Raw genomic sequence first — 111,894 nt, 5'->3', positions numbered from 1 at the left:
ACGTGACATCAACAAGCACCACCATCCAAACACCAGAAAAAGTATTAAGGGTATTTACCTGGGGCAGAAACACTGAGGGAGGAGAAAGAAGCATGCTCAGCGTTGGCTCTCTCTTTTCTCAAGTCTCTGCCAGGAGAAGCTGGGCTTTACAGCCAGAGGATCTCAGCCCCAGGGAACAGCGTCCATGCCACTGAGCTGGACCTCGGGGACAGGGAAAGGGAGAGGAGTGCATTCTAGGGGTGGCAGGGCAGGGAAAGCGGCGGGGGGCGCGGGCTGCAGCCCCGGCTCGGAGGCCAGTCCCAGCCACTGTCCCCGCCCCCACCCCCGCCGGGCTCCGCAGACCCCGCCGGCCAGGATGCAGCCCGCTCAGGGGCGGGGGGCGGGGGGTCTGCGGCCGAGGAGAGGGAGCCCGGGAGGAGGGGACTCGCGGGCGGGAGAGCGGAAGGGGGCGCCGGCTGCAGACTGAGGGGACCCCGGCTGGGGCGAGAGGTGACAGGTGCGGGCCGTGGTATGGATGGGGGTGGCCATGTCCCGGGCAGGTGCGTGCCCTGCCCTGGACTGTGTGGCCTGGACGCCGGGGCAGGTGGCGCAGGCAGAGGGGGCTGGCGCGAGCCCCTCAGCTGGACACGCACTAACTCGAGCCCTCGCAAGCTGTGACACGCGAACCCCCTTCCCCAGAGCCCCCAACCTTCCACTTACACAGCCGGAAGCCCCGACCCGAGGCAGCAGCCAAAGGCCTACCGGGCGACAGAGCCGAGCAGCCACTGGAGCTGATCCTTGGCTCGGAGCTGGAGCTTCGGTCCCGCGGTCCAGCTGGCATCCAACCGTGGGCATGCGCGGGAGGGCCAGCGATCCGCTCTGGGCTCTGGGTTCTGCGAGATACACTGGGGAATCGAGGGAGGGAGAAGATGAGAGGGGAAGAAGATGGGAGGAATAGGAGAGGAAGCGAAAACTGGAGGGAGAGAGATGGACGGAGGAGGAGCAAGGAGAAGCGAGAGATCTAGAGGGAGAAGGGGGAGGGGAGTAGCAGAGATGAAGAGAAAAAGCTTTACCTTCAAGGGCACCCCGAAGGAGGCGCCAGTCCTCCTCTATGTCCTTCTCTAGCCCCTCAAGGCCAGAAGCTCAAATTTCACCTCCCTGGTCAAGCCCCCCAGCCAAGGCCCTGCAGAACCCCTACAGGGATCACACCTGTTGCCCCCAAGAGGAGCTCAGCTTCCTGTTGCTCCCAGAACCAAACACCCACAGGCGTTGTCGCTTAGAACTATCTTAGGAAGAGTATAAATTCCCCTTTTACAGGCTGGGAAACTGAGGTAGGCATGATCTTTGCCTTAGCTGCACTGTCCCAGGTTTTGGGCTGGCAGGGAGCGGGAGGTACAAGTTCAGAGACTCAGACAGAGCAGATTGCCCGAGTGTCAGTGCATAATTCCCATCTCGCCTGGGTAAACCACTTTCCACCCTAGTGGAACAATGAAGGGTCTACAATAGGTCCCTGGGTGTGGGAGAGCTGTCCTCAGTTCCAGTGCCCAGCTTGCTATGTAGATAGGAGTGTTCTCGAGTCCAAACTCATTCTCCTCAATGCAGGACAGGCCAATAAATCAGAAGACCAGATGTTGGGGCATGGAATAGCAAGTTTCTGTAGACCTAGATGGCAAACTAATGTCCTGGAAAACCATCTCCCCAAGTCAGAATTCGGGATCATTTCCTACTTACTTGGTTGTTGCAAACTTCTTGGTGTAGGAATTTTTTGTTGTTAGAATTCTTTGTTCTTGCAGCTATCCACCTGGGTCAGATCCCTGTAAACCTCCAACAAAACAAATGTTATTTTCTATTCTGCAACTTGTTATCTTTATATGAATGGAAAAATGTTAATATCCTTAAAAGTCAGAGCCTTCAGAATAGGCTCTCCTGTCTATTTCAGGCTCTAGGCAACATTGTTTTACAGAAGGTGCAGAACCAGCAAGACTAAGCCTAGGAAACAGGGCACAGGGTTAAAGTCAAAGGAACAGATCTAATACAGAGTCTGATGTGTTCTTTGCTATTATCGAGGCAGAAGCCACTTGAGGATTTAAATCCTTTTAGGTTAAAAATAAGTAAAACTTTAAAGGAATTTACATACATAGGTTGAAATGTGCATAAAATATTTGGAAAAGCTCACAAAAGATTGTAAACAGTGGCATCTCCAGGGAGGGCTGAGAGAACAAAGGATGAGGGAAACCTTTCCCTTGTGTATTTTTGTGCTGTTTGAATTTTTTTTTACCATATGCATGGGTTTCTTTTTCAGTTAAAAAAAAAAGTGTAATGGAGGGAAGGAGTAACTAGCTCAGCAAGTACAGCAACCATGGAAAACTGAGCCGTCACTTTTGCTTTAAGCCAGGAAGCATTTATTGACCCTCTCCTATGTGCCCAGTGCTGTTTTATGACTTCATTTATTATGTATATTTTTTATAAAATAATAACATGCTATCACTGACCCCTGCCCAGGGGAGCTGGTGGAAAACCAATTGAGTTTTTATTAAGTTGTTTTCCAAGGAGTATAAATGAGTTATAAACAGAACACATCTTCAGGGCAAACCAGGTGGAATGGGTTTCCAGCAGGCCAGACAGCTAGGAAGGGTTTTCAACAGAGATGCCCAGAGGCAAAGAGAGAAAGCCTCCAGGGCCCCAAAAAAGCTGCCCAAAGTGGTTTCTCCATGGCAATATTGTAATAGGAAAGAACAAATCTGACTCCATATTACATCTTTTTCTTTGATTTAACCTTGTGCTGTTTCCGAGGCTTAGTCTTATTGGTTCTGCACCTTTTATAAAACAATGTTGCCTAGAGCCTGAAATACCCAGGAGAACCTATTATCAAGGCTTTGACCTTTAAGGATATTAACACTTTTCCATTCTTATAAAGATAACATGTTGCAGAACAGAATATAACTTTTGTTTTGTTGGAGGTTTACAGGGATCTGACCCAGATGGACAGCTGCAACAACAAAGGATTCTAACAACAAAGGATTCCTACACCAAGATGTTTGCAACAAACATGCACACCCCCTTCCCCTTTTTAATATAAAAGAAGCCTGAATTGTGACTAGGGGAAGATGGTTCTCCAGGAGAATTACTCTGCATTGTCCTCAGTCAGCTGACTTTCCAATTAAAGACGCTATTTCTTGCCACAAAACGTGGTCTTCCAATTTATTGGCCTGTCCTGCAGTGAGCAGAATGAGTTTGGACTCAGTAACACAACCAAACATTGAAAGTATTCATTTGGTATATTAAATGACTTGCTTCTGCTGGTCTTTCTTCCTGACTTTTTCTTTTCTTGACCACTCCTGCTATGTTTATGAAAAATCAGTCAGTCTGCTCTTGTGGACACATTTACATCTCTAGCCACTACCCTTCCAGATAAGAACTGATGTCACCAAAATTGTTAAGAGCTATTACATGGTCAGAAAAGAGCAGAATTGTGTACTGGCTGATGTTCAGGAGCAGGCTGGGACACCTGACAAGATGTCATAAGCATGGATAGACAACAGGGCACCAAAGGAGAAGCTTCTAAGCCTCCATGAAGGACATGCTGGATAAGAAGGAAAAGTCCCAGATTGTAGATCTGATTCCACCATGAGCTTCTTGGGTGAGGCTCGGCAAGTCATTTAAGTTCTCTAGGCCCATGCTGTCCAACATGTGAGCCACCAGCCACATGCAGAAATATGAAGTTATTCTGTAGCCAGGCAGAATTATAAATAAACATTTTACAGCAAAGGCTCAGCACATATGATGTTTAGAAACATTAGTAGTTTTCTTGCCCTAACAGGTTATTTTTGTATGTCTAGCTTTTTGTGGTTTGTAACACTCGTGACTAATGATTCCCTTACAGTGAGGTCTTTTGAAGTTATAAGTTATTGGACACAGTACCGTCATATCACAGTTGAAAAAAAAGATCCACATAAGCCAGGCCATTTGATTTAGTAGTTATAAGCAGGGTCTCCAGGGCCAGCCTGCCTGAGTATAAATTCTCACTCTGCCTCTGGGGGGTTCTGTGTGAATCTTGGAGAAATTTTTATTATTATTGTTGTTGTTGTTATTGTTGTTGTTGTTGTTGTTGTTATTTTACTTATTTGTGCCTCTTTTTCCTAACCTTTAAATGGTGAGGAATATGTAGACTCTACCTCCTACTGTGCTGGCAGGATTAAGTGATTTAACATCTGTGCTGCCCACTTCCCTGGGTTTCAGCATTCTCCAGGCAATCAGTTTCACACCCAGAGGCATTCTCCACTGTCTTAGTCAGTCTGGGATGCTGTAAAAAATTACCATGGGTCAGGTAGCTTAAACAACCAGCATATTCCTCAAGTTTTGGAGGCTGAGACATTCAAGGTCAAGGTATATGGGAGAGGACTGCCTTCATGGCTTGAAGATAGCTGTCTTCCCACTATCTTCATGGGGTGGAGAGCAGAGAGAAGTAAGCACTCTGGGGCCCCTTATAAGTGCCCTAATTCCATTCATGAGGGCTCTACCCTATTGACCTCATTTTATCCTACTAATCACCTCCCAAAGGCCCCGCCTCCCAATGCCATCACCCTGGGAGATGGGGTTTCGACATATGGATTTTGAGGGGATGCAAACATTCTGTACATACATTGGCTAACTCTCCCCAACATGCAGTCATCAAACCTGTAGCTAATTTCAAAGTAATGTTTATATCTCTCTGCCCATTTCCATTCCTACATCCACTAACACTGAAGCCCTGCTACATTTTATTCCTTATTTTTCTGGAAGAGATTTAATTGATTCCTCTACTCCAATGCTCTCCTCACTCCAAACAGTCTGCTTAACAGCCCTGCCAGGTAGGTGTTCCTTAAAACACCTTCCCAATTTACCTGGTTGTTTTTTAGGTGTAAATGTCAGAATCCTCTCCACAACCCATCCTAGACCTTTAATGCCTTATACTACCGCTCACTATGTTATTTTTCTATTACCACTATAACAAATTTTCATAAGCTTAATAGCTTAAACCAGCACAGATTTATCACCTTATGGCTGTGGAGGTCAGAGATCCAACACACTTCTCATTGGGCTAAATTCAAGGTACCAGCAGGGTGTCTTCCTTCTAGAGGGTCTAGAAAAAAATGTTTCCTTGTTTGTTTGTTTTTTTCCAGTTTCCAGCGGTCACCCACCTTCCTTAGCTTGTGCCCCACGACTTCCTCCATCTTCATGGCCAGCAGCCTTTCTGAACATCTCTACATGGCTGCACCTCCCTCTGATCCTCAACTCAAATGGGAAATGTCCTATGCTTGTAAAGACCCCTGTGATTACACTGGGCCCACCTGGAAAATCCAGGCTACTCTCCCTATCACCTCATCTCAGGATCCCCTTGTCCCACCCCACTCAGGCATTATGTATGTGGCTGTGACACTCACCTTGGGTAACATTTCCTCTCGTGAACAATTAAAGGTTCAAGACACTTGTGAACGGCTTTATGTATTTCTTCCTTAGTCTTTCCACATTCAGTACATCTGGTGAGATTATACAAATCCTGTTTATTTGTAACCCGGCACTAATCTTTAACAACGTATTATGTGTTTAAAAGGCTAATAGCCAATTTAGAAGGAAAATCCTCTAAGATTTTTTAAGATTTTTCTCCTAAAATGCCTGTCATCCCTTTTACTGTCTACAGTAACATGTCACAGGTGGCTTCCCTGTGGGGGTGGGGGACACATTGTTCTGCCACCACAGTCCCTTCATTCACACCAATGTCCTGGTCTCCTAACAGAGGATCTCTGCTCCCAGCTTTGCTCACTTCCTCCTCCTTTCCATTGACCATCCTGTTCCCACCGCTTCCTTCGTTCACCACATCAGGATTTCATGACCACATTCTTCTCTAAATGGAATGGATATTGTGCATCTAATGTCTAATAATTGTTCTCAGTGTATACGCACACACTCACCTACGTGTCTCCCCATCCGTCTCTTTATTTTCCTAGAATCTTCCAGAGGAATCCGTTCTATCATGATGATGATGATGATGATGATACTGACAGTGATGACAGGGGCCTCTCAAGGACTCTGATAAAGAGAATCAATGAAGAGAGGGAATCATTGCAAAATTGCCCCAGAAACAGGTTAAAGGTAAATAACCGTTATAGTGTTTAATGAAATCGACTAAAATTTAACTATTTTTAAAACTTTATATCACTATATTTTAAATTTTAAGGGGAATTTTCATTCACCACTAACCAAGATTTGAATTTAGGACCAAAATCTAAGAGGACTTCTATCTTCTAACAAATTGTCCACTAACCTTTTAAACACGTGATTCTTTAAAAAAAAAAAAAAGTTTAGTGCTGGGCTGCAAATAAATAGGATTCATATAATTTACCAGACACACTGATGTGGAAAGACTCAGGAAGAAAAACAAAAAGACATTCATAGGGTGGAGGGTGGGAAGGGATAGACTGGGATTTCAAAATTGTAGAACAGATAAACAAGATTATACTGTATATCACAGGGAAATATACACAAAATGTTATGATAACTCACAGAGAAAAAAATGTGACAATGAGTGTGTATATGTCCATGAATAACTGAAAAATTGTGCTGAACACTGGAATTTGACACAACACTGTAAAATGATTATAAATCAATAAAAAATGTTTAAACAAAAAGCCATTCATAGTGTCTTCAAACTTACGTTGCACACAGGAGAACACATTAGCCACAGTGAGTGTCACACCAACATGACGCCTGAGTGGGACGGGGAAGCTGATCTTCCTCATCAGAGATTTATGCTGATTTGTTAGATGTCAACACAGTTTCCTCATTGGATTTGCTTCTAATAATTATGGAACAGTTTAGGCTCTACAAAAGCAGACTAAACATTTTCCCCTGCCGCCAAATATCTGGACTGAATGTCCCCACAAGAGGGACATGATTATATTTCACAGGAAACTCTTCCTGAGAAACAACAGGCTTTTTGAGGGCAGAACTACTGGTCCCCCAGGGAGGGCTGGAGGAGGGATCGAGGGGACACTGGAAATACAGGAGGAGTCAGTTCAGATAGTGCTGCTCAAGTAGCCAAAGACATCCTACCAAAAGTTTCGTGAGTGAAGCAGCCAATGAACACTGAGCAGGTTGTTAAGACACAGCAGTACATAACTAGCATCACAAGTCAATTGTAGCAAGTTTTGATATTTGGAAAATAATTAGCCCATTGCTCTTTGAAAATGCAGCAGTAGCAATAGAAATAATAAACACTGAGCTGTCTTGGAGATAACAAACAATAAAGAATTCTAAATCTGCAGGATTCCTTGACAAGATGCAAGCAATGAGCTAGATGTGTGCTGCAGATACCTCTTACTGCAGGGCTCACTCCTGCAAAGCACAGAACTAGTTTTCTCAGCAGACAGAGGGAACCAAGTCAAGATTTCTAATCTTGAGAGTTTTACCATATGGCAGGAAAGATCAAATAAATACAGCTAAATATGAATAAATGGAATCAAATATTATGAAGTGTGTATGGAGCACAGAAGAAAAATTCCTTTCACCTGGGATCTATAGAAACTTCTTCAGAAAATATAGCTTTGAAGATGGCCAAAGACATGGGTGGAAATTTGGCAGAACAGGACATAAGGAATTTAAAAACTAATTCTAAAATTCATATAAAAATTCAAAAAAATCGCAAATATACAAAACTTTGAACAAGAAAAATTTTGAAGACTTAAACTATCTGATTTTCAGACATTTTAAAATAAAGCTACAGTAATCAGAAAGTATGGTATTGTTGTAAAACAGGAAAATAGAATAATGGAACAGAATAGAATGTTCCGAACTAAACCAACACTTCGATGGACAATTGAATCTCAGTAAGGATGCAGTGGAGAAAGGTTCTTTTCAACAAGTCGTGCTGGAATAATTAGATATCCATATGCAAAAAGAGAAAAATGAACTTTGACCCATACCTCACAAAATACAGAAAAATTAATTCAAAATCGATCATAGATCTTAATAGGAAATCCAAAACTATAAAACAGCTTGGAGGAAAAGCATAGGCTTAAGCAATATGACCTTGGGTTTGGCAAACATTTCTTTGCTATGACATCAAAAATATAATCTATTTTAAAAAGTAACTGATATAGTGAACTTTATCAAAATGAAGACTCTTCAAAGCTCTTCAGAACACTGCTAAGCAAATGAAAAGACAAGCCATAGAGAGAAACTATTTGCTCCACCATACCCGCCCCCCAGCAGCAAGCTCACCTGGAGACTGGCGTCTGGCTTCTCGGGCAGCAGAGGCCGCCCCCAGGCCACTCCGCGGGGAGGAGGGGAGCAAACTGCTGGCTCCCGGGGGGCGGGCCCCCTACCCCTGTCACCCCCGCACCCTAATTGCACTGCCCCGCTCCCCTCCTCAGCAAGCTGAGTGGGACAGGTGTGTCAGGCGACCTGGGGCAGCAGAGGCCGCTCCCAGGCCCGGCCTCCGGGGACACGGGAGCTTATCCACCAGCTCGCCAGGGGCAGTGCCGCTCCCCTCCGCTGCCGCCGCCTCTGCCGCTGAGGCCGCCCCTGACCGAACCGCCCCGCCTCCCAGGAGCAAGCTCACCTGGAGTCCGACTTCCGGGAAATCTCCTGCGGCCAAGGCCGCCTCCAGGCCAGGCTGCGGGGAAGAAAAGGAAACAACCGGCTTGCCTGGGCAGCCCCCTCCTGCTGCCGCCACCCCAAAAGCACCACACCCGCCTCAAGGGGTCAGGCTGACTGCGAGGATGTGCACCAGCCTTCTGAGTCTGGCCACGAGCCTGAGAACCTCCCTGCGCTCCTACACCCCTGCAACCCCTGCAGCCCCTGCACTGCATGCACTCTTGAACCTCTGCACTCCCTGAGCCCCTGAAGTGTCTGCACCCTCCACAGCCCGTGCACCCCTGGCACAACTTTCACCTTGCACCACCTACACCCCTGCACCCCTGCATGTCCCACACACCACCTCTTGGGCCTGTGGCAGAGCCTCTGCTGTTGCACCAGCGTGCAGGGACTCATATCCTTGCCAGTAAATGATGCATCAGTGGACCTCTGGGGTTGCCTGCCAGAAAGTATATGTCCCCTGCCACAAGGCTGGGCCACTAGGGTGATCTCTGTGACGTCTCCCAGGACGGGCTCAGAGATGCTGTTCTCTGGGAAGAGAGGAGTTGAAACAGGTCTTGAGGGCAGAGCTGTGCTCACTAGGCCGTCCACGCTTCATGTTTTACACAGGGCTTCACGGAAGTGAAATGAACCCGGCCAAGTAAGGCCTGCTGTGCGCCCACCTCAGTCCTGGGCTCTGAGGCAGACAGACTGGCTCCCACCCTCAGGGCCCAGTTTGGGCACCGGAATGGTCCCTTGGAGGCATCCCATCAGTTCTCAGGAAGAAGTCTGGCAGCTTCCACCCCATGGTCCTCCCTCCCACTGTGCTGGCCTCAGGAAGTTTCCTTATTTGGGGAAGAAGGCAGCCCACCCCCTACCCCACCCCTCACCGTGCTCTTCACCCAGGCTGCTGCTCTCTCTGCCTCTCAGAGTCTGGAAAGCCATCCCTCTTCAGTTATGTCTCTTCTGAGATGGAATTTCTTCCATTAAATACTAGGCGAGGATGCAACGTGGGATGCCCTGGCTAAGAGAACCAAAATAAATAGTTTATTCTGTGAGGATTTCTGTTTATCTACTGGGGCTGGGCTGTGTGTAGTTTGCTACAGCTATTGGTGTGAGAGGCTAAAGCCACCTGTGTGTCCTTGTTTTCATCTCCCCGCTGTCTTTGGGTTTTCCCTAGACACTCCTGAGACATTTACTTCTTTTGGTTTTATTCCTGTTATTACACAGGGATCCTACTGACATGGAGGTAAGGTGTTGGGGGAGCGGGACAGAGGGGAGCATCTGTAGTCCTGTGATAAGTTCTCATTGAGCCTGTGCCCTGAGCTGTGACCTCCACAAGTGTGTCCCTTTCCCCCCACCCGAATTTCGGTGACACAGAAGGGATTTCCCTTCACCCAGGTTGGTTAGGCTCTGGTAAAATAATTTCTCATTAAAAAACCAAACAAAAAACAACTTCCCCCAATGAAACAGAATGTTCTGGGTGTATTTCAATAGAGTTATTTTCTCCTTTCCAGGCAGGAAGCATGAGGGGTTTTTCTCTGACCTTCATTCTGAGAACAGGACATGGTCCTGGAGGTAAAATGCAAGAAAAAGAGCATGGGGTGCCTCTGACTGGCCCCCTGGAGTTGTCACACTCAGATTTCCCCACGCTGAGCCTCCCGCTGGCTTCAGGGATCTGTTAAACCTGCATGCCCCCGGGGTTCTAACAAAAGCGGGTTCTGCCCTGGGAGCTGTGACTCTCCAAGCCTGCCTGGCTGCCTCTCTGGGTTGGGAGCAGATTTTCCCCTCAGTTTTCTGGGATCTAAGAAGAGCAGTGGGTTTGCAGCTCCTTCAGCTCTGGTGTTGTTTTCAGGACAGAAGGAGCAACTCCTGAGCTCCTCACAAGCTGGATCAGAGGCTGGAAGCCTCCCCTCCTCTGCCTCCGTGCAATCAGTGGCTGTGGTTCTAGCCGACTTTCTGAAGAAAGTCACACACATCCCAGCCCCCACAGGAGCACACAGTAACATAAATCCCCCGATTCCACTGGTAACTACGGAGCCGATGGGGACACGTGTTTCGGGACCAAAGAGGCCTGAATGCACGACTTGCTCCATGGCCTATTAACGTGGTTGCTCTGGGCCTTGTCTGAAGTGGCTTGCTTACTGCACCTGGTATGTGGGAAACACAAAATAAGTACTAGAACCTTCACTTTTGCTCCCTCCAGGGACTTCAAACACAAAGTAATAAGTGAACTCAGACGGCCTAGTCACCACAATGAGGTCCGACCAGCCTGGCTCTCCTGAGTGATGGGCACTGACTTGCACCTTAACTCGGAACAGTAGGGGAACTGCCTTCCTCTAACTGGGCCTCTCCCCACACCGGGCACGCCCTTAGCTGAGACGGGGCCAATTCCCCCATTGAGGTGTGTGCTGGCAGCTTCAGTGTGACCTGGCCCTGCCGGGACGTGAACCTACAGTGAGTGAGGTGGAGGGTCGGGTGGAGGGGGGTCCCTTCTGGGGTGGCAGGGGGCCCAGCAGCACCCCGCCCAGCCTGGTGCCTGGGGCTCCCTAACACCTCCTACAGCTCCTGGGTTGGCTCCGGTCCTGGCCACTCCACACACCGTCCCAGTATCTTTTCATTAAGTCCCTTTTTTGCCTTTATCAGCGAGAAGAGGCTTCTGTTGCTTGTTCAGTGAAACAGTGCATCGGGAAACCAGACTATTTCTAACATCAGTAAAATACCAACCTCGGTCAGCTCTCCGGGCAGACAGCGCAGCACAAAGGCCTGCACAGGGCTGTGTGAACGGCTTACGTGAAGGGTCCTCATCATCTGTCTTCAGAGATACAGAAGCTGGTGGTTCAGGTAAAACCTCAGGGAGGGTTTGAGGAATCCAAAGCTGGTTGGTTTCAAAGGCTAACTGGTCAGACCAGACCCCTGAGCTGTGGTCAGAAGCCTAGCTCAACATCACGCAGACTCAGTGCCCTAAGTGCCGGGTGGGGCCTGTGGTGTTCCCTTTGCAGGCTCTCGTTGGGGATTCACTGTAGCCCCTTACATGCAGCAGATTCCAGCCCCCTTAGCCCCCACCCTGAGTGTTCCATGACACAAACCCCGGGAGTGTTTAATTTTCATCTTTGTTTAGGAGGATGAAGTTGGGGCAAGAGGAGACATAAATTCATACTGAGACTGGCACAAGGTCACAGCCAGCACCTCCTCCTCGGAGAGCTATGTGCACCCACAGTGGTGGCTGGGTGGCTGGGCAGAGACCCTCCGCTGGTCCAAGAGGGACTCGCTCCTCTGGCCACAAGTGATGGGTTAGACAACAGATCCAGAGGGAGACAGAGCACCTTTCCTGGGAATTTGGAACTGACACACAGAAATCAAGTTCACTCATCTGGGGATTGGCGAGGGGGAGGGGCGGTGGTTGGAAATCAAATGAAACCAGAGCATGAGAGAAAGTTATAAGTGAAAGAGAGAGAGACAGAGAGACTGAGCTTGTGAGAGCAAATAGAGAGAAGGAAAACAATCAGGGGACAGAGGAATTCCAGCTCCTAACTGTCTAGTCTGTTTCAGCCCATCAACGACCCCTCGGGATGGTTAATATCATTCCAGTTTTGCAGATTAGGAAACAGGCTGAAAGAGGTGGGGGCTGGGTTTGGGTGCACAGTTAATTTAAGTGCCGCTGGACCCCTCAATTCCCATTGCCTGAAGGCACCGTAATGCTCACTGGGACCCCTGCGGTCCCCTGACAGCCCAGCACCCTGATTAAAGGGCCCCTGTGGGAGTGGGAACCCCTCTGAGTGTAGAGAGTTCCCTGCATCGAGATGCCATGCATCAGCAGGCTCCCGCTCACCCCAGGTTAACATCTCCCCAGCTGTGCAGTCTCCCGACCCGCTTCCCTCCCTGCCAGGCACCCCCATCCTTACCACCGACTGTACTGCAGGAATTCAGGCACAGGGATGTCCAAAGCAACACGAGCCCACCGGCTGTACAAACAGCAGACTCCCAGCCCCACCTGGGTTCTGAGGGGACAGTAGGCGTCCTCACCTTTCATGACTCTAAGACAATCTTCTTCTTCAGCTGGAGGTTATAGAGAAAAATAAAAGGTCCAAAACATAGTTCGGTGAGGAATTCCCCCAAGGAACTGACTCCAGAGCCTACAACCAGTTGTACCTACCCCCCGGACTTGGGGTGAAGGTGGATTATTGATCAGCACAACCCCCGGTGGCCCAGCTCCTCGGCTTGGCTGCCCAGAGTGGGCTGGGGGAATGGGTAAAGCCAGGGCACTCAGGAAGAGCACAGAGGACCTGACCTCTCCCCTCCGCACTTGTAAATCCTTCCCCAAATCTCAAGACATTGGACAGAGAGCAGCCACCACAATAAGGAGATGCTCCCATCTCTTCACTCACCCCTGTCGGTTCACTTATGTGCTGAGCATCCACTGGGTCCCAGGACATGACACAAAGAATGGCCAATGGGACAGGCTTGGTCCTTCCCCCTGGACCCTGTTCAATCTGATGGAAGAATGATCACTTATAAAGAGTTTTTCAAAATTATACAGAGACCAAAGACAAACTGCAGAGTGAACCAAATTTAAAAATATATATGAAGATCCCCCAGTCTCCCAGCCCAAGGTTAACAGCATAAAGCAAAAAGATCTTGCCTTTGGTCACCAAGGAAGTTGTCACCCCTCTCAGGTGGAAAGGAGAGTTATTCTTTGAGCAGGACACAGAAGTGCTCCATCGGATTGGACCAGGGCCTCTACATTCATTCAGCAAATGTGTATAAGCTCCTACTACGTACGGGAATCTCATAACTAGACCCGTTCCCAAGGCTCTCGGGCTTTATCAGTCAACAAAATAGACATGACTCCCCATCACTGGGGGCTCAGAGTTTTAGCAGAGGAAACAGGCAGCATGTTGTGGGTAGCAAGAGCTTGGAAAAATTAAAACAAAAAAGAGTGATATGAGCAAACTCGGGTGATGGCGGTGGGGTGAGAGGCAGGAAGGAGGGAATAAGTCAATCCTGGCAGATCTCACGGAGTAATGAACTTGAAGCAGAACAGATCCGGAGGAAGAAGGAAGAGCCGGAGCCAGAGGCCCCCAGAGTGAGGGGGAGAGTGTGGGTGGAGAGGCAGAGCACGCCGGGTCCTGAGGCCTTTGTGACGACTTTGGCTCCTAATGAAATGGTGACCCGTTTAGTGAGTTTTAAGGGGAGGGGTGATGTAGTCCAACTTATGCTTTTGTGTTTGTGTTTTTTGGGGGGAGGTAATTTATTTAGTTTAATGAAGGTGCTGGGGATTGAACCCAGGACCTCATGCATGCTAAGTATGTGCCCTACCACTGAGCTGCACCCACTCCCTCAATGTATGCTTTTACAGGCTCCCTGTGACTCTGTGTGGATGAGAGATTGTAGGAAAGCAAAGATGGAAACAGGAGGCTATTGGTGTCCAGGAAGGGCTGAAGGTGGCTCTTAGGAGGGCGGGGAGCAGGGAGCAGGTGGTTAATGAAGACAGAGTATCCAGAATTTTCTAACAAGCTGGATTTGCTGTCTGTGTGTGTAAGAGAAAGAGAGAGAAAGGACATGGTTCCAACATCTGGACCTGGACAATGGGAGGGATGTCCTCTCCATCCACAGGGGATGGGACAAGCTGGGGCTGAGCAGGTGGAAAGGGGCTGGTATCAGCTCAGTTCTTCAATGTCATGGTTAAGGGGTGTATTACATATTGCCACAGAAATGCTTAATAGGTAGAGAAGTCTGGTTTTTTTAACATTTAAAAAGTATAATTTAAATGTATTAATTGTATTATGTGAATGATTTGGGAATTTTGTTTCATGCCAAGGTACATGTTATATACAGCCAAATGGAAAATATATCAGAAAAGGGGAGAAATGAGGGCTTTCACATAAACTGACTGTCCATAACGTAGGTAACATTTCAATAAAACCAGTCTTCAGTGCAAAAACCTCATCTCGGTGTTACATAAAAATAAATGAAATAGGACTATGTTGATGTATCATTATTTCATGTTACATAATATACCCAAACAAACACACTGTTTAACTATGAGGCTTGTAGAAATAGTATTCACTTTATTCACACAAATACAGAAATGCAGAAATGTTCTAAGGTAGAATAAGCATCTTAGTGGAAATAATACAGATTTGAGCATTTTTCATCATATATATGTAGTGATTTAAAATTTGGAATAGTAATTACATAGTAGAACATACGTATGAATGTGAAAGCAAGATGAATGAAAGAAAAAGAATGTGAGTCTCAGGGATAAAGGTCCAGATGGAAAGGGCAAATCAGGGAGTTTTGGAGAAATCGAGAAATTGATGGCATGCCAATTACCAAGGCTGGGTTGTTTCCACCAAAGGAATACCAGAGAGAGAGAGGAGAAGCCCAGGAACCACCCTGGGGCACACCCACGGTATATATTTGGAAAAAAAGAGGAGACATTGGCAAAGGACCAGCCAGTAGACCAAAAGCAGAAAGCAGACAGAGCGATGGGCTGCAGGTTGAGTGAAGCAGGAACACGGAGGAGGAGGGATGGAAGAGCTGGGTCAGATGCTGCCGAGGGGCCACGCATGATGAGGACTGAAAACTGACCACTATATTTAGCAACGTGTGGTCACTGATGGCCTTGACAGGGCAGTTTCCATACAGTGAGGGATCAGGGGAAAAGCCAGAGTGGGTGTAAAAGGGAATGGCTCAAGAGAAGATGCAGACAGTGAGTTTAAACAACTCCTTAAAGATTTGCTGCAAAGACACAGGGTGGCAATTGGTGGGGGTGAATTAGGGTCAAGGAGCGCTGTTTGTTTCTTTTAAGAGGATGGACTTTTATATACTGATAGGAGCCAACTAGCAGGAGAACAAAATAAATGAGGTAGTGAAAGAGAGGATGGTTTTGGGAGTGACAACCCATAGAAGATGGGAGGGATGGGGCCCCGGGGACTTTTGGAGGAACTGGCTTTCGATGTATCATTTGTAATAAGAGGTGGGGCACCGAGAGTGAGGTCACAGACATCAGAAGGCAAGTGGATGTGCTGGGAGTTGCTTGTGAAATTTCTCTTCTGTTGGCTTGTTTGCTTGTTCAAAGTAGAAAAGTAACCTTACCAGCTGAGGAACGAGGAAGAAGAGTTACTGGAACCATGAGCAGAAGATAAGAAAGAGCCTTCCATGGAGAATGGGACAGTGAAAAGAGCAGGGGGAGACGGGGGAGTGCACTCCCAGAAAGTTACATTTTCTCTTTGACGTCCCCAAATGTGTGATGTGTGATTACTCTTCCTGCTGTCTACAAAATAAAAATTAAGTATGGTTCAGAGGAAATGCTATTTCATTCTAAGAGGCTGCCTGTTTCTCAGGAATGGTCATCTTAAACTGCAAACATTACAAAAAATGTTGAAAAGATGAACCTGTGTACCTAAAATCCCCTATTTTCTATTAATCTGGTTACTGTTTAGTTCCCCTATCAATAACACATAACCAATACTGCCATGATGGAGGTACATCGATGCTTAAAAGGAAATGAGATCTGTATCCTTTTCCTAAATTCCATGGCTTCCTTAATATGCAGTCCCGCTTGGAATTTAGGAATGTCTGGTATAAGAAGTGAGAAACAGTTTGAGAAAACCCCGGCTCAGAATTACACAGAGCAACCACATCTCAGAAGTATATACAGCCGTAAAAAATTTTAGAAGCAAGACTCCGTAACTACTCTTAAATACTTTTGCAAACCTGGGCCTGCCCAGATGTTTCCAAACTGGAAAGGGACTCCAATCACTTGCCTGGTACCGGGACCAGAGTCTGGCCAGCCTTTTCTATAAAAGCGAGAGAGTAAATATTTTCAGTTTTGCAGATCATTTTGTTGTAACCATGCAGGTCTGCAATAAGAAAGCTAAGAGCACTGGGAGACAGGAAACAAATGGGCATGCCCACACCCTCCCTTCCACTCAGGGCAGCTTCTCTGTGGTGGGGAGCTTTGCCATAATGACTTGTTTGTTTCCATTGGTTTCTTTGTTTCCACCTTATTGCTCAAGCTCAGAACTTCAGGTGGGCCTGGACCTTCAGCATCCATGCAGAGAGAAGGTTGAGCGGGGGTGGGAACCCCACCTGATGGAGAAGAGAGATTGCTGGGAGGGACACTGCAGTGGCCACCATGACACGAGACAATCACACCTTCCGTGATGAAAAGGAATGAAGACAAGGGAGGGGCACTGCAGTGGGACCCCTGGGTCGCCTGCCAGGCTTGCTCTCCCTCCACGGCCACCCTGGGGGCCTGGGGGGTGTTGGGCTTCAGCTACGGTGATTAGGCTGAAGGGACTCAAGATAAAGGACCCTCCACCTCCTCACGAGGTTCCAAACGCAGCCCATCTAAGTCCACCCTCTGAGTTTCTGGAACTCAGCTGGAAGAATACATGAGCAGGCCAGACCCAGAGCCCAAGCCAAACACGACAGGGGTCACGTGGGGTTGTAACCCCGTGCTCAGTGGTTGGGGTCTCCTTGCAAATCTGCAGAAATCCCTGTTCCACCTCATTCCTGGGAGAAACCCCAGATCTCCTCCTGCTCTGTCTGTTCTTCTCTTGAGGCTATTGTCCTGGAGGGATGCAGAGTCCTTGAACCTGGCCCTCCAAACGTACATAAGCAGCCTGTTCAATAAAACAAATTATGCACTTTTTCACATTTGCCAGTTTTTTGATTCCAGAAAGGCTGCGGGACTCTTTCTCACTGTCCCCTGTGCCCCCACCACTTGGTGGCCCTCTCCTCATGGAAACACGATTTCCCACAACTGCACCCTGCCTCCCAGCTTGTCAGAGGGGAGTGTCCCACAAAGACACAGGTGTTTGTGAGGATCCTGCCCCCAGCAGAAAGCCTACTCCTGGAGCCACGGACAGGGATCTGGCCTCCTGAGCCACTCAGCTCTAATTCAAAGCCTAAACTGGGTACCCCGAACATTGCTGAATGACTTTCTGAGTCACCTGGGCTGGAGGGGCCTGATTTTTCTTTCCAGGAATGAATGTAACGCAGCCTCCATTTTGAGGGCTGACTTCCAAGCTGAATCTAGTTCCCCCCAGGAAGGAGAAGCCCTTCCATCCCACAGCTTGGAAACCCAGCCCAGGGGAGTTCTGAAGCACCACATCGCTGCCAGGTCCAGCATCCCTGCAGAGTGGCCCCTTCCCCTGAATGAGCCCCCTCCCTGGGCCTTCCGTGCCCCGACACGACCACACCCCAGGCTGTGCCGAGCTCTGGGGCTCTGCATGTCCAGGGCACAAAGATGGGACCAGAACCAGGTGTCCACTGGGCCCCAAGGGGGAGAGGTCTACCTCTGCATCAGGGGGAGGTGACCCCACATGGCTGGCAGGACAGTGCCTCACCGCGCTCTCACTATGGACCTCCAGGAGCACTGGGAGCAGTTTCCCTGCAGGTGTTAGAAGCCATCATCAGGAGGGCAGGCCCCTCTTTGGGCAGACCATCCCGCAGTGCTGGGCCCACGTGCTGACCACAGGAATCTGCACACCCCCAGGAAATCCCCAGGGAGCCTCACAACTTGAGTCACTTGGTAGCCTGGGTATCACGGGCTCCTTGGCCATCCCATTAATGTGGTCCTAGCAGGCACAGTCTCCAGGTGCTCCTGTTAAGAAATCCTGGGTTTCTGTGGTCACAGAGCCCACACCAGAATGTTCCCATCCTGCAGTGACTCCCACAGCAATCAGCTCCCCTGTGCATGTCCAGGGAGAAATGACAGGACTTTATTGCTGGGAATCATGATGAACAAGGGGGTAGGATTCCATACTAAGTCCAGGATCCTGGTAACTCACTCTGCGCCCCAAAAAACATCCATGAGAAATATGTGTGTTGGGGTGTCTGCACCCCCAGGAGAGCTGCTCCTCAGGGGCCCTGGGACCCTCTAATCCCTCTCAGGGTTCTCAGAGCTTGGGTCTAAATTTCCATCTCCCTCCTTGGGTGGATGGCTGCCCGTGTCTCATGGTCAGGGGTCACTTTATTGCACGACTTGGCATGTTCTCAGTGCCCATCCTCCTCCCATGCACCTGACCCCTGAGATGTTCCTACTGATCCTTGGCACCTTATTTGGGGCCAGGCGGCCCCAAGGCTGCCCCTTCCCTCTCCTCCTCTGCCCCCACCCCTGCGGCCACACTCAAGTGGGCTGGGAGGTGTTTATAAATGAGTCCCACCTGTGGACACAACTGGACAAAGCAGGGCCCCCCTCAGGAAGCACTTCTGCTCCCTTCTCTGAAGAGGACCCCACAGCCCCACACTGCCTCCTGGTGGTCTGCTTAGGACAGTCCCCCAGTTCTGGGCAAGGCCTCTCCCTGGAATACTTGCTTCCAGAACAGTCTCTCTCTCTTCAAAATTTAGAGTTGTTTCCGTGTCCCTGCCCACCAGGGTGTCTAGCACGGAAACTTCAGAGACCTGGGGAGACAAAGAAGAGATATGGCCCCAGGTCTCACAGGACACATCTGCTGGGACCCCAGGCCAAAGGGCCGTCCTCCTCCCTTCTCAGTTGTGGATTCTTCGGTTCTTTTTGCAGGGAGCCTGACTGGGCAGTGGGGCCCAGAGCAGTTCTTGGGGGCTCTCTGGGCAGGGAAGATTTGGGCCACGTGGCCTTGCCTGGTTGCCCTGCTGGGCCAGCTCTGAGAACCCCAGCTCCTCTGGCTGTGGCTGGAGGCTCCCCTAGCCTCAGGGTGGGCCTGTTTCTCTGTGCCTCCACTGCCTCTGAAGCTGAGCTGACGTGACCAAAGAGCTCTCTTGCCCTCTTGTGGTCAAGATGCCACAGGTGAATGCTGCGGGCAGCTGGAGGGAGAGGTAGCACTTGTTCAGATGTGAGTGGTTAGGCAACTTGACACTCTGTCAACTAGCCTTAAACATTGTAAAGAGGATCTTCACGGGAAAGATGGAAGTTACTTTCAGTTATTTGTCTAAAGATTTTTTTTCCTTAAAGATTCATAAAACCTCTCCCAGGTCATTCCTGGAAAGGACCATAATCCAGGGATCAATCAGGAAATGCAGGAGGAGAGGAGTAGGGGAGGGGAGATCAGAGCCCACAGGAGGAGATGCCCCTCCCTGGGGTCACACACTGGGCAGTGGCTGCTGGCACCCAGCGAGGCTCTCCTGTTCTCAGACCCTTTTCATCTGGGGGGTGTTTCCAAAAGAAACAATGGTGGAAGGGCCGTGGAGGACACCTAGACCTTCCAGAATGAAGAGCGGGAGCAGAGTCAACATGCTGGCCCTGGGCTCTGGAGCCGGACCAGCAATGGAGACCACAGATCTTGTGAGAAGTGACTCCCAGCGTGTTCAGAGCTATTTCGGGCTCTGTCCCAGCTGGAGGGTGCAACCCTCAACCCAGCAGGAGGGGTGAGACCCCAAGGTGGTATTGCCTTTATTAGGGAACAGTGATCTTTGGTTGTGGGATATTTTGTGGTTCTCTCTAAAAACTGCTTTGGCTTCAGTTTGCATCCCAGTCACCGGTTCCAGGGCAACAGAAAAAGCATACCCTGCATCCCTTTGCACTCACATCTTCCCAAAAGAGCAAATATTTGCCCATGAAAATACCAGCTGCTCTTCTAAGGCCCCTATATGCCCAGCAGTGTAGGATGTGCACTCAAGCAGGGACAGGAGGAGAGGGGCCAGTGGTATGGCATGGCCCAGCATGGCAGAGATGCTGTGGGTGCGTGGCAGGGATGGCCATGCAGGGAATCCTGTTTGACGGGCCTCTGTGCACCCCTGCATTATGGACTGAGGTTTCATACCAGGAACTACAAAGGCTCCAGGCATCCTAACGGGTTAAATACCGCCCCCATCCTTGGGCTGGAGCTACCAGGAGCTCAGTACCTCTAACAGAGACAGTGCCCGGTGTGGGGGGAGGTCACGGGACACTCTGGGGGCAGGGGCGGTGGTGCTGGGGAAGGAAGTGGATGCAGTGAAGGGTGGGGAGAGTAGGGCCCCTTGCTCTGGGGGGAGGGTTCTTGAGGAGACCACAGCATGTCACACACCATCCCCACCCCATACCCCAAATTCCTAGCCCCTCCAACACACAGACCGCTCTGCACCGTCTCACCATGGTTCTCCCGTGAGACCGCACCCAGTCCGACATCTGGCACCCCCGCCCAGGTGGCCTCCTATCCTACCTTTCCTCTTGGGACAGAGTCTATCTCCTTGGAATCTGTCCAGCAGCATAAATTCAAGGCCTGCAGAGTGCCTGGTGGATCTGCACTTCAGGTGCCCTACCTGGCCAGCCTTGTGGGCCTGGGGTCAGTCCTCTAGCTTGCCCACCTGCAGTCCGGGTCAACGTCCAGTGCAAGCAGAGGCCGAGGAGCCCAGGCTAAGACCCGCGTGGGGGACTGGTGAGGGTGCCCAGCCCAGCTGCCCCGCCCACTGGTGGCAGCCCCACCCAAGCCTCGAGCCATTGCAATCTGCAGGTGAGGACTTCCGTGCAGCCCCGCCCACCCTGGCCCCGCCCAGCTCCCATAAGTCTCGCCCCCGGCCTGGCCACGCCCCAGCCCCCATTGGCTCCGCCCGTTCTGTCCCCAGGACAACCAGCCTCGGGAGGACGCTCGACGCAAGCGCTTGGGGAGGGCCCCGTGGCATTGCCGTGGCTATGGGCGCCCTGCTCCAAGCTGGCCGGTGTGCTCTTCCAGGGTGTGGCACGGTCTCTGGTAGCTGTATGCTTACTTGGCGGTGTTTGCTGCTGGAGTCAGCGGCCTTGCTGCAGGCCTCCGCCTCGGGCAACGAGTTCTGGCATGTTCAGTCTAGCCGACATCCTGTCGGGGGCGGTGTCCCACTGACGGTAAACATGCGTCCGCGCCATCCACGGCCCGGTGGGCAGGGACGCGGTGGGGGCGGCGGCTGTGGAGGGTCTGTGGTGCGGGGGAGCGGGTTGGGGTCGGGGAGGCAGGGCTGGGGAAGAGACTCCAGCTGTCCTCCCCCTCCGGCACTGAGGCCGGCGGTCCCGGCCTCCCCGAGTCCCCAGAAAGGGCAGGCCAAAGGCCCCCCTTATATGAAGAGGGGCCTTTCTCGTGTTTAGAAAAGCCTCAGATTAAGATTTTTGGAATGGGGTGATTTATCAGCCTTGCTTATCAGCAGGGAAATTTTAGTTCCATCCAGATTTTGGTTCCTTCAGTAAACCTTAGGAGTAAGACACAAGGGTCAGTGCCGATTAGCAGTTATCTAGGGCTTGACTCAAAGTAGACTGTGGGGTGTAGGGATGGTAGATGGGCCCTCCCTCTCGAGGTTGGCAGTCTTCTGGGATTAGAGGCCCCAGTTGAGGATTACATCCTCATCTGCAGTAACGGAGGTTGTGGGAAACACTAACACAAAGAAGGGAGGGTTGTGGCTGCGGTAACTCATTACAGAAGCCAGAACCCTTGCCTGGCTCTTGTGTAGGGGAGTCTTGCCTAGCATATGGTAGCAGTTATCAAAGTGTGTCCAAGGGCCCCTGAGGTGCAAGACCATTTTTGTAGAAATGCCAGGATGTCACCTGCTTTTTGCACACTGTTGCTCTCCAGAGTTTCCTGTGGGGTTTTCCAGGGAAAACCTGGCCTGTGATACCACAAAACAGGGAATGCAGAGGCAGGTAGGAGAATCCAGCTCTCACCAGTCCGAAAGAGATCTGAAGAAATTAAAATCACTGATATTCTTCTCACTAATGATTTTTGTTTTGAAAAATGTACTTATTTTTTGTTTAAGAGTATTAATGGTAACATGTAATAGGTTCTTATTATTTTTACGTGAATTCATATATTTTTTAAAGTTCTTATTTAACTTATAATGCAGGAAATATTGATAGATTTAACCCACATAAACAGCAGCTTTTTGGAGTCCTCAGTAATTGTTAGGAGCGTACAGGGATCTGTAGACCAAGAAGTTTGAGAGCCCCTGGAGAACAGGTGCTCAGGTGTTAGTCAGGTGCTTAGCTGGTGTTAAATGTATGCCAATATGTCTTCTGCATCTGCTCCTGGACTCGAAGTAATTGGTCACACGAAGATGGTTGGGCAGTGCCTCCACTTACAAACCAGAAGGTGCTGAATGTGCCTGGAATCCGGGCCATGGGTTGTGGTTGTGGAGCCGGCTTTCCTGTGCAGTAGGCCTGGCCCTGAAGGACCGCTCTCCTTTGCTCCCTGCCAGGTAATTTTGTGCAACATTAACCCCCCATAAGTCTTCAGCCTCCGCAGGGACTTCGGCATCTACATCGCCTCCATCCTGAAGACCCTGCTGAAGATGGAGGAGTCAGTGCTGGTGCTGCCCTCTCTGGGGCCGCCTCTACCACTGACAGAGGCTCGACATCCACCAGGTCCGGATTCCATGGTCTGACATTTTAGATCTCCCAAGTCTCAACAGAAACATCCCTGAAATTGAGGACGAGCAGTACATAGCAGATGAGGTGCTGGTCATTTAACTGGGGCCAGGCGGTCGTTGTTCTGGTTCCAGTGTGAATGTCTGGCCGTCTTGCTACGGACCTGTTGGTCTGCTTAGGGGCCCTGCTCATGTTTCCCACACTGCAGGTGAATTTGTTCTTCCATAGTTTTTCTGGGGTAATAGATCTGAAGTGTATGACTCTGTGTCCCCTCCCCTCTGAAAATCCTGGTCTCCTGGTGAAATGGAGCAGTGACAAGGAGGCCGCTGCCACAGAGGCCTTTTCCTAGCAGGACTCATTCCCTGTGCAGCCAGGGCCATTCGTACCTGAAGGGAAACACGATGTGCGTGTAGCGTGGGCCATGTCCTGGAGGAGATATGTAACTGCCCATTCAGTATAATATGGTCCTGCTCAAGCTTCCCATTTTAATTTTTGTAAGAGGGAAGAGTTGAAGATTTTCTATGAATAAAGGTATTTAGAGCTTATCACTGGTTTTCTTTTTTATTATTATTGAAATGTGTTTGATTTACAATGTTGTTAGTTTCAGGTATACAGCATAGTGATTTAGTTGTACATGTATATACTCTATTTTTTTCAGTTTCTTTTCCATTATAGGTTGCAAGATACTAATATTGTTTCCTGTGTTCTACAGTGAATCCTCCTTGTCTGTTTTACATATAGTAATTTGTATTCGTTAATCCCAAACTCCTAAATTTGTTTTCTAAGTCTGTGAGTCAGTTTTTGTTTTGTAAATAGGTTCATTTGTATCATTTTAAAAAAAATTCCACATATAAGTGATATCATATGATACTTGTCTTTCTCTGTCTGACTTATTTCACCTAGCGTGATAATCTCCAGTTCCATCCATGTTGCTGTAAATGGCATTATTTCCTTCTTTGTTACAATTGAGTAATATTCTGTTACATCTAAATACCACATATTTATCCAGTCATCTGTCAGTGGACGTTTAGGTTGCTTCTATGACTTGGCCATTGTAAACAATGCTGCTGTGAACATTGGGGTGCAGGTATCTTATTGAATTAAGGTTCCCTCTGGATATATGCCCAGGAGTGGGATTGCTGGATCAAATTATAAGTCTTACTTTAGTCATTTGAGGACTCATAGTAATGACTTTGCTCTGATTCTGTGGCTTTTGCTTCTCTCCACATGAATTTAAATTCTCTGTTGCATTTTGTATACGTGTTCTTAACGGGGGAAGAAATTTTGCATTTTTTACAGAGGTGGGTTTTCCTATCCCCTCTGAATGCCTTCTGTAATTAATACAGCAAAAATCTCTTATTGCAGTGCTTAATTATTTGATAATGAGCTCTTATTTTTTGGCTTAATCAGAAACAATGACAAAGAGTGATAATAAACAATATGAAAACTTTCCTTCCTTCACATAGAAATCAGGTGGTCAGGCATACGTATGCTTTGTGACCAACACAATTACTTTCATGTCATTCTGTATCATGGTTCTGAGGCAGAGTTGCTTCAGGTTTGTAGATTTTTGTTTTAACATTTGTGTTAAATTCTTTCTCCAGGCTGATATTTCTTTTTGGGTTTGTGTAAAGTGTAGAGGAAGGGAAACAAATGCTTTGTTTTGATTTCAGGAGACCTGAGTTACTGATGAGAAGAGTTGAGGGTGGGCTAAGGAACAGAGTGACACTCCCTCACTTTCTGGCTGAAATTGATGAACAATGAAATCAATTAGGTGTATCGGTATTTGACCAATAGAAGTTAGCGAGCCCAAACTGGCTAGTTATGCCCAATGGAAAATACTGAATTCACATGCAGGAGAATTAGGTTCTTTACCATGTAGAAGCAGCTTAGAGCAATCATAAAAAATCAGTCCTGTGATGAGATATAAAAAGAATGTAATCTTTTATTTCTGAACCTTTTCTACGTTAGGCTGTGTAGAGCTGAATTTAAGTTTCAAGAGCCAGGAGTAAGAGTGTGGGTTGTTCTTTGGGATCGTTATTCAGGGATGTGTCTAGACCCTGCTAGAGTGGCTGAAGCTGGCAGGAAAAGACCCAGAGCCAGGATTTGTCATCCCAGGGTGTCCTCCATAATTGTTCCGTGTGGGACCCCATGATTGGGTTAACAAATTGTAACAGACCCCAGATGCCTGTCAACTTTAAGAAGAAAAAATGTGCTTAGTAACTGCTTTGCAAGCAGGCACCTGTGCACTCGCACTCCTGTCTCCTTGCCATAAAAAGCAGAGACAATGCCTTGCTTTCATAGTTGAGGTTTTAGATCACACTCTGCTCATTGCACAGCAATGGCCCATTCCCTCAGCTAGAAATACTGGGCTTGCCTGCTGTTAGATAGTCTATTATCCCCAAAACAAGGACCTACCTGGTCTGGTGGTCTGCTCTGTAATTAACATATCTAAAGAATGTATCTTGTTCCCCTCTCCCCATGACTTCCCTAAAGATAAACTAAGCCTTTATAGTCATTGTGGATTCTACAATCTCTATCTCATCCTGTCTTTCCCCAAGTTCCTGCTTACTATCACACAACTTTTAATGACTTTTTCCTTTGATTATACACAATAAATATGGGAGCATTTGAGAGGCTCGTGGAGTTGGCTCCCTACTCGCTCTCGCTCCCTTGACATTTTCCACAGTCTTGAGTAATTCATTCCGTGTCGGTAAGACATCTGCCATCCAAAACCCACAGTTCCATGTGAGAAGGATGCAGGCTTTATCTCTCCTACCTGAGGGAGAGAGAGAAGAGAATTGAGATCTGCTCCCCCGTGGTCCCTTCCTGCCCTATGGCCACACCAGTTCACCTGCAGCCTCCTGGCCTCTGCTCACAGGGCCTCTGTCCCAGGAGTGACCGCAGCCTTTTCTTCCCTTGTCAACATTTCCTGGGCCTTTCAGAAGTTGGTCTCTTCTCTGTAATTCAACCCTGGCAGGTGTGATGGTGGTCAGCGTGCTGGTGGGCAGTCACCTGGGGAATCCCAGGGGTCATGCTGATTCTCCTGAGTCTCTCATTTGGGGTTACAGAACTTTTGAGCTCTGGAGGAAGCCCATTCACATGAGGCCAGCACAGCATTGCATAACTTTCATTTTATTTTTTAAATTTTCGGTGGAGAAATTATTTGTAGCAAACTGTTCCAAATTTTTGTCCACCTGATTTCCTCACCACCATCTCCTTGTTGGCTCTGGTGCTTGTTTTAAGAACCAGGTTTCTTCTCTGGTCATTTCTAGCAGCTGGGCTTGCCGAATCCTTGATCTGCATTTGAAGCAAAGTGCTTCTTCGTGATGTCAAACTGGTTTTCCTTGTCATATCTGAATATTCCGTGTACACTCAGCAACTGTTTCAAGTGAAATGCTCTTGTCTAGTTTTGGTTAACTCACATTTTCTGATCTCCTGCTTTCATGCTGAGGGCAGTTTCTTCTTCCTGTAATAAACATTAGCAATTTGCATTTACTATGGGAAGGTACTGGCCCAAGGTGCTTTTGTTCTTAACAGTTTTAATACAATTCACCCATTAAAATGTACAGCGGTTTTTACTCTATGCCCAGAATTGTACATTCCGGTCTTAGAACATTTTCATCCCCCCAACAGGAAGCCCCGTATCCATTAGCAGTCATTCCCATCTTCCCCATCCTCCCCCAGCTCCAGGCAGCCACTCTTCTCTTCTATGGATTTGCCTGTGCTGGACATTTCATGTAAATTGAGTCATTTCATATAAATGGAACCGTCTATTGTGGCTGACTTCTTTCACACTGAGTAACGTTTTCAATGTTTGTCCATGTTGTGGCCTGTGTCAGTACTCCATGCTTTGCTATTGCTGAATAATATTCCACTGTATGGCTGGGCCCCTCTGTTTACCCATTCATCAGGTGATAGGCATTTGGGTTTTTTCTGCTTTTTGACTGTGTTGAGTAATGGCTCCGTGAACATTCCTGTAGGAGTTTTTATGTGGACATATGTTTTCAGTTCTCTTACATATTTGCCCAGGAAGCAGAATTGCTGGGTCATTCAGAAACCAAATGTTCAGCTCTCTGAGGACCTGCCAGGCTGTTTTCCAAAGTGGCCACACTGTGTTACGTCCTCACCAGCAAGGGCTGCAATCTCCGCTTCCTCTGTGTCCTCATTAGTGCTTGTTGCTCCTTTTTTGATTATAACCTATTGTAGTGAGTGTGAAGCAGTTTCTCCTTGTAGTTTTGACTTGATTTCCCTTACAGCTAATGATATTAAACATCTTTTCATTGTGTTTATTGACCATTTGTATATTTTCCTTGAAAAATACCTTTTCAGATCCTTTATTCATTTTTTAATTGAGTTGCCTTTATATTGTTGAGTTGTAGGAGGTTTTTTTTTTGTTTTTTTTTTTTAATCTTGGAGATACAAATTAGTAATCAGATAAATGATTTGAAAAAATTTTCTCCTGTGTATTGTTTTCACTTTCTGGATGGTGTTCTTTGAAGCAAAGTTTTAAATTTTGATGAACTCCAGTTTATCTCTGTTTTCTTTATTCCTTGTGCTTTTGGGATCATATTTAAGATCTGATGTATTTTATATAAACTTATATATATAAAATAACTTAATTCTTAGGACCGTTCTAGGAGACAGGTGCTGTTGTCCCCAGTCTATGGATGAGGAGACTGAGATGCAGAAAAGCTCACTGACTTCTCAGGGGCACAGCTACTTGGTGGTGCTGTGGGAATTTAGACCCACATGTTCGTCCCCAGCATCTGTGCTCTTCACCACCAGGCTCCACTCCTTCCCGGAGTAGTTAATGAAAAATTCTTTACTTTTTTGATTTCTTGTTAGTTTTTTTCTGATTGGGGACCTCATCTCCTCATTTTCCTTGCAGAGATCAGTGTAAGTTTATTTTAGGTCTCAAGTAGGCAGAAGCATTGCTATCATTTAACTTCTTTATTACTCACCCTCCAGTGATGATTATTGCTAATTGATCTAATTAAGTCATGCTTAAGTCTTTCCTGCTAATGACACTAAAAACAGAGTCATGACTTGCAGACTGCTCAAAGAAGAAAGTACTTGATTAATTTAATTTTGCTAACCAATCAAAGAAAATCCCCAGTGTTGACACAGACTATAAGCCCTCCAGAATAGGGTCACTGTCTTCCTTGTGTTTCATTTTGTTTGGTCACAGTGTCTGGATAGTGCCTTGTTGGCCAGCAGTTTTGTTGGATACGGTGCTCGTGAATCATTGTAAGGATAGAATTTGAACAACAGAATCTGTTTTTCATTTCACAAGGGAAAAGATAATATAGAAATACTGCTCAGATCTATTTTAAAATTAAGTTTGGAATTCTGAGAAGAGTTGGAGAAACCATACAAAGATATTTTCACTAATATTTGATCTATCTTAGATTATGGTTACATAGCAGAGTAACTTATCAGCTAGCTTTGACAAGAGGAGTTTATTATTGATTATTTGTTTTAGTTAAAATATTCTACCTGGGATAAAGTAATCAGTGTCCATAAATGAACAAACATAAGTTTGTATTTCTATGCAACATGGGAGCAGACTTCATATATTTATATATAATATATGTCTGTGTGTTTTAATCTGTCTGTCAGTGTTTTTATAGTTTTTCAGCAATGTTCTAACTTGAGAATTCTTCTAAGAAAGTCACCCCTGTGTCTAGTGCAGTTTGTACTGTGTATCCTGTCTTATGCATGGGATTCCACTGTCCCCTCAGTGAGGAATTTCCTCTCCTACTGAGTTAGTAGCAGAGTTAAAGGAACTGTGATTTCTAGGTCTTTGCTCTCCATGTATATGAAGTTGACTGTCAATCACGACTTTCCCTTTCTTGGGTTTTCATTGTTCAAGTAGAATTTATGAAAATAACTATTGCTATGTTGCACAAATCTCCCTAGAAACTTGATGTGTTTGTGCTTTTCAGTTTTCATTATATGGAAAATGTAAATGCACTCTTGTTTTAAGTAGTTGTTTTTCACTAGGTATTTGTTTACCTCTTTATAGTTAAAATTATTTTCCCAATGAATGAATCGGTGTGCATGTTTTAAAAGATACCTCACTTTTTATTTTTCTTATGGTAACAGTTATATTCATTGTAGAGAATTTAGAAAATAAAGATAAACACAGTAAATAAGTTAAAAATGTCCTGTAATCTCACCTGGATATACAGTTGTAAGTTTTGAAATTGAGAATTACAAGTCCTCTCACGTTCATTTTCAAGATCGTTTTGGTAATTGAGACCCTCGAGTTCCCATATGAATTGTGGTAGCATCTAGACAGTATCTGCAAAGAAGCCCGCTGGGATTTTGATGGAGACCAGGTTGAATATAAGGATCACTCTCGGGAACACTGCCATTCCAAGAGCGCTGTCTTCTGATCCAGGAATGTACGTGGCGTGTCTGTCCAGGTATTTAGGTCTTCTTTAATTTTTTTTCAGCAATGCTTTGAGTTTACAGAATATTATTTTACTTTTTTTCTTTGCCTTTATACTGAGGAGAAGTGTGCAAGGTACCGGGATCAGAAGTGTATTTTAGCCCCGCCCCTTGCTGCCAACATGGTCGCTGTGCTCTTGCTTTGCCTTGTGTACAATCTTGCACAAAATAGGACCTCAGTAACTCTCTCTTCAATGAATGATTATATGATTGTAGGATGATGCTTGAGAGTCCTTGTGATGATTTTTTCCTCCAGCCTTTCCCCAATTCTTAACTATGCCCTTTCTCTCCCTTTCCTCCAGCCTGGGTTTCAGCCTGCCTGTGGCATTGATTTTCCCTGTCTGTAGACTCTTCCTTTCACTGGTTCACGATAATGTTACATGTGGGCTGTGGAAACTTGCTAGATGTCAAGAAAAAGCAAATCCATTCCATGCTAGTATTTTTAGTGTGTTCTTGTTTTATTGATTGAATTTAAAACAGGCTGACCTCCTGAGCTCTCCCGTGAGCTCTTTTCGCCTTCCTACAGGTGATAATGCTCTGGTTGTTGCATGTGCCCTTCCCCCCAGCCTTGGTTTCGGAGTTGAGTAAGTCAGCATCTGTGGAGCCCTCTCTTTAAAAGATGGAGAGAACATTTGCTCCTTCTCTCTGGTTGGAGACTTTTTCGATGAGACGTGGTGCCAGATAAAGCCTGGAGCCCCACCTCATTCTGACCCCCGCTCTTTCCGTTATTTTCTCCAAGGGAAAAGAGTACAATTCAACAGTAAAAAGATTAATTGTGAGCTAATGAGATAGACAAAGCAACTGAACATTTATTAAATATCCTTTCACGCCAGAAAAATTATTATACACACAAAAAGCACACAAAGCATGGTAGTACCATGGTTACAAACGTGGGTCCGAGTTCGAGTCCTGCTCTGGAGTGACCAGTCCTGTGATATGGAGAACTGGTAGGTCGGCTTAGCCTCTCCCGGACTTGTTTTCTGTCCTGCAGAGACGGGGATCGCTAGGCATCCCACCCCCGTAGAGGTGCTGTGGGGTGTAAATGTCACGCGTGGGCAGCCCGAGCACAGCTGCTCGTTCCTCATAAGTGTAGGATAGCATAGCTTTTGCGGTGATGGCGTTATGACCGCCCCGTGTAGACTCTCAATGCTCCGAAGGGATGCCTTGTGGGTTGGAGATGGGATTCTCACTTCTGTAAATACCCAAGGATTGTGGTATTGGGCCCTGCTGATTTGAATCTATTCTTTACAAAGTATATATTGTAGATTTTTTTAAAGCATGCAAGTTTTTTTCTTTTATTATTTATAGTTCTACCCTCTCATCCCTTGGTGTGATTTTTCATGGAATCCAGGAAAAAGTCCTAAGCCGCCTGCTTCTTCACACTTCTCCGTGGTGGTTTTCTTCCCTGACAAGAAGGTTTTGCATAGGAAATTTTCTTTGTTCTCCTTTTCTTGGAGTCTGTCTGCCCATCTCTCACCTGTCCATCTGTCCATTTATCTACCCACTCATTCTTCTGACTTGTTCCAAAAAGCATTTCAGGCAGCTTACAGAATAACTTACCAAATAAGCAGGTGAGAAAATGGGGCAAAGTTCAGACTGTGAGGCTAGGAGGTGAGCCTGTGTGACGGTTGCAGGGGTGAGACATACGCTTCTGCCCCGTGAGTTATAAGATCGACAACAAGAGTGTGCCTGAGGCTCCCAGCAGACACAGGGAAACAGGGTTTGTGGGAGATGCTCACTGTCTGTGAAGTAAATAAGTGGCTTGGGAGAAGCCCAGCCTTTCCAGCTGCTAAGGCTTTGGAGAATATTTTGGGGGTCTTCAGATTAGAGTCTTTCATCTTTTCTTTTGTCAGAGTTCTACATATAGTTGGTTACATTCTATACCTGGAAATTTCTCCAAAACTGCTTCCCACTTGAGTCCCATGGCTCGGGAATGAGGTGGTTCTGCTCATTGACGGGGGTTGACCAGAAACAGAAAATGACAGCCTCAAAGGAGCCTGGGATTTGTCAGTCATGTTTTGTCAGTGCTGTAGATTTCAGAAAATGCTTTCACAGTTTCTCTCCATCTGAGGCGGCAGCGTGCTGTCTTACCAGCATCAGGAGCTCAGGGCCACGGGATGGTGGGGGTGACTGCACTGCCGTCAAGACAGCTGAGCTGGTCACTGCAGGCGTGGTGATTTTATGTAGTGCACTTAATGTTCTTTACTAGAATGTTTCAACAGGGAGTTAATTAACTGAAGTTTATTAACATTTAATAAATATGATGCTTTGTTGAAAAGACAGTTATAGGCAGAATATAAGTGGTGAAGAATTTAAAAATGGTTTCATTACTGAAATTTCAGTAGGGAAGATACACAGTTTATCTTATTTGTGCCTCTCTTTTAAAGTAACAAACAAGACAGAAAAGGCAGAAGATGATTTCTGTTCTTCCTCTCGGCTTGCAGGTGCCCTCACCTCCAGTGGCATACATCCAGACACCAGCACTGACACTGGCCGTGCTCAGAACTGCCTCAGCCCTGAAGACACAACTGACAAATAGAAGGGGGCCACGCCCTGTCACAGCAGGTGCTCTCATTTTGTGGGTCCTTATGTAACTGCGCTGTGTTATTCAGGATCGCCCGTTCTACCTTGTGTGACGCTGCTGCCGTGTCTCCTAGTTACTTGTTTCTGTAAGTACTAACGTATTTTCTCCAATGTGCAGTACTACACACCTAAAAATCCTTTTTTTAGATGAAAAATAATGTGTATTTAATACAGTAAGTCTGAAAAAAGGGGCAAAAGAGGCTATACTTGTCCCACTACTCAGAGATAATAATTAACACTTTAACATCTATTTTCTGTTCTTTTCGTCAGTGTGTATCACCTCTGTCATAAAACACATGTGTGGAGACCTCTATTTTCCATTCGCCTTGTTACATGTTTTTCTACAATATTCAATCTCCCCTGGCATGATTTTTAATGAGCAGTATACCATTCTGCCTTGTGGAGGCATCGTTAATTTTACTTCGGACTTAAATAAACTTCCAAATTCCATGTATAGTTAGCTGAAATACTGAAGAGAGAACTGAGGTGGTACAGAGAAATGAAGTGGTACAGAAGAGTGGTATTGAGTGAAAAATGAAAGGCCCCAATCTCCCCTCCTCTTATTTCCTGAGAGTAAAAGCTGTTGACAATGTGGTGAATGTATTTCATGACCTTTCTGCCTATGACATATGTATATATACACATATATGAGAAATCTATTCATATGTGTGTGTATATATGCTTTATTGAAAAATTAGACCATACTATATGTTTTTCTGCAACTCGCTTTATTCACTCAGTGGTATACCATAGATGTCTTCCCACTCCAGACCCTCCCGGCCCTTTCAGATAGAGTGGAGTGGTCTCCTGATGTGCGGGTGTGGTCTCTTGTGCACGGACACCTTTGGTGGGAGAGTGCTGTGGACAAGGCCCTAGACCACAGCGAAACGCCTGCCCCCTCAGAGCCCGCAGCTCACCGAGATTTACCGCATTGTCTTGATGGTGGACACTTAGGTTTTCTCCATTTTCCACTGTCAGAAAGGATGTTTGACTGACATCGTTCTTGTATAGACATTCCTGTGATCTTGTATGAGTAATCCTTTAGTTAAGGCTTCTGGAAATTTAGTCCCTGGATGTGACATTTACATTCATCACAGGTTCCTTTCAAGTGACTCTAGAAATTCCTTCTCCAATAGGGAATGAAAAAGTGTAGAATTATTTATGTAACCAATTCTCTATCGCTGGATATGATTTCATTTCATTGTTTCTTCCCACCATTGTAAACAGTGCTGTGTAAATGCCCTGATTGGTACATCTTTTTGTACTGATTTTTTTTTTTTAAAGAAACAATTCCTAGAAGTGGAGTTGAGTCAGTGTGTCCGTACGTTTTTCAGAGTTAACATGTCCATTGACATCCTCCAAAATGTTTACTCACAGTTTGTTCTCCCACAGAGAGACACTAGATAGTATGTCTTTAAAAAATATTTGCCAATACGATGAGCAAAAGTGCTTTTTCACTGCTTAAGTTTGCATTTGATGATCAGTGAGCTATTGAGCATTTTTCACTCATTAGCCATTTGACTTTTTTAAAGTGAATAATCCCTTTTGTCCTTTGCACACATTTAAGTGAGGGAGCATCTTGTTGCTTTGTGACAGCTCTTTGTATGTTAAGAACATTAGGTCCTTATCTTCATCAACATGTATCACATGGCTTTTTCTTAACATTGCTTGCCTTTCATTTCGTTCAGGGGTTGTTTATTTTTGTTGTGGCCCAAAATATTCTTAAGATAGTAAATCTTTTCCTTATGGGTTTTATCTTTGGTATTATTCTTAGAAATACTTTTTATAATGGAATAAATCTCTTCTGTAGGTTTTTTTAGTCTCTAAGATGGAAATGATAGTAGTACTTGTTATAGTGAGGGTAAGTTGAGTTAATATGAGCAAAGAGTTATATTTGCTGTCATTAGTACTTTTTAATATTTACATCACTGTCTGTAATTTATCTTGTGGTCAATATGACAGGAATAGAATTCTTTCCAGGCAATTGTCTGATTGTCTCAGGACAATTATTGAATACATACTTTACTCTTTGATTTGAAATCCCACCTGTACAAAATACTTATGTACACTAGTCTCTTTTTGGGCTCATAGTTCCTTTCTGTCAATCTTCCTTTCTTACTCCAGCACCATATCTTACATATTGTAAAAATTTATTTAATATCTAACAGTGTGATTCTTTTTTATTCTTTTCTTCCATCCCAAATTTTCTTGGCTAATATTAAGACTTTATTATTCCTGAAGAATTCTAAAATATTTTGTTCAAGTTAAAAAAATCAGATTGGAGTTTTTAGAAGTTTTGAATTATTTTTAGAAGAACTTATATCTTTACAAAACTGCTTTCTTCCATGCAATATGTTGATGTCTCTACATTTACACCACTTTACCCCTCAGTACAGTCCTGTAGTTTCTCCATTTAGAAAATGGGCATTATTTTTTAGTTTATTCCAGATTATTGTTTGTTTTTGTTAATTTTGTAAGTGAGAATTTTTTGCTATTATATTTTTTAACTGCTTAAAACTGACACCTAGAAAGGCAGATTCAGTTTGTAAATACTCACTTTGTAACTTGTCATTTAAAATTGTAAGTATTAAGTACTTGTTCCAGAGTCCTTTCTTTTCTGTTTTTAAAAATTTGTTTCCAAGATTCTCAAAATGGTCATAGCTAAGTAGTATAGGTGGCGAGACAGATGGAGAGAGGTAGTATGGCTCATGTACAAACTGTGAGCAGATTCATGGCTGCCTTTAGGCTGGAGAGGCCTCAGAAGAGCCCAGGTTAGACCAGGGGTGGCTTTGTATGCACTTGAAAGCCAGCTTTCCTGCCTGTATGGTGAAGCCTGGTGGGCGTGGCAGGTAGGTGATCAAGGTCCGATGGAGGCCATTGGCTGCACAGAGCGCTGTGTCTGTGAGAACTGGAGACCATCACCATGGGAAATGCTTGGCGCCAGGAACACTGCAGGGGAGCTGGGGAGCCTGTGTGTTAAGGATTTTCCAGTCCTGGGAGTGGGAAGAGCAGACTCTGCAGTCAGAGCTGAGTTTGAATCCACCCTCTCCTCTTTACTGGTCCTCTGGCTTTTGTCAAGTTATACACCGTCTTTGAACTCTTGTTTTCTTGTCTCTCAAAACAAGAGAATTACGGCCTGCTGAGTGTTTGATGAGGGTAAATGATTTGTGTCTATAAGATGCCATGTACAGTCACAAGCTCAGTGAGAAATGGGCTGTTGCCTCTTCTTCTGCAATTCAGTGCTCGACAAGACATCGGGGGAAAGTCATTTCCTAATTTGTATGTGATGAAAGTAGTAACAATATTAATGTCTTATCTTTCTCTAGCTGTATTCTTACTCCTTTGCTTCATTTACCTCTTTTCTCCTTTCCTTTCCCCTTTCCCTTCCTGCACCAAAAGATGTTGAGACTTTCTCAGAACACTAGATTCAAATTCCTATAAAGGTTGGCTCATCCCCATGAAATGACAGTGACATAAAAAAAATCTGTATACATCCCAGACTTGATTGATTGTATTTGATTTACACACACACACACACACACACACACACACACACACACACACACACACCACCCCCGGCTACCTCCCAATTGCTTAGGGAGAAGGACCACCTTTTTTGAGTTTTCATTCACTGAGCATGAGAGAAAAGTCTCTTAAGTAGACTTTCATCTGGCTTCATGCATGGTTTTTTATTGGATTTCTGCTTTGTGGCCATAGAAATATTCTCTTAATAGAAGAGAGGAGTTGGAGACATAGATATTCTGCTGAGATATTGGTGTCATCATATTTGAGTTGGAAAGGACTTAAGACAGCATAGAGTCGTAACTCTTTTTATGGGTGAGAGTCCATGATGGTGTAATTTGGACTAGAACATGGGTCTTCTGTCTTTGTGTCCACGTGGATGAAGAGGTAACTGGGTGGAAGATGGCAGGGATCCTTCTTGCTTGAGTTCCAGGGTCTTGCTAGTTTTCATTGCTCAGCTGCCTTTAGTTTATGTCCATGTGGCCTCTCGTGGGAAGGTCACTCTATCCTGATAGATGGAGTTTCTAATCAGCAAAAAGCTCTGACCCACTCACATTTCCCAGTTTTTCTGCTGACCTGCTGACACTTCATGTAAATGAGACCTAAGAAAACTACTGGATATAAAATCCTTATTGTTATCATTTACCCTCGAGTTCCATAGGTATGGGGTGCTGTCTGAGGTTAGAGCTGAACAAAGACAGGGTGATAGGCTGTGCTGCTGTACCCACCCCAGTCTAATGGGATCTTCGCCTTAGTGTTTAGAATCAGGCAGACCTGAGTTCAAACCCTGCCTTTACTAGTTACTAGCTTTATGACCTTGGGGAAGAAACTTTACTTTTTTGGGTCCCATTTTCTTTATCTGTAAATAAGTTCAGTATTTATTTTAGGGTTTTTGTTTTAGAATTGAATGAGCTAATTCCCTCATTTATACCTAAAATACTGATCGCTTGGTTCTATGCTGGTGCCTTGGTAGTTGATTACTAAGGGACTCGGCAGTGAGAGTGGGGGTGGGGCCCCCTGGATCATACAGCTTATATTCCAGGATATGCTTGTGAAAGACTGGATTGCAGTGGATTTTCAGTAAATGTCCATTCCTTTCCTAGTCCCCATTTATTGTGTATTTATCTTTATACTTATATATGAATAACTTTTTATTGCAATTTAAATGTCTTTGTGGTATTTAAAATGTGTAGCTATAACTAAAATACTTGAAATGAAATGATTTGACTTTTATTTTCCTTTCAATAAGCAAAACAAAATAAAATAGAAAAGATAACAAAAGTTTTGAAGGAGTAGAAATAATTTTATTTCCATGGAATCAAGTCCCTATGTTAGGTTTTTTGGTTGTGCTGTTAAACGACATATAAAATTGATAGGTTGTGACTTCAGTGTTGATAGTTAGGTAATTATAGTTTCTTTTTGTGGTTGTCTTTGATGAATTATTTGCACTAGATCATAAATGATGTGCATGCTACATATTGGAAATGAGGAAACAGTCGAGACATACTACCCCCAATGCAGTCATTTTGTTACCGAGTCCAAACTCATTCTGCTCACCACATAACAGGCCAATAAATTGGGAGATGAGGTGTTGGGGCAAGGAATATTGACTTTATTTGAAAAGCTGGCAGACCCAGAAGATGGCAGACTGATGTACTAGAGAACCCTCTTCCCCAAGTCAGAATTCAGGCTCCTTTTATTACTGAAAAGCGGAGGGGGTGTGGATGGTTATTGCAAACTTCTTGCTTAGGAATTGTTTGTTCTTGGAATTCTTTGTTCTGGCAGCTGTCCATGTTGGTCAGGTCATGGTGCCCCTGTAAATTCTCCAACAAAACAAAGGTTATTCTCTATTTTGCAACTTGCCTTCTCTATGTAAGTGCAGAAGAACTAACACCCTTAAAGATCAGAGCCCGGTGAATAGGATCTCCTGTAGATTTCAGGCTAAAGTCAACTTTCTTTTACAAAAGGCGCAGAACTAGCAAGCCTCAGCCTAGAAAACAGGGCACAGGGTTAAAGCCAAAGGAACAGATCTAACATGCAGTCAAATTTGTTCTTTTCTATTACAATTTCTTTTTCCACCTCATAAATAATTTTAGTAAGAAAAATGAGCAATTTTGTATTTTTGCTTCTTAATAACGGATAAGTGGGCCAACTACATTTTTGTGAGTAGGGATGCTGTGTGGGCCTTGGGGTCACAGCAAACTCTTGTTGGAGGTGGTCGACCCTGCAACATGTCTGATGCCCCGTGAGTGTTGGTGAGGGTCCCCCCAGCCTGGGGCTCTTTTCAGGTACCAGAATATGGGCATTGACCTCTGGAGACCTCTTTTTCAGCTGCAGGAAAATTTTTCAGATCCTGTGATTGAAAAATCACTCCAGCTGGGGATAATTAGGGGAAAAAAGGAAAAGGGTTTGGAGTAGAGTAGAAAAGGGCAGAAGATCACGGAGCCTGAGTGCTTGGCAGCGGGGCCTAGGGAGAGAGGGGAGCAGAGGTGGGGAGTGGCCCGGCTCCAGAACCAGCTCCTGCACCTGTCTCAGGGCCCAAGCCACACAGCTTTTAATTGACCTCAGCCACTCTCCTGTCTGGATGTCACCCTGGGCAGAAGCTTGAGAACCAAAGGTGAGGGGTGGGTAGCACTCACATAGGGGGTCACTGAGGACTTCGGTCAAGTCCACAGTGCCTTTTCTGGTCATGTGTCTTCACTTGTCCTTTATCTCAGGATCTGAGGAGCAGGAGCAAGGAACGCAGGGAGAGATCCAGGAAGACATCCGACTGTGTTCAGAGAGGACAGACACATCGACACAGGGAGCGAGGACACTTGCAGCAAAGTAAAATGACTTCACAACTATTGCATCAGAGCTGCAGGTGTGAGAGAGCCTAAGCCTGACTCAGTGCAGGGGACAAGCAGAAAGGAATGGCAAAATTTCAACTGACAATTGAAATTTTGTTTAATTAGCCTGCTACTGTTGGTTGTATCACTTGAATATATGCAGGTGTATTTCTGTGAGCATTTTATATGTTCACTCAACCCCACCAGCCCCTCTTGCCCCCATCAGGGATGGGCTTTCTCAAGCACAGTGCCCCTCCTGCTTGGGTGGGCCACGCTGCGGGTCCTCGCCTGGGGCCGGGCTGCTGCAGGGCACTGAGTCCCCGAGGCTCGGCCTGGGAGACACGACAGGAACAGCTCTGCTCTTGACTGGGGGCCTCCTTTTCCCCCTGCAGTGTAAGAATGCCTGTGACTCAGTTAGAAGCATGCTTCCAATCCATCCGTGTCCCCACCATCCAGAAGCAGAGCCTGAGGCTTCCGAATTTCTCCAGAATGCAGTTTATATTCACCTTCGACAGGTGAGTGTGTGTCCTTTTACAAATGGGGGAATTACTACAGTTTTCCTGGAACTTACTCACCCCTAGTCCATCTGATTTTCCTGTGCTAGGATTCAGTATGGCCTGCTAAAAGTTCTGCAGTCAGATCTTGAAACCCTGATGAAGAGGATTATTTATTTTATTTCTTTATATAATAGTCTTTTACTTTCAAAATTCAGAATTTTTGGTTCTTTCAGGAATACTTGGGGGGTTGGAGAAACAACTGTGCTCTTACCATCTTTGCGACCTGTTGCTTTGTGCCTCTCACCTGTCTTCTGTCACTTGTGAGATGGCTCCATTTGTGACCCTGTCCAGGTTATAAAACATGAAGTCTGTGATAGTACAGTTCCTTTTATTCCGAAGGCATTCCACAAGTACTACTTAAATCTAGGTGTGGTTTTAAGAAGACAGAATCATTAGAACATGTACTTGCAGGTTGCTAGAGCAAAATCCCCAAATCAAAAGTCTGGCTAAACATCTAAAATCTTTCTAATCTACCTTGGATTTGTATGGATAAGTGAAGCACTTTGCTAAGAACTTAAGACCAGGGTTAGAATACAGGCTGGTTTAGCTCAGCAGGTCCTCCCAAGCTGATGCTCTGCCAGGGGGCGCGGCCGAGGGGAGAGGGCGGGTCCTGACCTCCCTGAGCTGATGGTTTCTTGGCAAAGACATTCACCAGGTGAAGAACTTGAAGTTCCTTCTAAGAACAGTGGGTTTCAAAATAGTCTTAAAAGCATGGAAGTGACAGAATCCCATTTGTCTCAAGTAGGGGAGAGCGGCTGTGGGGCCACTTGGGAGACTCGTGAGTCCAGGTGTGCTGTGTTGGTGGCTTCCACCTGAGCGGTGGGACGGTCAGTGGGAAAAAGTGAACAGATTGAAGGCAAGTTTAGATGGTAAAAAGGAAAGGGTGAATGCTGTCTGTGAGGGTAGGATGGAGTAAGGCCCAGGTTTCTGGGTGGATTAATGAGGTAAATGATGGTCCCGCTGTGGTCTGAGGAGGGAAACCTGCAGAGGGAGTTCTGGGGGATAACTGATGAGTTCAGCTGTGGGTAAAGTGAAAGGCTGTTAGATGTGTGGTCTGGGAGCTCCGGTGAGAGCCAGTAGTGAGTAGGGGGAGGGGAGAGAGACTTCCAAATCATTTTGTCTTGTGAACATACAAAAATGTATGAGTAATAATACAGTTACATCTCTATATTCTGAATTTAAAGCCCATTAATATTTTGCTATATTGACTGCAGAGGTTCTTAACTTTTTTTTAATAGAAATAAAATAAATAGAAACAGAATACTGGAGTTAATGAACATCTTACACTTGATGTGTGCCCTTGTATGTATTTTGATACCTCATCTGTTTATAACCATAATCTATAAAAAGTTTACTAGTTTAGCATAAGTGTTAAACAGAGTGACGTGCCACACACTGTTGGGGCTTGAAGCTGATCTTCTCGGGCAAATTATGTCACCTCTCTGTGCCTTAGTTCCATCTTCTGTGACTGCCCCCGGGCCACTCATCACAGCTGATTTCCTAGACTAGATGTTGGGAGGGAGGCTGCTGAAGGGAATAAGAAGTGGCAACTTCTAGGGATATTGAAGAGAGAGACAAAAACAGATTAAAGCCGATAAACTGAGTACAAATACCCTCAAAAGAGAAAGAATCCCGCAGTGTTTTGAGCCCCTTAGCGTAAGGGAAACAAAATCACGTGGACCCAAAGCTCTTGAGCATGTGAGTATTGTGGGTGGGAGGGTGTCATCAGAAAAGGGTTGAGAAAAGTCCTTTTGGTTTCCCTTGACGTTTCTGGTAAGGATGGGGAGCAGAAGCGAAAACCCCCCGCTTCACAGTGGAAGCTGCTGTTTTGTGCAAAACTGACCAAAGGTTGGAAACCAGCCATCAGCGGTGCTGGCAAATAAACAGACTCCTGGATTGGGTGGGGCACTTGCTGTGACTTCCAGGTGACCTGCTGGCTGGGGGCTGTGAGGTGGGCAGTAGGTTTGCAGGGTGACCCGGGCATAATCCCTGGCTCTGAGGCTGCTGGTCTGACTAGGAGACCTGGGCACACGCAGTCCTAATGGGGCAGCTCGGGATGTGGCCTGGGACACCTGTCATGCTGAGGACGAGAGGAGGGCTCCCCTGAGGGGGTGTCCCTGCGGAGAGTGGAAACGTCCTCCTGCAGGGGAGGAAGAGCCTCTGAGCAGGGGGCCAGATGCACAGGCAAGACCAGCCTGAGCACGGAGGGTTCGGGGAGCCGGAAGTCATACAGTGGCCCGAGCAGCCTTGTTCCTGCGAGACTGGAGGGAAAAGATGCTGAAAAGGCAGGCTGGGGACCGACCCTGTTGGTGGGTCATGAGTGACAGGAAAGGACTGGTCAGGCAGGCACGAGAGAACCCTGTGGGCGTCCCAGCTGGGGTGTCACGCTGGAGGGAGGAGCAGAGTTATAGACTTTGCCACTTATTAGCTGTGTGACCTTGAGCAAGATCACCTCACCTCTCTCTATATATATCTTCATCTGTAAAGTGACAGAGTGACAAGCTCGTGTCATCAGAAGGCTTAGTTTAGCTCTGATCCTCTATGTCCAGTCTTGTCAGTGCTGCCCTGTGAGGTTCTGCAGCGGCTGCTCTTACCCTGAGATGGGAGGGCGTAGAGGGACAGTGTAGCGCCCGAGGGCAAGAAGGGGTTGCTTTAAAAACAGACATGCAGCCGCCTGCAGCTGCAGACCTGCAGGCAGTTTGGTTGATGGTCGTGGAGAGGACTTTGGAGGACTTAGCATCGTCTTAAGATTTGCTTTCCCTTGGGGACCGGAATTGCCTTTGCAGATTAATGTTGAAGATTTGGGCTTCTGGCAAAGCTGTTTTCAGAGATGGATATATACGTAACATATCATATAAAATAAAATGCTTTTATTTAATGTATGGGACTTTGCAGCTGTTGGGAACAGCTCTGTTGGCCTGGTCTCCACGGAGGACACTAGGGGTCGGCAGAGCGTGCGGGAGGGCAGGCAACCCGCAGTGTTGTTGCCGGCTGTTCTCCCCAGTAGAGCACTCTGCTGAGTTGACTCTTCTCTGACTTTGGTTGCCTGATGAGCAGACAGCAAAGTAATGAGTTCTGGTGGGATTTTATAATGACAGGAACAAAGAGGGACCCGTAGTTTTTCTGGACTAGGACACGCTTTTGGTTCCTGATCGAGTGTGTTCCATTGCGGAATTGATGAGTTGTGTCTGTTCTGGATCTGATTTGGACTAATCTGGAAACTTGGAAAGAAACTGAGATGGAATTGTTGCAGGTACCTTGTGCTTTAATAAGCCCTGTGCAAACATAAACACGGAGGAAGCATACATTTGGATTTGGTGGTGTAGGAAAGGGGTTCTGCACATTACAGGAGAAGGCAAGGCAGAACTCCTCTTCTTTGTGGGCAGGGGTGTGGGTCCACCTGTCTTTTCTGTAGCGGTTTCTGAGAGCAGTTTATGATAATTAACCAGCATTGACAAACGGTGGCACACATTGCATGTAAGAGCTGGCCGGCTGCAAACTTGTGTATTGGACAGGTGGATTTCACAGGTAAATGGTCAGGTGGATGGGAGAGAGAAGGAGCACAGTCCTGGGCACCCCAGCTTCAGGTTTAAATCGCCATTTCCTCAGCATAGGACCTTGGACTAGAATGTAACCTCCCTTAACCTGTTGGTGAATCTGTAAAATGGGCATGATGATATTTGCTTCTTCCTGGGTTTGCTGTAAGTTGTAAACAGTATTATAACACACATGAAGCACTTAACACACTGTTTGGCACTTAGCAGTGTTCACTGTGTGCAGCCGCCCCACTTGGCATGTGTCACAGCCGTAAAGGTAGCATGTGCCTGTTGAGGATGCACTGGTAGCCCCTTGAATAGGTTGTGAATTTGGTGATTTCCTTTAATCCTTGTAACTCTGTGTGCCATGGGCAGTTATTTTCATGGACACATGAGGAATCTCAGGGTAAAGAAGACTGCAATTTGCCCTAAGTCAGACCATAATTTTGGGTGCAGGGGCCTCGGTTCAGCATGGGCCCCTGGGCTTTCTGCCCTCCCCATTCAGCACCAGAGCCAGACGTGGGGTGGGATGTCTCCCAGCCCAGAATATCCAGCAGGCAGCAAGACACACCTGGCCCTGGGCTGCTTGAGCAAAAACTCCGGAGGGGAGGCAGGTATTAAAGGGATAAATATAAAAACAGATGGCTGCAAACTGTGACCAGCTCTGAGCAGGAAAGGAACACGCCTCGCCGTGCAGAGCTGGGAGCTTTCCCGTCAGGGCTGCTCTGGGGGCGTTCATCTCAGCTAAACAAGCTCTGCTGCTGCACCAAGGCAGGAAGGCAGGGAGCGTGTGTCCAGGTAGACTGGGCCTCGTTGATCATTCTCATTCCCCATTCAGCGGCAGCTGTCATGGGCACTTACCTAGTAAACAGATGTCGGCCATAATCATCAAGCAATTTGCTAGGTAGGTTTTTTGGCCCCACCTTTGAGATGAGGTAATTGAAGCTGGGGAGTTTGCTGCATGCCCGTGATTACCTTGGAATTACCCCCACTGGTCTTTAAACTTAGACTGTTGTGGCTCTCGTGTCCCAGGTCTGTGAATAACATCGTGTAGATTTCCACAAGTGGCTCAAATGACTGACATTGATTTTCTTAATTCGTAGGAAATGATATGTGACAATAAGAGAAAAAGGTAGTAAGAAATTGTTTGGAAAACTAGAAAACAATTCAATACTTCCCCAGCTGAGGACCAGTGTCACTCACCCCACTAACTGCCTGGCACCTCCTCCCTGCCGATTCCGTGTTCACAAGCCACTCTGAGCCTTTGAAGAACATTTTGCCTCATGACACTGTTGACCAGGACCTGCGACCTCTCTGTCCCTGGTTAACTCTCTCTTCAAAGCCATTTAAGTTTTATGCAGGCTCCTCCACTCAGATGTAAGAATAGCCTCTTTCAACTTCTTGATGCAGCTCCTTAATGAAGATCTTGCGAAGGAAACCTAGTCAAGACCTGGGATGTATGCACATAGTGACTGTAACCTCAGCATTTTTTGAAGTTCAGAATCAGAGGGGTGGGAGACTCAGGAAAGGCTATTTTAAGGTAGCAAGGGGAAAGTGAAAGGATGCTTTCACTCTGTGTGAGACTGAAACATCTCGGTCCCAGCCAGCAAGGCACCTGCATTCAGGATGGTGTGTGGAGAGTGCAGAGTTCTCACAAAGAAAGAAGAGGTGGGATGGGAAGGAGGACAGTCAGATTCTTTACTGGGGAAGGAAAAAAGGGGGCTGAAAATTTCCTGGTTGAACAAGAGGACTGTGACATGATGTGCTTGTATTTATGAGAGAAGGGTTTTGTGGGGACAGGCCTAGGGAGAACGCGCTCTGTGTGGGAATTCAGCACAACAGAGACCCGGGCAGACCCCAGGGCCCCTGCTGGGGGAGGGGCTGCCTGCCAGGTCCAGACCTGGGGCTGCTTCTGTCCCTTAGCTGGGGCCTCAGAGCTCTCTTCACAACCCAGTCCAGTTGATACAAGAAAAAATACGTGGAGCATGAGAAGGGCTGTGTCCCAGGCTTTAGTTGAGCCCCTGGGATGTGTCCCTCCAGATGTGGGTCCTTGGCTTCATGTAGGAAATGATTCAAGAGCAAACAGCTGTTGAGTAAAGGTAGATTTATTCAAAGAGATACATTGAAAGGCAAGAGAATCGCCACGAGGTATGGGGGTTGGGTGCTCAGATTAAAAGTAGGTACACACTCCACATACAGAGTGTGGGCCTTCTCCGAAGAGGGAGAGAGGGGGGTGAAGGCGAGGCGGCGCTGTGTTGCTTGTTTTCTTGGGCTTGGTGGTTTCATGTGCTAATAAGTAGAAGGACCAGCCTAAGGGGAAGGAGCTGGGATTCCCAGGGAGTTGGCCATTTCCCACCCTGTTACTTTTGTGGCTAGCCTTGGGACTGCCATGGTGCCTGGGGGTGTGTTATTCACCATGTTACTATTACAATGGGTGTATAATGAAGCTCAAGCTCTGCTAGAAGTTAAATGTCTTCATCCTGAGCCTCAAGGCCTACTGGGGGTTGAATCCTTCACCATTTTGATGTTAATTGCTGTGGCCTTCCTTGAATGGCTGTGCTCTGCCCCCTTCCATCCTGTCTCACTGTGATGACACAGAGAGAGCAAAGGCCGGGCCCTGCCTGTGCTCCTGCATTTAACGGGGGGAGGGGTGGGGTGGGCTGAGGATGACTCTGGGTGGTGTGAAGGATGTTTTAGATTTTCCCACGTGGGTCATGGGGACCTGCCAGCAGCCACCGCAGATTTATCTCACTGGCATTATGGTTTTTGTCACTCATCTTTTCCTATTTTTCTTTTTTTTAAGTGTTTAATCTAAATTTGATATCAGTTTTTTTAAGAAAGAAATTTCTCTTTTTCTTTTCTTTGGGGCTCTTTTGCGGGTTAGGTAATCAGGTGTATTTGTTTGTTAGTGGAGGCCCTGGGGCTTGAACCCTGGAGCCCGTGCATGCTAAGAAAGTGCTCTGCCACTGGGCTGTACCACTCACCCCATCATCTTTTTCTTTTTGTTTCAGCTGCCAAGAATATTAGAACTGAATTTCTGGTCGGCCTTTAACAATTACCCTGACTTCATGGCATGCATTTTTATGGCTTTACCTCCCCCGGTTTCATTTAAGTATTGAATCTCCGTTGTCTCTTCACTCTCACTTTTGTCTTTTTTTGTTATGATTGTTAAGTTGTGTTTTAAAAGTTGTTTAATTTCTCTTTTAGCAGGAGGCTGAAAGCAAATATATAAACAGACTTATCACAATTAATTGCTTTTATACATTCTAAGGTATTTAGTAGTTACTCAAAAAACGAATTGAATATTAAAGTGATAAAAATTTTTAATTACTTTTCAATTTTTTATAAAGGTATAGTTGTACAATATTATATGTTCCAGGTGTACAATAGATTCACAATTTTTAATGTTATGCTCCATTAATAGTTATTGTAAAACATTAACTGTATTCCCTGTGTTGTAAGATACATCCCTGTAGCGTGTTTATGTTACATGGAGCAGTTTGTATAAGAAAGTTGGGTAACGCAGTCTGGGGCGCGGCTGTGTCTGACCCAGGTTCACGGTCAGTGGAGCCCCTGCCTGTCAGAGCCCAGGCCCTCACTCCTGTTTGCGGGGGAGCGAGTGGAGGCAGTGACAGCAGTGACTGTGGCCGTGCAAAGTGTTGTTCCAGCAGCTTTACACTCATTTCTACATTTTATCCTTAAAACCCTCCTGTGAGGAGTCATTTTATGGTTTTTAATGAATAATACACTTTATTTTTATTTTGAAAACCTTCAAAGCTCCGGAAAATTTACAGGAGTAGCTCAATGAATGCTTAGATACATTTCACCTTAAAGGACAGTATTTGCCCTTTTGTGTCTGGCTTATTTTAGCATAATGTTTTCAAGGTTCATCCATGTTGTAGCCTGAATCAGTACTTTGTTATTTTGGTTTGATAATACTGTTTCTTTTTTTTCTTCTTCTTCTTTCTTTTTTAGTTTTTGGTTTATTTAAAAATATTTTTATTGAAGTATAGTCAGTGTATAATGTTGCATCAGTTTCTTGTGTACAGCAAAACGCTTCAGTTATAGAGGAACATACATATATTCATTTTCGTATTCTTTTTAAGCATAAGTTACTATAAGATATTGAATATATTTCCCTGTGCTATACAGTATAAACTTGCTGTTTTTCTATTCTATACATAGTCAGTATATGCAAATCTTGAACTCACAGTTTATCCCTTCTCACCCCCTTTCCCCCCTGGTAACCATAGTTTGTTTTCTATGTCTCTGTGTCTGTTTCTGTTCTGTAGATAAGTTTGTCTTCTTCTTTCCTTTTTTTTTTTTTTTTTTAAGATTCCACATATGAGCGATCTCATATGGTATTTTTCTTTTTCTTTCTGGCTTACTTCTCTTAGAATGACATTCTCCAGGCCCATTCATGTTGCTGCAAATGGCATTATTCTATTATTTTTTATGGCTGAGTAGTAGTCTATTGTATAAATATACTACAACCTCTTCATCCAGTCATCTGTCAGTGGACATTTAGATTGTTTCCTTTTCTTGGCCATTGTAAACAGTGCTGCTGTGAACATTGGGGTGCAGGTGTCTTTTGGAATTAAAGTTCCCTCTGGATATATGCCCAGGAGTGGGATTGCTGGATCAAGTGATGTCTTTTTTTTTTTTTTTTTTTTTGTCTTTTGAGGAATCTCCATACTGTTTTCCACAATGGCTCCACCAAACTACATTCCCACCAACAGTGTAGGAGGGTTCCCTTTTCTCCACAGCCTCTCCAGCTTTAATCATTTGTGGGCTTTTGAATGATGGCCATTCTGACTGGTATGAGGTGATAATTCATTGTAGTTTTGATTTGAATTTCTCTGATAATTAGTGATATTGAGTATTTTTTTCATGTGCCTGTTGGCCATTTGTTTGTCTTTAGTGGAGAATTGCTTGTTTAGTTGTTCTGCCCATTTTTGGATTGGGTTGTTTATTTTTTACCTATTACATTGTATGAACTGTTCATATATTCTAGAAATTATGCCATGGTCAGTCTCATCTTTTGCAAATATTTTCTCCCATTCCATAGGTTCTTTTTGTTTTGCTTATGGTTTCTATTACTGTGCAAGAGCTGATAAGTTTAATTAGGTCCCATTTGTTTATTTTTGGCTTTTATTTCTGTTTCTTGGGTAGACTGCCCTAGAAGAACATTTTTGAGATTTATGTGAGATAATGTTTTGCTTATGTTTTCTTCTAAGAGGTTTATAGCATCTTATGTTTAAGTCTTTAAGCAATTTTGAGTGTGTTTCTTTCTGTTTTTTTGTGACTCTGTTGTATGCTTTTGATTTGTGGTTACCTTATTTTTCAAGTATGTCAACCCATTACTGTATCTATTTCCTATAGACTGGTAATCACGTAGGCTCCAACACATCCTAAGAATAATGAAGAAAAAGAAAGAAAATCTATATTTTCTTGTTCCCCTTTCCCATTCCTACCTTTTTGTTTTGTTTTGATGTCCTTTTTCTTTTTTATATCTTCATGTTTATTCTCTTGTAACTCGTTATTGCATTTCCAACTATGGCTTTCCCATTTCTACAGCATCCTGCTTCCTTTCTGTTTAGAGCAGAACATTTTAATGTTTCTGTTAGGTTCAATATTCCTTAGTTCTTTTAGTTTCTGCTTTTCTGTGAAATTCTTTGTCTCTCCTTCTCCTCTAAATGATAGTCTTGCCAGATAATATCCTAGGTTGCAGCTTTTTCTCATTCAGGACTTTGAATATATCTTGCCACTCCCTTCGGGCCATCAGTGTTTATGTAGAGAAATCAACTGAAAGCCTTATGGAGATTCCTTGTAACTAACTCTTTGTTTTTCTCTTGCTGCCTTTAGAATCAATTCTTTATCTTTAACCTTGGCCATCTTAATTATAATATGTCTTGATGTAGGTCATTTTGGGTTCTTGTTTGGGACCCTTGTGGTTCCTGAACATGGATATCTGTTTCTTTCTTTAGATTTGGACGATTTTCAGTCATGCTTTCTTCCAATACCTCTTAAATCCAGTTTGCTCTTTCTTCTCTTTCTGGGGGCACACTTTGTATTATTCCAATATAGGTCCCATATATTGCTTTCATTGGTTTTTGCTTTTCTGTCTGTTGTTCTGATTGGTGAGTTCTGTTATCCTGTGTTCTGAGTCACTTATTCGTTCCTCTGCTTTATCTAATCTGCTTTTGATGGCATTTAGCTCAGCTCTTCTAACAGCCATTGAGTTTCCTGTTTTTAATTGGCTCCCCTTTATAGTTTGTATTTCCTTTTCATAGTATTCTCTGTCTCTAATTCATCGTCTCTCTTATTTCCTTCAGTGTTTTTATCACCCCCTTTTTGAAGTCAAGATCTAGTAGATTGCTGAGGCCTATCTCATCGTTCTTCCCTTCAGGGGACTTCTCTTGTTCTTTAGTTGGGAATGGTTCCTCTTCTTCATTTTACTTCTATTTCTCTGGCTCTGTGGATTTAGGAGTATCTGTTATCTACTGCGGTCTTGAAGAGACGTTTTATTTTTTGTTGGTTTTCATTTAAAGTAGGTGTTCCTGTGCAGACTGTGTACATCTGATAATTTTGTTGTGAGGGCTGTTCCTAGTATGTATGATTGCCTTGTCTCTTGTGTGTGTGTTGGCTGCTGTCCCTTTGATTGAGGGTGTGTTTGGGGTTATGGTGATCAGAGTTTACCCTGATCATTGTTGCTGAGCACGGCCCCCTTTTTTGGTCTGCGGTTGTCACAGCCTTGCCAGGGGCTGAGTCTTCTCCTCTGTTGCTGGAGTAGAGGCTGCTAGACCCGTTTCTGAGCTGTGGTGTGTGGCAGGCGTGGTTGGGGTGCTTCGCTGGGAGAAGGGTTGCTGAGTGCACCTCCACAGGAGACAGCCCCTGGGACGTGCCCTCTGTGGTGGTGTCTGTCACTTTTTATACAGGCTTACAAAGTCTTTGTTGACGCTGCCTTTGTTCCCACCTTAGCTGTGGGAATGTCGGCCACCTGCTCTGGTGTCCCCCGTGTTCTGGGCCCCAGGAACCACCAGTGCTGATCTGCCAGTGTCAGGTGCTAGGACCTACCGTAGCAAGCGTGCAGGCACACACCTGAATCTGTGGTGTGCCACAGGTGCCAGCACAGATGCCAGCCCCACCTCCATGTACATACGGTAAGCCGGCCTCTTGTAAATCCCCGCACTCGCCCCTGCCACGTGCCAGAGCTCCACTCAGTGCCTGTTAGTCCCAGAGGCTTGGGTCCACAAAGGGTCCAGAGAGAGCACATCTGCCCTCTGCTGGGAGCTGTAAACAAATCTCAGTCCCGCCTGAGAAGCTGCCAGGCCCCCGCCTCTGTGCAGTGAGCCTCAGCCTTCTGCTCGGGGGCCCCACCAGTCTCCAGCAGCCAGTTCCAGCTTGTCCCTGCTGGCTCGCATCTAGAGCTGGGGATCATACCAGTGTTCCTTAGTGCTGGCAACCAGACAGCTGCCACTTTGTCCTCTGAGCCTCAGAAGCTCCACTTCTGTCCCAGCTGACCTCCTGGCTGGAGAGGGATTGTCCCCGCATCAGCATGCCTGTCTTCCTGCACTGCTGCCTCCTTGCAGTGCTGGTCCTGCACCAAAGTTTCCTTTTCTTTTTTTCTTCTCCACACCCCCCCACCCAGATTTTGTGAGGATCCTCCTATGTTTTGAAGTGAGAGACACTGCCCATGTTCAGTAGGTGTTCTTTATGCTTCGTTGGTTTTGTAGATGTAATTCTGGGTGTAGTTGTGGGAGAGGGCAAGCTTTGACTCTCTCTACTCCACCATTTTGGCGCCTCTCCTAAGTTTTGCTTTCTGATATTTTGTTGTTAGTATATAGAAATGCAACAGATTTCTTTGTATTAATTTTGTATCCTGCAACATTACTGAATTCATTGATGAGCTCTTGTAATTTTCTGTTTGTGTCTTTCATATTTTCTATAAAAGTATCATGTCATCTGCAAACAGTGACAGTTTTACTACTTCATTTCCAATTTGAATTCCTTTCATTTCTTTTTATTCTCCAACTGCTTTGGCCAGGAACTCCAAAACTGTGTTGAATAAGAGTGGTGATAGAGGGCATCCTTGTCTTGTTCCTGATCTTAGAGGAAACATTTCAGTTTTTCCCCATTGAGTATGATGTTATATGCCTTGTATTATGTTGAGGTATGTCCTATCTATGCCCACTTTTTGAAGAGTATTTATCATAAATAAGTGTTGAGTTTTGTCATATGCTTTTCTGCATCTATTGAGATGATCATATGGATTTGTACTTCAGTTTGTTAATGTGGTGTATCATATTTATTGACTTGTGGGTATTAAGAAAGCCTTACATCCCTGGGATAAATCCCACTTGATCATGTTGTCTGATCCTTTTAATGTATTGTTGGAGTTGTTTTGCTAGTATTTTATTGAGGATTTTTACACTTATGTTCATTGGTGATATCGGCCTATAATTTTCTTTTCTGTCATCACTGTCTGGTTTTAGTATGAGAGTGATGGGAAACCACTGTCATCTGTCTTGTCTTACCTCGTAGGTTAGGTGTTACCCTCACTGCTTCACGTTTGTTGCTTTAGTTTTTGAAGTTTGACTATATTGTGTCTTGGAGTAGACTTGTTTGTTCTCTTTGGAATTTTCTGTTTCCTGAATGTACAGGTTTATGTATTTTGTCAGATTTGGTAACTTTCATCTGTTATTTCTTTGACTATTTTTTCAGCCACCTCCTTTCTCCCCTTTTTCTGTGACTCTATTGAGATGAATGTTAGATCTTTTGTTACACAGGTCCCACAGGTCCCTGAGGTTAGTATTTTTCCAGTTTCATTTTGGGCAGTTTTTATTGTTCTTTCTTCATGTTCACTAAGCTTTCCTCTGTCCTCTCCATTTTGATGTTCTTCCCATCTGTTGAGCTTTTTATTTCTGGGTTGGTTTTTTTGTTTTGTTTTGTTTTAGTTCTAAAATTTCTATTTGATTCTTTTTTTATATCTTCTATTTCTTTGCTGAGAGTTTCTGTTTTTTCACTTTCTCAAGCATGTTTGTAGTTGTTTATTGGATCATTCTTATAATGACTTCTTTGAAATCTTGTTGTCATTTGGTGTTGGTGTCTGTTGATTATGTGTTCATCCACTGAGAACGTTCTGGTTCTTGGTATGATGAGTGATTTCTGATTGGAACCTGGATATTAAGTATGAGACTCTTTTATGTGGAAATTTTTCTTTTGGCTGGTTTCCCATGGCTATACTTGTCGGAGGAAGGTGAGTACCACCACCTTGATGGTGCCAGATTGGGGTAAAACTTCAAGCTCCACACTGTTGGGAGCTTGTTGGGACTCATGGGGGTGGGAGTACCGCCTTCCTGCTGTGCAGGAGTTCTGGCTTCTTACTGGGGGAGAGGAATGAGAAAGCTGTTAGTTTTTACTGACTATGTGGAGCAGCAAGGTGTGGTGGCGCCATGAATTAACAGTGGGCTGAAATCAAAGGTAGAGCTTTCTGCATGGCCTCTCTGACAGCCCAGCCTGGGGTTGATCCTTCATCACAGCCTGAGAAAGGTGGAAACTTTCAGATTTTCTTTAATGGTTTGCCTGGAGTAGGAGAGTTATTGTATAGTCGTTTTCTTCTCAAGAGGCTGCCCTATCCTGAGGATTTGGCCAGAGAAAGCGGGCTTTTGTTGGAGTTCACAGTTGTGCCTGTCGGTGTTTCTGGGCCACCTGCATCTCCAGTGCTCAGTGTGGGACACGTGAGGCAAAGAGACAGCCCCAGGTGTTACCTCCGTGCCATTCCTGGTCCTGAGGTTTCTGCTTCCTTCAGTCTGCCTTCCAGAGCCTTCAGATGACTGTTTCACGTGTAACGTCCAGGACTTTCAGGGTACTTAGAGGCGGAATAGGGGAAAGTACTTGTCCATCTTCCAAAAAGCAGAGTCTTCACAATTGTTTAAATATCTAGTGTTATTAGGGAAACTACATCTAAGTCACATTTTGATAATCAAGATAAGCCTATTAAGGTTTATACACAGCTTTTATAGGACACTGGGGTATTTTGTATGAGCCGTATTCGTAAATTTTTCCCTTTGATTTCTGGCTTTGTGTTTTATCTCACTGGCTAAAACTGATCAATGTAGCTGTCTGCTCCTAAGTTAATGTTTATCACGGCCTGAGGCTTGAGGGCTGGGTTTGGAGGTGGACGTGGATTTCAGGCACTATCTTTACGATGTCAGTGATTATTTGTCCCAGGTTGTTTGCTCCTTTTGTTTTTAATCAGGGTTGGATGTTTGATCTTCCCAGATGGCTATTTTGTTTCCTGTGGGAAAGGTTGTGTACTTTGGTCTTGGTTATTAATGTGGGTTAGCTTTGGCACTATTACTAATCTTGTGGATGGAGTTAATGCTGAGCTCTTGGTCAGAAATACAGCCTGTTGCTTGGAACTTCATATGACAATGGCTTATCCAAGTGAGATTACTCTCTCTCTTACATACGTATTCCAGGGCAGGCACTTTATGGTTGATGCGGCAGATCTGATTTATGCAGCCCTTACAACCCATTAAATGGTCTGCTGTCACTAGTGTGGCCTTCATCCTCCTGAAGTAAGATGGTGGGTACAAATCCAGCCGTCACAACTGTATTCCAGCAACAGTAGGAAGAAGGGACGAATAAGCTGTCTGTAAGGAATATCTTAGAGGATTTCATGACTCTTTAACTCCTGTCTCCTTGGCCACATCTAACTACACAGCAGGCTGCACAGTGAAGTTGTTATTCTGTGTTGCCGAGTCCCCTGATTTGAGTAAGGGGCTAGATTGTGGTGCTAGAGGTGGAAAAGGGATCCGGGAACAATGGCTGACTCTGATCCCCTGCTGTGGGGCTGGAACCAGAAGGAGAGGAGCCAGACCAGCCCATGCTGGTGCAGGAGGTGCTGAGTGTGGGTGCACGGACATGCTGGCCCACAGAGGGGCCCGAAGATGGATCCCAGCATTAGAGTGCAGGGTGTGGGTGAGGGGCCCGGGGCAAGAGGAATGGGCATGAAGTGAGTCAGAGTTGGGCACGGAGAAGGTGGTAGAGGACACGGCCACAACCAGCAAGAGAACCAGAAAGGCCATCTCTGCTATGGCTGACCTTGATAGTGGTGCCTGGCTTTTATAACCACCTGTGGTGCATCACAGTGGCTCCCTGTGACCCCCGCGGCCCTTCTAGCCAACCACCAGGCTGCTTTCAGCAGGCCATGCCTCCAGCCAATTGCCAGGAGGCTCTCACTATGTCCCTCTGTAACAGAAAAGAACAAATCAGACTCCATATTAGATCTGTTCCTTTAGCTTTACTCACTGTGCACCATTTTCCAGGCTTAGCCTTGCTAGCTCTGCACCTTTTGTAAAACAGTGTTGCCTTTAGCCTGAAATTTACAGGAGAGCCTATTCTCGGGGCTCTGACCTTTAAGGATGTTAGTACTTCTACACTTCTGTAGAGATGACAAGTTGCAAAATAGAGAATAACTTTTATTTTGTTGGCGGTTTACAGGGACACCATGGCCTGACCCACATGGATGGCTGCAAGAACAAAGAATTCCTGCAGAAAGAAGTTTGTAACAACCAACCACACCATCTCCCCTATTTTTTTGTATAAAAGGAGCCTGTAGTCTGACTGGAGTAGGATGGTTCTCCAAGACATTAGTCTGCCATCCTCTCCGTCTGCCAGCTTTCCTAATAAAGTCACTATTCCTTGCCCTAATACCTTGTCTCCTGATTTATCAGCCTTTTGTGCAGCAAGCAGAATGAGTTTCGATTCAGTAACAAGTGGGATTTCCAGTCGCTGAAGAGGGCCACAGTGGGAGGGGCAGGCTTTAGTGGCGGGAAAGCAAGGGCGAGCTTTACCTCAGATGAGCGAGGTTTGAGATGCTATTACATGTCCAAATAAAGCTGCCAAATGCACAGTTGGAGATATGGGTCTGGAGTTCAAGAAAGTTAGAAGGACAAAGATGCTAACTTGGAGGTTCCCGAATTTCCCTTCTACCACAGAGGCCCTGAGTCCATGGCTTTTCATGGAGCAGTTGCCTCTGAGAGAAACCCGGAGCCTGCCTGAGTGATTCCTACACATCAGGTAACAGAAAACACCCCTATCAGAAAGGGTAGAAAGGTACATCCCCACCATAAGCCCCACCCCCAGCACAGTGCCCTGCAATTGAGGGGACCCCCAACTCCCAGCTCCTCCCTGTGGAGCAAAGGGTCCAAACTGAACAACTAACACCCCCCAGCTTTAAGGCTTCTGTCCAAAGGACGAGCTCCCAGGTCACTGAGCTTTGAAAGTCAGCAGGGCCTATGTCCACCAGTCCCACAGGAACACAGCCAACAGGGAACCAGTGGGAGCACCAGCACCCACTGGGCTTCTCCCCGAGGCCCCAGCTCAGAGGTTGCAGTTAGAAATAAAATCTTCCCGCTTCCACTTGCCTGGAAGGGGTTTGGTTGCAGAATTTGCAAAGGACTGCCTGGGGCCCAGCATCTAATTAGCACACATCCAGGTGCCAGCTGTGACCCTCCCCAGAGCCCTGCCTTCTCCCTCTGGTTCACTCCAACAGTAAAACCAAACATCTCCCTGGAAGGAGATTGTCCACCCATCTAGTGCCCCAGCTTTTATACCTGCCACTCGAGGGATGGGCCCTCAATCACCCAGGTTTGGTGGCCTGCAGGACTTACACTCCTGAGTCCCACAGGACTGAAACAAAGATGCACATTTTAAATGGACACAAGAATACCCCCAGCTACACCCTGCACCTCAGCATGGAGTGAGCAAGTGAAAACACTCATCTCCCAGTTTCTCCATAGAAAGGCCTTCATTACATGCTTTCTCAGTCCTGTCTGAGGGTCCAACTTCCAATCAACCCACATTTAGGCGCTGACTGAGAGTTTCCCCTTTGGAAAACATGGGTCTTGGGAGCAACCAAAAACAAAGATAGCAGCTTGGACAATCACAGAGGTTTAAGACAGACAACCAGGAGCTCAGGCTGGGCTGACTGCCAGGGTTCAACTCCCAAATGAGACCACTCCGTCCGGACTGGGAGAGGTGGTGATTTCATCTGATGTGCAGAAACCAACACAGAGAGTCCAGGAAAATGAGGAAGCAGGGAAATAGTTTTCAAACAAAAGAAAAAGATAAATCTTCAGAAACTTCTCATAATGAAATAGAAAGAAATGATTTCCCTGAGAGTTCAAAATAACAATCATAAAGATGCTCACTGATTCAGGAGAGCAAAGCATGAACAAAGTGAAAACTTCAACAAGAGATAGAAAATATTGAAAAGTACAAAACAGCAATCATATAACTGTAGACTAGACTGAACAGAAAGAATGATCAACAAACTTGAGAACAGGGCAGTAGAACTTATTCAAGAAGTAAACAAAAAAGAAAAAGAATGAAGAGTAAAGATGCTTAGGGGACTTTCAGGAACCACCAAGCAGGTGAACATGTACATTACAGAGGTACCAGAGGAGGAGAGAAAGGAAAAGAGACAGAACACCTATTCAAAGAAATAATGGCTGAAAACTTCCCTAAACTGGGGAGAGAAATAGACGTCCTGACCCAGGAAGCCCAGAACTCCAAATAAGCTGCATCTAAAGAATCCCACACTGAGGCACATTATAAATCAACAGTTAGAAGTTAAAGACAAGAAGACAGTCTTAAAAGCTGCAAGAGAAAAGCAACGTATTATAACAAGGGAACCCTCGTAAGACTGCCAGTGGATTTTTCAGCAGAAACCTTGCGGACCAGAAGAGAGCTCTCAGGATGATATATATTAAAAGTGCTGAAAGAAAAAAACATCAAGCAAGAATCCTCTACCTGGCAAAGCTGTCCTTCAGAATTAAAGGAGAGATAAAGAGTTTTACAGACAAACAAAAGCTGAAGGAGTTCATCACCACTAACATTGCCTCACAAGAGATGCTAAAGGTAGTTCTCCAAGAGGAAATAAAATGATGCAATTTAGTAACAGGAAAGCATATGAAAGCTTAAAACTCACTGGTAAAATTAAAAATAGAGTTAGATTCAGAATACTCTCCTATTGTAATGCTGCTGGTGGTTAAATCACTTATAAATCTAGCATGAAGGTTAAATAACAAAGCATTAAAGTAACTATAATTTGTTGATGAATACACAGGTAAAAATAGATAACTTGTGACATTAAAGGCATAAAATATGGAGAGAAAGTAAAAATGCAGAGATTTAATATGGTACAAAGTTATTATCAGCTTAAAACAGACTGTTATGTTTTCTGTAAGCCTCATGGTAAACACAAAGCAAAAATATACAGTTGATATACAAAAGAAGGAGAGAAAGAAATCTAAGAATAGCACTACATAAAATTATCAAATCACTAAGACAGAGAGCAAGAGAGGAAGATAGGGGCAGAGGAATTACAAAACAGCCAAGAAATAATGAATAAAATGGCAATAGTAAGGCCTTACCTATCGATTATTACTTCAAGTGTAAATGGACTAGACTAAATTCTCTAATCAAAAGACAGAGAGTAGCTAGGTGGATTAAAAAAAAAAACTAATTATGTGCTACCTACAAAAGACTCAATAGCTTTAAAGATACATGCAGACTGAAAGTGAAGTGATGGAAAAAGATATTCCATGCAAATAAAAACCAAAAGAAAGCACAGATAGCTATACTTACATCAGAAAAATAGACTGTAATCAAAATACTGTAATAAGAGACAGAGGTCAGTATATAATAATAAAGGGGTCCATTCAACAAGAGGATATAATATTTGTAAATATTTATGTGCCCAGCATAGGAGCAACTAAATATATAAAGCAAATATTAACAGCTTAAAAGAAGAAATATATAGCAATACAAACTTTTTTTGTGGGGGGGGGAACTTTGATACCCTGCTTTCATCAATGGATCGATCATCCAGACAGAAAATCAATAAGAAAACATTGGCCTTAAATAATGTGTCAGACCAGGTGGACGTAACAGACATTTATAGAACATTCCATCCAGTAGCAGCAGAATACACATTCTTGGCAAGTGTACATAGAACAGTCTCCAGGACAGATCCTATGTTAGGCACAAAACAGGTCTTAATGAATATAAGAAGATTGAAATCATATCAAGCATCTTTTTCTGGCCACAATTGTATGAAACTAGAAATCAATTATAAGAAAAAAACTGGAAAGTTCACAAATATGTGGAGATTAAACAAGTTGCTCTTGTTTGACCAGCCCACAGCTAACATCATACTCTACAGTGAAAATCTGGAAGTTTCCCTCCAGGATCAGTAACAATCAGGACATCCACTCTCACCAGTTCTATTTAGCATTGTACTGGAAGCCATGGCCAGAGAAATTAGGCAAGAAAAAGAAATAAAATGCATTCAAACTGGAAAGGAGGAAGTACGATTACCTCTGCTTACAGATGCCATGTTATTATATATAGAAAACCCTAAATGTTCATCAACAGATGAATGGATAAGGAAAAAATGATACATACATATATATAAACAAAGGAAGAAAATCCTGAAATTTGCAGCAATATGGATGAAACTTGAGGGGATTATTTTAAATGAAATAAATTAGAGAAAGACAAATACTTTGTAGTATCCAATGGGATTCAAAAAAGCCAAGCTAATAGAAACAGAGAGTAGATTGGTGTTGACCAGGGGTTGGGAGGTCAGCAAAATTAAGAGATGTTGATCAAAGGGTACAAACTTCCAGTTTCTAAGAGGAGTATGTTCTGGGGATCTAATGTACAGTGTGGTGACTACAGTTATAATGTTGCATTCTATAACTGAAATTTGCTAAGAGAGAACGTAAGGGTTCTCATCAAATAAAAAAAAATATGTGAGATGTTGAATGTGTTCATTAACTCAGTAGGAATCCTTTCACAATGACTGTGTATTTCAAATCAAAGAACTTTTAAGTTTTTTGCTATTTTATTTGTCAATTTTATGTTTATAAAGCTGAAAAAAAGAATTTAGCAGTATAATCATGGAGGTGAATTGCAGACCAACCACAGACCTCTGGTTACTTTACAAAAAGTGAATAAAAAAAACAAAACTGAAACATTAACTTAGCATTTAAAAACATTTATTTAGGGACAAGAGAACCATATCAACATAAGTTTACTCTACTGCTACAAATGAACATAACCTCACAAAGAGGAAAAGTTAATAGATGTCATCTTTTTTAATGAATAGTGGTTGAATTTCTTTGTAATATCATGTTACATATATGTACATGAAACATATATATGCAATTTTTGAAGGTATAGAAATAATTTTAAGAATTAATACCCTAGCTAGTACCTACAACTCTGAGTATTACTTATTACCCAGTTAGAATTCATGCCCCATTCTTAAGCTTCCCAAATTAAAGTCATCATGTACAAAGCCAAATAAAATGTTAATGGATTTTTGAAAATGAACACAAAAGAAATGTGACCATATAAATTAGAAGACATTAACTATTAAATAGCATATGTAATAAAATTTGTGGAAAATATTTAAAGATACGTAAGGTAACCATTTACATATAGAAAAACAAAATCTTTTACATATAGGATAAAAGTTTATGGAATAAACAGACGAGTTTTTGAACTTGTATTAAACATTGTTTAACTGGATAGTAAATCCTGTGAGTGTAGAAATAATTTTCTTGTAATTCTCAAAGAAGGAAATAATATGAACTTTAATTCATGGTAACAGAGTTGGCTGGAAAAATGCCGGCTTGACCTCAGAGCTTTCCTTCCCACCAATCAAAACACGAGTTTGTTTTTGATATAACTGTGATTCTGTCTCCGGCTTGAAAATTCATCTCCCAGTTGTTATCATTCAAAGAAATACAGTGCTGTCACTTCTGTAGGCTGGTTTAAATTGCCTAAAACAAGAAAGAAGTATTTAAATTATTCACATGTCTATGAGAAAACTGAAAGTATGTGTCAGTAAGATATCAATTAACAACTTGGGGCTTGGTATGCTGACGCCTTGGAAGCACGTGGGCTGTGTGACTTCACCACATTGTGAAGAGCAAATGTTTGGTAATAACATTCCCTAAATCCACGCAAGTCAAACTGCATATAATTATGTACTTAAACATGTGTTTAGCAAATATTTGTGGTTATTATTGTTTAAATTCTGAATAATATATAAAATAATATTATTCCGTTTTCCCCATTTTAATCAAATAGTCATGATAGTTTCCATAAGTTATAGTTAATTTGATAAAAGTGGATGCTTATGCCCCTGACTGTATCATTAAAGACTTAATGTAAACACCGTGCTCTGCAGTCACTGCTTTTGATGCCTCCAGCCCCGGCGCACGTGGCCATTGCAGCAGCGGCATTTAATTCTCCCAGGCTTTTATGGCTGTTCTCACTGCTGTACTTACTGGATCCCTTCTCTCAAAACAGAGATGAAATTCAAATTTGCACATCAAGAAGCACATCTACATATCTTTTTCCAGAAGTGATTATAAAACACCCAAATAAAAAACCCTGCAATCCCCAAGCCAGTGATTTTCAAACATCCTTGCTTGCTTAACAGCTAAGATAATTTTTAAACAGCAATATTCACTAGTATATTTTTAATTGATATCTAAAATTGTTGAATATAAGCTTAAGGTATAATGTTCAGCATATTTCACTATCAATTACTTAATCATATTTCTCCTTTTCTGACTAAAAGGATCTTAGGTGATAGTGATTTGAACTCGCCATCATTCATTAAACAAAATCAGTGAGTTTTTTTTAATAGTCAGAGATTACATATTGTTTATTTTTGAAGGAAACTTAGCATAGAAACTGTGGATGTGCCTACACGCGGGACATTTCACAGAAGTGGCCGGACTTGTCTGCAAACAGAAATTCCTGCCAAGTGACTCTGCCCATTCCCAGGGGAAACATTGCTTGCAAACAAGAATGTTTATTAGTTCCTCAAAAGGAACAGGCCTGGGAACAGGAGGGTCTGAATGTAATTAAGATAAGGAAGTCTTAGATGTAGTGCGCACGCGTCAATTTAAAAACTGTTTACTCTCTGTGCTTGGCAAGGGTTACTCCTTTGTGTAGATGGTATAAAAAATAAAGGAACCCGAATCTCGGGAGACATTTTTCACCACAGCAGCTCTGTGATTCATTTCATCGGCAACAATTTTTAACCTTCAAACCATATATTCATTCCAGTTGTCCCAAATATTTTTACTCATGTATTAATATTATATTTTTATGTAAGTTTCTAAACAAAAATTTGTGCTTAAATATATTTTTAAATTTTAAGTAACACAATCCTATATTAAATAATTTCTTAGATTGAGTTTCATTTTCGTACACATTTATCAAAATGTGAAATATATTATGAATTTGTTGATTTACTAAACATGAAAGTAAAATTTTATTTGAAATGCATCCCAATATAAAGGCAAGACTTTTAAGAATTTGTTCACACACAGGATGACTATTTCTTGTTTCTGGAATGACACAGTTCAACATCAAATTGTATTTCAGTGTTCCTTTTTAAAGACATAGGTGCTAAGAAAGCTGATTTTTATAAAAACTAGAGAGGGCAAGAAAGAGATATTTTATAGCAATGTAACAGAATTCTATATCCTCTCCAAGATAGAGGTGAAAATATCACACAGTGACCTATCATCAAAAAAAATAATAAATTATTATTTATAAAGTAATAAACTATTACTATTATAACTTTTTATTTTGGTGATAGCTATGTGATTTTTAAGATACTTAATATATAATGATAATATTAATTACTACTCATTGTAAATTCAGATAACTATGTCATTAAAACCCCCTTCAGTTTTGCTAAAAGCAAAAAAAAAAAAAAAAAATCACCTAATCTACAAAAGTATTTACTGCTCATCAGACTTACTAACTACACCATATCAACATCCATATTTCAAATTGGATCATTATATTTACATTGTGGGGACAGCGTACTGCAGATGATGAAGATGATTTGGCGGTGCTTTTATTCTAGTGTGAAAAAAAGCCCCCATGAAAGGCTAGCAGACAGAGGACAGCCTCATGTCACAGGTCTGCTTTGAGGAGGAACACACGTGGGAAATGGAGATCTGGAAATCCTGTCTCCAATTTTCCCTGTGCCCACGTGCCCTGCGCAGTCTCTGTGTGCCCCGAGATGTGCTCCAATGTGAAGGCCACTGGCTAAGAAGTCTATGCGTATAAAAATACACAATTAAGCATTGAGGGGGCAGTGACGGTGGGGGGGGCGGAGGCAAGCAGGGGGAGTGGGGCTGAGGCGTGCGGCCTGGCTTGGGGCTGGTGGTGGATCTCGTTGGGTGCCGGGCCCAGACGGTGCCGGGGTGGGGCTGTTTCGGGGACGAGGACCCAGCCGGCCTAGGCCGGCAGCGGGTGGGCGGGGTGGGGCTGCCCCATCGCCCGGCCGAGCGTCCGCGCTGCGGCGGAAGGGGGAGGACGCGCATGCGCGGACGCACAGACGGGAGGACGCCGGACCCCGCCCAGAGCGTGTGGATGCTGGCGGGAACCTGGCGCTTCTGGGTCAGCTACCTGAGGAGGAACCGGCCTGGGGTCTGGGCTGTCGCTTGCCATCGCCTCCGGTATGGCCGCCGGGCAGGTAAGGGGGCGCTCATGGGGGCGCGCAGGTCGGGGAGCCAGCGGGTGAGGCCTGGGCTGCGCGGCTGGGGAGGCGCACAGGTGTGTAGGTGAGGCCCGGGAGGGGCGGCCCGTTAGGACCCTGCACAGGGCAGGGCACGCAGCCCTGGTTCATGGTGCTCCCTCTGCCCACATTAGCAGTCCCTGAACCCCGCGTCTTCACTGCCGCTCACGCACGGATTTGGGAAAGCGAATGCAGCCATGGGAGGTGGGAGGGGGCCGGACAGACCCTGGAGCACCTCCCGCCGGCCCTCAGACCATGGCCATCCTGTGTAGGTGGACCTGCCTGGCGAGTGGAGGCCGCTCCGGACCCTCCAGGTCAGAATAACGGGTGAGACTTGGGCCTTTGGGAGCTTGGTTGGCCTGACCCTGAGATCAAAGCTTTTGGCAAGTCTAGTTTTAGTCGTTTGAGAAATCTCCCTACTGATTTCCACAATGGCTACACCAAACTACATTCCCACCAACAGTATAGGAGGGTTTCCTTTTCTCCACACAATCTGCAGCATTTCTCCTTTGTGGACGTTTGAATGATGGTGATTCTGACTGGTGTGAAGTGATACCTCATTGTAGTTTTGATTTGCATTTCTCTGATAATTAGTGATATTGATTAGTTTTTCATGTGCCTATTGGCCATTTGTATGTCTTCATTGGAGAAATGCTTGTTTAGGTCTTCTGCCCATTTTTGGATTGGGTTGCTTGTTTTTTTGTTATTCCATTGAGCTGTTTATATATTCTGGAAATTAACCCTTTGTCAGTTGCATCATTTACAAATATTTTCTCCCATTTCAGAGGTTGTTTTTTGTTTTGCTTATGGTTTCCTTTGCTGTGCAAAAGCTTGTAAGTTTAGTTAGGTCCCATTTGTTTGTTTGTTTTTTGCTTTTATTTCTGTTGCTTGGGTAGACTGCCCTAGGAGAACATTGCTGAGATGTATGTCAGATAATGTTTTGCCTATGTTGTCTTCTAAGAGATTTATAGTGTCTTGTCTTACGTTTAAGTTTTTAAGCCATTTTGAATTTATTTTTGTGTATGGGGTGAGGGAGTATTCTAACTTCACTGATTTACATGCAGCTGTCCAGTTTTCCCTATACCATTTGCTGAAGAGAATGTCTTTACTCCATTATATGTTATTGCCTCCTTTGTCAGAGATTAATTGACCAAAAGTGTGTGGGTTTATTTCTGGGCTCTCTATTCTGTTCTGTTGATCCATATGTCTGTTTTTATACCAATACCATGGATGACTGTAGCTCTGTAGTACTGTCTGAAGTCTGGGAGGGTTATTCCTCCAGTTTCGGTCTTCCAAAGTAATGCTTTGGTAATTCTGGGTCTTTTGTGATTCCATATAAATTTTAGGTTGATATGTTGTAGTTTTGTGAAAATTGTGACATGATAGGGTTCGCATTAAATCTGTAGATTGCTTTGAACAGTATGGCCATTTTAACAATATTAATTATTCCAATGCAAGAACATGGAATATCTTTCCATTTCTTTATGTCCTCTTTCATTTCCTTAGTCAGTGTTTCGTAGGTCTCCGCTTATAAGTCTTTAACTTCCTGGGTCAGATTTATTCCTAAGTTTTTTTTGTTTTTTTTGTTTTTGGATTCAATTTTAAAAGAGATTATTACTTTCTTGTAAAGAAATGCCACTGATGTCTGTATGTTGCTGTTGTATCCTGCTGCCTTGCTGATTTCTTTTATTAGCTCTTACAGGTTTTGTGTGGAGCCTTTAGGGTTTTCTATACATAGCATTATGTCATCCACATATAATGACAATTTTACATCTTCTCTTCCAATTTGGATCCCTTTTATTTCTTTTTGTTGTCTAATTGCTGTGGCCAGGACTTCCAATACTATATTGAATAGAAGGTGTGAGGGTGGGTATCCTTGTCTTGTTCCAGATTTTAGCAGAAAGGCTTTTGGCTCTCTTGGTAGGGTATTATGGTAACTGTAGGTTTGTCATAGGTTTTTTTATGTTGAGACATGTTCCCTCTATACCCACTTTAGTAAGACCATGGGCACAGTGTGGCCAGGGGGCTGGGAAGATGGCAGAGGCGGTAGCCTTGGAGGTGGTGGTGAGGGGAGAGGGGAGCAGGGCTGCCCCTTGGGAGCCAGTCACTTGCTCCCATCTCCCCCGCTGCCTGGCCTGGGGGTGGCCTGTGCTGCCTCACATTTGTCTTTAGGTCAGACTGCACCCTAGAGGCCTGTGTGGTCCAGTCAGAGAGCAGCAGAGACGATGGCAGGTGTGACAGCTGTGGAGGCGGGATAAGGCGAGCTACCTGTGAGAACCCGTGTATTTCTTCCCATCTTCCACGCGGCCTGGCCTGGGGGCAGCCTCTGCTGTGCAGGTTCGCTGGAGGCACATCCCCAGGTGGGCCAGCTCCTGGGGAGCCTTGCTCGCAGTGCGGTCAGGGGGCTGAGGCGGCTGTGTTGGGAGGGGGCTTCCAGGTGTGAGCCCCTGGATTTGTTTCCACCTCCCCTGAGGCCTGGCTTGAAGGCAGCATCTGCTTCCCCAGGTTCCCCATATGCATGTCTCCTAGTTAGCTTGCTCCCAGGAGGCCTGCACAGTGAGGTCAGGTTGTGGGGGCAGCGATGGAGGCAGGTGTAGGGAGCCTGCCCCGGATGCACTGCCCTGGTCATCTTGCTGCCATCTGCCCTGCAGCCTGGACTAGGGTGGCCTCTACTGCCCCAGGCTGGCAGGATACAGGTTACAGGTCAGCCTGCTGCTGGGAGGCAGACACCGTGCAGTCAGTGTGGGGGGAGCAGCAGCAGTGACAGGGAGAAATGGGAACAAAGCCCCCTGCTCACACGGGGCAGCCCCAATCCCGCCTTTACCACTGCTGCCACCCTCAGAAGACACCGCGCCTGCCTCCCAGGAGCAGGCAGATCAAGAGATGTGCATCCCGGGAAGCTGGGGCAGCAGAGGCAGCCCCCAGACTCGACGTGGGGAAGATTGAAGCACATCCACAGATTCACACAGGGCAGCTCTCCTAACCCACCACCACTGCCCACTGACCACACCCCGCCTGCCTCAGGGAGCAGGCTGACATGAGGAGGTGCCTCCAGCAAATCTGGGGCAGCAGAGGCCACACCCAAGCCATATTGCAGAGGAGATGGGTGCAAATATACCAGCTTGTCAGGGGCAGCTCCCCTCTCCTCACCACTGCCCCAGGTTCCTGGGACACTTATTTCCAGGTGAGTTGGCTCCCGGGAGGTGGGCACGGTGCTGTCAGGGGGCCGTGGTGGCCAGGTGAAGGGGGTTGCCCCGGGGGAGCAGGTGGACATGCCTCCATCTCCCTGTGGCCTGTCCTGGGGGCAGCCTCTGCTGCCCCAGGTTCACTGGAAATGTGTATTCATGTCAGCCTGTTCATGGGAGGAGGCCTCAGTGCTCTCAGCGCCATGGACAAGAACTTGTGAAGGACTGGGTTCTAGCCCAAGATAAATAACTCTCTTCTTTTATGTCAGGTGGTGGCTGTAGCAGTTTTTTCATTAATAGGTTATTACAATATATTGAGCATAGGTCTCTGTGCTATACAGAAGAAACATTCTTTAAAAATCTATCTGTATATATACTGACTAACATTTGTAAATCTCAAACACCCAAATTTATCTTTCCCCACCCCCTTTCCCTGGTAACCCTAAGATTGTTTACTAAGTCTGTGAGTCTGTTTCTGTTTTGTAGATGAATTCATAGTGTCCTTTCTTTTTTTAAGATTCCATATATGAGTGATATATGGTATTTTTCTTTCTTTTCCTGGCTTACTTCACCTAGAATGATGATCTCTAGGTCCATCTATGTTGCTGCAAATGACATTATTTTATTCTTTTTCATGGCAGAGTAGTATTCCATTGTATAAATATACCACAATTTCTTTATCCAGTGAAATGTTGCTACATTTAGGTTGCTCCCAGGTCTTGGCTATTGTATATAGTGGTGCTGTAAACATTGAGGTGCAGGTATCTTTCCACATTAGAGTTCCCTCCAGATATATACCCAGAAGTGGGATTGCTGGATCATAGGGTAAGTCTATTTTTAGTTTTTTGAGGAATTTCCACGCTGTTTTCAATAATGGCTACACCAAACTGCATTCCCACCAGCAGTGTAGGAGGGTTCCATTTTCTCCATGCCCTCTCCAGTATTTTTCATTCACGAACTTTTGAATGATGGCCATTCTGACTGGTGTGAGGTGATATAGTTTTGATTTTCATTTCTCTTAAAATTAATGAAGTTTAGCATTTTCTCCTATGCCTATTGGCCATTTGTATGTCTTCATTGGAGAATTGGTTGTTTAGTTGCCCTGCCCATTTTTGGATTGTGATGTTTTGTTGTTGTTGTTGTTGTTGTTGTTATTAAATTATATGTGCTGTTTATATATTCTGGAAATTAAGCCTTTGTCAGTCACATCATTTGCAAATATTTTCTCAAATTCTGTAGGTTGTTGTTACATTTTGCTTATGATTTCCTTTGCTGTGCAAATGCATATGAGTTTAATTAGATCCCATTGGTTTATTTTTGCTCTTATTTCCATTGCCTGGGTAGACTGCCCTAAGAAAACATTGCTAAGATTTATGTCAGAGGATCTTTTGCCTATATTTTCTTCTAGGAGATTTATCATGACGTCTTATATTTAAGTCTTTAAGCCATTCGGAGTTTATTTTTGTATATGGGGTGAAGGGAGTGTTCTATCTTCATTGATTTACATGCTGCTGTCCAGTTAACCAACGCCATTTGCTGAAGAGACTGTCTTTTCTCTATTGTATATTCTTGTCTCCTTTGTCAAACATTAATTGACCATAGGTCTGTGGATTTACTTCTGGGCTGTCTATTCTGTTCCATTGATCCATATGTCTGTTTTCATGCCAATCATGCTATTTTGATGCCTGTAGCTCTGTAATATTGTCTGGTCTGGGAGGGTTATTCCTCCAGCTTCATTCTTTTTCAATATTATTTTGGCAATTCTGAGCCTTTTGTGATTCCATATAAATATACACATATACACATACACATATATACATATATACACACAGACCCTGCACCTGAGCAGTCCCTCAGAGGTAAAGCTACCCGTGGGAGGGGAGGAGTGGTGGGAGAGGTGCAACCCAGGGAGGCTGCCCTGAGCTAAAGAAACAGGTGCTGGCAGTGGGGAGAGGAAATTACAAAAGAGACTGGGAGCCATCTTAGAGATCAGAAGTCAAGAGCAGGGGAAAGATCTGGAAACCAACTGACCAAGGGCTGTTATGTCATGTGGCTATGAGCAATGATGTCTCATCTCTCCTCACGGTTCCCTTCTGAGGTGCCTGGGGCTGGGACCCTCCCCTGCCGGCCCTGGCGGCCACTCCAAGCCCCTCAGAGGGAGGCAATGGCTTTGGCAGCCACCTGGCAGCCCAGGGGCAGGCTGAGGTCTGTGACGGCCAGAACCACCTTGGGGCTGGACATGGCCGACACCCGCACCAGTGCTGATATGGTGGTGAAGGGCATGCACTGCAGGATGCTGCCCCAGCTGCCCTGCTCCAGGCAGTCCACACACTCCTCCATGAACCACTGCACAGACTGCGTGTGCAGGCCACGACCCCAGGATGGAGGAGATGACCAGGAACAGGTTGGCCAGCACTCAGTTCAGCGGGTCTCATGTTAACTTTGTGGAGCTGGGAGGCCGACAGGGAGCTAGCTGCTCATGGATCGGTCGGTGAGATTCGAGAGGCTACTTGCATCTTCCTCACTGGAGCTCAGCCTTCGCATCGGCTTCAAGGGCTGCATGTCGTCCAAGGGGAAGAGGCTGATGTAATCCTCGTTGTCTTCACGGTGTCTCTTCTTTCAGCGGGAGGACACCTGCCCCTTGTGGGAGGAGTAGGAATTCAGGGCACACCAGATGGCCAGCTTGACGACAGAGGTGCTGGGGGGCCCATGAGGCTGTGCCACTTGGAGGAGTTGGTGAGCAGGCCGGGCAGGCTGTGGCCCAGCAGGACCAGGGTCACCTGTCATGTGTCCAGACAGAAGATGGAGTAGAGCAGCTCCACCACCCGCAGCGGGTGCTCCTTCTGCATCTGCTTCAGCAGTTCCCTAATCCGGTTGTTGCAGAACCAGTAGATGCCTCCCATGTGCAGCAGGGTGTAAGAGATGTGGATGGAGTGGCTGTCCACCCATCCGCTCTCCAGCACCTTGGCAAATATGTCCATCAGCACCTTCTTGATGTGTCGCTTTGGGGGCAGCAGGTTCCAGTAGGGCATGGTGTCCATGCCCGTGGATGGGAACTTGATCTGTGTGGCTGTCTGCTGCAGCGCATCGGCACACATGTGTTCCAGGATGGAGCTCATGATCACCACCCTCTCATTGTAGAATTGCAGGGTGTTCTTGCTGTACAGCGGCCCTGCCAGCTGGCCGATCATTTGCAGTGACTTCTCATGCTCATCCAGCCCCAGCATCCACACATGGACCACCAGCCAAGCCATGGCACACACTGTCAGACTGCAACCTTCCCCTTGATATTATCGGTGATTTTCTGGATGGACTCAAAGGCCAGCACCCCATTCTCCCAGGCGTTGAGGATTTCCAAGATGGCCACTGAAATGCTGAGACAGGCTTTGTGCCACTTCATCTGCACCAGCTTCACGTCCGAGGAGTTGCTGAGCAGAGCCACCAGGGACTCCACTGTGGAGTCGGGCCAGAAGCAAGGGTGGTCAGGTTTCAGGATTTTGCCCTCCTCGGGCATGCACGTCTGCATCCACGTCTCAAAGAAGAACACCTCTGTTCCTGTGCTCAACTCAGACAGGATGACCTCTGAGCCATAGGTCTGGGCTACATGGCACCGTATGAGGAAGGAGATGTCAAAGGGCAAGGCTCAAACCAAGGCCACCTTGCTGCTTTCTTCACTGCCGTGTGTACTGAAATCTTTCAAATTGATGAATTTCTGGGTGAAGGACTTAAGCTTCCCAGTGGCAGCAGCCACAGCCAGCAACAAGTCCAGGCTCTTCACTGACAGCATGTGGCCCAGGACCCCCAGCAGCCTCTCTGGGGACTCAGAGTGGCTGCGTCCATTGTTCTGAGGATGTTGGTGACTTTGGGCTCCACACACAGGATCAGCCCAGGGTTGGGCTGGAGGTTGGCATTTTCATCTGATTTCAGCCGCAGTGCATGCTCCCAGTCTGCTTTGCGCTTGGCCATTATGTTGTTCATACTAGCTTCAGACAGAAGCCCCTGCTTGCTGCATCCCTGGAACAGGAAGCTTGTACAGTCACAGTGGCAGCGCTGGTCAGCCTTGTCCAGCAAGGGGGTGAGCTTCAGCAGGAACTCAAAAGCAGAATTGACATCCTTAGTAAAGTCCTTGTGCCCATGAGAGTATTTCTTCAATTTCACCAAAACCTATGGAATCTTAAGGAAGGTGAAAACTGTCCACTTGAGCTCTCCAGTACCCTCAGGAGACTCGATGAGACCCACGAAGTGAGCTTTCCAGGTCTCCAGGGCACAAGGCAGGGTGGGCATATGCTGCTCTTCACCAGCGGCTGTGTCTCACCTGTCAGGTTCTTGGTGCCCTCGAGCAGGACCACGGCATGGATGGTGGGGAAGCCAGTCTTGTGCAGCTGCTCCGAGTGCACGGACAGCATGATGGGGATGCCCCTGATAAGCGCGTGCCACGCCGCTCGGCCTGGCTCCGGAGCTGGGGGCTGCTGAGACCAGCCAGAATAGCCTCCAGCTTCAAAAGGCAGTGCTCAATGGCAGTCCAGAAGGAGGCCTCCTCTAGTTTGGCCATGTGGAGCAGGGCCCGGTTCTTGGTGCTGCTGAGGGTCTTCTCCAGGCGCTACAGGCACATGGCAAGCTGCTTTTCAGTAGCAGCAGCGGGAGTGCAGGCCTCCAGCCCGTCCCAGAGCCACTCAACAGAGGCTGCGGTGCGGCGCAGCAGCCGGTAGAGGGCGCTGAGAAGGGCCCAGCACAGCCCGATATACTCCTGTGCTTTGTTGTGACAGCCAAGTCAGTCACAAAACATGTCCATGATGCCCAGCAAGGCCTGGACACACAGGTCCCGGGAAAAGTCATCAAACTTCCTGATAGCTGTGAGGACAGAGGAGCAGGACACCATCTGGGAACTGATGGCGTACTTCAGGTAGGACAGGATGAGAGGATCGGGGGAAGGTCCAATCATGGCCTGCCCCAGTAGTGCTTCTGCTAGGTTGAGAATGTCCCAGGCGGCTCCTTTGGGAAAAAATTCCTTCATGTTGATTGCCCACTGGAAGTCACTCTATCGCTCCTTCCAAGCTTGCAAAATGGCTTGCTTCAGGTTCACCGCCTTCATGACTTCACTCAGGAGAGCAGGCCGGTGGTGGTCAGCTGCGAGGCAGAAGAAATCGAGCTAGAGAAGGGGAGAGGAGATTCTGAGGAAAAGAACGGGGTGCTGAGGGGGGAGTGAGTAGAGTTATATGGAATGGAGAAGACACAGGAAGATGCAAAGGAGGCAGAACTAGAAAGAAAAAAAGGGGGAAAGGGGGCAAAGTAGGGATCCTGTCAGGTTCTTCCCTCCTAAACCATCCTTGGAACTGGAGTGCTAAGGTGTCAGAGGGGCTTCATACAAAGATGAATGGGCAGCAAGGAGTTAAGCTGATTCCAGTTCCCTAACTATGACCTTAGCTCTCGCTACGTCCCTCAGCAGCTACCACCCGAATCCAGATTTCCCCCCTCATTTCCTCCACCTTCCCCAACCCTGAAATTCCCTATTTGATTCCATATAAATCTTAAGATTGTTGTTCCAGTTCAGTAAAAACTGTCCTGGGTAGTTTGACAGGGATTGCATTAAATCTGTAGATTGCCTTGGGCAGTGTGACCATTTTAATGATATTGATTCTTCCAATCCAAGAGCATGGGTTGTCTTTCCATTTTTTAAAGTCTTCTTTAATTTCCTTAATCAAAGTTTTGTAGTTCTCCACCTGTAAGTCTTTCACCTCCTTTGTCAGGTTTATTCCTAAGTATTTTATTGTTTTGGATGCAATTTTAAAAGGGGTTGTTTCTTTACTTTCTTTTCCTCTTGATTCATTGTTAGTGTAAAGAAATTCAACTGATTTGTGTATGTTAATCTTGTGTCCTGCTACCTTGCCAAATTCTTTTATTAACTCTAGAGTTTTTTTTTTTTAATGGTACTTTTCAGGTTTTCTATATATAGTATGTCATCCACATATAATGACAATTTTACCGCTTCTTTTTCAACTTAGATCCCTTTTATTTCTTTTTCTTTCCTGATTGCTGTGGCTAGGACTTCCAAGACTATGTTGAATAGAAGTGGTGAGAGTGGACAATGTTGTCTTTTCCCAGATTTTAGTGGGAAGGTTTTCAGCTTTTCACTGTTGAGTACTATGCTGGCTGTAGGTTTGTCATAAATAGCTTGTCATAAATGGATGCTGGATTTTATCAAATGCTTTTTCTGCATCTATTGAGATGATCATGTGTTTTTTGCTCTGATCATGGTCTCTACCATTCTTTCCTAGGATGGAAGGCAATTCACACCATGTCTTCTCTCCTTCTGTGGATTCAGAGCTTCTCCCAAACCTGGATGCTCCTCAATCAATGCCCAGTCTGCTCTTTGCACAGTAAATCTAAGTGAGTTATGCCCTATTGTTGATGTTCTCCTAAAATTAGAATTAAATCCTGGAAAAGAATCAGGGTTAACTTGAAGCAAAAGAACTGGTTTAGTTTTTGCAAGGTTTGCAGGCCAGGAATACACAGCCTTTATCTGTAACTAAAAGTATGTTCCTAGGTGGTTGAGAGGTTGAAGGGCTCTTAAAAGCAAACCCCAGAGGATATATAGTTGGGAGACTTCTAAGGGGAATGGAAGGCCCTTGCAGACTGCCTACACGTTATTGCAGATGGACCTCAAGTATTCCATGATTCCTCTAATGTTTTGAAATTCCCTCAGGTGGATCACATCCAAGACACTGCTTTTAACTCAGTGACCTCCCTTATTTTTAATTTGCAAAATTTTAATTTAATGTAAAAAAACAATGATAATCACTCTCCTTATATATTACACAGACAGACCCAGCAGGCCACAAGTAATAAACTATCTCTGACAAGAATAATTAGGACGTGTATGTTCATAGATACATAAGGAACACTGGGAGCCCCAGCACTGCAGGTGAGGGGAGTTGGGAGAGACTGGCTAATACTGACAGCAGTGTCCTTTGCTCTGGCTCTGGAGCTGTCACAGGCAGGAGACATGTAGCTGGCTCTAGGTCTCCAGGTGTTTCCACAGCGTGTTCCAGAGCTGGTGCTGTACCTCCAAGAAGGGAAACTGTCATCAGTCTGACTGCTTTTCCACATGTCTCCCAAAGACAGGAAAGTCCTCACTGATAGTCAGTGATGTCTGTCTCAAGTCCCACCCCCAGGGGGTGTTCTCAGACTGCAGTCCAGGGGAACTAAGTCTCCTATTGCTCCTGGCCCTGTCCCAGCCTCAGGAGGCTCTGCTCTGTCTGGTCCAGGGCCTTCCCCTTCCCACTCACCCCATCACCCACCCGGTATCCTCCTCACAGTCACCCTCTGCCTCTAGGCCCCAGGTGCTCCCGCTGTGCCAGGAGAAGCTGGGCCTGGTGCTCCAGGTCTGAGCCAGGCAATCTGAGCTCTATGTAAGCCAGTAGCATCTTCAGGAAGGGGAGTCCTGGGGGCTGTTGGAAATCCTCTGGGCACTGGTGCAGCCAGGTGCCCAGGATGGAGGATTTGGCCCTGTAGGTAGCCACGGGGGCAGCACAGTCAGAGGCCTGGCCTTGCCTTCCACACTGCACTCCCAGGGACATGGGCATTTTTGCCTCTGGCTCCTGCTATCCAGAGGCCCGTTCTACTCAATGTTCCATCTAACATGGCAGTCTTGCCAGAGGCAGGTCTGAGCATAGAGGAGGGGTTTCTACAAGATGTTGGAAGTGACAGCCCTTGATCAGTGGTGTGACAACCTCTCCACATCTTCAGGGATCCCTGACACACTGCTCTATCCCTCTCTGTGTCCCTCCCCACCGGACATCTCTTCTGTGAGGACAGGCAGGCCATCTGCTCTGGGCACTACTCTCTTGGGAAGACAGGGGTGCTCTATGAGCATCTGACCCCAGAGGGAAAAAGCAGGCTGTGTCTCCCACCAAGACTTCCCATGGACCTCCTCACAACTCAGATTTCAGCTCATGTACCTAGCTGCTGTCTAACCCTTCAGGGCCCCTGCCTGGGTCTCCTCCTGCACCTGCCACTCACCTCCCACACAGCAGGCTGAGCTGTCCCCTCAGACTCACTGGGTCCCCTGAGCACCAGCTGAGTCCCCACCATTGAGGTTCCACCAGATGGAGAGCAGGCTGCTTTCCACCTCTTGTGCTCTGTGTCCCAGGGAGGGGATAGAGGCAGGGCTGAGACAGAGGGAATGGCTGTGGGTTCTCCAAGGGGATGACTCTGTCCTCTGACATCCTGAATGCTCCTCCCAGCACCAAAGCCTCCTCCACAGCTCTCTGCTCCTCCTTTCTTCTTTGCCAGGCTAAGCCCTAAGACTTCTACTCTCAAGCCAGAATCGTAAGTTGTGTGGGATCCATGGTTCTGCCTGCTCCTGCACATCAACTAAGCCCCAGCTCCACGCTGTTTTTGGAGCAGGAAACTCACTGTTTCAGCTGGTCCAGCGGTCCACTGTACTCATCGCAGTAAGGGAGGGCACATCCCTACCTAGAGGAGAGCAGGACGCCGTCACACGGGCTGTACCAGGAACACTACCTGGATGTGATGCCTAGTGTGACAGTGCAACTCCCTGCAGAATGGAAGCCCTGAAGGCAGACCTGGTGTCTTCTTAATGTGTTAAATGATGGTTTTTCCTAAAAAATCACCTGTCCCTAGTTGCCCTTCCTACATATTTGAAAAATGAGCTCAGCCAGCCCCATCACACACGTCTGAGTGGATCTGGGGCCACACTGCTCCCTCCCAAGGATCCCTGCTCTCACTCTCCTAGGACAGGGACACCTAATCCAATCACAAATCCTTTTTCAACTGTAAACATGGATTTTCTTCTCAGGTGAGCATGAATCCAGCCACTCTCTGCTGAATAAACCCATATCCCATCACAAGGAGCATAGCAATCTTGCAGGACTTGTCCCTTTTCTCTCAAGATGAAGACACCTGCCTTGTGGAAAGTAGTCCCAATTACTGCAAGGCAAATGTCCTTTTAAGTCCATGAAGAAATCCGTCCATTGCCAGATTCCTGCTTCACACCAGAGGCTAACTGCTTTTCTCTCCATAAATAGGTTCCTTTCTCTGGCAAAGTGGGCTCAGCGACTGTCCAGTGATTATACAGGGATTCTCTTCCAAGCAGGTTTGAAAAATTCCTGGGGTTTGTGCCATTCCCCACGAGACTGAGCCTGGTGTTCTGGCAAGATAATTCCTACTTACTGCAAGTCAAAATTACTCCTAACTCTGGTGAAGTAACCCATCCATCTTTACACTGTGTCTAATGTTACCCTTGAGAGTTACTCCTTTTCTCAACATATGCGGATTCCCTCCTAAGAAGCATAGAAACCCAGACACTCTAGAGCAATTTTTTTATCTTATCATAATTAGTATGGCAAATATGAGATAATCCCTCTTATGGAGCTACAAATCTCATCGCTCTTGGGAGAGTAATCCCCATTATTGGAAGCCAAATCAGTTCTTAACAAGGGTGAAGAAATTATCGATTATCTTCATGAGATTATTTCCATTTGCAGTCCTGACTGTAATCCCTTTTTACTGTAAATATGGGTTCCCTCGTCGGTTGAGAAGTAACCAGGCACTCTCAGGAGATCACCCATAACCTTCTCCAGGTGGTGCCAAATCTTATGAGATTTTCCCTTTTATCATGAGATTTAGCCCACTAGTCTGGGGAAAGGAATTCTCATTATTGCAAATCAAATCTATTCCCCCCTGAAGGGAAGAAATCACCCCATAGCCAGATTCAGTCCTTCATCACTCCAGGGTCTAAATCCATTTCTCTGTAAGGATGGGTTTTTGGTTTTTTTTAACTCAAGTGAGCATGAATCCAGCCACTGCCTGCTGAATATACCCATATCCTCTCACAAGGGACTCAGCAATCTCGCCAGTCTCTCAGGGGCATAATCCCTGTTATTAGAAGCTGACCGTGTTTGTAACACAGATGAAGGAATCATCACGGCTAACTATACCCTTCTGCAGTCTTGAGGACAGATCACTTTTACTGTAAACACGGGCTCCCTTCTCAGGCTAGCTGTCACCCAGGCACTCTCAGGTGGTCAATAGTAATCCTCTCCCGCTGAAGACAAATCTAGTGAGATTTGCCATTTTCTCATGGGATATAGCCCATTCTTCTGGGGAAAGTAATTCACCTTATTGAAAATCAAAACTAATCATTCCCAAAAGGAAGAAATCACTCCATCGACAGATTCTGCCTTTCATCACGCCTGAGACTAACTCCTTTCCTCTGTAAGGATGGATTTTCTTCTCAGGGGAGCGTGAGTCCAGCCACTCTTGGCTGCATTAACCCATGTCCTCTCACAAGGGGCTCAGCAACCTTGTGAGGTTTGTCCCTTCTCTTGGGAATTAACTTGCCAGGACACCAGGCTTGGTCTCACAGGGAATGTTTCAAATCCCATGGGATTTTCAAATCTGCTTGGAAGAGAACCCCTGGATAACCACTGGGCAGCGGCTAAGCCACACTTTGCCAGATAAAGAAGCTCATATATGAGGAGAAAAGAAGTTAGTCTCTGGTGTGAAGTAGGAAAGATTCTGGCGATGGAAAAATTTCTTCACAGACTTAAGAGGAAATGTGCCCCAGAATAATTGTAATTACGCTCCCCAGAGAAGGGGGCTGAGTCTCGTGAGGAAAGGTACAAGCCTTGCGGTACTGCTGAGCCCCTTGTGAGGGGATATGGGCTTATTCAGCTGAGAGACACTGAATTCACACTCACCTGGGAAGAAAACTCATCCTTACAGAGAAAAGGACTTAGTCTCAGGAGTGATGAAGGACAGAATCTGGCGAAAGAGTCATTTTTTTCTTCAAGGAATAGATTTGATTTCCAATAAGGATTACTGTTCCCAGAAGAGGGGGGTGAATCCCCTTGAGCAATGGACAGACCATGTGAGACCTGGCTCCACCTGGAGGTGACTAGGGGTGATTACCTAAGAATGTCTGGGCTCCTGTTTGCCAGAGAAGGGACCCATATTTACTGTTTTATTCTTGGTATTTATTCTTAGGACTGAGAGAAAAAAAAAAAAGAATCTAGTGTTGATTTTTCAGCTCTGTTAAGAATAGACTCAACTTCCCATAATGGTGATTACTCTCCCAAGAGCAATGATTTTGTGTCTCCAGAAATTTAAAAAATCCATGAGATTTGTGATCCTAATTGTGATATGACAAAAAATATTAATAATCCCCAGAGAGTGCCCGGGTTTCTGCTCTTCTTAGAAGAAAATCTGTATATGTTGAGAAAAAAAACAAAACTGTCCTGGGTAAAGTAAAACCTAATGTAAAGATGGATGGATTACTTCCATGGAGTTAGAAATCATTTTGCTTGAAATAATTGGGAATTCTCTTGCCAGAACACCAGTCTTTGTCTCATGGTGAATGGTTCAAATCCCATAAGACTTTCAAACCCACTTGGAAGAGAATCCCTGAGTGATCACTCAACAGTGACAGCGGCAATCACATGTTGCAAATAAAGAAACTCTACATGCGGAGAAAAGGAGTTAGTCTCTGGTGTGAATTAGAGAAGAATCTGGTGAGGGATGGATTTCTTCACGTACTTAAGAACTTTATTTTGCAGAAATTGGGATTTCTCTTGCCAGAGCACTGGTGTTAGTCTTGCAAGAAAAGGGACAAATCTTGTGAGACTGGTGAGCCCCTTGTGAGATGATATGGTTTTATTCGGCTGAGAGAGGCTGGATTCACACTCACCTGAGAAGAAAATCCATCCTTACAGAGGAAAGGAGTTTATCTCAGGAGTGATGAAGGACAGAATCTGGTGATGGAATGATTTCTTCCCTTCAAGGAAAAATAATTTGACTTTTAATAATGAGAATTACTTTCCCCAGGGAAGCGGGCTGACTTCTGTGAGAAAAGGGCAAATCTCAGGAGATTTGGCTCCATCTGGAGAGGTCTAGGGCTGGTTACCTGAGAGTATCTTGGGCTACTGCTTGCCTGAGTAGGGAACCGATATTTACAGTTGAAAAAGTATTTGTGATTCCATTTGGTGTCCCTGTCCTAGGAGAGTGAGAGCAGGGGTTCCTGGGAGGGAGAAGTGTGGTCCCAGAAGCCCACTGTGACCTGTGTGATAGGGCTGGTTGAGCTCATTCCACACTGATGTAGGAAGGGCAAATAGGACAGGTGCTTTTCTAGGGAAAACCATCATTTACTGCATGGAGCAGACACCAAGCCTGCTCTCCAGGGCTCCCATTCTACCGGGAGTCACACTGTCACAACAGACATCACGTCCATGTAGCCCTCTGTACAATCATGTGACAGCTTCCTGGTCTCCTCTAGATACAGGTGCATCCGCTCTTACTGTGATGAGTAAGCAGACCCCAGGACCAGCTGAAACAGTGAGTTTCTTTGATTGAAGAAGGAGGAACTCCCTGCCCCCAAAACACTGTGGAGCTGTGAGCTCCGTGAATGGGCAGGCACAGGCAGAACCCTGGATTCCACACATCTTACGATTCTGGATTGAGAGCAGAAGTCTTACAGCTTCTCCAGCCAAAGAGGAAAGGAGAACTGGAGAGCTGTGGACAAGGCTTTGGTGCTGTGAGGAGCATCTGGGAGGTCAGAGAAGAGTCAGCACCCAGGAAACCCATAGCCATTCCCTCCCGATCTCAGCCCTGCCTCCATCCCCTTCCTGGAACCCAGAACACAAGGGATAGAGAGCAGCCTGCTCAGCCTCCGGTGGAGCCTCAATGGTGGGGACTCAGCTGGTGTGCAGGGGACCCAGTGAGCCTCAGGGGACAGCTCAGGTGAGTGGTGGGGGCAGGAGGAGTCCCAGGCAGGACCCCTGGAATATCAGCAGGTAGGTACAGGAGCTAAAGTCTGAGATGTGACAAGGCCCACAGGAAGCCTGGGTGGGAGACTTAGCCTGTTCTTTCCCTCCTGGGTCAGATGCTAACAGAGCAGCTCCTGTCTTCCTGAGAGAGTAATGCCCAGAGCAGGTAGCCTACCTGAACTCACTGCACTGACATTCAGTGGGGAGGGGCAGTGAGAGGGACAGAGCAGTGTGTCAGAGCAGTGCCTTTGAAGATGTGGAGAGGCTGTCACACCACTGATCAAGGGCTGTCACTTCCAAAGGCTTGTCACAGTCCTACCTCTGGCTCCAAACCTGCCTCTGCCAAGACTGCCAGTTTAGATGGGACATGGATTAGGACTGGCCTCTGAATGACAGGAGCCAAAGGCAAAGAATCCCATGTCCCCACAGGGCTGCCCCGGGAGTGCAGTGTGGAAGGCAAGGCCAGGCCTCTGACTCTGCTGCCCCCTGACAACCAGCAGGGCCATGTCCTCCATCCAAGGTACCTGGCTGCACCAGTATGCAGAAGATTTCCACCAGCCCCCAGAATTTCCTTGCCTGAAGATGCTACTGGCTTACATAGAGCTCAGCATGCCTGGCTCAGATGGAGCACAGGCCCAGCTTCTCCTGGCACAGCTGGAGCACCTGGGGTCTAGAGGCAGCGGGTGACTGTGAGGAGGATGCAGGTGGGTGATGGGGCGAGTGGGAATGGGAAGGCCATGGACCAGACACAACAGAGCCCCCTGAGCCTGGGACAGGGCCAGGAGCAATGAGGAGGCTTAGATCACTCTTCCCCTGGACTGCAGCCTGGGAAAACTACCCGGGGGTGGGATTTGGGACTGAGACGTCTCTGACTGTCAGTGAGAACTTCCCTGTCTTTGGGAGAGATGTGGAAGTGCAGCTGTATTGATGATAGTTTGCCTTCATGGAAGTACAGCACCAGCTCTGGGACCCGCTGTGGAAACACCTGAAGACCTAGAGCCAGCTACATGTCTCCTGCCTGTGACAGCTCCAGAGCCAGAGCAAAGGGCACTGCTGTCAGTATTAGCCAGTCTCTCCCGACTCCCCTCACCTGCAGTGCTGGGGCTCCCAGTGTTCCCTATGTGTCTATGACTGTTCAGTTCCTGATTATTCTTATCAGTCATTACTTATTATGTGCCTATTGTGTCTGCCTGGGTAATATATGAGATTGATTATCATTGTTTTTTTGCATTAAATAAAATTTTTGGAAATGAAAAATAAGGCAGGTCACCTGTTAAAGCAAGTGCCCTGGATGTCATCAATTGAGCTCATGTGAGCAGAAAGAGACTTAGATGAGGATCTGCAGGCATCTCAGAGCCCCATGCCAGGGTCCTGGGGCGTGATCACAGGCCCTAACACCCCTCAGGCTCCCCAGCAGTGACTCACTACAGACCTAGTTCTTAGAAAACCACAAGCCAAAACTCTAAGTAGACTTCTGAATCTGCTAAGGGTCCCACTTGGTAAAGCCACTAAGGAGATGTTCTGATGTCAGCCAATCACCACATATATATGATGTATATATGTATATATACCTATATATATTTATAAAAGCATATGTGTATCTATATATATATACACACACATATGCTTTTCTTCTTCAATCTCATGTGGAAGCTAAAGTAAGTCTACTAAAAGTCACAAATATAAGGTGAGCCACTGAGTGGAAGTTGTCCCTTGTGACACCTAGACATGTGAAATTCTGTGTCCAACCCCTATGTCCACTTCTCTTTCTTCCTCTCTCCTCTCAACCATCTGTAAACATCTAAATTTAAGAAAAATACTTTGACAATCAGTGTAAAAGAGCAGAGATATTTTAAAACATGTTGCCTTCTACTTGTGCAATGTAGATCTTTGGGTAGCAAGTGATTTGCTTACAAGACAATGGGGTATCCCTGAATACCTAGGAGACAGTGGAATGTGGGCAGTAGGTCTCAGTGGGAGTCACTCAAAGGGAAATTCTTCTACTCAGCACAGCCAGAGTGGGGTCCACAGTGTCTCCCTTGCCAGCACTGAGTCTGCTTTCCCCTGTGGAACTGTGCTAAGATCCTGTGTATCCTGAAGGAGTATCAGGGTCAGAAAAATGAATAATGATTTTAAGAATTGTGAGAAGGGGATAGGTCATGATTTTAATTCTCTGGTACTCTGTCTACAACAGCCTTCTCTGTATTTTATTATAACTGAGGCTCAGCCACCTGGGAACAGAGCCTATGCTTTGGTTTCCAGTGTATTACAGGTCTCCAGCCCAGCACTTGGCCAAGAAGACATGCCAGTATTGCTGAGTGAATACCTTTGGGAGGCAAGATGTGACAGGTTTGAGAATGTATTTGAAATTTGTCTTTACCAGTAAGCTTTTTTGTTTGTTTGTTTTTAGTTGTGGCCTTTCCTTCTTGGCTTAGAGAGGTTCTTTTAGCATTTGTTGTAAAGCTGGTTTGGTGGTGCTCGATTCTTTTATCTTTTGCTTGTCTGCAAAGCTTTTTATTTCTCCAACAAATCTGAACAAGAGCCTTGCTGGATATACTATTCTTAGTTGTAGGTTTTTCTTTCATCACTTTAAATATATCATGCCACTCCCTTCTGGCCTGCAGGGTTTCTGGTGAAAAACCAGCTGATAACCTATGGAGTTCCCTTGTATGCTATTTGTTGTTTTTCCCTTGACACTTTTAATATTCTCTCTTTATCTTTAATTTTTGATATTTTAAGGATAATGTGTCTTGGTGGGCTCCTCTGTGGGGTAATTCTGTATGGGACTCTCTGCACTCCTGGGATGGGTGACTGTTTCCTTCCCCACTTTAGGGGAGTTTTCAGCTATTATTTCTTCAGATATTTTCTTGGGCCTTTTCTCTGTCTCTTCCCCTTTTGGGACCCCTAAAATGTGAATGTTTTGTGCTTTATATTGTCCCAGAGGTGTCTCACTTTTTCTTCTAGCTCACTGGTTTCTTATCATATTTCTTAAATTTAAAAAAAATATATTAATTACAGTCAGTTACAATGGGTGGGTCAATTTCTTGTGTACACTGTAATGTCCCAGCCATGCATATACATACATATATTCATTTTCATTAAATGTTATTATAAGATATTGAATATAGTTCCCTGTATTATATAGAAAAAACTTTTTTGTTAATCTATTTTTATATTTAGTGGCTAATATTTGTAAATCTCAAACTCCCAAATTGTTCCCTTCCTACCCTCTTTCCCTGGTAACCATAAGATTGTTTACTGTGTCTGTGAGTCTGTTTCTGTTTTGTAGATGAGTACACCAGTGTCCTTTTTTTTTTTTTTTTAAGATTCCACATATGAGTGATATCATATGATGTTTTCTTTCTTTTTCTGTCTTACTAGAATGATGATCTCTAGGTCCATCCATGTTGCTGCAGATGGCATTATTTTATTCTGTTTTTATCATTGAGTAGTATTCCATTGTATAAACATACCACAACTTCTTTATCCAATAATCTTTCAATGGTCATTTAGGTTGCTGCCATGTGTTAGCTATTGTATATAGTGCTGCTGTGAACACTGGGGTGTATGTATCTTTTCAAATTAAAGTTCCCTCTGGACATATGTCCAACACTGGGATTGCTGGGTCATATGGTAATTCTATTTTTAGTCTTTTGGGGAATCTCCATACTGTTTTCCATAATGGCTGCACCAGACTACATTCCTACCAACAATGTAGGAGGGTTTTTTTTTCTCCACACCCTCTCCAGCATTTATCTGTTATGAACTTCTGAATCATGGTCATTTGACTAGTGTGAGGTCATATATCATTGTAGTTTTGATTTGCATTTCTCTGATAATTAGTGATACTGAGCATTTTTTCATGTGCCTATTGGCCATTTGTATGTCTTCATTGGGGAATTTCCTGTTTAGGTCTTCTGCCCATTTTTGGATTGGGTTTTTTATTTTTTTGTTATTAAGTTGTATGAGCCATTTATATATTCTGGAAATTAAGCCCTTGTCAGTCTCATCTTTTACAAATATTTTGTCCCATTCTATATGTTGTCATTTTGTTTTTGCTTGTGATTTCCTTTGCTGTGAAAAAGCTTATAAGTTTAATTAGGTCCCATTTGGTAATTTTTTATTTTATTTCTATTGCCTGGGTAGACTGCCATAGGAAAAACATGGCTAAGATTTATGTCAGAGAATGTTTTGCCTACGTTTTCTTCTAGGAGGTTTATCATGTCTTGTCTTAAATTTAAGTCTTTAAGCCAATGTGAGCTTATTTTTGTGTATGGGGTGAAGGAGTGCTCTAACTTCACTGATTTACATGCTGCTGTCCAGTTTTCTCAACATCACTTGCTGAAGAGATTAGACTGTCTTTTCTCCTTTGTATGTTCTTGCCTCCTTTGTCAAAGACTATAGGTCTGTGGGTTTATTTCTGGGTTCTCTATTCTGTTACATTGATCCATATGTTTGTATTTATGCCAATACCACACTATTTTGACTACTGTAGCTCTGTAGTATTGTCTGAAGTTTGGGAGAGTTATTCCTCCAGCTTCATTCTTTTTCTTCAGTATTGCTTTGGCGGGTCTGGATCTTTTGTGATTCCACATAAATTTTAGTATTATTTGTTGTAGTTCTGTGAAAAATGTCCTGGGTAATTTGATATGGATCATATTAAATTGGTAGATTGCCTTGGGCAGTGTGGCCATTTTAACAATATTGAGTCTTCCAATCCAAGAGCATGGGATGTCTTCCATTTTGTTAAGTCATCTTTAATTCCCTTAATATTTTGTATAAGTCTCCATGTATGTCTTTCACCTCCTTGTTCAGATTTATTCCCAAGTATTTTATTGTTTTGGATTCAATTTTGACATGGATTGTTTCTATACTTTCTTTTCCTGCTAATTCATCATTAGTGTAAAGAAATGCACTGATTTCTGTATGTTAATCTAATCTTGTGTCCTGCTATCTTGCCATACTTTTACCATCTCTAGTAGTTTTTGTGTAGAGCTTTTAGGATTTTGTATATATAGTATCATGTCATCTGCATAAAGTGACAATGTTCATCTTCTCTCCAATTTGGATTCCTTTTCATGTCTTTTTCTTGTCTGATTGCTGTGGCTAGGACTACCAAGACTGTGCTGAATAAAAGTGGTGAGAGTGGGCATCCTTGTCTTCCAGGTTTTAGTGGGAAGACTTTCAGTTTTTCACCATTGAGTACTATGCTGGCTGTGGGTTTGTCATCATAACTTGTATTATGTTGAAGTATGTTCCCTCTATACCCACCTTGTTAAGAGTTTTAATAATAAATGGGTATTGAATTTTATCAAATGATTTTTCTGCATCTATTGAGATGATCATGTGGTTTTTTCCCTTTCTTTTGTTGATGTGGTGTATCATATTGATTGATTTTTTTATGATGAACCACCCTTGTATCCCTGAGTTGAATCAACTTGATCGTGGTGTATGATCTTTTTAATGTACTGTTGGATTCTGTTTGCTAATGTTTTGTTGAGGACTTTTACATTTATATTCATCAATGATATTGCCCTATAATTTTCTATCTTGGTTTTGTCTTTGTCTTGTTTTGATATCAGGGTGATGGTGGCTTTATAGAATGAGTTTGAGAGTACTCTCTCCTTTTCAATTGTTTGGAAGAGTTTGAGAAGGACTGATATGAGCTCTTCTTTGTGTGTTTGGTATAATTCCCTGGTGAAGCCATTTGGACTTGGGCTTTTGTTTGTAGGGAGGCTTTTTTTTAATTGCTGATTCTACTTCATTTGTAATGATTTATCTGTTCAAGTGGTCAATTTCTTCTTAATTTAGTCTTCATAGACTACATGTTTCCAGAAACTTGTCCATTTCTTCTAGGTTGTCCAATTTGTTTCCATGTGATTGTCCATTCTCTTACTTTTTTTTGTATTTCTGTGGTATTGGTTGTAATTTCTCCATTTTCCTTTCTTACTTTATTTGTGTTCTTCCTCTTTGTTTCTTGGTGAGCCTGGCCAGAGGTGTGTCTTTTTTTTTTTTTTTTTTTTTTTACTGTTTCAAAAAAAAAGCTCTTGGTTTAATTGATTTTTTTCTATTTTTTAATATCTATTTTATTTCCTCCCTGATCTTTATTATTTCCTCCCTTCTGATGAATTTAGGCTTTGTTTGCTTTTCTTTTTCTAATCCTTTTAGGTGGCAGGTTAGGCTGTTTACTTGAGATTATTCTTGTTTTTTGAGGAAGGCCTGTGTCACTGTGAACTTCCCTCCTAGGACTGCTTTTGCTGCATCCCATAACTTTTGTGTGGTTGTGTTTTTATTATTGTTTGTTTCAAAGTATTTTTTGATTTCTTCTTTGATTTCATCATTGACCCATTTTTAGTAGTAGTTGTTTCATCTCCATAATGTTGTTTTAGTCCTCCTTTGCTTTTCTGTGACTGATTTCTAGTTTCATGGCATTATGGTCAGAAAAGATGACTGAAACAATTTCTATCCCTTTGTCTCAGTCCTGGAGTCTAAACTACTGAGATCAAGGTGTCAGCAGGGCCATTTTGTACCTGAAGGCACTAGAAAAGAATGTGTTCAAGTTTCTCTCCTTGGCTGTGACAGTATAACTCCAATCTTAACATGGTTTTCTTTCTGTATTCCTAACTAATTATTTCTACAATGACCCTATTTCCAAGTATGGTCACATTCTGAGGTACTGGGAGTAATAACTTCAACACATAAATTTTAGGGGGCACAATTCAACCCATAACAGCAGTGTATGAATTAAAATAAATTTCTTCATGACATCTGTTAAGATGCCTCCTGTGCACTGATGAAATGCTATCATATTTTATTTGTATTTGTTAGTTTTGAATGAGCTTAGTGAACTCTGCACTTGTAATACACACATTTCATTATATGTAAATTCAACAAAATGTATTGGGGGTACATATAAGAAAAAAAGAAAGACATGGTAAGAACTTTGAATAAATATATATAGAACAAAATTTCTCATCTGCCTAGATCCTCAAACCTCTAGACTTAAGTACACTTTAAAGAATGTATGATAGTATTTGTGAGCCATTTACCATCACTGGGGGTCAATTTCTTTGAATGCATTTCAACAAACATTTACTGAGTTTCTACTCCAAGAAAGGCTGAAGGATAATTGTGAAATAGACAAAAGATTTCCCATCATCAAGTAATTGTCTAATAGGGTTTGAAAGTCTTCAGAAAGAACGATTTCAAGGGCAATTAAAAAATATAAAAATGTTCACTAGGACAGGTTACAAAAATCATAATCATTATAGTAGAACCTAGTATTGTGCCTGAGATATAGGGCAGAACGAACTTGTAAAAGTAAGTGTTATTACAGAGTAATTACTTGAAGGCAAAATTAGGAAAAAATGGGTACAAACTGAGCCCCTTATTCCTATTTGAGTCCTTCAGTACAGCAATGTATCCCAAAACTGGTGGCTCTGACATTTTAAAATAGCTGTGAGGTTGGAGGCAACACATTAAATGCTCTTGAGGCTTTTTCTGTCATATCTAGTAAAGGAGATGCTGTGAAAGAGGGATTAAACTTCCTAAGTAAACTTCTAGGTAAGCTTTGTGGGCAAATGGGAATTTAAGAGCTTTCCTTTGGAGGACTTTGATCTTTTATTTGCTTTCTAGATAGTAAAGTTAAATATACAATGACAAAAACACCAATACCTACAAAAACCTGCAGTGACTAAGAGGCTTAGAATCCTGTCTCTGCCACTTACTATCTGTGATCAAGTCACTTAGTTTGTTCTTTGCCTTAACTTCTCATCTGAATATGGGAATAACTGCAGTACCTACATTAGAGTGATCCTGAGAATGATATATGTTCTTTAGATAAACAAAATTGAAATTCCTCAGGGCATAAACATTCAATGAATGTTTATTATTCTTACTTAAGGAGACATAAAGCCCTTTTGCATGCTGTCTAGCATTTGGTGACAACTTAATATACATTGTTACAATAATATTCATTATTTTAAATTTCACTTTAATGATTATTATGATTTTAACTTCAGCACTGCCTATGAGTTCTGGTATAACAAATATGTACTCAATAAATAAGCAAAAATACACATTAGAAAAAGAAACTGAAATTGTCAAATGGCCTGACTTTTTTTAAAGCAAACTAACACTTTTCAAAATAAATTTTGGACATATAATTCAGTATTCTGCAAATGACATATAGACTAATGTAAAATAAAAACATTTATTCTGGCAAACAGAAAAGATGTAGATTGACAATTGGCAGGCAGTCAAGATCAATAACTGAAACTGGATAATCTGACATCAAACAAAGCTCACTTACTATGTTTTGCTTTCGCATCTCTGACATTCCTACTACTGATGCTGTTTTCAGCATTCTATTTGACTTCCTTATGGCATTTTGCTCTAAATTAAAATGTATGGGGAAAAAATGAGCCATTTTGCTACAAGTTGAAATGCTGATATTTCCTTCCTTTGACAAGTCCTGACTTGTCTCCCAGCACTATCACATATGTTCTAGTGTATTTTTCTGTGTATTGTCTCACTTTAAATGAGCTATAATCTTTTACATCATAGTACTGATTTTGCTTTTTAAAAAGATTCTCTATTCCATTATACTTCCTGATCTATTTGTAAAATTTTGCATGAGAATTTGTCTTTTTCTTACCACACAAACCATGTACACACACAAACACACACACACACACACACACCCTTGAATAGAACATGAAACCCAACTCACTTGAAGGGAGAATCCACAATAGAGACCTGGAAACCATTCTATGGACAGCAGGGCTGTGAGAAAAGCAGCAAGTTATCTCCCTGTGAAAAAGTACCTGTTCCGGAGGCCATCAGGGGACTTTGTCCTGGCTATTAGACTTTTTTTTTTTATTTATTTTAAAGACACATTTTTGTTTGTTTGTTTTGTTTTTAATTTCTGGTGTACAGCACAATGTGCTATACAAAAGAAACTTTTTAAAATCTATTTTTATATATAGTGGCTAACATTTGCAAATCTCAAACTCTCAAAATTTCTTTTTCTTGATTACTTCACTTAGAATGACGATCTCTAGGTCCATACATGTTGCCACAAATGGCATTAGTTTATTCCTTTTTTACGGCTGAGTATTATTCCATTGTATAAATATGCCACAACTTCTTTACCCAGTTATCTGTTGATGGAAATTTAGGTTGATTCCATGTCTTGGCTAATATATATAGTGCTGCTATGAACACTGGGGTGCAGGTATCTTTTTGAATTAGAGTTCCTTCTGGATATATACCCAGAAGTGAGATTGCTGGATCATAGGGTAAGTCTATTTTTAGTTTTTTTTTGAGGAATCTCCATACTGTTTTCACCAAACTTCATTCCCACCAGTAGTGTAGGTTTGATAGCTGTAGGCCTTGAGAAATTTTCAAAATGTTTTCAGAGGCATGAAGTTTTATACAAATTTATGAAACTGTGAGTGTTAATGAATGGAAACACAGAATTCCCTCATGAGTATGAGATTTGAGGACAGAATAGTCTGCAGTGGAATGAGATGTCACTTAATAGCTGAATGGCTGGAATAAAATTGCCCAGCATGTTTAATTTCAGAGTTGTTGTTTCCTTCTCTGTAAAATTAGGCTATTTATTTTACCTGAAAAAATTCTTGGAAGTTTTAAATGCTATAAAATTCTGGCTCAATACTTCACTCACACATGTTCCACATGTGTTATATGTGGAACATCTGTTACAGAAAAATCCTTTGCATTATTTTTCCAAAGAAGCCTATTACAGTTTTTGTTAGAATGTCTACCTTTTTTAATTACTTTTTTTTTTCACTATTTTTCACAGGGCTTGCAAGGAGAGAAAGCTGAAGAAAGTGGAGAAGTGCAGAGGGAAGAAAAGGAAAGAGAATGAACAAGAGAAGAATGATTTCTGGCACCCAAGGCACACAGAGCTGCCTGGCCTTTGGGTACAGCATGAAGACTTGTGCAGCTCTGACTTCTGAACATTCTGGAGTGGTTACTTTGCATTTAAAAGTGCAAATATGACTCAATAACATGAAATTGTTTTGTGTAGTTGAATATTATGTATGTTAGTTATTTCTTCCATTCTCTCTCCCTTGAACACTTCCATCCCTCTTCAGATGTGCTATTCTGTGCTCTTTGCCTTGGAAAGAGATTGTAACACTCTGAACCATGAAAAAGGTTGGTGGGCTCTAACTTTTACTTCCAAATATTTCGCATTTAGAGACCAGAGACCACAAATGTTTGGAGAAAAAAAGACCTTTCCACAAAACTTTACTAAATATCCCCCAGTACTGTTCAGATTTTTAAAAAATAAAAGGATTTTTTTCAGTATTAGAAAAGGGACAAAAAATGGAGAGGAGATAATGAGAGTTTAATGGGCTTAAGAGAGGGAGCGAGAGCCTGGAGAGATTTAAGAGACTTAAGAGCTGAGAGGGTTTAGGACGTGTGTGTGGGCCCTGAGTCCTCCCTAGGTGGGCAACAAGACCCCAGCTGCACCAGCCTCTCTGAGATTCTTTTAAGCCAGTTTTAATTGTGGAAAAAAGGGACTTCTTAATTGGAATATGCATGGTCCTGGATTAAGAGGTATCTCAGTAGGCACTGACCTGATAGAGCTGTTGAAGACAAGGTAGGTCCTCACATCCTGAAAAGCTTGATTCTATGTGAGCCTCCTCTCCTGGGAGACTTGAACAAAAGGAGGGAAAGGAGCTGGTAAGATTCAGTAATTGAGACAAATTTTTTGCCACCTTAGATCAATTAGGGCTTGAAATAGAATTAAATTTCTTGTACTTCAGAGTCTGTGAACTGAGATTCATATCTGCTGATTTCTTTAAGTATTATAAAATATATATAACATAAAATTTACCATTTTAACCATTTGAAGTGTATTAAGAACCTTCACAATGTTATGCACCCATCACTATCATCCAACTTCAAAACTTTGCAACATCTCCAACTAAAATGTTGTATCCACTAAACATGAACTTTTCATTTCCACCTCCCCTTCATCCCTAGGCACCACCATTCCCCTTCCTGTCTCTGTGAGTCTGAATACTCCAGGCACCTCATGTAAGTGGACTCATACAGCATCTGTCCTTTTGTGACTGGTTTATTTCACTTAGCATAATGTTATCAAGCTTCATCCATGTTGTAGCATTTGTCAGAAGTTCCTTTTTAAATAAAGGAAAAGAAAAAAGGAAAGAAAATTTGTAAACATATTTATATGTATATTATTTGTATCGTATGTTTATATATATATATATACCACATTTTATTTATCTGTTGATAGACGCTTGTGTTGCTTCCAATTTTTGACTATTATGTCTTGATTTTCTTAATCTGTAAAGAGAAACAATAACTTTTGTCTTCCAGAAATGTATGTGTGTGTGTGTGTGTGTATATATATATATATTACATTTTGTAGCCCCAACAAGCACACACATTTATTAAAATGACAGTGAGAAACAAATGTCAGTTTGGTAAGTGATGACTCAGGAGCCTTGAGATTCTAAAAAGCCAGGACAAATTACCCCAAAGAGCAGTGAGCAGTTTCTTTTTAAAAGGCTTTTCAAAACCCCAGCCAGACAGCCCACAGCAGGCCCGTGGGAGGCCTGTGTCTCTAGCACTCTGCTGTAGTTTTTTCCTATTTGTTTTTGCAGTGTTTTTTAATTATTATTGTCCTTTAGAGTCTTGGAGAGTGGGTTAAATCAGTACTCAGCTATGTTTAATTATGTTAATGGTATTGATTTTTAGTTACAAAGTCTAAGTTTCTTCAACTTTTCCCTTAAAATTGTCTTTTTTATGATAATGATGATGTTGATTTTTTTTAAATAAAAGGACACTTAAGTTGGAATAATATTAAATATTAGCTCCTGGTTTGTTAAATAGAAGCTTTATTACACTTTCATCTCTTCACCCCTCTCTCCTTCACATTTTTAGACCTAAAGAACCAAAGAGAAGTTGAAAGCAAAATGGAAATGTGTATGTTGACTTACTTTTTGCTGATTTGATAAATAGCAAAAGGCAACATGATAGGTTAAAAAAGAAAAAGCTATGGCTTAAGGCAGACATGTGTGAAACAGAGGCACTCTGATGTGAACACTGTCCTAGAGCTTGTTTCATTCTGCTGTGACTTGCTGGTGTTTCTTATCTGCTGGATTCGGAGTATTTATAACGGGGATGTGGAAGCTACAGATGTGAATTACCAGTGTTAGGCCCTCTTACAGGGGGTCAGTCTTACACTTCTTGCCATCCCTGGGGCCACCTTTTCCTTTTCCTGTGACTTTGACACAAAGTTCTTATTTAACCTAGCAGTAACACATTTTAATTACATTTGTACTATGGTCTCAATGTTTGTGTCCCCCCAAGACTTGCATGTTGAAATCGTAACTCCTGAGGTGATGGTTTTAAGACATGGGGCTTTTAGGGAGGTGACTTGGTCATCAGGGTGGAGTCCTCATGAATGCAGTTCATGCCTTTATAAAAGAGGCCTGAGAAGCTCCTTGCTGCTGCCACCATGTGAGGACTCTGCAAAAAGACAGCCGTCTAGGAGGTGGCTCCTCACCAGACACCAGACCTGCCAGCCTTTCATCTTAGACTCCTCAGCCTTTAATACTGTGAGAAATCATTTTCTACTGTTTATAAGACACTCAGTCTATGGTATTTTTAAGCAGAATGAGTGAATTGAAATAATTTCTAATGATTATCTTGGATAATTTTATTGAGGAAAACTCATCTGTTTTTATGACAAAATTTAAAATAAATTCTTAATACCTAAAAAGAAATAATGTTGATAGATTTTTAAATGAGTTTGGGGATAATTCATAAGTCTGCACTATTAAGCCTTTCCTTGCAAGGATATAATCCCTCTCTTCATGTCTTAAAATCTTCCTTTTTGTTCTTCAGGAGAGTTTTGAGATGTAAGGTGGACCCTGTATTTCTTAAATTGAATCACTAAGTAATTTTGGTGTTGATACTGGGATTTTGTAGTTACAGTTCCACTTAACACTGCATGCTGCTGTTGTGGCCAGCACTATATTGAGTAACTTACCATTATTCATTTATCTAATTCTTACAAAAATCCTGAAATTTAAGAACTATGTGGAAACCAATTTAAAGTCTGGAACTGACATTAGATCAATTAAGGAATTTTCCCAAAGTCATGCAATAAGCATATGGCAGACCTAGAATATAAAACTAATTCTGTTTCTACATCAGACTATTTTTTATTATTGCACTATTTTATTCTGCTCCCTTGATTTAAGGAAACACACACACACACACACACACGCACACACGCACACCCCTTCCAAGTAACAGACACACATACCCCTTCCAAGTAACACACACACACCCCCCTTCCAAGTTAACACACACACATACCCCTTCCAAGTAACACACACACACCCCCCTTCCAAGTTAACACACACACACCCCCCTTCCAAGTTAACACACACACATACCCCTTCCAAGTAACACACACACACACACACACCCCACCCCCCACCCCACCCCACAGACACCCCCCACACACCCCACCCCCCACCCCACACACACCCCACCCCACACACACCCCACCCCCCACCCCACACACACCCCTTCCAAGTAACGGTGGCCGGGAGAAAACTTAAAAGGGTCCAGGCCCTCCGCCTGGGTGCCGCCTCCCGCCCCGCCGGCGGCCCACGCCAGTCTGCGAGGGCGGGCACCGCTCTCCCTGCAGCCTCAGCAGGGCGGGCGCGGGGTCTGCGGGGGGCGGGGGCGGGATGCGGGGCGGAGAAGGAGCGCCCTAGTATATATTCTTGATTCATTTATACTGAACTCCCAGCCAGCAGCACTCTCACCCACGCCTGAATAGAACTTACCTAACATGTATTTTCTCCATGAGGCAAACCACAGCCGCCTTCTGCTGAGGAACGCTACGCAGCACTTCAGCGCTACACTGGGGGGGGGGGCAGTTTTAAACTGTAAAGCCACCAAGAAAAAGCACAGAGATGTGAAAAATGTGGCACCAAATATACTGTGAAAATGATAACTTGTTTACACCTTGAGAGCTGAAACAGTAAGGCAGAGTGTTGCCCTGTGTGATCTCAGCCGGGGACTGGGAGTACTCCGCACACATGCACAGACAGCTGGGAAAGCACAGCGAGCGCTGATTTGGGGTTACTAGTAAATTTTATACAGCAAAGGAACTGATCAAAAAGGAATCTAGGAATGTGAGGATGGGTCTCTCTCCCTCCCTCTCTTTATGTATACATACACAACACACATACACATATATACCTATTCGCATACACACATAGATGATCATATATTCATATAATATGTACATATATGTTTAATTTGATGCTACTATAACTCTATTAGTCTTCTTTATTCAACATTTTGTTTCTCAGATCCATCCATGGTGATGTCTGTAGACCTAGTGCATTCATTTCTCTCCTTCCAGCGTTACTGAGATATAACTGACACACAGCACTGTGTAGTTTAAGATCTACAACATAATGAATTGACTTACAAACATCATGAAGTGACTACCACAATACATTTAGCGAACATCCGTCATCTCATAGAGATACAAAATAAAAGAAAAGAATTTCCTTATAATGAGAACTCTTGGGATTTACTCCCTTAACAATTATCATATATATCATACAGCAGTGTTCACTGTACTTACCACGCCATGTGTTACTTCTCTGGTGCATATTTATCTTATAACTGGAAACTTGTATCTTATGACCATCTTCATTCCTCCTTCCCCAAGCCCCCACCACTAATAACCACAAATGTGATATTTTTAATGATTTGTTTGTTTTGAAGTATAATTGACCTACAATGCTATGTTAGTTCTTAATACACAACACAGTGATCTGATATTTCTGTACATTATAATATAAACACGACAATAAGTCTAATTATCATTTGTCACCACACAAAGGCATCATATTTATATGGACTATATTCTGCACAGTGTAGATTTCATACCAGTGACTCATTTATTTTATAACTGGTAGCTTGTACCTCCTAATCTCCCTCATCTATTTCTCTCATCTCCCCACCTCTTTCCATCTTGCAACCGTCTGTACTATGACTTTGCCTCTTTTTTTGTTATGTTTGACCAGTTCTTTTGTTGTTTACATCCCACCTATACATGAAATCATATGGTGTTTGCTTTCTTTGACTTATTTCACTTAACATAATACACTCTAGGACCATCCATATTGTCACAAGTGGTAAGATTTCTTTCTTTTTTATGGCAAAGTAATAATCTGCTATATATAGATATGGTTAGGGTTAGGGATATATATATATATATCACATCTTCTTTATTCATTAATCTATTGATGGGCACTTAGGCTAGTTCCATGTCTTGACTATCTTAAATAATGCTGCAATGAACATAGAAATGCATATATCTTTTCCAATTAGTGTTTTCATTCTTTTTTAAATACTCAGAAGTGGAAATCCTACATGATATGGTTTTATTTTAATTTTTTTGTGATGAATCTCTGTACCGTTTTCCGCAGTGGCTGCACCATTTTACATTCCCAGCAACAGTGCATGAGGATTGTCTTTTCTCACATCCTTAACAACACTTGTTATTTCATCTTGTTTTGAAGACAGTCATTCTGAAAGTTGTGAGTTGATATTGTGGTTTTGATTTGCATTTCCCTGATGCTTAGTGATCTTGAGCATCTTTTCATGTGCCAGTTGCTCATTTATATGTCTTCTTTGGAAAAATGACTATTCATGTCCTCTGCTCATTTTTTAAATGAGTTTGTTGTTTTTATCCATGTGGAGCTGTATGAGTTATTTGTATGTTGTGGGTGTTAGTCCCATATCAGACATGAAGTTTGCAAATATCTTCTTCCGTTCAGTAGGCAGCTTTCTGTTTTGATTATAGTTTCATTCTCTGTATAAAAGCTTTTTAGATTGATTTGGCCCCTTTTCATTATATTTGCTTTTGTTTCCCTTTCTGGAGAAGACAGACCCAAAAAAAGTATTTGTAAGACTGATGTCAAAGAGTGTATTGTTTGTGTTTTCTTCTAGGAGTTTTATGGTTTCAGTACTTATATTTAAATTGACTTTGACTGTACATCAGAAATTGACACAACACTGTAAACTGAATATGCTTCAATAATAAAGTAAAATAAAGCCATTTTGAGTTTATTTTTATATATAGTGTGAGAAATAGTCCAGTTTGATTCTTTAGCATGTAACTGTTCAGTTTCCCCAACACCGTTTGTTGAAAAGGCTGTCTTTTTGCCATTGCACATTTTTGCCTCCTTTGTCATTGATTAATTGATCATTTTAGGTTGGGTTTATTCCTGGACTTTCAATCCTATTTCAACTATGGGTATGGGTCTGTTTTTATGTCAGTACCGTACTGTTCTGGTTACTGTAGCTTTGTAATATAGTTTGAAATCAAAGAGTGTGATATCTCCAGCTTTGCTCCTTTCTCAATATTGTTTTGGTTATTCAAGATCTTTTGTGTTTCCATACAAATATTAGGTTTTGTTCTAGTTCTGTGAAAAAACTTCATTGGTATTTTGGTGGGTATTGCATTGAATCTGTGGACTACCAATCCATAAGCACAGTATATCCTCCCATTTGTTTATGTTGGCTTCAAATTTTTAACAGTATCTTACAGTTTCGGTGTGTTTTTTTGTTTTGTTTTGTTTTTTTGAGTAAAGGTCTCACACCTCATTAGTTAGATTTATTCCTAGGTATTTTATTCTTTTTGATGCAATTGTAAATGGGCTTGTTTTCTTGATTTCTCTCTCTGATAGCTCATTGCTAGTGAGTAGAAATGCAATAGATATACAGATTTCTGTATATTTTGTATCGGAAAACTTTACTGAACTAATTGGTGACTTCTAATAGTTACTTGGTGGCATCTTTAGGATTCTCTAAACATAGTGTCATGTCATCCACAAACAGGTGTGAAAGCTTTACTTCTTCCTTTCCAATTTGGATTGATTTCTTTTTCTTGTCTAGTTACTGTGGCTAGGACTTCCAATATTGCGTTGAATTAACATGTTCAAAGTGGGCATCCTTGTCTGGCTCCTGACTTCAGAGAAACGTCAGCAACTTTTCACCATTGAGTATGATGTGAACTGTGGACTTGTCATACATGGCTTTTATTATGTTGAGACTTGCTTCCTATTTACTCACTTTGTTAGGGTTTTTAATTATAAATGGATGTTGAATCTTATCAAAATCTTTTTCTGTATCTGAGTTTATCATATGATTTTTGTTCTTCAATGTGTTAATCTGGGATATCACATTGACTGACTTGCAAAGACTGAACCATTCTTAAATCCATGGGATAAATCCCGCTTGATCATGGTGTGTGATCATTTTACTGTATGGTTGAATTTGGTTTGCCAATGTTTTATTGAAGATATTTGTATCTGTGTTCATTAATGATATTGGCCTGTAAGTTTTTTGTTTGTTTGTTTTGTTTTGTTTTGTTTTGTTTTTGTGGTGTCTTTGTCTAGTATTAGTATCAGGGTGGTCCTGGCCTCATAGAATGAGTTTGGAAGTGTAATTTCCTCTGCAATTTTTAAGAACAGTTTGAGAGGAATAGGTTTCACCTGTGAAGCTGTCTGATCCTGAACTTTTGTTTCTTGGGATTTTTTTTTTTTTTTGATTACTGATTTAATTTTATACTAGTAACTTGTCTGTTTATACTTTCTATTTCTTCTTAATTGAATCTTGGGATATTGTACATTTGGGAATTTGTCCGTTTCTTCTAAGTTGTCTATACTATTGGCATATAATTGTTCATAGTGATAGAAATGATTCTTTGTGTTTCTGTGGTGTCAGTTGTAACCTCTCCTTTTCAACATTTGTTGAGTGCCTGTCCTATGCTAAGCACTATGCATAGACACTTCCCCAAGCTACCTCATTTAATTTTGCCACCAATCATGTGGTAGAAATATCACTATCTCATGTTATAGATATATAAGCCAACTTAAAAAGTTAAGTTACCACAAATCTGCAGTTGCAACATTGGGAGTTGAATGTAAACTCAGGGTTTTTTCTACCGCATCAGGATTCAATAGGTTTGAAGATGCACTAAAAAATCAACAACTAACATAGCTGTTTTATTTTCTTCTGATATGGGCTCTTGGAAAATTGTTTCTTTTCTTAATTATTCATTTTATCTTATGATGGATATATAACTCTTAAAATGGCATCTTGCAATGCATTGTATTTAATAATGTAAAAATATAATTTTGGCTGTCGTAGCATAATGAAATTCCATCCACAAAACCCAGTTGATAGTTAGCCACAGAAAATGAGTGCTACTCAACCATCAAATGTGAATAGCAATTCCCAACACACTGTACAGATCTTCACCTAAATCAGTGCAAACTTCTCCTTCTCCTTTTTTCCCTTTGGCCTGAAATAGACTCAGAAGTGTCTAAGAATTTTAATATATTTATACTTATAATTGTATGCTAAATGATAGCTACATCAAAAATAAACACTTTTTTTATGAAGAGTGTGATACACTGTGTAGAACTTCACGACAAGAGAACTCCTAAGACAACACGTTGTCCAGAATGGCGTTGTGTTTATGTTTGCTCAGTGCTCACCCAGGGATTTCCAGACCTCAGATCTGATGTTTGTTTTTCATATTGTTTACTTTGAAGTATGTGATGTCTCTGAGTAGTGTGTGTGAGATCCCATCTTAGAGAATTCTTTTCTTTATACTTTCATTAATGTTAGAAATGTGTATTAAAGTTTCCTGGAAATCTATTTTTAAAGCCTTCACTTATTCTTTCATTTTCAAAAACAGGTATAGATTGCTGCAGGGATACCAAAATTAAAGGACTTCTGCTCGTTACTAGAAGAGCCAGAAAGCTTATTAACCGGTCTGGTTAACACTTTCCCCTCCATTAAGAATAAATAGGCTGGAGATAATTAAGAGAACTGGTTAATGTGTATAATCTGTTTATAAACTAAGGCCAGAAATTGTTAAATATCAGGTATAATTTCATTTGGAAAATGACATCTCTTTATTTTCAGATATGACATTTGACAAGTGAAAGAACTAACTCATATTATGTTTCTTTGTGGAAAGGGATTTGCACCAAAAAGAATTGGTTCCAGAGGGCTAAGCATTTTTGACATGTTCTTGAACGCTCATGCCCATTGTTTTATTAGAAAAACATGTTGGTTATTAGAATCCGAATTTTAATAAGGAAACTAAAGAAGGTTTGTGAGAGAAAGCCTGGTGATACAACAAGAGACAGTGTTATAAACATCAAGGACATTTCTGAAACCGATAGAATATTAATTTAATTCCAAATTTGCTGGACAATCCAAAACCTTACAGATTCACAAATTTAATCTTAATGTCAGACTTTCAAAGTATCTCCACTTGGTTGAAATTTCCAGGACCCTCTCAGGATGTTTAATTTTGTAAATGCTACAGTAACACAGCACAGTAGAGAAAACCTTCAGGTCTACAGTTAGAGAGACCTGGGGCCGCATCGCATCTCTTTACTTCCTAGTGATGGGACCTACATCAAGTTATTCACTCTGTTTTAGCTTTCTTATCTATGAAATGGTGTTAATTACAGTACATATTTCATGGAGTTGTTGTGAGAATAAAATAAAATAATGAACATACAATGTTTAACTCACAGTAAGCTCTCCATCCTTGGTCCTGCTTGTTTGTTATTATCGCATTATCCTGGGTCAAAATGGGGACAGGGAATATGAGAAGTGATTTTCTTCCTCAGGACTGTCAAGATTCCACATATATGCAAATAAAGGACATCACCTAACATAGGAAAATACTCAAATATCCCAATGGTAAAAACAAAAACAAAAATAAAAGCATTTTTGGCTGCCTCAAGCATTTAATGATAGAATGACATAAATATTTACTTATGTTATGAGGTTTACCAATAGACCTATATTCTTGTATTTTAACATAGTTAATGAAACGAATATGTAACATGTTAATTTTAAAGTGTTGCTTATTTTTCATTCTCACATTCATCTTCAGTGTCAATGCCATTGGCACCCGTAGTGTTACTTTTAGAGTAATTGGACAGATCTCTGGAGCTCATATTCTCCAACTTTATGTAGATTGAGATACAGCAATGTTTTAATCCAGTAACAGGGCTATCATTGGAAAATGTATCCAAAGTCATAAGAACACATTTAAATGTTATTAGGAGTTTTGTGGGGTTTTTTAGTTGTTTTTTGTTTGTTTGTTTTCCAGTAAGTTTATGTTTATGATCACCACAATATAACAATTTGCTAAGTTTCTTTTAAAGTAATCTTTTAAAAATCTTTTTTTTAAGTATTGAATAGAGTGCTTTGGGCTAACTAGTTTAGTCCTGGGAGGCAAAAGAAGGCATCCCCACAGAGGTGGTGTGTGAATTAAACACCTAAATTGATTTAGATGTTTAATAGAAGAGGGTGGCAATAGTCCCCAAGGTATATTAATGGCAGGGATACTGGCCAAAGGCTACTGCACTAATATAGGGGTGGGCTGTAGGAAGCAGTGAGCTAGGAACTGAGTGGAAATGTCAAACTGAATAGTCACATCAAAGATTAAAGCACATAGATTTAAACAAAGATAAACTCCAATGGCCAATTGCATATAAGAGGTAGAAAAGTCGTAACAGGTGCTCAAGAATTATTTGTGAAATGATTGAGGAAATGATCAAAAATAAGCTCATGGTTTCAAAAAGGAAATGATAACATTGGCAAAAGAAGCTTGTTCAGTGCTCAAAAAAAATAATAAATCCAGTTGTGCACTAGAAATATGTCATTCAGGAAGAGAAATGGGTGAAATACTGCAGATGGAGACTTAGATATATGAATCTTCCACATATGGGGACAGGTGCAAAGAAAATGTAGTGCAACTGAGATTAAAAACTGTCCGTGCTGAATTAAAGATAAATGGTTTGAGTGTAGCTTTCAATTCTTGAGTGATTATGCTTGAGCGGTGAATACGCTGTACCTGTACAGCAGTGGAAAGAGTGCTGGGCTTGAAATCAAGATGAACTGAATTCCCCTCTGAGATTCTCCATTTACTGGCATGAGTGATTTTGGCAAGTTATTTAATCTCTCAGCTGGTTTATTTTTCATCAATCATGAAAAACATCATCTCTCTCACTGAGAGTGAGAATTCAATGAAATAATCTAACATATGTCTGCCACATAGTAAGTATTCAGTTAATGTCTTTTTAATTTTAATCTAGAAAGAAAAAGAAGTTTGAGAAATATCTATCTTTCCCCTGAAGGTACCTGTTCACCAGTAGAACCCAAGTTTAGCAAAGGTAAATGAGACAGGAAGAAGGAAGAATCAAGGACAGGAGAAACATTCAGTCCAGCTGAGAGTCTCCTGTGGATCTTAATTAGAATTCATCATGATGGCATCTAAAATTATTCCTTCATAACAATATCTCAGTACAAGTTTAACATACAGAAACCAACTGCATTTCTATACACTAACAATGAAATACCAGAAAAGAAAAGAAACAATCCATTTTAAAATTGCATCCAAAAAATAAAATACTTAGGAATAAATCTGACCAAGGAAGTGAAAGAGTTACACATGGAGAACTACAAAACACTGACTAAGGAAATTAAAGATGACTGAAAGAAATGGAAAGATATCCAATGCTCTTGGATTGGAAGAATTAATATTATTAAAATGGACATACAACCCAAAGAATTCTACTGATTTAATGCAATTTCTTTCAAATTATCAGATGAGAACCTTAATATCTTTGGCTAAAGGTCATTCCCAAAGTTCCAGGGAAAAAAAATCATAGAGAATGTGATCTTCAAAATATTTTTAGGTTGACTTTCTAAGCAGGACAAAGGAACATTTGATTGGGTTATAGAACTATTATTCATAATACTCCCTTGTCAATGACAAGTGCTGGCCTGGTGGCTAGAGTTGGAAAACGTCATTTAGCAGCCATGACAATACAGACTGGTTCAGACAAGAATCATCAGTGGCTGCTAAACCTGGGGGTGAGGGATTTTGAAGAACAGGATATTCACAAAGCCTGTCTTCCTGTAGACTGCTTATCAGCCACAAGTGAAAAAATATGTAATGCATACTGCATGTAAATATACGTTGGGGAACTTGGGGAAAACCTCAACTGGGTGATCAAAATCAATAACTCCCATGAGGGGTGGATGGACATCTCGTGACTTGAGATGTGATACCCTAAAGGACGCACACCACTTATGTCAGGTTATGGCCAAGAATGTAGAACCTGAACCTGATTGTAAGGATCACCAGAAAAACCTCAAAGGAAGAATGTTCTATATAATTTTTAAAAAGTGACTGTATTCTTTTAAAAATATGTTAATGTCATTGGATATGTTCCAGCCTGAAGCTCTAGGAGACAGAAGAGATGTGATGGCTAAAACCCAGCCCCGGACCACAGGTCCAGGAAGGCAGGTACTTCTCATCAGGATTGGTTTGGACAAAGTTAAGAATCTTATTCATGGTCTAGACGTCTTCATTAAATTTTTTAGAGAAATGTATCTAAACAGTTCTTTAAAATCTCCTTTTCACTTGATTGGATATGTAAAGGAGTTCTCTGACCAAGCAATGGCATTTCCTTTTGAAGCTGTTCTTACAGAGACGCCAATGAGGAGCGCCCCAAGCATGCCTAGCATGGCTTCAATTGTGGGCAGTGAGTAAACACAGCATGGACAAGAGCCTAGACTCGAAGCTCCTAAAATAATATAAAATTTCCCTGAATCTTCCTTAAAGACCAATATTGGACATGGTCTGTAGAGTCTCTTCCAGGCCTGGAAAAAGTATGATTGGTGGAATAGAAATGTTGACCACGTAAAATGAGCCACTGACATCAAAGCTGATGACCTAGAGTCTTCACATAGTGTACTTGTAGTGGCAAAACCCTTGCTTGAAGGGAACCTTAGTAAAACCTCAGCTAACGCAGAAGGGAGGAGCTGCTGTGGTGGATGTCTGGTGGTGGCCTGAAGCCTGGTCTCCCCATCACCCCAGCAGTGCCCCAACCCAATTTCTACAAACCCTAGGATGTGAATCTGGCGTTATCGACCACATGGGTAAAAAGGCATTCTAGTGACTCACCTTTTTCCTTCCTTTGATTCACATATATATTCTAACATAATTGCTTTAATTTTGAGCTTATTAAAAATTCTAAAAATACTCCCTGTCTTAGATGGTTAGGCCTACTGATGGTTCAATTACGTATCATGTCTAAAGGAGCACATGCTTCCTAGAGGTGACTGAGTGAACTCTCATTTCCCAATACAGGCTTTTCTGCTCTAATGCTATACATATAGGGGGGAAAACTTTACTCTGCAAAATAGCACAATAAAATAGCAGAGACTACGGGGAAAAAAACACATTTGAGGAAGACTGCTCAAAATGTAACAAAAACACAACAATCCTAATAAAAATAGCAGCACAGGTAAATTAAAACCTGCATCTGGACCAGTGTATCAGTCAGCTGCTCCTTTGTAGTCAAAATCCTGGATTTTGTGCCTCTTCTTTGGAGATAGAGGTCCTGGGGGGCATTCCTGTCTCAAAGAGATCAGTTTCATTAAAATTAGAAATCTGAGCCCGAATATAGACATCTTTGTCAAGAAAATGTAGTTTAACATAAAGGAAATGCTTCCAGTCTGTTCAGTTTTGCTTTCAGCTTCACCAGAAAAGAGTGGGTTCTGGAAACCACTAAACCAGCCACTATTTGCACTAAAGAAAGGCCTTTCTGTCAATGTTCAGCTTGTCAGTCTCCTTACGTTCTTCTTATGATGCTAAGGCTTCCTCTTTAAATGTAAGCAGCCTTGCCCCTGATGGTTTTATGACATGACTATGTTGGGAAAGATCATATGAGAACTGTAGCCCTTCCACGTTATCCTGACGTCATTCCTTCATTCACCAGCCATCTACTGAATGAGTTTTCATTGAAGAAACAGTCACTGTAAGAGAACAAGCTATATCTCCATTCCCATTTTTATAAGGAGCTTCAGGGGAGAAGAGAGCAAATGGGCATTTATCAAGTAGCCACTGGGTGCCAACTGCTCTGCTGGGCACTTTACATATTTAATATCATCTAATTTTCACAATCTTACTAAGAGGTAGGTTCTTATCCCTGTTTAACAGATTAGAAAACTGAGGCTCATAACCTCCCCCAGGTGATGTAGCAGAGCCAGATTTACATTTCAGTCTCACTGCCATCCAAGTTTGTGCTCTTTATGTACATATTACATTGATTAGATTTTAATGCAAAATCCCACCACTTGCATTATTAACTGGATGGAACTAGTCCCTTTCATTGCTAATTACATTTGGCATGTTATATATTATTGGAACAGATTTTTCCCCCTAAATCAGGTAAAAGTGTTTTACCAAGATCCAGAATGATTTATTCTAGGTCATCAGCTTTTATAGTAACTTTTCTTTTGTTACATTTTATAGGAGTGTAGAATTTTATTAAAACACTTTCAATATAATATTTTTCCTTTGATCTTTACAATAGTCATGTGATATAGACCAAGTAGCTTATCTTATTCCCATTTGACAAATAATGGCACAGAGCCTCAAAGAGGTAAAGTAACTCTTACCCCAAGTTACTAATTGGCTGACTCAGGACTCAAACCATGTTTTCTGCCTCGAAGATCAGCTTTGTCCTTATAAATGTCAGAGAAATGTGACCCATTTTCATGGGGAAAGGAAGATGCCAACCTGAGGATGACCCAGACTTATTATGGCTATGTTCAATGACAGAAAGAAAAATATGCTTATGATGAATAAAAAGATAACGCAACTCAGCTGAGAGTTAGAAAGTATAAAAAGATATTATAAAAGAAAAAGTATAGAGCTAAAATATACAAGATCAGAAAAAAAGTCTCTTGAGGCACTTTTTCTTTTTTAGCAGAATGGAGGTGGCAAATGAAAGAATCGATGAATTTAAACATAGATCTGAGGGAAAGGAAAAAATGGGGAAAATAATGAACAAAGCCTGAGGAACTGCGGGACAATTTCTCAAGATCTACACAAGGTAACTATAGTACTGGAAGGAGGGGGAAAGGGACAGGAAATAATATTTGAAGAATTGTGGTTGAAAAATTCCCAACTAACAGTGAAAGACTTAGATTTACAGATTTAAGAAGCTTAGAGAATCTCAAACAAGATATATTGGGGGAAAAAAAAAGCACATCATAGTCAGGCTAAAAACAAAAGATAATGAGAACATCTGGAAAGTGGCCAGAGAAAAATCAGTGTGTCTTTATATCTATATCTATATCTATCTCAGAATAATGATTCAAGTAACTGAGACTCCTCATCAGAAACCATGGCAACCAGAAGACAATGAAACGTCTCTAAAATGCTGAAAGAAAAAATAAAACTACAAACCTGGACTTGTATATCCAACAAAACTATCTTTCATGAGTGAATGGAAAATACAGACATTTCTCTGATAAAGGAAAACTTAGAGAATATATTGTCCAAAGACCTGCATGACAAGAGATACTAGAGGAAGTTCTTCAGACTAAAGGAATCCTTGGATCTTAAAGAATGAAGGAAGAGCAGGAGAAACAGTAACTATTGTAAGTATAAAATATTTTCCTCTTACTATCTTTAAAATATATATGAATGCTTACAGGAAAAAGTGTAAGATTGTCATGTGGGACATATGAATATTATAACATAAAGGGCAGCGGGGATGGGGGTGGTAAATGGACCTGTATGTTTTGATTATGTTGTTCCGTGTTCTACATAAAGTGTTACAATATTAACCCTAAGTAGACTGTGAAAAATTGAAAAACAAAACACCTACATATATACATGTATATGACGTACGTATATAATATGTTATACATATATAATATTATATACGCATATATAATACATTATATATGTGTTTATATATATATATATATATATATATTCTAGAGTAACCATAAAAAATGTAAAGAAGTAGAGCTGAAGAAAATCAATAGATAAATGAAAGTTAAAGTTAATAGCCTGCCCACCACTGTCTAAAGATGGGGTGGAGGTGGGTACAATATGGCCTGGTTTCCATGTACATCAACCCAAGGCCAGCAGAGCCAACTGAGAAAGATGACAGCTGACTTGGACTCTAAATACAACCCTTTGCTGGGTCTTTGGGAGGAAAAGGGGAGAAAAGACAGAGAAATAAGCTTTCTGGGACATCACAAATGACCCATGTTGGGGAGGGAGTCAGGCACACTGTGGGGCCGGAGAGGGAGCCAAGATGTCCTGAGCGCTGGACTTAGAGTCTGGATGCCTGGACAGAAGGGCCAAAGCTGCACTCACAAGCTATGTGACAGAGTGACTCATTTGACCTCTCTAGGCCTCGGATCCCTGCTCTGCAAAATGAGGGGGTAGGAGTTACATCAAATTCTTAGTAATTGCCTCTCTGGAGGGAAGGGACAGCCAGGCATCCATGCCTCCTACTTTATATACATTTGTATTGATCAGTGTTTGGCTTCTTCATGCTCAGAATGATGCCCTTTGTCACTCTATCCTCTTCCAAGTCAAGTACATTTACCACCCCCACCCCATTCTGATTCATCAATGTAAAGACTCCTAAATATACGTCTTCATTTGGACTTCTTCTCCACGCTCCAAACCCGTGTGTCCAGCTGCCTATTCAGCAGCTCTGCTTGGGTATCCTACCAGCACATAAACATCAAAATATTCTAAGCAAGTGTCTTCATCAGAAGTTTTGTTATCAGAATCACCTGGGAAATCTTGGCAAGAAGGCAAAGGCCCAGACCATATTCTACTTCAGTGAGTCTGTGCCCCTGGGTTCCTTTTTAGCTCTCCTGGTAAATCTGATACCCACCAAAATTTGAGAAACACTGCTTTAAACAAAACCCACAATTTACTCCCAACCCCTCTATTCTTCCAATCAGTTCCTTTCCAGCATCCCCCTTTTCAGAGAATGGCACCATCATCCGCCCAGAGACACAGGCCAGATACAGGTGTCATCCTTGGACCTCTGTCACCCTCACCCCTAAGCATCACCCACTATTAAGTGTTTTCCATGTTTCTCCCGGGTCCCTCTGAGCTTCATTCACCTGCACTGCCCCGTGGCTTCCTGACACAACTTGCTTCTACTGTTGCTGCTCCCATCCATTCTCCACATGTCAGCCAGGGGAAAGGTTTTTTAAAAATATTTTGAGACATTTCAACCTCTAGAAAAGTTTCAAGAATACTACAAAGACTGCCTGTACACTCCTCAGCCAGACACCGCGTTCCAACTTCTAACAATCATCACAGAAACGCCTTTTTAGGGATCACATGTATCACCCAGTTTTCATGCCTCTCTAATGCCCTTCAGTCTGGAGCAGTTGCCAGTCTCCTTAATGTCCATGACCTTGAAATGTTAAGACCATAGGTTAGGCATTTAATAGAGTGTATCTCAATTTTAGTTATTCTGATGTTTCTTCATGGTAAGTCCTAAGTTACACATTTTGAACACTGTATCTCAAATGCCATGTTCTTTCACTGTGTCCTCTCAAGGGGCACACGATGTCTACTTACCCTGTCATTGGTGGTGTGAACACTCATCATTTGATTCAGATGGTTTGACCAGACATCTCTGTAAGGTTACTGTCCCCTTTTCTGTAATAAATGTTTTGGGAGGAAATACTCTGAGGCTACGTAAAACCCCATTTCTCTCCTCAGTTTCACCCCAAGTACTAGCATCCACTGATGTTTCTTAACTATTAATCCGATGGTTGCCAAATAGTGATATTCTAATAACATCATTCTTTACGCTATTCAGGGAAAGCTTTATCTTTTCTTTGTTTCTTTAATTAATTTATATTCATATCAGTGTGGACTCCATCATTCCTTATTCAAAGTTTATAATCTGTTACAATCATTATATATTTTGAGGCTCAGATTATCTCATATTTGGCCCTTGGGGAGCCCTTCAAGCTGGGTATTGTGTTCTTCTGACAGATTCCCATCATTCTTTGCAAACTTTCTTACTTTCTGGCACAAAAATATATACTAACTCATCTCATACTTCCCCTGCCCAAGCTCTGGAAGGGGTCATTTCTCTACTGAGCCCTGGTTGCCTTTAGTATAGAAGAGAATATAGAATCCAAGATGAGTGCCAGGTGACCTCTTTGCTACACAGGTGCCACTGCTTGAGGCATTCTCCCCTCATATTTATTTCTTTATCTCTTTATATATTGAAAACCACAAGTTCACACTGATAGCTCCAATTCCAATTCAACACCATGTAATTCATTCTAGCTTTCATGCTTTCCATATTCGAACCTCCTTTTCCAAAAGCTCCCATTTCCCCAATATGTTTCTCAGTATCCCTGTGTATAGCTAATCTCCCAAGTTGGCTGGGTTTCCATCCCCTCCCACGTGGGTCTCAGTGCCTCCTAGGGCTTGCCTCCCTAACTCAGGATGTCTACTTTGATTAGGCCTGCCAGATGGCTTTTTGGTGAAAGAAAGAAGGAAGAAAGCCAAGAAAGTTTTTTTGTCTTGTTTGTAAAGAAGGAAGGGAAGAGATTGGAAAGGGAAAGCCAGAGAAAAACCAGGTTATTTTTCTAAAGTGCAAATCCTTCACTTTTGGATGATGTGCACACACACATACATACAGAGCCCTTGAGTGACCCCTCTTGGTCTAAGGCTGTAAATTCCATCACAAGGGTCCAGAAGGCTCTGCATGATGTAACTGCTGCTGATATCCTAGGTCCCTTTCCCCTTCTTTATCCAAATGCCAAGCATTGAGGTCTTCTCTCAGCTCCTCTAAAATTTCATCTTCCCTCTGGCCTCAGGGCCTTTGTATGTGCTGCTATGTTTCTCAGTGCTCTAATCTGCCCCATTTACTTGGATGACTTATTCTTCAAATCTCTGCTGGAGCACTATCTCCTCCTCTGGATGCCTTCCTTAATTCCCCTAGATAGAGTCAGATTACTTTTCTTATTTATTGTTTTATTCATGCTCTCATAGAACACAGGGCTCTTATCTCAACCGGCAATTATGCCCTTATTTGTGTATGTGTCTGATTCACCTTCCCTTTCCTTATTCAATTGTGAGCAATGTAGGAACAGTAATGCTGTCTCTTTTCAATCCTCATTGTGCCTCTATAGCTTGTGGTCCAGGATTGGCACTAGTAGGTGATCAATAAATATTTTTCATGTGAATAAACTGTGTTTTTAGAAACATACATTATTTAGTCAACACACATGATCATTTTCTCTATTTTGAACAAAAGGCAAAGCATGAAGAATAATATGATAAGATGTGAAGGATCCCAAAAGCTGTTAGGCTGAGGAGTTTATAAGCTTTATCATTCAGAAGAAACATTTACAAAACCACAACCAATGATCTAAATAACGCGTGCAGGAAAATGCTGTGGGGAAACTTCCACCTAAGAAACTTCCAATGGAAAGCACATACATACTGTGTCTTTGGTTCACATTATTATTTAGGTGACTCGGGGTCATTAAAAGGTTGATCATTCCAAATGTAGAATAAGGTTCTGTGCAAAATCCATATGTGAGTGTATACATGTGTGTGCGTTTTGGAACTGGACAAAGCGATCTTAAATTGCTCTTGAAAGAAAAGATATTTGAAAAGAGCCAAGAATTTTTTTTTAAATGATGAATAACTTACTTTACCTAAAGAATAAAACTCTTGCTAAAATTATTACAACCAGAGCAATACAGATAGTAAAACTTCTGATAAACTTATAATCAGAATAATATGGTTGGGCATAAGAAGAAATAGATCAATGGAGCAGAATTGAGAATCAAAGTTGATCTAAGGAACTTAACATACGACAAGGATGACATGTAGTCCAATAAAATATGGAAACTATCTTTTATAAATGATGGCATAATTATCTATTCACCTGTATGAAAACAGGGTAAGACTATATGTCCTGCCACATTCAAAGACATATTTAAGAATAGCCCTGGTGTCTATCAACAAGAGAATGGAGAAGCAAATGATGGAATGCTGCAGTAAATAAGAACAAACTCCGTCCACGCACAGTGCTGACTGAATCTCACACAGAGACCACTAAGGGAAAGCAGGCAGACATGAAGAGCATCCTGATTCGACTTACGTCGAGTTCTAGAACAGGCGAAACAAACCTATGGTTGAAAAAATTCACAACAGTGGGTGCCTTGGTGTGGGGTGGGGGAGGGACATGAGAGAGCTTCCTGGCCTGAGGATAATGTTCTGGACCTTGACAGGATTTGGGGTTGCACAGTTGGGTGCATTCATTAAAACTCTGCAGTGTCCACTTCAGATTTGTGCACTTTTTGGGGGGGGTAGTAAACAAAGTTTTTCCTAGGAAGAGCAACTCACTGAGAGAGAAAACCATTTTAAAACTTACATATATGTACTGTTCATTGTTTCTAAGAACAGATTAGAGCTTTAGCTTTTTAAACTTACATAGTTATCAAAGGAATAAAGTCAACCACAAAATAAGAAATCAACAGAATGCAGGAGTCCAATCAAAAAGGACAGTCAGAAGATTTGTGCACTTTTTTTTCTTTGTAATGCCTAAAGGTGGCCAAAGGTCATCCTACTTGAAGTTTATTTCATGTGATTTCCAGCATGCAGTGTGCTTTCTTGGGAAGAAAAGTCCCAGTTCATATTACAAATTAATTTACAAATATAGAGCTGTTAGAAACAATATTTATAAAAGCCCATATCATTTTACACATAGAAAAATATCCACAGAAACTGTTTTTTGTACACACTACATGGGGATAGGCAGTCCCTTTGGCTGTCTTCCTGCATAATATTAAAAGAGTAATGGTGATGTTATTTTTATCTCAATGAACTATTTAAAAAAATAATTTTCTGTATGCATATTTCAAAATAAAAATTTAACAGTAATGCTGTGAGAGTCTTAAAAAAGAATACCTTGGGAAAAGTTTTTGTTTTTGTTTTTTTTTACAATGTATTGTGTTCCTTTTCCTAAAAAAAATTAAAACCCCAAGCCAGCAACACTCCGATCAAAGACTGAACAGCATGGTACAAAGTTAACTCCTTGGACATTATCTTCATCTTAATGCATCGCTATTCCAATAAAATCAACAAATATCTGTATTGTAATGAACACTTTTTGGATAAGTTCAGTGGCTGTCTGCCAGGTGCCAGGCACTCTGCTGGGCACTGGGAGGGTGATCATAAAAAGCTATTCAAATGAAGATACCTCTTGAGAAGTATAAGGGAATGCTAAAAATAAGTTATATTTTTTTAAAAATTTTGATCACAAAGGTTTTATTAAAAACTATAAAAATCCCATTTAAAAACTTTCTAATAAAATTTTAAAACTTTGTGTAAAAGTTGAAAAATCCAAGACATATGCTAAAAGGGACAGGACGCCAAGCTGAGTAGGACAGTAGTCACCCCAGACCTCAGAAACATGGCAGCAGAAGTAAGGCAAGAGGGGGTGTCCGTCCTCACTGCTCAGGGTGGTATTTATCTCACCTGGAAACTGGTCAGATGAAGTCAACCTCACTCCTATCCTGCACACACTGTGTCTGCCTGTGAAGGCCGGTGCCTTTGTTTTTTGGGAACTAGAGCACAACATTTACAAGCACCGATTCTGGAGCCAGACTGCCTGGACCTGATCCTGGCTCCACGGCTTGCTATCTGAGTGGCTCTGGGTGAGTGACCTAACATCGTGGCGGTTCACTGCCCTGGTACAGAAGATGAGGGGTAGTGAGAACACCTATCTCCCAAGGTGGTTGTGATGACTAAATGAGTGAATACATGTCAAGGGTCTAAAATAGCGCCCGGCACACAAGGCTGGCTTGCCTGCGCAGTTCTGTTGCTGTTTGTGTCTACCCTGCACGTGACGCTGAGCATAAGTAGAGGTGATTTGGGAGCTGGATGGAGCATTTGCATATCCTAGTACCGTATTTTTAAAACTTTCATTAGCCACAAAGAATCCAACTGGAGGCTTCCTATAACAATCCACTTATCTGACTTTTCTAGAAAAATCAGGATGCTGCCAGGTGGGAGATAACAGCCTTTAGCTGGCCAGTCTCAATCCCTCCCTACTGCTTCTGCTGCCAACTGTTAGCTTTTTCCCACCCAAAAACTTCATTCACTTTTTTTTTCTAGTTCCTATGCCTTTTAGCTTGTAACCCTGATATACATTGATGAACAAACAGACATGGGCCCTGCCCTCACAGGGCTCACAGGTCCTAGCCCAGAACAGAGAGGGCTGGGTTTCTCTCCAGGGAGCCCCTTATCCAGAGAAACCTTCTCGATAGGCACATTTTACCTTAAACAAGGAAAGAATTATAAACAAATATTTAACTCACATTAGAGACATGTATGCTGGAGGGTTCAGGGCTGATATGTACTAATGTCTGTAACTTATCTGGAAATGCATCCACAAAATAAGATGCAGCGATGGACAGAGGGGTGGATTAAATGGATATTGACATGAAAAAGCAAACATGGCAAGGTATTGATTCTAGAATCTATGTGGTCTTTTGCAAAATGCTTCAAAAAGTTTTCAAAATAAAAACTTGGGAAAACTAAGTAAATTTCAGGTGTACTAATTATTTAGATATAGAACAAAACCCTCCCAAAAATAGTACAGGAAATTTTGAAAAGCATTTTATAACCCTGGAGTGAAGAGAACTTTAAAATATACCAGAAAATCCAGTAAGTAGAGGACAAGATACATACTTTTGACTAAATGAATATTAACCACTTTTGCAAGCCAGAGGATAGCATAAACAATATCAAAAACACAACTGTATTCTTTTGAATCCAAAAAAAGAATTTTATTTTTTGCACCAAAAAAGTGGAAGAACACATTGCATCAAATAAGGGAGGCAAACAGTTAACATCTCTAATACAGAAATAATTCTTATCAATTTCTAAGAAAGCAGAAAATAACCCAATAGAAAAATAAAGACATGTACAGATAATTAACCAAAAAGGAAACATGAATCCCAGGAACTGTGTAAAAAGATGGTACTATCTCTGGCAGTCAGTTGAAAATACAAATTAAAACAAAATGAGTTATCAGTATTCATCTTTGGATTAGCAAATCTTTAAATATTGATTCCTCCCATTGCTGGTGAGCTGCTGGAAGACAGGCACCACAGCTCCCTGGTGGAGTGTGCAGGTTTACAAATTTCAGAGCAGCAACCTGGAGGAAGGATGCCCCAGAAACACACAAGACACCGAGTAATAGGCACAGTATGATCCCATTTTTATAAAGTAAATATTTTCCAATTTTTTGAACGAGGAGAAGACTCTGAAAGCCACCACATCTAACTCCTGAAATTGATGCTTTAATGCAGGGATCGGTAAACCTCGGCCTGGGTACCAAACCTGGTGGGGTCCTCTGGTTTTCTACAGCCCACGGGCTAAGAATGGTGTTCACACATTTTTTAAAGGGTTACATTTTAACTGGTTCTGTAATCATCTACATCATAGCCTCCTTTGGCCTCTTAGGCAGCAAAGCCTAAAATTTTTACTCTATGGCCTTTTAGGGAATGTGTACCACACCCTGCTTCAGGGCAACAGTAGTTTCTGAGTTACTCCTTTCCTCTTCTCTGTATTGCTGTGTTTTTTGTAATAATCATTTATCATCTCTGCAAGCTGAAGGAATATAGGTGGCAGGGATGTGGGTAGGAAGACCAGTCACTTTGGCCACTGTTGGAAATGGCCTTCAGAAGACAAAAGGAGAGCAGGGAGACTAAATACGAAGCCACAGTAACAGCCCAGGTGACAGAGAATGATGCTTTGGAATCAGGTGGGGGCACAGTAGACATGGAAAGAAAAGGACAGAGTTTATAGAAACCAACAGGAGCTGCTGAGGGACTGGACATGGAAAGAGAGGCACAGAGAGGAGTCAGGACTGCTTCCTAGGCTCAGTCATGAGCTGGATCGTGCAGCCT

The 111,894-nt window shown here is 43.2% G+C and overlaps 3 long non-coding RNA genes and 1 pseudogene across 3 annotated transcripts in view; 1 reads left to right on the top strand and 3 right to left on the bottom strand.

Annotated features, from left to right (window-relative positions):
* LOC141573720 (uncharacterized) overlaps positions 1 to 4,272 on the bottom strand; it is a 6,124-nt gene extending 1,852 nt beyond the window's left edge. The window contains exons 1-3 of the long non-coding RNA XR_012499734.1: positions 4,155 to 4,272; positions 742 to 1,000; positions 1 to 201 (exon numbers count right to left, since the gene is read on the bottom strand). The exon at positions 1 to 201 is cut by the window's left edge and continues 1,852 nt beyond it. This is a non-coding gene — a long non-coding RNA (uncharacterized LOC141573720). The remainder of the gene's footprint in view (positions 202 to 741; positions 1,001 to 4,154) is intronic.
* Positions 4,273 to 58,426: 54,154 nt separating this feature from the next.
* On the bottom strand, positions 58,427 to 61,725 carry LOC141573809 (uncharacterized). Its single transcript, XR_012500146.1, has 2 exons — positions 61,286 to 61,725; positions 58,427 to 59,232 (listed from the first exon to the last, which is right to left on the bottom strand). It is a non-coding gene; the product is annotated as an uncharacterized LOC141573809 (long non-coding RNA).
* An 86-nt stretch (positions 61,726 to 61,811) lies between these two features.
* LOC105071223 (uncharacterized) lies at positions 61,812 to 88,219 on the top strand. The gene is made up of 3 exons (XR_835489.3): positions 61,812 to 61,958; positions 71,461 to 71,572; positions 87,794 to 88,219. It is a non-coding gene; the product is annotated as an uncharacterized LOC105071223 (long non-coding RNA).
* On the bottom strand, positions 67,175 to 70,321 carry LOC141573719 (mediator of RNA polymerase II transcription subunit 24 pseudogene; annotated as a pseudogene).
* Positions 88,220 to 111,894: the final 23,675 nt, after the last annotated feature.

Source organism: Camelus bactrianus, chromosome 17, assembly GCF_048773025.1.
Source record: "Camelus bactrianus isolate YW-2024 breed Bactrian camel chromosome 17, ASM4877302v1, whole genome shotgun sequence".
In the NCBI taxonomy this organism is placed as follows: domain Eukaryota; kingdom Metazoa; phylum Chordata; class Mammalia; order Artiodactyla; family Camelidae; genus Camelus; species Camelus bactrianus.
The sequence above is the reverse complement of the archived record's forward strand: the minus strand, read 5'-3'. Positions and strand labels throughout refer to the sequence as shown.